Below are 125,197 nucleotides of genomic sequence, written 5' to 3'. Positions count from 1 at the left end.
GTCCTTTCCTAGGGCCAAGCCTTTCCTGCATGCAAGAACCTCCAGTGTTTCCGGGTCTGATATATCGGCCAAGACCACCAAAGAAGCTCCCATGAGCAGACCAGTCGAGTCACGAGTGACCGTAGCCAGTGAACTTATGCCCGAGTTCTTGGACACCACTGTGTCGACATTTATCTTCGTCTTCCCAAGCGGGGGAGGCCGCCATCTGGGCACAACAGAAGGCCCTGACTTGGTCGCCTTCGGCTTTGTGTTCAGAAGCTCCAGTTCTGACACAAAATGTTCCACGAACTTATGTGTACACAACGGGCTCAGGAATAACTTTCCATGGACAACTTTCCTTCTCGCGTGCCATATCGCCCACAAAGTCACCACCACTCTAGTCAAAACTGGATGGGATACAGAAGCAATCACTTCCGCCAGCCAGCCCTTGGCTTCATGCACTTGTATCTTGCACAAATGCTCTGTAATTTCCTCGCTCTTCAGTGCCCATATGGACTTGGGCATGTTACACTCCAGCAAGGAGTGTCTCCACGAGATCGGTTACGGTTCGTTCCATGGTTGGTCCATACCCATCTTTAACCATTGAGCTACATGCTTGTTCTCACCCTCCTCTTTGTTTTTCTTGAGGAAGCACCACATTTTATTAAACTTCTAGGGGTATAGAATTACAAATGCCTTCAGGAGGTGAAAGAAACCAAACTTGCCTACCTAGTTCACAATAAACCGACCTTCTAGCTACTAGGTGAGCATCTCCATTGGATGCTCTACCTTCATGAACAAACTCTGAAGCAACGAACGAACTCGATGCGGCCATGGTCTCCTGAACAATGTTCCCGTATGTTCCCTTTCCTTAGCCTCTGATATTTCTCACAACATTGATATTGTCACTTGCCAACCAAAACCTTCTGATTACGAGATCGCTTGCAAGGGCAAGCCCCTCCTTGCAGGAAATCGCTTCCATAGTTTTCGGGTTACTGATACCCTGGATTACTAGCACCGAAACTCCCTGGAACACACCAGCTCCATCCCTTGCTACAGCCGCAGTAGCAGCTTGGCCCGTGTTCTTCGAAATTGTTGTGTCCACATTGATCTTGGTTGTGTCTGCTGGAGGAGGGATCCACCTAGCCGCTTCATGTTGGCTACCCACAGCTCTGCCTTGTTCTGGTTTCATGACATCAAGATCGCCTATGTATCTCTCGATGAAGCAATGTGTGGATAACGAACTCTGGAAATAATCTTCATGTATTGCCTTCCTTCGCACATACCAGATCGCCCACAATGTGTCTGCCACTTTGATTAGGTCAGATGTCGGCATTGTCTCTGCTACTTCTTCCCACCAAGCATGAGCATATGATTCTTGAACTGAGTATATACACTCAGTCACTTCTGCTCTTTCTAGCGCCCATACACATGGGGCCAGATTGCATTCAAGCAACGAATGCTTCCAGGAATCATGAGCACCACATATGCCACACGCACTGTGTGGGGCCATGTGTCGTCGAAATAGAACATCCCCTGATGATAACGAATGCCGGACAAGCCTCTAGAGGAAAACTCTATTTTTCTAGGGGATATTCAGCCTCCATATCGACAACCATTCATTCTCTTCACCCTTTGTATCAGACCTTCCTGCAATGTTCTCAAAGTATGTTGTCGCGTGATGTTTGTTGATCACCAACATTCTGTACGCCGAACGCATAGAGAAAATTCCTGTCCTCTCATGGTGCCAGGCCCAGAAATCTTCCTGTCTCCTGGTACAAACAGGGATGGATAGAATTGTCGCCAAATCAACATGTGTGAATAGAGTCTCCAACAAAGGCAGCTTCCAAATCGCCGTCGTAGTGTCGATCACCTCACTAACATGCTAGGGTACTGGCGTATCCGAAAATCTGACCGGCCTAAGTGATCCATTCATGGGAGGCCAATTCATCTTCCAGATGTTTGTGGTCTCACCTATACCAATTTGACGGATCAGCTCTTGTTGCAACACTTCCCTGCCATCCAAGATTGAACGCCAAATACGAGAAGGACGTGAGCCCAGATGTGCAACCATAAATTCTCCGAAAGGATAGTATACTGCTTTCAAAATATATGCACTCAAATATATGTACCGTCCCGCAATATCCTCCATGCTTGTTTTGCCAAAAGAGCCAGGTTAAAGAGCTCAATATCTCTGAACCCCATACCCCCAAGAAATTTTGGCTTAACCATATCATCCCAAGAGACCCAACAAGTTTTCCTCTTACCTTCGGTGCTACCCCACCAAAATTTTTGGAACAAACTGTTTATATGCTAACACAGGCCTCTTGGTAACTTGAAGCAAGACATTGAGTAGGTTGGGATCGCTTGGGCTACTGATTTGATTAGCACCTCTTTCCCTCCCACTAAAAGGCACAGTTCCATCCAACCTTGTACTCGCTTCCACACATGATCTTTTAAGTACTTGAAAGCACCATTGGACGAGCTCCCGACATCCGACGGCATGCCCAAGTATTTTTCGCTTAGAGATTCATTGCGAACATCCAATATTGCTTTCATCTCAGTCCTCGTCCCCTGTCGGCACCCCTTTGCAAAATGAATAGATGATTTTTTTCCAAATTTATCTGTTGGCCTGAAGCTCGACAATAAAGTTGCAAAACATCTTTGATCTCCATTGCATTCTCCCTATTCGCCTTGCAGAGCAACAGGCTGTCATCCGCGAAGAGTAGATGACTAACCATCGGAGCCGACGACGCCACCTTAAATCCTTTGCGTACTGATGACTGCTTTCTAGAGTTTAACAAGCACGAGAGACCCTCTGCTGCCAAGACAAAGAGATAGGGAGAGATAGGATCACCTTGACGAATGCCCCTAGATGGTTTGAAGTTCTCAAGAAATTCACCATTAAAAAGCACCGCAAAAGAAACAGATGTGACCATCCGCATAATCATCTCCACCCAAAACTGATGAAATCCTAGCTTCAACATGATTGCACGTAAATAATTCCATTCAACTCTGTCGTAGGCTTTCTTCATATCCAGCTTCAGCAGCGCAAAAACGCTGATCACTGGGACGCTTCTGCTTCATGAAGTGCAAGCATTCATAGGCTGCTATAATATTATCCGTAATTAATCGCCCTGGAACAAACGCGAATTGCTCCTCCGAGATAATCTCCGACAATAACATCTTCAATCTGTTGGCCAAGACTTTTGTTGCGATCTTATATATCATGTTACAAAGGCTGATCGGTCTGAATTGGTCAAGCTCTTCTGGGTTGTAACCTTTGGGATCAGGACAATGAAAGTATTGTTAACAACTGCCGGATCGTCCTCTCCACTGCAACCCATTAAAGAGCACGACAAACCCTGCAGCTTCTTCTCAAGTTCACGCAGCGACGTCGCGTGACCCTCATTCTGCCATGTTTGTGCAAAAGTCTCTGAAAACTCTTGATGGGCCTTCCTTAGCTGTTGCGAGCGTTTCCTATGCACTGTACATGAGGATCGGTATGTGGTCAGAAGCCGCCGCTGATAGATGCTGCACAGATGCCGTTGGATCCAACTTCATAGAATCTCACCTTCCTCTCTGGTGCTCTCTGGTGGGCAGATAAGCTTGTCGTGGGCCGATCTGCATGCCCGAGATATAGGTCCATTAGGCCTTCTTCTATCTGCCCAGCGGGGGCATTTTTTATATTTTTATATTTTCAAAATTATTTTTTACAAAAATATATTTTCGATTTCACAATTTACAAGTTTGTACCCCTACCGCCCGGCAGGGGGGCGGCCGGGGGCCTGCCGCCCCCTGCAGGGCGGTAGGGGCATGTATGTAATTAAAATTTGTGTTTTATCGCATGGAGGCCCCTACCGCCCGGCAGGGGGCGGCAGGCTCCCCCCAATTAAAATTTGATGTTTTATCACATGTTTGCTATGTTTGATTGCAATGATTATATTTATTTATGAATCTTGAACCTCGTGTGGCTCTATGATACAATACCACATAAGATACAATGAACGAAATGTAAATAGAATGTTAAACAAAATAACACATAACATATTACATTGAAGGTTGAACGAAATGTAAATAGAATGTTAAACAAAATAACACATAACATATTACATTGAAGGTTTCATTCGTTACAACCAAATTCGAGAGAAATACGCACTGCCAACTAATTAAACAAGACATCTAGACATAGTATATACATAATATACTTAGTTTCGTACACACAAATACATTGCAAGATGTAACGTGCACAATTAGATGTGGCAAATTCTTGTAGGTGGAGTCGATCCATCCATCGGATTCCCGGAAGGTCATGCCTCGGCAGCAGCAGTGGGTACTGAAAGCTGTGGGCACTTCTTGTAAGTGTGATCGTCTGCTCCACACAAGTTGCAACATTTTTTCTTCTTTCTAACCTCGGACTCGTCCATTTCGTTCTGGATATGACGCGTCTGCCGTCGGCCTATGCCCCTCTTCGTAGCTGGATCTGGGATGAGCATTGGATGAGAATTTTTTTGAGTGAATGGTCCTAGAATACCGATGCCGTATATCTCATGACACCAAGTCTGTGCAGCGGCTTCCTTTGTGAAATAGTGAGAAACATACGACGCAACATCTAACCCAGATACAGAACAAGCCGCGATGACATGGGAGCATGGTAAGTGATGCACCTTTGGCTTCTGATATTCTGCAGAACACCCTCCCGTCAATGGTTATCAAAACTTCTTGAACTACCCTTTGTCTGCGGACACCCTGTCCGGTCCTGACCCTGCATGATACCTCAAACTTTTGCTCTTTTGTGCCCATCGATATAACTGAGTGAAATCGAGCCTTTTCCATCTTTTTTTTTCCATGTACTCATTGACCCTTCCGCAAAAACGCACTCCTGGATCATGAAGTAAGGAAGCGGCTGATGCGTATCGCTCCCTAAAATACCTTACACATTCATACATGACGAACTCAACAATGCCAACAAGAGAAAATCCACGAACACGACGCATTACCATATTGTAACACTCAACATGATTGGTCGTCTCGATCCCGTAACGCCTCCCATCTGTGTCATACAGAAGTGACCACTTCTCTTTAGGTGCACCATCAATCCACTGTGTAAATGGTTTGGCACCTCGAACTAATAAATCTGTAGAACATCTCCTGTTGGACGATGAGGCCTGACTCTTAAGCAATTCAGCGCTCATGTCATCAATTATACCCCACAAAGCATCGAACTTCCTCTGCTGATTCTGAGTGCACAATCGCTTGAACAAATTCATCAGATCCTTATTCTTGAACCGTTCATAAAAGTTAGCAGCCATATGCCTCACACACCACCTATTGACAACATCTGGCCATATAGGAGGTGAAAATTGACTACCTTCTTGGAGCTGCCTTATAGCTGCAAGTAGACCTGCATGCCTATCACTGATAAGGCAAACATTAGGCCTTCCAGCAACAACGTGAATCTTCAGACGTTCAAGAAACCAGTACCAGTTTTCTGTGTTCTCATTCTCAACAAAGGCAAAGGCGATGGGAACTATCTGCTTGTTGCAATCAATTTCGATCGCCGTCAATATTGTTCCCTTATATTTCCCTGTCAGAAAAGTGCCGTCAATACACAGAACAGGAAGGGAGTAAATGAAGGCCCTCACACATGCACCAATGCAGAAGAAAGCTCGCAGCAAAATGCTTGGCCCCCCTGACAAGCTTGGTACACTGTATGTATCATAAGCACTTCCAGGATTTTTGTGCACAATTGCTTCAAGCATACGAGGTAGGTTGTCATATGAAGCCTCATAAGTGCCAAACCGCATCTCAAACACTTTTTGTTTAGCCCGCCAAACCTTTGCATAGCTGATCACATACTGGAAATTCTGTTCAATGTCCCTAATTATCAATGCAGGCTCGTAATCCATTTTGTCAAGAATCACCCCATACATCTTTTTGTCCATGAAAGTAGATGTGATATTACGGTGATGTCCCACGACACCTGTCAATCTAAAAGTATGTGGTGTAACAATTGAACATTCCCAGTGTGTTTTGAACTTCCCTTTGTAGGCATGCACTCGCCATGTACAGTCTCTATCTGCACACATCACCTCGTATTCTTTGCTGCTAGATTTCAACACTCTGAATTCCTTCCTCAGTGATATAGCCCAGACCTTCACAACATCCTTCACATTTTCAATGGTACGATACTTTGCCCCTTGTATGACCTCATTCACTCTGTATTCAAACTCCGGACATCTAATATCTTGTACCACTGGATTCCCAAAACCCTCTTCACGCCATTCACCTAGCACTGGGAAGCGCTCATCGTCCTCATCGTCCGATGAGTCCCCACATTGCTCTATTATTTGTGCATCCTGGTCTTCTTTCTCTATGTACTCCACAATTCCAGGTATCTGTTCGCCTTCATCTGCTAAACCTTGTGGTTCTGGTCCTGGTTCTGTAGCTTGTACGTTCTCTTCTCCTTTATCCTCTCCCGACTCTTCATTCCAGTCATATGTTGTGTGTGTTGATCCTTCACCTAAATCACCGACCTTCTGGTGAATCTAAATTACTATTGCGAGAGGCCACCCTCTTTGAAGAGCTGCGTGCATGTAATGTTTCCATTCTTCCGTACTACTTATAAGCGTCAACTCCCAGAAATCCCCATTTGTTTCCCAGGAAGTCACGGTATGAACCGTAAGCAAATGAGTCTTTGGATTCACATTGAACTTCCCGTGAAGCCATTTGCGTATGGAACCAAAACTCCTCTCTAGGGGTTTATCTAGACTACACTGTCTTCGTTCCAATGATGATAGATTTACTCCATAGGAATCACGAGTATTTCTATAGAAATCACCATAATGAACTTGAAACGCCACCTTACTCGACATATCTGGCCATCCAAAGACTTAATTTTAATTAAACCAGCTTCTAAAATCATGGTACGACTTCAATTATAACTACTAATCCGAACCCTAAGCGGTTACAATTATAAAAAACACTAATCATAGAATTAAAAATACAAAAAATTTAGAATGACAATGTTGAGAAATATTGGTTACCTGCGGTTCGGATCCAAAATCCGGCAGGCTTCGCTGTTGCAACTCCCTCCCTCACCCCACGGCTCTCTTGTGGATGTTGTTTGCTGCAAATGCAGGTGGGGGACCTCGGCTTTTATATTGGGGGGAGCCTGCCACCCCCTGCCGGGCGGCAGGGGCCTCCATGCGATAATTACATAAATTTTACAAACTTGTAAATTGTGAAATCGAAAATATATTTCTATAAAAAATAATTTTGAAAAATATAAAAATGAAAAAAACGCGAGTTCTGGCCCATATCGATATATGGCCCAGCCCAAGCACACACGGGCCTTGGCCTCACAGAAAAATTTCGGAACTTGGGCACGCGGCGCCTTCAGTTTCCTTCCAGGCGAAGCGAGGCGGGCACGGCGGTGGTCGGCGGCCGTGTAATCCCCGACCCTTCTCCTTCCCCATCAAAATTTCTCGCTCTTCTTCGTATTCTGTCATCGGAGTTCCGCCAGTTCGCGAGGTCACGGTCCACGCCCCACGACGATTCGTTCACCGGCGGTTCTGCACACCCCGGCCGCCAAACACGGTGGGAAGCGGCGCGGCCGTCGACCTCTGCCGCGGGAGCAGAGCGGCCCAAGGCACGCACGCCGTCGCCGGTTAGCACGGTAGTTCGTGCAACGCAGCCAAGCCGCATTCTGCCGCTGCTGCTGCTGCTGCTGCTGCTGCGCTTGTGCTTGTGCTTGTGCTTGTGCCCCTAACGTGTTCGCGTGAATGCGCAAGCCGACGGCGCTCGCTAAATCTTTCGACCTTTCCGCTCCTCAGGTCGTCTGATCCCGGGACAAGCTTGTGACCATGGCGGATGAGCCCACCGCCGCCGCAGGCAGCGCCGGGGACTCGCACGACTACCCCACCATCGACCCCACATCGTTCGACGTCGTGCTCTGCGGCACGGGGCTCCCGGAGTCCGTGCTCGCCGCCGCCTGCGCCGCCGCCGGGAAGACGGTCCTCCACGTCGACCCCAGTCCGTTCTACGGCTCCCTCTACTCCTCGATCCCGCTCCCGTCCCTCCAGTCCTTCCTCGCCCCCGACCCTCCCCCGTCTTCATCGACCGCGGCGGCCGCCGCCGGCTCCGATTCGCGCTCCGTCGTCGATCTCTGCCGCCGCGGAGTGTACTCGGAGGTCGAGACCTCGGGGACCGTCCCCGAGCCGGCGAGGCAGTTCACCGTCGATCTCGTGGGGCCCCGGGTGCTGTACTGCGCTGACCAGGCCGTGGACCTCCTCCTGCGCTCGGGGGGCAGCCACCATGTGGAATTCAAGAGCGTGGACGGGGGCAGCCTCCTCTACTGGGAGGGCTGCCTCTACCCTGTGCCAGACTCGAAGGGGGCCATCTTCAGGGACACCACACTCAAGCTCTTGGAGAAGAACGCCCTCTACAAGTTCTTCAATCTTGTCAAGGCGCACATTGCTGCCACATCAGCTCCTGCTGATGAGATGGGAGGGGGATGTGGCTGCCATGATATCCGAGGAGCACCTGAACCGCCCCTTTGTTGAGTTCCTTACGCAACAAGGCCTTTCTCCCAAGATGAGAGCGTAAGGGTGTTCTGAATTGGTCAAGCACACACTATTTTTAGTAACCTGACTAAGATTGAGCTCTGTGTGGTGTTGTTGTAGGGTTGTGCTTTATGCGATTGCCATGGCTGATTATGATCAAGATGGTCCTGACCCAAGTGATAAATTAATTACGACGAGGGAGGGAATCCAGACCATTGCTCTGTACTCCGCATCTATTGGGAGGTCAATTACTTGCCTGAACCTTTTCTTGTCCCCTTTGGAAAGCCATATATTCTGTTATGTGAATGCTTTGTTGACCAATATATGTGGTCTGACATGCGATATTTTAAAAGAACTTAGCTGTGGTACTAGAACTTTACAGCTTTCTTATGCTTTCATCGTACCAGGTTTTCTAATGCAGAAGATGCTTTCATTTATCCTATGTATGGGCATGGTGAGCTACCTCAAGCTTTCTGTCGCTGTGCTGCGGTTAAGGGTGCCCTATATGTAAGATGATCTTCACAATTATATGTGGCAATGATTTTTATGCTCTAGCTTTGGCTATTGTTTAGTCATGTGATTGTAGCGACTTTTATCCCAAAAATCTGTAATTGGTAACTTGCAATCTGATTGCAACCCAAACATTTATGAATAGTTATGTGATAGGCCTTGGGCTTGTCAACTCTCTGCTAGAATGGCATCCTGCACTTTATTTTTTCTTTCTTTTAAATAACTTGTGCCAATTTTCCCATACTTTGCTTAGCAATCACATTTTGTTACTCAGGTGTTGCGGATGCCAGTGGCTGCACTTCTTATGGATGAGGTATGGTGATAAACTAAGTTCTATACGGCCATACTCCTGCAACTTTTTTTTGCCTGATGTAGTTATCATACACTGAATCCTTTTGAAATCTCACTTTGTTTGCGCTATGTGTCATCCAAGCACAGCTTCTATCTTTTTTTTTTTATGTTAACAATTAGACTATACTGATATGTTTTGCAATATAGCGTAAATATAATATCAGTGATTATTTTCTTTATTTTTTTTTTGCCATGGCAGAGGATGCATGCTTTACCTGTGATGCTGCACTACTGATTCTTTATTTTTTTTCACCATTTTTTCATTGCTAACGTCAAATACTTATTTTGTTGATCAGGAAAAGAAGCATTTTGTAGGTGCTAGATTGGCATCTGGTCAGGATATTTTGTGCAAACAGTTGATAATTGATCCATCATACAAAATTCCTACGTTGGATGCACCGTTTGATGATCCAGGTTCAAGTTTTCCAAGAAAAGTTGCAAGGGGAATATGCATATTCAGCAATTCTTTGAAACAGGGTTCATCAAATGTTCTGGTTGTTTTTCCTCCAAAGTGTAAGAACAAATATTATTTTATACTTGTGTTTATGCTAGGCTTCCTTGATGTAGCCATGGGCAGTGTTATTTCTCTTAGTTGATCCAGTTTTCACTCTTAATTTAGCACTAGAAGAGGAGCAGGTTGCAGCTGTTCGGCTTCTTCAGTTGAGCAGCAATCTTGCAGTATGCCCTCCTGGAACGTAAGTTCTGTATCCTATCATCATAGCATGCATCAGTTGCAGTTTTCACATATACTTGCTCTAGGTTTCTATCCCCAGGAATCACTGCGTTCAAAATTGCCATATAATGTAGGCAAGTAACTTACGCACAAGCTAATCTCACATGCAGGTTTGTGGCATATCTGTCTACTCCCTGTACTGATGCCTCCGCCGGAAAGCAATCCATCAGAAAAGCAATAGATGCTCTTTTCAGCCCACAGGATTCAGATGGCTCGGAAGGCCACCTTGAGACAACCAGTGATAGCCCTGATGATGTGAAACCAACACTAATCTGGAGCTGTGTGTATGTTCAAGAGATCACACAGGTGAATTTCTTTTCGTGATCATTACGGACCATATCCATATTTGTTTCAGTGCTAGTAAAAAAAGTGTTCTACATATATTTGTTTCATTATTTAACATATCCTCTGTCCTGTCTTTCACTATCAGGAAACGTCTGATCCTTTACTATCATGCCCCATGCCTGATGAAAATCTGGACTACAGGAACATACTGGAATCAACAAAAAAGGTATTGCATCCTGGGATGCTGATGTTGTTTTATGATGCACTCATACCTGCACTGGCTAATAGTGAGATTTTCTGTAGTCAGAATTGTTCCTGCAGTATGAGATGGTTATTGAATATAACAATTGCATGTACGTCATAATATACATAAAAATATGATGTTTTTATGGAAGATTTAGAATTGTTGAGGTTTCATTTACATCAGTAGCTCTTTCCTGATGAATTCATGGTGTGCTTCTTTTGCAGTTATTCGCTGGTATATATCCTGATGAAGAATTCTTGCCTAAAAAGTCAGCTCCTGTATATACTGATGATGACTCTGATTCTGCGGAGTAAAACCATCTTTAGAGGTACAAGATTTTTTGAATACAGAACTTGCACTGTGCGTTCACATTCTAACTAACATGTGAAAATGTCAAAATATTTGCTAAAAACGAAACACTGTTAGCTCAAATGCATCAAAGTACATGTGGAAATATCAGAATCTTTGCTTATGGAGCCACGCTTTTGTCCGTTTTATCTCATTGTTTGTTAAAATATATAAGAGCCTTGGGCTGGAAGTACCAGGGGAGCCCTGCTATCTATGATCAGGGTTTACAAAACCGGTGGGAACCGGTCCGGTTTGACCGGTTACCGGTCAAACCGGTTCCGGTTTCAGCCGGTACCCAACCGGCCAAAATTCAAAATTTAAATTTAAATTCAAAAAATGAAAAATTCCCAAAATATTACTAAAAATACTTCAAGTTGCGATGAATCTAATGGTATCAAATTTTCTAAAAAATTCGTTCATTTAGTATAGTTTGCGGGGATTTAAAGTTAAATCAAAAAAGAAAAAGAAAAAAAATGGGCCGGCCCATTAAGGCCCACCAATCAAACCGGCCGGTAAACCGGTTGCACGGGAGCTTTTGAATTTGGATTTGAATTCAAACCGGTAAAACCGACCGGTAAACCGGTCAAACCGGCAGGTAAACCGGTCGGAACCGGTTGCACGGGAGCTTTTGAATTTATTTGAATTTGGATTTGAATTTAACCGGTTTCCACCGGTTACCGGTCAAACCGGTCCGGTAAACCGGAACCGGTGGCCGGCGGTTTGGGTTAACCGGTCGGGAAAAAAAACCCTGTCTATGATACGTGGATACTTCGCAAAACTCATGTACCGGTATCGGATACCCATACTCCACGGATACTCCCGGATACGTATTTCGTAAGTATCGGACTATTTAGGTATTTTCAAATAATAAAAATAAATCGGATACTCGTGGGATACCTGTGGATACCTGTCCGATACCTTCAAACCCTAACAACACCACTCAATCGCTTCGTATAAAGGTCCTCCGTTCAGCTGTGCCACCCTCTCATCCCCACTCGCGCAGCCGCAGGCCTGCAGCAGCCTCGCACGGCTCCCTTGCTGTCACCGCCGCCCGGCCACCCGCCCACGCCTCCTCCTCCTTCCCCGCTGCTCATCGCTCCCTTGTCGTCACCGCCGCCCGGCCACCCGCCCGTGCCTCCTCCTAGTCCTTCCCCATCGCTAGTCGCTCCCTTTAGGGATGAAAACGGGACGGAAAAATCCCGTCCCGACCGACACTGTTTCCGAAATTTCCTGACCGTTTCCGTTTTAACCAGGAAAAAACGGGAATCAGGAAAAAACGGGAATCCGGTCAGAAACAGTCACAAGGCCACGGGAACGGGAACAGAATCAGGAGCGAACATTTCGTGACCGTTTCTTCGGATCCCGTTTTTCTCTCGGGAATTCCCGGATTTTCCCGAGGTGCTCCCGTTTAGCAAGTGAATGTAAATCCTTCCCAACCTCCTCCTTTATAGCTCACCTGCGCATGCATGATTGTTAGGATAGACGAGGTGGGACTACTGGCCAACTGGTGGGTGTTGCTGCCATTGCCGTATTGCAGGCCTGCACCGCTGCGCTTGCGCGTGCATGCATGCATGCGGCCCATGGCCTGCTTAGCTGCTGTCCAAGCAATTTGTGTTTGTCTCTTGCCTACCTGTAAGCATGTGTATGGTGGCCTACAAATCTGCCGGAGTTTTTTTTTGGGGTTTCTGTTTATTTTTCAGTATACGCTAAATGAAATGTCATGTCATGTCAAGCAGTACTCATATACTAAGAAATATATACCTAGTGTGGAGTGTGTTTATGCACGAGTTGTTACTTGAATATTGCCATCTATAAACTCACAGTATTATTTGCCCATGTACTATGTACAGTTGTATCTATTGCATTGAGTTGAACATTTAGAGTGGTTATATATGTGTCGGTGTTCCCGTTTTTTATATTGATTCCCGACCGCTATCGAAGTGTTTCCGATCGAATTATACCGTTTCCGATATCCCGCATAACCGAATTCGTTTTCTCGACCGAGCTTTCCCGTTTCCGTTTCCGAATAAAAATATAAAAACAAAAATGGTTAGGCTATTTTCCCGACCGTTCCCGACCGCTTTCATCCCTAGCTCCCTTGCCGTCACCTCCGCCCGCCCACCCGTCCGTGCCTCCTACTGCTCCAGCGGCTGCGCGGCCTGTCCAGACAGAGGCCCGCACATCTGTTAAAGCACTATTTAGGGTGGTGCTGCGCTGCTGGAGCTCGCCACTGGCAGGCCGCCACGGCCGCCGAAGCGCGCCTCTAGACGGCCCGCGTGGCCGCTAGAGAGGGGGAGGATGAGCCGCGGCCTCCGGAGAGGGAGAGGAGGAGCCGCGGCCGCCAGAGTTGGCCGCTACACAAAGAAAGAGAGAGAGAGTGCCGGAGGTTGGGGAAGAAGACGACCGACATCCATTCTGGAACAGACGAACATGTAAGATAAGGTTGGTTTTTTTTTCCTTTGCCCCTTCCCTTTTCTAATAATTATAGAACATATGAATATATGAGTTTATGACGCATTATAGTCCTTGGAACTTTTATTTTTTTATATATATTGGCGTATCCCCGTATCCTTGTTTTTGGCAAGGTTCTAAAAAACGCTAGACGCTAGGCGAACGCTTGCCTATGGTTTAGAGTTTTTTGTGATTAGACGTAGATTGAACATGATTAAACGTGTGTTGTGATTAAACGACACTGTGATTAAACGCAACGCTTGGCCACCGTTCAGCGTTTAATCAAGATTAAACGACGTTTAAAAACGTTTTTTAGAACACTGGTTTTTGGAAAAATGACGTATCGGAGTATCCCCGTATCGCGTACCGGTATCCGTATCCGCGTATCCGGGCAACATAGCCTATTATGGGACGAGTTGAACTAAATCTGGGGAACTCTTACCTGTTTCCCAAATAAAGATACATAAAATGCACCACAATACTGACAGCCTTGGATGCCTCGAATTTCTGTATATTTTCTTGGGAACAAGGCTATACCAATGCAAAATACAAAAGCTTAAATGCTTATAGATTAGAATTTGTTGTGGAAATCTTATCTTTGAGCATTGAGTATTTCTTCCAATACTGACAGGCAAAAAAATTGGCTGGAGAACACTGTCACGGAATATGCATGAAGGCGTCGACCTCTATCACGGTGTTCCAGTGTGTGTCGCAAGGGGAGCCTGTTGCACAGTTGTGTTGGGATTCTTGCAACCCTCGTTGTATACAGGATGGTGTACGGGATACATGCCGAACGCTTGATATGTCGTTGTACTAGCGCGGGGGAGCAAATCTAGTACTTCTTTTCCCCTGAGATAGTTAAACACTTACACTGCTCAGCTCATACATACATGATGCAGTCAGTGTGCAGGCTTGTGCATTCCCAGATCACCTTTTCAGTTTTGGGTTGTGTTCTTTTATTCCCAAGTGTGCTTGGATATTTTCAGGTGAACTTTGGTCTTTTGGCCTGTACGCCTGTACAGTAGGTTGGGTCTTCACCTTCCATGGCGGGGGTCATTACCCGAGTGGCCGAGTCTATAGCATGTGTTTATCGATCAGTCTCCTTACATTAGTTTGTTGAGCCGTGAGAATTGAGAAATACTCCTACCAGTCATTAATAATATACTAATACCGTAACGTGTGCTAATGCGGGAGTCAATGGTACTGAATCATTAGCGCTGGGACAAAATAGCAATGGAGCATGAATGAAGCATGGACAATGGCAATAGACGAGAGACACAGGATGGGGGGTTTGCTCGAAAAAGGATTCTAGAACGACACGGGAGCATGGGGGCGAGCACAAGTGACAGGGATCATCTCTTATCTTGCCCAACTACCTAGATTCCACGTCGGTAACGTCCCTACCCGTTGTTCGGACTCGCGCGAGAGCCAAAAGCCCGGACGCAACCCCCCTCCCTCCTGCGCGTGCTCGCCTCGCTTCCTCCCATTCCCCCACGGCCCCACGCTGAAGCTCTTGGCGCTCCGTTCATCGATCCCGCGCTCCAGGCCGCCGATCGGGGTGGCGCGCTGAGCCCCGTGCCGTGCGCGCGTCTCGGCGGGCGCGATGCTGGCGGCGTCCACCAGGGTCTGCTCTAGGCTCGCTTCTCCGCACGCCTCCTCGCTCGCCGCCGCTGCTGCTGCGGCGGCGGCGCTGGCGAGCTCCCCCGCGCTGGGCTCCGGGATGAGCGGCCTGGAGAGGCAGCCCGCTCCTACGGTTTCCGGGATCGGCGACTCTACGGGGAGGAGTCGCGGGGCCGATGACCCGCCACCGCGGCCTTGCTGTTCGTCCGGCGAGTCGAGGTGAGCTTCACAGCCGCGAGCTGGGGTTTGGGTTTGGGTAGCAGCATTGGTTATCCCATGACCAGGGACCTCCAATTATTAGCAAAGTCTCTGGAATTGTAATTGCTGAACTCCCAACTCGCATCCTGAACAAATGAGATGCTCAGTAATTGCTCGGGATCCCAGCAATTTCTTCACCCGAAATAATTCCCTTCACTTGTACCTTGGTTTATGATAGGGAAGGATATCAGTGGGGTAGAGTGCCGTATCAAAGGCAGCTGATGCCACATCAGCGCAAAGTGACTGCTGAATCTAACCATCATGTTTCTGGTGCAAGCTGTTCCTCACTGTATCAGCAGAGTTACAGATATTTTTCATCCTCTTCTGATCAGGAGAGGATACGGGCTGGAAACAAGGTGTGTACATGTACCCATATCCGTGCAGTAGTTTGCTTAACATTTGATAGGCTTCCAGGACCATTTTACAACTCCACGAGCTTAACATGAGATTTCAATCACCATTGAACATGTTTGGGATCTGACAGTGCGTCTACTGAAGCAAGTGTCTATTTTTCCAGCTTATACGTGATCTACCAAGGTATGTAAAAATTGTGGAAGTTGGGCCACGAGATGGACTGCAAAATGAAAAGGACACTGTACCAACACCTGTAAAGGTTGAGCTTATACGGAGACTGGCTGCCTCTGGATTATCTGTTGTTGAGGCAACTAGTTTCGTATCTCCGAAATGGGTACCACAGGTACATTGCTTTATAAAGCCTCTGGAGATTGCACAGTTTTGCTGTCCGTTTATCTGCATTTGTTGTACAGATTAATATTATTTTTTTGACGAAATACAGATTAATATTATCAGGATCTTGATTTACAACTTCTTCTTTTCTTCAGTATGTAATTTAATTTCCCTGAAGCCAGAAGAACTGTGTCTGTTTATCTATCTTTTTAGCTATACTTGTTGCTAGCTACGTTGCACATCACTCAAGAATTGCAAAACAATTAATGCTTAATTATCCCATCATTAGTGTGATTTTCTTGTGCCATTTAATATGTCATAATACCATCATATCTCATCAAAGTAGTAAAGTTTTTTTACTCCAAAAATAAACTAGTGTAGTATTGTTATATCTTTTATGGGTACAAACTGAGAAAATGTGGGACAATCCACATCAGAACAACCATTTGGATTGGACTCTGACTTGTTTACTTCTATATGAGTGAAAGCATAACCTCACTTTTGATTGAAGTGTCTCCATCATGGGAATTTGTTAGTTATACAAACCTGATGTCTTTCCACTGTCACCACAAGAGTGCAGCAATATGATGTTAGTCTGGGAATATGTGATGCTAAGTCATTCACTGTTGTCTTACGCGTATTTGCACGCCTCCTGCTTAATTTCCTGTATGCGGCCCTTATTTCACTAAATTACCTTTCTTTTGCTTTCCTGTTTGTTTAATATTTGTCATGTATTTACTAGTTAATTTCTCAGCAATACGATGTTTTGCTACTGTAGCTAGCTGATGCAAAGGATGTCATGGAAGCAGTTCAGAATATTGAGGGTGTATGTCTTCCTGTATTGACCCCAAATATTAAGGTGAACTATGTTCATTTAGATGGCCTTTGTTATTACATATTGCACGTTTTTTGCCTCATTCAGTATCCTGCTATTTGCATTGGTCGTCACTCGTCACTCATCAGGGATTTGAGGCAGCTATTGCAGCAGGGGCAAAAGAAATTGCAGTATTTGCATCAGCTTCTGAAGGATTTTCAAAGTCAAACATAAATTGCACAATCAAAGAGAGTCTTGCCCGCTATAATGATGTTGCTCTTGCTGCCAAAGAGAAAGAAATTCCTGTCCGAGGGTGAGATCTTTTACTTTGTGGAATGTCAAGTTTTGCTGTCAACACATTTCGGCATGTGTTGTTATTGTTGGAGTATATTGAGCTCATGTGTATAGAGGCCCATCTAGAGCCCATGTATAGGATCTATATATACCCACCCATCTAGGGTTGGAGGAATACACTGATTATTCCCGTCATTATGGTATCATTAGCTTAGGTTTTCCACCTTCCTCTGTTCCAGCCATCGGGGGGGGGGGGGGGGGGGGGGGCGCCGCCTCCCCTGTTGCGCCGCCGCCGCCGGCCAGCATGGCCGGCCGCCGGCCTCCGGCTCCTCCTCTCCTCTCCGACTTCCCCTCCCTCTCTTCCCTTCCTTCCCCCCTCTCTGCGCCGGCGACAAGGCCAGCCCGGCCCGCCGCCTCCCTGGCCCTGCTCGATCCCGAGCAGGGCAGGGCCGCCGCCGCCGGCAGGGGCCTGGGGGCCGCCGGATCCGCCGCCCCAGCCCCGGCCGCCGCCCTCCCCTCCGCCGGATCCGCCGCCCCCGCCCCGGCCGCCGCCCTCCCCTCCGCCGGATCCGCCGCCCCAGCCCCGGCCGCCGCCCTCCCCTCCCCTGCTCGCGCCGTAGCCTCCTGGGGCCGCCGCGCTGGCCGCCCAGGCTGGCCCTGGCGCGGGCGCAGGCGCGGGAGGGGCCCAGGCCGGGGCTGCAGCTGCTGCCCAGGTCGTGCCCGGCCCTGGTGCAGGCGCGGGTAGACCTGCAGCCGCCGCCGCCGCCGCCGCCCAGATCGGGCATCCCGCCGCCGCAGCCGCCGCCCAGGACGTCCCTGGCGCAGGCGCGGGCGCGGGTGGATCCGCCGACGTCGCCGCCGCAGCTCAGGACGTCCCGGGCGCGGGTGATGCCGCCGCCGCCGCCCACCGTGCCGCGGTCGCTGCCGGCAAACAGCCCGCAGCCGCCGCGGACGCCGCCGGTCCCGCGTGGCCCGATCTAGGGATGCCACCCATGGATGCGCCGCTCTCCGCCGCCGCCTTCCGTGGTCAGCAGGCCGACGCCGCTCTCGCTGCGGCACTCCTCGCCGCCAAGTCGGAGGCTTCGGCGGCCCAAGAGCGGGTCCGCGTGGCTGCCCTCGCCTGGGAGCGCGAGCGCGCCACGGCTGACGCCCTCGCCCTCCGGGTCGCCGAGGCGGAGCGCTTCCTTCGCGTCTCCTCCGGCCAGCCCGTCGACCCCGAGCACGGCACCTCCTCCTCCCACCAGGCCCCGCTCGCTGGATCTGGAGCTCGGTACGATCCGACTGACCCCATGGTCGTCCAGCTCCACCTCCAGGCGACCGGCGTCCAGAACATCAGGGCTCTGGTCTCTGTCCTCCTCGACCCCGCGTCCTCCTCCTACGGCAGCTGGCGGGACCAGGTCCTCCTCACACTCCACCGCTACGCCCTCGACGACCACGTCCTCGTTGACTCGCCGATCGAGGCGCGTGACGTGACGTGACGTGGCTGCGCCTCGACAGCGTCGCCCTGTCCTGGATCTTCGGGACCATCTCCCTGGATCTTCAGGACCTCGTCAGGACACACGGCGGCACCGCGCGGCAGGCCTGGGTGGCGCTCGAGGGGCAGTTCCTCGACGCCACCTTCCGCACCTTCGTGCAGGGGGACCTCACCGTCGGTGAGTACTGCCGGCGGATGAAGAGCATGGCCGATGCTCTTCACAACCTCGGGGATCTAGTGTCCGATCGGGTCTTGGTGCTCAATGTCCTACGAGGACTGAGCAGCACCTACGACCACCTGAAGGGCTGGATCGCCCGCCAGAGGCCCTTCCCCACCTTCCTGCAGGTTCGGGACGACCTCGCCCTCGAGGAGATCACCAGGGGTCTCGCGCCCGGATCGTCCTCGCCCACCCCCGCCGCCCTCGTTGCTACTCCACCGGTCTCCTCCGCTGCTCCTGCCACCTCCCTCCTTGGTGCTGCTACCGCCGGGCAGACCGGAGGAGGGGGGGCCGTGGACGTCGCCGGCGACGGGGTGGTGGTGGTACTGGTGGCCCTATTTCTGGGAGCACCGGTACCGGTGGGGGCCGTCGGGGCGCGCCGCCACCGGCTCCTACTCCCGCCCCTGCCCCTGCCGCTGGAGGTACGTCCTGGCCATCCTTCAGCAACCCATGGTCAGGGCGCATCTCGATGTGGCCGTTCCAGGGTCCGGGAGGAGGGCACCGTCCTCAGCTCCAGCCGGCGGCCATGTTCACTGGCGCTGCTCCACTCTTCGCGCCGTCCTGGACCCCGCCCACTCAGCCCAGCCAGCCGCCGACCTGGCCTGGGGGGTGGGATCAGGCCGCTCTGGCGCAGTCCTTCAACACCATGGGACTGACGCCGCCGACCAGCACCGAGTGGATCGCCGACTCGGGTGCCTCGTTCCACACCACTCTCGATGCTGGTATCCTCTCTTTTGTCCGACCCCCACACCCCTCTTGTCCTTCTTCTATCATGGTTGGTGATGGGTCTTGCCTTCCTGTCACCGCCGTGGGTTCTGCTCCTCGTCTTCCTAATGTTCTTGTTGCTCCTCAGATGGTTCACAACCTTCTTTCCATTCGCCAGTTTACTGCTGACAACTCCTGTTCTATTGAATTTGACTCTTCTGGTCTTACTGTGAAGGATTCGGCTTCCCGGCGTCCGCTCCTCCGATGTGACAGCCTGGGGTCCCTTTACACTCTTCGGCTTCCTGCTTCCGCTCCTCCGCTTTCGGCTTCTTCTTCGTCTACTGCTTTTGCCGTGATGGCTTCTTCCACTACCTGGCACCGCCGGCTTGGACACCCCGGCCGCGACGTTTTGGCTCAGCTTAGTCGTAGTACAGATGTTTCTTGTACTAGGGCTCCTGCTGAGCACCTCTGTCATGCGTGCCAGCTAGGTCGTCATGTTAGACTTCCGTTTTCTTCTTCTTCTTCGCATGCTGCGCATGCTTTTGATCTCATCCACTGTGACCTGTTGACATCTCATGTACTCAGCATGTCTGGATATAAATATTACCTGGTCATTATTGATGATTTTTCTCATTACTCTTGGACTTTCCCTTTGCGCGCCAAGTCTGAGACCTTCCCCACCCTCCTCCACTTCTTTGCCTGGGTGTCCACTCAGTTCGGCCTCACCGTTAAGGCCGTCCAGTGTGACAACGGGCGGGAGTTCGATAACTCTACCTCCCGGTCTTTCTTCCTGTCTCGGGGTGTTCAGCTGCGTATGTCTTGTCCGTATACCTCTCCTCAGAACGGCAAGGCTGAGTGGATGATTCGCACGACGAACGACGTCGTGCGCACTCTTCTGATCCAGGCTTCTCTCCCCCCGCGCTTCTGGGCTGAGAGCCTCCACACCGCCACCTACCTGCTCAACCGTCTTCCGTCCACTGCTTCTCCTGCTCCCACTCCACACCACGCTCTTTTCGGTACCCCTCCTCGCTACGACCACCTTCGGGTCTTCGGGTGTGCGTGTTACCCTAACACGTCCGCCACCGCTTCTCACAAGCTGGCGCCCCGCTCGACTCGTTGTGTTTTCCTTGGGTACTCCCCTGACCACAAGGGGTACCGATGCTTTGACATCACCTCTCGCCGCGTTCTGATCTCCCGATACGTTGTCTTCGACGAGTCGGATTTCCCCTACTCTACCTCTTCCACACCTTCTCCTGATCCCGAGCTGGCGGCCCTGTTTCCGACTGACCCGGTGGTACAGCCACCGTTACCTGTCTGTCCTTTTCCTACAGGTTTTCCCGGCGCACCGGCACCACTTCCGGTGATCCCTGCTGCGCCGAGCGCGGCCCCGGTACCCGCGGTCGCGCCACGCGCGGCCCCGGTGTCTCCCGCTGCGCCACGCGCGTCCCCGGTGCCTTCCCCTGCCCCTGCGCGGTACGCTCAGCCGGTGCAGGTGTACCGGCGTCGCTCGGCGCCGACCTCGGCGCCGCGGTGGTACGCTGATCCGGTGCAGGTGTACCAGCGCCGCTCCGCGTCGACACCGGCGCCGCCTCCTGCTCCGAAGGCTCCTACGACGCCGACACCGGAGCCGTCGCCGCCGCCGCCTCCTCCGGCTCCCTCTCGAGCAGAGCCGGAGGTGTACCACCCGCCAATCGTCCATCGGGATCCTCGGCATATCCATCCCATGGTGACTCGGCGGATAGCGTCCCAGGCCGCGACTCTCTCCGCTTCCGAGGGAGAGCCGCGGGTCTCTCCGGTACCCTCCTCTGTCCGCGACGTCTTGGCGGATCCTCACTGGCGTCGCGCGATGGAAGATGAGTATGCAGCTCTTCTTGCCAACCAGACGTGGGACCTCGTGCCGCGTCCGTCTGGTTGCAATGTGGTGACTGACAAGTGGATCTGGACGCATAAGCGTCGGGCTGACGGCACACTGGAGCGCTACAAGGCTCGCTGGGTTCTCCGGGGGTTCACTCAGCGGCCTGGTGTGGACTATGATGAGACTTTCAGCCCGGTCGTGAAGCCCGCTTCGGTGCGCACGGTCCTCTCGCTTGCGCTCTCACGCACTTGGCCTGTGCATCAGCTGGACGTGAAGAATGCATTTCTTCACGGCACCTTGTCAGAGACTGTTTACTGCTCTCAGCCTGCGGGATTTGTGGACTCGAGTCGTCCGGATATGGTATGCCGGCTCAACAAGTCTCTCTATGGCCTGAAGCAGGCTCCACGGGCTTGGTACTCTCGGTTCGCCACGTTCTTGCTGACACTGGGGTTCACCGAGGCCAAGTCTGACACGTCTCTCTTCATCTACCGCCGTGGGGATGAGACGGCATATCTGCTGCTATATGTCGATGACATTGTGCTCACAGCTTCCAGTCAGCAGTTGCTTCAGAGTGTCATCTCCTCTCTGCAGCAGGAGTTCGCTATGAAGGATCTTGGTCAGCTCCACCACTTCTTGGGCGTCACTGTTGAGCCTCGCCCGTCTGGTCTTCTTCTGCACCAGCAGCAGTACGCCCTCGATATTCTGGAGCGGGCTGGGATGACTGATTGCAAGCCCTGCTCCACTCCAGTCGACACTCAGGCGAAGCTGTCTGCTGATCTGGGTGATCCGGTGGCTGACCCTACAGCCTACCGGAGTCTGGCCGGCGCTTTGCAGTATCTCACCTTCACCAGGCCGGACCTCACCTACGCTGTTCAGCAGGTCTGTCTCTACATGCATGATCCCCGGGAGTCACACCTTGCTGCGCTGAAGCGTCTCCTCCGATACGTCCGTGGCACTGTGGACTTCGGCCTGGTACTTCACCGCTCGTCCTCTGCTGAGCTGGTGGTCTACACAGACGCTGACTGGGCTGGCTGCCCGGACACTCGTCGCTCCACCTCCGGCTACGCTGTCTTCCTGGGCGGCAACCTGGTCTCTTGGTCGTCCAAGCGGCAGCCGGTTGTCTCCCGCTCCAGTGCCGAGGCGGAGTACCGGGCTGTCGCTAACGGCGTGGCGGAGGCGTCCTGGCTGCGACAGCTCTTGGCGGAGCTCCACAGCCCGCTCGCCAAGAGCACGCTCGTCTACTGCGACAACGTCAGCGCAGTGTATCTCTCCACCAACCCCGTCCAGCATCAGCGGACGAAGCACGTGGAGATCGACCTACACTTCGTGCGCGACAGAGTCGCCATCGGCGATGTTCGGGTACTCCATGTCCCGACTACCTCCCAGTTTGCTAACATCTTCACGAAGGGGCTGCCCTCGTCGACCTTCTCGGAGTTTCGATCCAGCCTCAACGTAGCCGGTGGCTAGTTGTAGCTGCGGGGGTATTAGCCCTTTTGTGCTCTACTTGTACTCTCATCTTGTCCAGTCTTGAACACCGCTGCGTCGGTTGTTCAGACTGCGGGGGGGTGTTAGCTTTCTTGTTGTCCAGTCTTGAACACCGCTGCACCAGTAGTTCAGACTGCGGGGGGGTGTTGGAGTATATTGAGCCCATGTGTATAGAAGCCCATCTAGAGCCCATGTATAAGATCTATATATACCCACCCATCTAAGGTTGGAGGAATACACTGATTATTCCCGTCATTAGTTATAAAGTAATTAAACTCCAGTAATTTTATATATTCTATTGAAACCACAACCAGCATGCTGGCTACTTTCAATACTAATACACTAGCTAGTCTGGCATACAATTCATAGTTTTCTGGCGGATAATAAAATTTATAGATTTAACATAAAAATTAAATATTAGCTCGTAGTTCCCTCCAAAAGAGCTAGCCTATAGTCTAAACTGATATTATACTCTAACTTGAGTTAAAACCATCACTTACTTAGAAGAGACACTGGGTTTGAGCCATGTCATTCAGTAGACAGGGCTGTAACACCTTGAATCCTGCTAGCTTGAGTAACTCATTATTTAAATGTTAACATCTTCAATCCTGCTAGCTTGACCAACTCATTATTTAAATATCGCTCCTACTTTTCCTCATTTCTACTCTGCACCTGCCTTCAATAATGCAGAATATTAGTCTGTGTTACATTCTTGCTTGCATTGTTTTGTGGCCAATCTTATATACATATTAAAGTGATCATGAAAATAGCATATTAAAGTGATCATGAGAAAATCTTGATGAGTTTAGTGGCTTATAGTTTTCACATGATTAATAGGCCACTGAAATAGTTAGGGATCGCTGGACATGTGTACAGCACATTTTATGTTCATCTGTTTGCCAAGAATGTAGGTACGTCTCTTGTGTGGTTGGATGCCCAGTAGATGGACTAGTACCACCGTCAAACGCAGCTTATGTAGCCAAAGAGCTTTATGACATGGGCTGCTATGAGGTTTCACTTGGCGATACCATTGGAGTTGGTACCCCAGGTGATGTTTCACTTACGTTTGCACCTTTTTTTGTGTTTCTGAGCCTCTGAGGGGAACTCATATATTGTCCTATACTGACTGATCTGTTTCTGCTGCTATTTTTTTAGGTTTGCACCCGTAGGCTGTAGCTTTGATTACCCTTCTGCAGTTACATAAATTTACTGTAGCCTTATTCTGAACCGTTTCAGCTTCTCATCTATCCAGGCACCGTGGTTCCAATGCTTGAGGCTGCCATGTCCGTTGTTCCTGTGGAGAAGCTTGCTGTCCATTTCCACGACACCTACGGGCAATCTCTTTCAAACATTCTCATCTCTCTCCAGGTAACAAGTTACCAACGCACTTGAAACATTGGCCTGATCATCACCCAAAAGTGAAGCTATGATCACTCATGATTCTGTGCTCAATCAGATGGGGGTCAGCGTTGTGGACTCCTCCGTGGCCGGCCTTGGCGGCTGCCCATATGCGAAGGGCGCGTCAGGGAACGTCGCAACCGAGGACGTAGTGTACATGCTCAACGGGTTGGGTATCAGGACAGGCGTCGACCTGGGCAAGGTGATGGCTGCCGGCGAGTTCATCTGCAAGCACCTGGGACGCCAGTCTGGTTCCAAGGCCGCAACCGCACTGAACAAGGTTACTGCAAAAGCCTCAAAACTCTGAGGCTTGAGAAATTTACCAGGATCCTCTGTTCCAGATAATAGCTGTAAAACGAGCACAATATTGTGAAATAAACAATACTGCTGTGTCATGAGGTGTCTGTTCAAGACAAATAAATACTACAGCAATGCTTGTCACCGGAGGTGGCATGTGCCATCTTCATCTGGTGATATAAGCACAAGATTGCGAGTCATGTAAGTCGAGCAAATCCAACAAATGTGACCACTTTCGCCAGAAAGACTCGGCCTCAGCAAATAAGAGTTAACCCTGGTTCCTTCAACTTGGGATCAGTACATGTCAAAAAAAAAATCATGTCTCATCTACGCTAGCCTGTTACACTCAAAATACAATGGGAAATATCTAATGCATCACACAAAAGTTGAATGTGTCAGCTACGATCTCTATTGCCTGTTACACTCAATAAGTTAGATACTTGATGGAACCTCCTGCACCAACCAAATTATTTGCCGTTCCATCAATATGAGAAATGGCCAGTCAATTGGCAAACACCATCAATGTCAAGAGTTTTGCTGAACTTCCCTGATGGTAGCACAAGGCCTTTCCCATAGGCTGCTAACAGAAGAGCCTCTGCTCTCCCTGTGTAAGAATGACAGAAACATCACCGGTCTGTGGTAAAACATACAAGTAAATTGCAATTTACTCTCGATGAGTCCTTAAATATAATGGATCATGCTAAAACTAACAAATGCTACCCAGTAGTAAATAATTTTCTAAAACTCACTTTGGGTGCATAAACCCCAAGCTAAAAGTAACTAACACTACCCAGTAAAAAAAACTTGTAAAACTCCAACATGTGGCGAAACTAGCAAGTAGCTACTACGCACTGCAATCCAGACAAGGTGCGGAGATTATTTTGTCAGTGCACCTTGCAAGATAGCACACAGAAAAGCAACATCTTTACCGTCTGTTTATACCGTATTTCTTCCAGCTAGTCAAGCAGAATTAGCATTAAAAGAAAAGAGGGAAGATAGCGACATATTGGCCCCCAGATTCCAAAACTACTCAAAGATAAGCTGTTAAGTAGTAAGATGTGTACCATGATGTTTTTTCAACTTCAGGGATAGAGCTTTGTCAGGGAACAAAATGGATGCAGCTTGTCTGCTATCATCCTGTACGAAATTATACATCAGAAACATAATAGAACTATGTTAGATCTGGTGAATTGCTAGAATAACATAAGAACGATGCTGGCAACAAGTGATATTTCAGATGCAGGGCAGAGAATTTTCAGATATTAATTAAAATTCATATTAATTACAATTATGTTGCGTCCGGCATCAATGTCTATAACTGCAGCAACCATTTGTTTTTTAGCTTATCATTGAAGCAAAACCCATTGATTTCCACGAAAGTTTTAGATTATCCCATAACCAGGTTTATCTACCATTTCTATTATTCTTTCAAAGACATCTTACTCTGCAACCTTACTGACATCAATTGGACAGAAAAAGGTATTGTGTTGCATTTGGGCATGCATTAATGATGAGCTCTAATAAACATCAAGCAAACTTTGTTTCAAAAATGAGCGGCATAAAGCCATCGTATGCTCCACCTAACATGAATCACACACCTTTGGCGACTCACTTCGAGATAGCCCAAAATAAGCCTTCCATGTCTGCGATGCAACCGGAACAACTGAAAACCCAGATGCCACAAGAGAAGCAATCCACAAACCATATGAAAAGCCTGTACTCCACCATCCCTGCATACGAGGAAACAATAGATTTATTTAGAATATAAAATATTCAGTAACAGCTAACAACATTGGCAATACACGAAATATAAACACTTGATGATTGTGACTATATTCTATCAGTATGAACCAGGTGTAACTAACTCCATTGTCTAGTGCATATATGCTAGGATCAAACCAGAAAGATGAGATACCAAATATCAAGGGCACAATTCTGTGTTAAACAAGTATATACACTGGGATAGCACTAAGATATGCTAGTGAGCATTACAACCCTCAAACTGCTCTCATATGCACTACCTGAAAGCATAACTTTGCTACAAGAACCAACACAGAGAAAATTGATTTGCTAATTACAGTTATCTTGCAAACAAGGACATTTAGTGCATGTAATTTGGGAGACAAGAAACAGACCAGCTTTCCATCAGTTGGAAATGGACTAGACTTCTCAATGTATGCCGTAGTTCCTTCAAAATGACAGATAAGTAGTTTATCAGAAAACAGCTGTGCATTCCGCATAACATGTAGTATTAAAGAAGAGTGTGATACCCAATTCACTACAACTATTGAATCTTAAGAGTGTCCACATAGTTATTTGTGCTCCAAATACACAATTACCAGGAGGTGCATCGAGCCTTCGAAGCAGCTGGACGATGGACTTCGTGTCAAGGCGCTTCCGGATGACCTCTGACACCACAATGTGCACGAACGGGTTGTCGAAAACCTGCAGGATGGCAATGCTATGCTCAACAACACTAGCGCAGTACACAAGCTAGTTCATCCAAGCATGGCGGATGACCGAACAAACCTGAGAGGAGCCGTCCGGCGAGAGGACGGCGATGGCACCGCCGGTGTCAGGATCCACGCCAATCGCCCACCCATTGGGGGCGGCGTCCGCACCGGCGGTGTCGTCGGTCGGTAGCAGCGAGAGGGAGGCGAGCCAGGGGTCCCGGGGCTCGGCCTCCGCCAAGAGCTTCGCCTTGGCCTTGGCGCTCGCGCGGCCGCTGCGGGAGCTGGAGCGGGCACGCGGCGAATGCGGCAGCGGCGGGGGCGGAAGGGCGGGGAGAAGAAGGACGCGGCGGCGGCGGACCAGTGCGGCGCGGAGCGACGGAGGGCGGCAGCTCGGAGCGCGTTCATGGGGTCTTGGTTAGCAGCGACGGCGGCCGACGCAGCTCCGGCCGCCGCGGCGGCAGCTGCCATAATTCGAAATGCTGCAGCGGGTTGTGCTGGGAGGAGGGTTTTGCTTCGCTTGTGGCGCCGCCGGGGATAAGGAAGGCGTCAGGCACGAGACTTGCAGGGGACGGAGTGACGGGCAAGAGACGAGCGGTTTCTCGCGTTTTTTTTTCCTTTTTCTCCTATGGATTTCCTTAAATTCTAGTATATAACATTTCTACAAAATTCTTTTTTCCTGAAAGTTTAGTGTTTGTTACCTAAATTTTGAATCACACTATTAACTGGCCTCTCGTTCTCTAGTAACCTTGCAACTGAGGTTACGGTTCGTGGAATCGTGGTTCTCCTTTCCCAAGGTGAAGACTTCATGATTTGGTTTATGTTGATAATACTTTCCGGACTAAATTCACATGTTCAAGTTTTATTAGGGTCCAATGGCATTCCATCATATCCTTTGGAAATCATGAGTGGCAACATGAAGGGACTCAGCACGATCCACAATCGGTTTGAAAGCTGTAAACCTCTGATGAATTTTACACTAGGAATGTATACATCATCTATCTTACAAACTGAAATTGGAATAGTACATTCTGCCTGTACGGTTGGAGCAATCTAAGTATTGACACGATCAAGCTAACTGATGCAAATGTTTTCTGTGCTGATTTCCTAGATTGTAAACCTCGAGGGAGAAATCAAACAACTCCAAATTCATGGTAGAATCTGAGTCCAACGTGTCAAATTGTCTGCTCATCTTGGAACATAACCAGTTCCACCCAATGGTTGGCCACCGAAGTTGCAGTAGGTCAGTTCAACGAGACTGTGCTTCTAGTAGGATGTTCGTTGCCACATTGATGTCATTTCTAGCTCTCATGAGTGCCTGTCTAGCGTCATTGCCATCAAAGCCCATTGAGACCAGCATAGCAACAGAGGACTCTGGAGGTTCCACCATAGGTGCAAATCCAGTTGATGACTGATTCTGCTTGGGAGAGGAAAGAAAAGGTAAGCAATGCACAACGGACTGATCAACTAAACAACAACCCCATCATTGTTCTACTAATCAGCCGTTTAGCCCTAAACAAATACACAGTTGTTGATAATTGGCTAAACGATGGGTGCCAACTGTTTAGCATTTAGGGAACATTGTACCTCATAAGTCATAATGCAAGATCAATGAGTACCAGAATAAGAATAATTGCACAAGAATGTCACAGTACAATCAATATGAGACCTAGAAACCCAATAAATGAGTTGCAAATAGTGTAATCCCAGGCCAATGAATCATAAAGGCAAATTTGCAGTTATAACTAGGCATTTATAAGTAATGGATGATCATATAGATGGAGGAATAATCAATTTATCAATGATAATTCTTGGATAAACAGCTTAAATGCATTTCATAAAAACAGGTAACCACAAAATTCTAGAATGTTAAATTATATCTGGATTCTAGATCCAAGGGTCAATGTGCGCATGAATTTAACTATTTAGTTTTTCAGAAGCTAACCTGAACAGCACGGCCTGTTTGTGACGGTGTGTTTCCAACGACAGTCCTGGAAGGACGAGGTGTACTTCCTGGTGAAGGGGCAAAGTATCTTGCAAAAAATGATGAGATAACCTGTGGGATCTGTACAAGAGGCAGGAACTTCATAAGACCAAACAGGAAAGAAAATTATATGTATCCACAACAGAAATAGCAACTAGCAAGAACACACAGCCCATAGCAGAAGACAGTAGTAAGAAATTTCGAGCTTAGAAGATAATAGTCTAATGATAAAATAAATATACATATACCCCATAGCTTAACCCTCATCAGTTCAAAAGAACAGTGCTACACTCAAACATACTGCGCTGCAGTCTCCATAGGTGAACCTACTGTAGTTAGAGAGGTAATGGATAAACAATCTACCATTCATCCATTTATCTAAATTACTTTAAGTTCAAGCAACAAAGCTGTTTTCACTCTGATTTACTGGAAATAGATTATTCATCCTGGAAGATATGTAGTGCATTTCTAAGAATATGCAGTCATTCCACCTTGAGGCTGGGGTCAATCTTGAATGGCAATCGTTACAAAATAGAAGACTTGAGATTAGGGATAACAAATAAAGAGGTAAATTCTTAAGAAATGAAATTAATGAAATGCAATTTTTGTGGACACCTGACTCACTCACTAGCTGAGCATAATTTTTTTTTCTTTCCCTCTCTTTTATGCGGGGTTATATGGTATTTACTTGATAGGACCCATGGAAGAGCATGTAACAAGCAAGCTAGTTCTTAGTTTGGTTCGATTCCATATACAGTAATTAGTAAGTATGAGATGATAAATTATTCTAGGCACAATATGTCCCAGGACAGTGAATCAGAGAACAATATCAGCAGGCAAACAATATGTTAACAGCAATCTGTCACATTAAGTAACAATGTAGTACAAGCAATACTGAAGCACAAAATGGAAACAGATCTCTAGTACCTTCATTTTCCGGATGCCAAACACATTTAGACGATAGAGAGAACCAGCAACCAGACCAAATATACCAGGAATAAGGGAGCGCTTCCAGGAAGATAAAAGAAGCTGCCAGGTGAAATAGAAAAGATTTTACCGCTCAATGGAAAGGAAATGCAAAATCATAGAAATTCAGTTACCGTTTATGACAAGAGACTGACCTGAAGACCAGCTAGGTAAATGAATGATTTGTCGCTGAAATTTAGGCCAAAGATACGGTATCGTGATGTGATCGGAATGTCAAGAAAGAATGGAACAAATGAGGCAAATATAAGACCATAAGGTCCAGATGCAAGTGTGCTGATGTAGTTTGTATCTGCAAGAAAAATAAAGACAAAACAATTCAAAGATGGAAGAGAAAGAAGCAACAGTGCACAAGCACATGATTATGCTATCCATTGACATATAAAATGAATTTTGAAACATGGAAAGAAAATAAGCCATGATACATTGATACTTATGCCACTAATCAATGTTATACGATCGTCTAATCGAACCTAGTCGCCATGGCACCAGTAGGTCCTGATCGGACAATTAGTCGTGATTAATCGGGCGATAAGTCCAACTAATCAGGGTTTTACCTAGTTGCCTCAGTACCGACTAGGACGAGTAATCGCGATTAGTCGGATGACTGTATAACATTGCCACTTATCAATCTCTACTACTAAAAAGACCCTAAGCGTCACATTTTTTGGTTCGTCATCCCCCTTTTGTTCGTTCGTTCGTCCGCCCGCTCTCCTTCATTCTTTCGTCGGCCCCCCTCCCCCCACTCTCCCCGACGGTTCCTCCTCAGCGCCTCCTCGCCGCACCACGTCTCGCGAGCGGTTCCAGCTCGTGTCCGCCTTCCCGTCTCGCTCGCCCATGCCGCCGCTCTGCCTTCCCCCTTGCGCCGCCCTCTAGCCTCACTGGAAGCGAGCGGCCACCTCTCCGCCGCGCCACCGCACTCCCTCTCCCCGTGCCTACGACAGATCCCCGCCCGACACCCTCCCCCGCCCTGGCGCTCGGCCGCTGGCTCCCCTCGGGCCCTGCCTGCTCTCCATCGGGCCTCCACCTCTCCGTCACGCCACCCCATCCGTTGGCCGTGGGTTCGCACCCGCCGCCGATCCGCTTGGGCTCGCGCCTTCCCTGCTGTCGTCGATCCGAGCGGACCCCGCTCGGGCTGCTGCACAACCGCGCTGCCATCGCCGCCTCCTCCGAGCCGCCGCCTCCTCCGAGCCGCTGCCTCCTCCGAGCCCTCCCTCTCTCACGCGCTGCATCTTGCAGGACTCGTGGCCGTTGAGTTCCCGTTCAGCCCAGGGTGGTAGACAGCGGAAAAGGTGCAGGTGGCGCCGGCGGCATGGGAGCCGGCCCCTTCAGCGAGCAGAGGCTGGTCGCGAAGCTCAGTGAGTATTCAGAGTATCCTTTTTTTTCCATGGTTACTTTCTTGCATGCTCGCAAATTCCGAAGCCTAGATGTTTCTGTCCGTTTCATATTCAAGCAGCCCTACCTTTTGAAAGATTTTAGTATTTATGTGCAGCAGTTTTGAAATATTTTAGTATTTATGTGCAGCGTGATTTTTGAAAGAGTTCTTCAACTCTTAAACAGTCCCCCTGATCTTGGCTAACCCTGAAACAATTTGTCTTCTCCACGGAGCGGCCACAATCCTTCGTCAGGCTGCTTCAATTTCAGTCGGATCCAGTGGTGCGCAACTTTGCTTGATAAACTAGAAATTTCATAGAGATGCAGAATATGACATGATACCTGGTTCTGATTTTTCAATTTTTTGGCATCCCTCGCCCTCACAGCCTCCACCCATTACCTCAAAGGTCAATGAGCTCTCCCTCCAACTATTGGTCTGTCATGGAATTTCATTTAGATAATTTTAGCTGATGGTTTGGTGATTACACTTGGTTTGTTGAGGAATTATACTTCATACAATTTTAGTTGATGGTTAAGAGATGATCAAGTCAATCTTAAAAGTGTCGTATATTGTTTGTTTACTGTTTTTGCTTTGGATGATTTAGATGGAAGGCCCATCACTTTAATAGGATAATGATAGAGCATCAACCTGTTATGGCCTCCAATTTATTTACTGTGTCAAGCATGCATACTGATAGGGCTTCAACATATTAGTATGTGGCAATGCTTAAGACACTTGCTAACCTATGAAGCAACCTCTCAGTGTTTTACTGTTTTAATAGGAAGGCAGATTTCAATTTAAAAAGTGAAACACGGGAACAAAAAATTCCAAGTTGCAATGAAAAAAAGTAATTCCCAAAAGTAACCCAACTAAAGTTTATCTTCAATTCATGCTGCTGAAATTAGTCAGGAATCCTTCTTCAGTTGCCATAAAGTAGTGTAGCTTTTGGGACCCATCTCATGCCTGAATTTCGTTGCCTTCTAAAAATATTTGTCTACACAGTCTAAAGATAATCCATAAAGGGTACCCTTTGCTTGGTGATACAAGGCATTCTTCGAGTACCTCCATCTTGTCTGAATTAATGCATTGAGATACATCTCTCAGTAAATATTTGTGGGCTTACTCTGATCACAACATGCATATGATGGACACTTTTAATATTGAATTGTCTGAACCGCATCAAGTCAAGGGAGTTTCCTTTGTATGATATTTTTTGTTAAGATGGGTTTGTTAAAACAACTAATGTTTGTGGAAAAAAGTTGTCTGGTTGTTAAATCCCTCTGACACTCTTTTCAGTGGCATGCTCAACAAAGTATGTTGTTTTTCTTACATCACTTCTCTTATTTTCATATACAGTATGGTCCTCCTTTTGAATATACCTGTTAGCCATAATGTGCATTGACACTGATTGCAACATGCCACGAGATTAAACATTTTTTACGTATGCATTACCTTCCCTGGGTGCTGCTATTCTTGATTGAATGTGTTCTTGCAAGTACTGCTCAGCTTCACGCTACTCACTTTGCCTACTGATATTTTTCCTCTTACAGAATTTTTCTTTGCTTTGTAAAGTTTTGTTTTAACATCATATTCTTCAGTGGATTTCTTGACCTGTGACTGGTGGAGGTTGAGCAAACGTCACTTTGCCTTTTATCTGATCTGAGCCATTTCATTGTCATGTGAACGTTGCAATATAATGCCCAGAAGAATTCAAAGTATGGCCGGCTCACGCCTTGTACTCAGATTTATGCGTTGTGGATGAAAGTGATTTCTGATGCATTCAGTGAGGTAATATTGTTTTCTTTTAATTAATCTACTAGACATGCTGGAACGGGATAATCTTGGTCTGGTGTTTAGAGAACATTGTAATCTCATCTTCAGGTATATCTTGTCCAGAAAATTTTTGTGTTTGTCTTCTTCGCAATTTGGGCCGATGGATGATCAGGCTGCCAAGGCATTCCGTCCCTTCTCCATTTAGCAGGCCAAGGTACTAGCGTTGCTCCATTTAAATGACGAATCACCCTGAAATATCAAGCTGTGGAGACTAACATAACACTGGAAATATTAGTTGAGTTCAGCATTTATCACATTGCTAAACACTTTCAAACTGCTGGACCACACTATGTAAGTTTGGATTAGTCGAGGTACTTGTGGTATTCTCCAAAATTGCAATGTTGATTCTGTTTATTTTCACATAATCTCTGAACTTGAAAAGTTCTCAAGTGAATTTACTTACTATAAGAAACCAGTGAATTAAGTTACTATAAGAAACCAGTGCTTCCATATAATAAATAATTCAAACTGTGTTCGAATTTATGTAATGTCTGTTCGTATAATATAATCTTAACATGTTGACATTTATACGAGCATGATAAAATGGCAAATTTATTCCCTATATACTAGACTAGGTTTTCTGATACTCTATTTGGCAATGAAGTCTTCATTTACCTTATTGCAGACTTGCAGTGAACAAGGGTTACACAACGTGCCAGATTTGATTTATACTTTTCCGATGCTAGCACTGAGAGAATATATATATATATATATATATACTTGAAGATTGATGCTTATGGAGGTAATTTATATGCCTGAGTTGCTACATTTCATATAATGAAGATTGATGCTTCACTTTTTCTCAAAAAAAAAATGATGCTTCACTTGTGTATGGGAGCGAATTCAATATCCACATAAGGCTTCAGAAGATTTCTGACAAGGTAGTCAAGTACTATATTCACTTCATTCCATCTCGTTCGTGCAGGTGTGCTCGACTGATGCTCTTTGTTTCAGGTTCGAGAGGCACAAGGTGCGGATCGTAGAGGCTAGGCGGCAGGCTGTGTTCGAGGTGGAGGCGCGGGTGCTTGCGTCAAGGAGGCGGCTGGCGGAGCTGGAGTCGATGCATGCAGAGGGTGAGAGGATGAAAGCCGCCACACAGGAGCTGGACAACCTTAAGAGGGTTCACTCGTGTCTGATGAAGATAACTAGAGTATGAGCTGCTAATTTGCTCACAGATAACTAGCTATTTAAGCAGATCTGTAATTTAGTTATCAGTGCACAACCAGAAAATATTGATAGAGGTGCTTGTTAAGCATAAGAGACAGGTCAATGTTCTCTCCGACCACATAGTTGGCTGGTTATATCTTGTCATTATTGATGCTATTTGTTCTATACTTCTGTCCTTACAAATTAGAAGCCTCCTGCTGTCCTCCATGTCTTGTAGCAGTGTTCAGCAGCTGCGTTTTGTAAAACTGTATGATCTGTTCTGCGTGAGATTGTTCAGGGCCCGTTTGGATCCTAGGGAACCATTGCATGGCACAATTCCTAGCCAGATTGCTTGCGTAATTGATATAACTTTTGATTACGTGGAACGATTCTTGGGTGGATTCCTAAGGAGACGAACGGGCCCTCAATTGGCTCACATCTTCAACAAAAAATAGCTGCCCTCCCATTTGTGGTGCATTATGGTAGAATTCGGTTAACTCCTATGTTTGATCCATGGTCAATTGTCCTATCTACCAAACAAAAGATTTTCTTGGCGTAGGGCAACACTATTTATCCTGTTACAGGGAAGCATCCGAATGGTGCACAATAAAAATCATAGCTTGTATCCAGCATTCTGATTGTTATTGGTGCACATCAACAAGAAAGCAATTAGGAATGCCTCTATTGCTCCATGTTGTTACAGTTAGAGACATTCTGTATGATGAAGATCAGTGCTTATAAAATAAATTTATTTTACCCATAGCAATGCACGGGTATACACCTAGTATCAGACTAAAATTTTAAAACAACAAGGAAACAATGTGACAAATATCAGAAAGCAGCTTATATAACATAATTATTAAGTTAGGAACTCTAAAATGGAGAAGAACATTCAATCATGTGTTCTATCCTACAGAATCAAGGAAAAAAATTCCTGACTCTACTGGAATAGATGAATAGATTTCGTATCTATAGAATGCAATTACACTATTTTTGCCTCTTTGGATATTTTAACTGAATTCATTTTCAGAATATGAACCGAAATACTTCTTTGGAATTCTTAAAGATTCCATAGCTAACTTGAATACAGGTCATACTGCAGCGCAGCACATCGGAGCCAAAGCCTAATATCAGATTTACTAAAACATGAAAAAAGCATGGAATGAGTTTTCCAAAATATTACACTAGATTGCAATTGCACCAGATGATGCATTGTATTACTAACATAGTAACATATCTGCTGCTATCTTATCAAAAGTTGACATATACTATAATATTTCCTTCTGTAATAAAATATGTCAATCTTGTCATGATTGTCTAATCCTAATTATAACAATATTGTGCAGAAAAGGAGAATGGAAGCTCCTTTTTAAGAGTGAATGGGAGCTATATATGAAGTAAGCAGATCATGTAACTGTCAACTGCACGAAGATATATGATTTCGAATGATACCGGACATTATTTAGAAGTTTGTCTCATTGCTTCAATAATGTACCTTTCAGGATGACCAATGATAGGATCTCAAGAAGTGATGACACTGTGATAGTGAACAAGCAAAAAACCTGCAGAATAGGTGGAAAATGAACAGACAATTAAATCATTGTTCTCTCATTATCAAGTTCATAAGTAGTCTTATTTCAGAACCTTTTGCAAACTGAAACTGATTTGGCAATAAAACTACATTGCATGTGTTAGACTTAGGTAGCCATGTGCGCTTGAGAACTTACACAGCATCATACCAGTTTCAAAGTCGAAAGGCCAGGAAGCTAAGTTCTCATGTTCATCATAAGAAGTGTAGGTCATGCCAGTTAATGGGACTACTGTTACAACTTACTCCTCCTTATACCATATTATTGGTGTTGTTTATTTGAAATTTTGACCTAGACTAGAGATAATTACGAAAGGTAAAGTACCAACCGAGTATTTGTTAGATCCAATCTGCCTCTCAAACACACGGAAGTAATAGAGAAGGTACAGTCCAAACATTAACTCTGGTGTTGACTGGAAAGCAAATACAGATGGGAATATCTTCCATAAACGGAAATTCGTTATAATTTCCTGAAAGAAATGATAGAAACAACTGATCAGACTTCATTTCAGAAGGATCAAACTTCTTATACAAAGATCCAAGGTACATCCAGTAAGGCAGTAATTAGACAAGTAACCAAAAAGATGCAGGCAACATGTTGCATTAAAGTAGAATAGCAGATGGAACTCAAATATAACCGAGGGATCCCCACCCCCCACCCTTCTGACACATTGATATAGTGACACCTGCATGCCAACATATTCTGTAATCACAAGTCTATCGCTAAAACCGCAGTGCAAACATATGTTGCAATATATCGAAGTGAGGGGTCATCTCTCATGTAATTTTGTCACATCTTCTCACATACATAGTATTCTCATATCTTCTCACATACATAGTATTCTCACATCTTCAGTAGATTGTGAAAATTAATTATGCTGAATTTTTTTAGAAGACCAATCATGCAACAGGCATACATAGATTGAGTGATTGACCATGGTAATTGTAGTTAACTGATAAATCAGGTCCACAAGCTTTAAGTGGTGCAATCAGTGCATTTACATCTAACTTTTAACAGGCCTAAGATACGCAATAGCGGAGATCAAGTGATCCCTTGGCTTTGACTTTCTGTTGATAATAATGGAAGCGGTGCTAATTTCTGTAAATCAACGTGTAAATCTTTAACCAACCATGTTTGGAGTATGGGTGGCCTAAGAAATCCACAACTCCTCTCCTTTCCAAGCTTACTCCCCAGCTCAGCCAGGGGCGGACCTACAGGGTGGTCCATATGGGCCTTGGCATACCCTAAGAAATGGGCCAGGTCCATGTAAAAAAGTTTCCAATCTTTTACCTAGCCTATTGCTCAGTCCATCGGCCGGCCAAAATCCCCTCACCAGTCCTCTGTTCGCCCCGACGCCCCCAGGCCACCCCGCCGCCGTCGCCTCGCGCATGGCCGCATCCACCCCGCATCCCCGTCGCCGGCCGCCGTTCGCCCGCAGGCTTGCGGCAGCGACCGGCGAGCCGGCGACGCGGCGTCCCTTACCGCTGCCTGTCGGCTGGACCTGCGGCCTGCACTGCTGCACAAGCGCACCGATCGGCCGCTCCCAACCGGCAATCCATCCCTTTCCTCCTCGGCCGCTAGGCCTCAGCAAGGATCGAGTTCCAAATTTTCAAGGTATGCAAATTGCAAACCCTAGCTGTATGTTGTAGGCTGTAGATATTTGATGCAATGCAATTGGCACTTTGGCAGGAATAAATATTGATTATACAGCTTATAGGAATCAAGGATTTGGTTTGACTGATGATACAATGGAGACTTTCATGGCCATTAGACATCGTAGGCCGGACAGGCACAAGTAGTATTGTAATCTTCTTTGGATTGCTTTTAATTGTTGAATTGAAGACAATATGTTATTTCTTACTTGTATCCCGAAATGTTTGGTGAATTGTTACTGTCTTTTACCGAATTGGAAAATGGATTATACCGTTTTGTATGTGAAAATTTTGGCACGGCATACGCTATATCAAAAACCTAGGTCTGCCACTGAGTTCAGCTACAAGCTTGTCTTCTCCAAGTTTCCTGAGTAAGAGCCGTCCAAATTGTTTGTGCTATAGTTCACATGCGACCTATCCTGCATATCAATCACTCCTAACAGCATAATTTCTGTCCTCCCACCAACATTGTCCTTGCACATCAACTAAATACCAATGATAATGACCAGCCATTACTGTTGCTTTAGCAACAAACCCAAAACCAGAAACCCTAGATGTCAATTTTCGCTGCAAAATATGAAAGTTCACCTACCCATCATTTCCCCAACACCACATAGTAAACCTAGCATTGATCCCAAGCACCAGGGCACCACATCAACTATAACTCCGGCAATTTAGACACAATAGGCTCGCATAACCAAATCAGCGCGTCGCCAAGTAACGCTAACGGGTAGGCGCGTTCCAGTGAGTGCACAGAGTCGAGAAACCTAACCACGGGCGCAGCAGATACGGCGAGATTCGGCCTACCTGGTATGAGATGCCGAGGGCGCGGCGCTGCGCACTGAAGACGACGGAGAGGAGGCCGCTGGTGAGGACGACCGCCCGCGTTACCGGCGCGTTCTCTGGAACCATAAGGAAAAGGCAACGGCGCCCGCGCCGTCTCGATCAGAAAAATTCCACAAGCGCGAGATGCGAGAGACGCGAAATTCCGGCGGTCTATGGGGCGGTGGCGGCTTACGGAATCCGGAGACGCCGCCCTGCATCTTCCGACGGGCCGGCGGTCCGGTCGGGGAGGCGAGGTGGGAGCGAGGTCGGGAGGCGCCGCCGCCTCCCCCGCCCGTCCGATCGGGTCGGTTCGTTCCGGTCGCGTAGCCGGGGCGCGGATGGGCGCGGCGGCGGTTCCGGTGGGAGGTGGGAGGTGGGCGGCGGGACGGAGTTGGGGAGGATGGGGAGGAGACGGAAACGGAAGGGGCCTGTTGACGGTGGTGGTTGTTGGGCTGCGCCGCGTGTGCCTTGTGAGTTGGACTCTCCGCCGTGGAGTTTTCGGGCGACCTGCTGCTACTGGCTCCGTCTCCTGCCCACATAAACATTTGTTCATCCTTCATCGGTTCTGGCTGAAAATAATTTTTTGTTCTACGTAGTCCTTTACCTTTTTCAGATTTTATGGAGAAATTTTATACATTTTTAAGAAAATAGCTATACGACTTTTATAACAGGAAACAGTATTTAAAAAAAACTGTACACTTTTTAATAAATTACATAATTTTTTGAGAAATTATGTATATAGCTTTTGAAAATATTATTTTCTAAAAATGTTATAGAAAATTAAAATTCTTAGCTAAAACGTTTGTAGAGTGAACTGTGTAGAAATATGAAAGGCCTATGCGGGGGCCGGGGGTACATAAAACGATGAAAAACACCCAACAAGAAAAAGGACCAAGACTCTTCGCTCCACCATAGCGGCCCGGGGTACATAAGCGGTTTTTTCTTTTTTATATTTTTTAAAAATTAAAATTTCAAAAATATATATCTGTTTTGAAATATTTCAAAAATATACCCCGGTCGTCTTTCCATAGGGCGACAGGCCCAAATTATTTTTTTTTTCTTCAAATTTGCAACGAAGTCCCTGGAGAAAAAAAAAGGGGAGGGGTCTGTCGCCTCCCCCCAACGGGCGATAGGGGCCTGTCGCCCACCCCTCGGGCGACAGGGTCCTGTCGCCCGTTGGGGGGCGACAGGCCCTTTTTTTTCCAGGGACTTATTTTGAGCTATTCGAGCGTGTATTCGTCATCATCGTCGGCAAGATCTCGGCCGCTAACTCCTACCGCACGTAACTTGTCCTTCATTAAATCACGGGAAAAAATCGCAAGAACTTCCCTTATTTCACGAGCATTATGGAACCCACAAACATAATAAGTTCACATCAATAATATCTATAGAAACAAATGACAAGTAACCTACCACAATCATAAACATCGGATACAAATAAGCGGTCCACAGCTATCTCATTACAAATAAACATCAGATACATCTAACCACCCCTAGGGCGTCGGACCCTCTTAGCCCTCTGCTGGGCACGGACATGGCCCTCAGAGTAGGTCAGAACATCCGGAGACCTCACCTGTCGCTCAGGACGCGCAAGGGGCTGCGGTGTCTGCTGCTGAGAGATCCCAAGTGGTGCTCCTCCTAGCTGTGAATACACCAAGACATCGGGGTCACCTTGCGCGGCAGGCTCTTCTGGACTCAAGCTGTCGAAGTCGTCTAAGGTGAAGGTCTCGTTATCTGGTCGAAAGGAGGAAGAAGAAGGTCCGGCGCCCGCATCGGGGTAGAATCCTACGCAAAAAATGTGGATGTTAGCGTACGCTCGTATATTTTGTCATGCCATGTAGAAACCGAAATACGAAACATAAACTAACCTGTGTATGCCGGTATCTGTGGCCCCGGTACCATCCCTGGATACGGTCCGCCAACTGGTGCTGTCCCTCTAAACATTACAGTATGGCCGAACGCAGTAGCTGGATCGTATCCTGTATGTGATATTAGTAAATATGTAGGAACACTTGATGTAATTTTAAAGAGATATGTACGTTACCTGCACTTGGGAAGAACTGCGACGTCGGCCCGTGCATGGTCGACGGACACGGGAACGACGACGAGGCCTGAGACGACCCGTGGCTGTCTTCGTACTGCACACGGCTTCCGAAGTTGTGCACTACCTGACGCAACTGATCACGCTGCCTCGACCATGCCTCTGTCTGCTCAAATTGGGTCATTGAGGATCCGGCACGTACCCTCGTCAAGTAAGTCGAGCAGTCCGTCTCCATCATGTTGCAAAGGCGAAGCTGCATCAATTCAGTAAAGTTATAGTTACAAACACATGAATTATCTTATGAATATGATTATATATATAGGCAAATATGATCAAGAGACTCACCGCGCCAGCTAGTGCCTCCACGTGGTGCCGGCCATAGCCATCCTGAGGCCTCGCCTGGTGTGGCTGCGGGTGAGTGTCAACAAAAACCAGACGAGCCCGAGTCCGGGGTAAGTACCAGGTGAGATAAGCCCTAAAGGAGCTGTCTGTGTGTGGTCCTGTTGGATGGACCAAGAGCTCGTCTGCCTGTTCCCATTGGTCCACCCACGGCTGGATCTTGGTGAGCCAATCATCAGAACACGGCAAGCCACTCCTTGACAACCTACAAAGTGGACCACGAAGAATCGTTAGATTCGACACGAATGTATGAGCCAAGTTCATTCATAATTACCTGTGGTCTTGGCGACTGACACGCTCCAACGCGGTGGGCACCGGAAACTCCTGGCGCTGTCCAAACTGTCTCCTGACTCTCCAGGGGCAATATGCCTCAACCGCGATGTCATAAACCAGGACAGCGGAAGTAAGCCACAGGCTCGCATTCGCGGAGCAGTGCGAAGACAGGCCTGCTGGTGCACGGGTAGCCACAGCCTCTGGGCTGTAAGGCTCCCAGACAACGTCCTCGGGCGTCAGCATGTCGAGCTCCGAAACAAACTCAGGATATGCGCGTCTAACCCGCGCATGTGCCCAGGACCTCTGCATTCCGAATAAGTAAAATTAAAAGTGCGCTAATACATCATGTAACAATGAATAACAAAATTAGATTTGTTGCGAACGTACCTGACGCCAGATCCAGATAGTTCCCATAGTGGGCCTCTCGTCCTCCTCGTCGCCGTACATGCCCCCGTGGTAAGGCTCGTGGCTGACAAAGAGCCGACCAACGGCTAGCCTCTCGTACGACCAAAGCTGTAGCAGTAGTGGGCACCTTGACAGGATAGCATTCCCATGTGTCTTCATGCAGCCGTCACAGAGTCCACGGTAAGTGGCTGTAAGTACCGCCTCACCCCAGCTGTAGGGCGGTACGTCCTCGTCCCCATCCGCAATCTCCCGTGCATACGGAAGGAGAATCCTATCGACCGAGTTGCCATGAGTGTTGTTGAACATGATGTAACCAAACAACCAAAGTAGGTACGCCTCCAGCGATCTGGTCACACTGTACTCGTCGGCATCCGCAGCCAACAGGCAGGCTGCATAAACAATTAAGATTAATGGTTTCAACTATCAATGGAACATGTGAATTGTAACAATTAAATTTATATATGGAATGAATACATACTGTAAACTGTAGGAACCAGGTCTTCGAAGGACCTGCTGCTCGCGGGTGCGGGTTGATCGGACCTGCTTCTTCCACGCGGTCAACCAGGGCAAAACGGGCCTCCAGCTCATCCTTCCATGAGGCCGCCACCACACGCGGACCTACAGCCTCCCCGACGATAGGGAGGCCGAGGAGGTAGGCCACGTCCTGCAGCGTAGGAGTCATCTCCCCACACGGGAGGTGGAATGTGTGTGTCTCCGGCCTCCATCTGTCAACGAGCGCCGTCAGGAGGGATCGATCGAGCTGAATAGGCCCAACCTCGACAAGATAGCTCAGAGTCAGTAGGCCGGCGTCACGTAACCTAAAAAAACAAAAAATGTCGAAACAAAGGAATACCGGCGAATACATAAGTGATAAACAATAATATTTCACTACATACCGGTCACACCAATCGTGGTGTATAGAGATCGCCTCGCCGGGTGGACGAGGACGTAGCACCTCTAGGGCTCGGTGCTCAACAGCTGCAAAGTAAGACCTGTGGCTTGAGTCGATCACTGGGTCTAGCAAGGAGTCCATCTCCATACCTGCATTCAAAAATATATGAGAACACATAGGTAAATATATATTTCATACAAACTGGACACATAAATACAATAATACTTTATTACATACCAGCCATATTTCATTACTACATATTACAAATAATGAAATACAATTGTGGATCATGACACCGAATGCCTTCCACGAGCAATTCTCGCCGATGCTCGTCTGAATGTAGGAGGTGCTCCATCTCTGGGATTTCCGGAAGGACCGACGTCAGCAGCATCGTGAAGTGCATTCTGAGGACACTTCTTGTAGTTGTGACTCAATGATCCACATTGGCTGCAACGCTTTTGTGCCTTGCTTGCTTCCGACTCGTCCATACCATTCCGAATACGACGTGTCTGACGGCGGCCTTTGCCTTTCTTAGTGGCTGGATCATGAATAAACATCTTATTCTCATTATCCTGAGTGAAAGGCCCCACAATTCCAATCCCGTATACCTCATGCCCCCAGGTGGATGCAGCTGCTTCCTTGCTGAAGTACGGTGAAACAAATACTCCTGGCTGCAACGCAGACTCTGCACATGCCGCAATGAGATGGGAGCATGGCAAATGCAATAACTTAGGCTTCATGCAGGAGCAGAAGGCTTTGCCATCAACTGTGATCAAACTCTCCTGTACCACCCTATCTCTACGGATACCACGACCACTTCTATCCTTGCATATAACCTCAAATCTATGCTCCATTGTACCTGTCGATATGACGCGGTGCAGTTTGGCCTTTTCAATCTTCTCTTGCATATATTGTGTCACTCTTTTGCAAAACTGAATTTGGGGGTTGCTGATGTTTATGCTTGCAGCCGTGTAACGCTCTCTGAAATACTTCATGCACCCATACATGATGAACTCAACAATTCCCACACGTGGAAAGGCATGACAAAAATGCATAACCATATTGAAACACTCTGCATGATTCGTTTTCTGAATACCATACCGTATTCCGTTGGTATCATAAAGGAATGACCATTTCTCCTTAGGTGCACCTCGAATCCAGTGTGAAAATGGCTTCTCAATTGAATCCCTAGCCTCTGCAGCCTGACTCGTGCCTGCTCCTGGTGCCCTTACCTTCGCTAGCTCTGCAGTCAACTGATCAAGCATCTGCCATAATGCATTGAATTTTCTCTGTTGATTTTGGGTGCACAACCTCTTAAACAGGTTCTTAAGATCCTTGTTCTTAAAGTGTTCGTAGAAGTTTGCACCCATATGCCTAATGCACCACCTGTTTTGGACATCAGGCCATAATGGAGGCGTTGTCGCAGTTCCACGTTGCAATTTCAGTATTGATTGCAGGATACCTGCATGCCTATCACTAATAAGACACACATCTGGACGTGCAGCAACAACATGAATCTTCACTCGTTCAAGGAACCAATACCAACTGTCTATGTTCTCATTCTCAACAAATGCAAATGCGAGCGGAACAATTTGGTTGTTGCAATCTACACCGATTGCGGTGAGTATCTGACCTTTATACCTTCCAGTCAAAAATGTGCCATCAATGCAGATCACCGGAAGACAAAACTGAAATGCTCTAACACAAGCACCTATGCAAAACAAGGCTCGTTGCATAATTCTTTGTCCCCTAGTCACGGCTGGTACAAGGTATGTGTCATAAAAGCTTCCAGGATTTCTAGCAGCAACCTGGGATAACATACGAGGTAGGTTATCATATAATGCCTTGTATGTGCCGAACCGCATCTCGAACACCCTTTGTTTAGCCCGCCATGCCTTCAAATAACTGATGGTGTACTGGTAAGTCTGCTCAATGTGTCGAACAATCATTTTTGGCTCATAATTTAGGTTGTCCATAATAAACCCATACATTTGCTTTGCAACAAAGTCACATGATATATTGCGATGCGAGGGAAGAACTTCTGACAGCAAACAAGTGTGCTCTGTCACAATGGAACATTTCCAGTTTGACTTACATTTTCCCTTGAATGCATGTACTCGCCATGGACATCCAGCATTCACACACTTCACCTCATATTCTTTACTGCCAGACTTTACGACTCTGAATTCTCGTTTCAATGAGATTGCCCATAGTCTCACAGCATCTTTTACGGCTTCAATGTTTGGATATGTTGCACCTTGCACTATCTCATTCCCTCTGTACTCTCATTCCTGATTTCGTACATCTTCTGCGACATGACTGCCAAAACCATGCTCTTTCCACTCTTTTGGCAATGAGTACTGCTCGTCATCAGATGAGTCCTTATATTCTTCCATCTCTATTGCGGTTTGGTCTTCTGCCTCCATCTCGTCCACAATGCTATGTATCCTCTCTCCCTCATCAGCAAGGCCCTGTGGTCCCATGTTTTGGTTCTGTCTCTTTTGACTCATCTTGCTCAACATAATTGGTCTCTCTTCGAATACTCGGAGTTCTTTGATCTGCACAATGTTGGATTTCATTTTGTGTCTTCTCCTGAATTTGAACAAGAATGGTCAGAGGCCACCCACGCTCTAGAGCTGCTTGCATGTACTTCTGCCAGTCATCAGTGCTGTGTATCATCATTAATTCCCATAATTCATTTTCTACCTCCCAATTAACAAGAGACTGGACAGTGATCACATGTGTCAACGGATCAACATGGAACCCACGCTGCAGCCACTTACATATGGAACCAAAACTCCTTTCCAGAGGTTTATCTATGCCGCTAGATGTGCGCTTAAAGGCAGAAAGATCTACTCCATTTGGCCCATACATAACATTGTATTCACCATAAAATACTTGAAACTGCATCTTGCTCGACATATCTGTATATCACATAATACTTATCGAGTTATACTCTTTACTTCACTACCTTATTCAATAATCCGTAAAAACTAAGTATGAAATTCAACTACAATGTATAAGTATTCATAACTACGTGATGACACTCAAATTCTATACTGCATATGCCAAATTCTATTCTAAATCATAATTAATTTATAAACACGTCTCTAATAGTACTGCAATTGTAATAATAAATGCGTAGAACTAATTTTCTAAACTAATTTACTACTACGTAACTACAAACTAAAGTATCATTGAACTCCTACTTAAATGGTTCTACTATAGCACTAATTAAATTAAATTTCTCATATTTAAATACGTAGTACTTAAATATAACAATATTTAAACTAAATGTACTAACCTGCAGATCACAAGTGCTGAATCCGGCAGGGCTTCGCCGCTTTCCTTCTCCTCACTCCTCTCTTTTTTCTGGATTTTTGGTGAAATTTTCGGGCTCAAATGAGGAGGAAAGGGGAGGGCTGGACCTTTTATAGGGGGGCGACAGGCCCCCCTGTCGCCCGCGGGGGGGGGGGGGGGGGGGGGCGACAGGCCCCCTGCCGCGCCTGTGGGCCGGGCCCAGCGGCGGTCGCCCGTGGGCTGGGCAACAGGCCCCTATCGCCCCCCCAACGGGCGACAGGGCCTTTTTTTCCAGGGACCTCATTGCAAATTTGAAAGAAAAAAATTACACTTAAGGCCTGTCGTCCTATGGGAGGGCGACCGGGGTATATATTTGAAATATTTCAAAACGGACATATATTTTTGAAATTTTAATTTTTAAAAAATATAAAAAAGAAAAAACCGCGGTACATAAAATGTTTGGATTCAAGGCACTGAGCAGCCCGCCAGACTCTGGAATACCGATATACAAAACCCAAAGCTTCTATGATTCCATCTCAGGCTGCAGGCGGGCCGGGTTGCGGCCTGCCACAAACCCTCACAGCTCGTCGCAACTATTTTTTGCGGGTTTGAGGCTACCCACAAGGTTTAGCACGTGGGCAATATTTTTTGCGGGTTTGAGGCTACCCACAAGGTTTAGCACGTGGGCAATAAGCAGTTTGTGGGTTTTGTGGCAGAAACTCTAAGGCCGTGTTTAGATCTTTACCAGTAAATCCTGTAAACGCAAAAAACATCACATCGAATGTTTTGACACATGCATGGAGTACTAAATAAAATCTATTTACAAAACTTTTTGCATGGATGGGCTGTAAATCGCGAGACGAATCTAATGAGCCTACTTAATCCATGATTTGCAACAGTAATGCTACAGTAACCATCCACTAATTATAAATTAATCATGGATTAATTAGCATCATTAGTTTCGTCTCGCAATTTACAACCCATATGTGTAAAAAGTTTTGTAAATAGACTTCATTTAGTACTTCAAATTAGCAAGATTCCGTCGAAAAAAATTTTACGTTCTATCTAAACACGGCCTAAGCCCGCATGTCCCGCATGGACAGACAGCTAGCTCGCTTGCTTGAACAGGCAGCTAGCGCTTGCTTGCCCAGTACTAGTCCATTTAATCAACCAATAAGTATCTATATTTTCTGAAAATCAATATAAAATAGTGAATGAAAACAAAAGCTAAAAAAGGGCGTTAATAATTAGAACAACAGTGTCGTTCTATCATCAATCAGATTAGGATTAGATTACATCATCAAGAAACAAAAATTATTAGCTCATTAACCAAACTAGTACTTTTTTCAGCACGTGCTATTCATCAATCTGAGATGAACCTCATCTCATTAGCTTCTTTCAGCAAGAGAACACCATATCTCACAAGGACTTCTAAATAAAAAAGGGAGTAGCTGCCAAGCTTCTTCTTCCTTCAAGCAGATCATAGACCCTTTCTTCAAATCTGTGAGCACCTCATAGTTAAAACAAAATTTTTGATAAGACTGCGATGTGAAATCTTAACTATACCAACAAAGAAAGTGTACTGGATACTACTGACATCTGAAGATGCAAGAGTGCAAGACCATTTTTATGCAGCGAAGGCGATTAGAGATCACCTTGTAGTACTTTTTCACGTTGTAGTACTTTTTCATCAGACAAGACAGTTCCACGCCTCTCTGTAGCTCTGTTTTCACACTAATAGTAAATAAAAATGATAGTGTTGTCACACCAATAGTAAACAAAAGTGGCAAACCAGACATTATATACAAGCTTTGCATAAAACTCGTAATTGCAAACAACATGATAGTGTTGTCAACACACTACAAGCACAACTGGATACAAGCAACATTGGAAGAGTACTTATTCTGATTACCAGTTTGGATAATTCTGAGTACCAGTTTGGATAAGGGTTTCAGATCCAAAAACAATTAAACAAGTATTTTTAGCAGGATCACTACTGCTTACACAAGACTAAATTCTAATTCCAATTACAGAAAACAATTGAACAGGTTAAGCAAGGTACCTATTATTTAGTATTAAGGCCTACTTCAACAAACAATTGAGTTAAACATTGTTTGTTGATGAAACAAACCTGTAAGCTAAACTATTTGCAAAATATACCTTGTGCTTAGCCTAACAAAAAGAAAGTTATTGGGTAGTTCTACTGACACAAGCATGCTGTACTAGCTAGAGACTAGCACTCTAGCAGGGAGGCAGAAGAAAAGGTAAAGACAAGAGTGTTAACTAGAGATAGACAACATTGATGTGTGTCCACTCTTTGAAATTAGATAACATTGAAACTGGTGTAGGTGATTGAGCCCTGCAATTGCACATTTTTAGAAATTAATGGATTGTATCAATGAGATAGAATCATATTACGGGGGAGAGGGAGACCAAGGTTTACCTGAATGAAATCTTCTCATGATGGCAAACAATTGCAATGAAAAGAAAAATATGTTTGGAGCAGCTCCTGCAAGGCGTAGGCGATGTGGAGCGCAGCGGGGATGTCGCCACCCTCAAGTGCGGCCAGCGCGGCACGGAGGCGGCGTAGAGAGAGGGCGAGGTGGTCGGCGCAGGCTGTCCGTATGTGGCCGGCGACGGGCACAACGAATCCCGGTGGAAACCCTAGCCTAGGTTTTGCGGCGGAGCATGGGATTGCGGCGTAATTGGAGCCGCTGAAGTGGCTCTTGCGGCGGCCGGACAGTGCGTGGTGGTGTGGTGGAGTGGTGCAGCGCGTGGTGGGCGGCGGCTGGCAAGCGGCGGCGGGTGGCGTCGGCAGGCGGCAGAGCACGGGATTGGGGCGGAAGGAGCAGCTGGTATTTGCGGGTCTTGCGGGCTTCTGCTCTGGTCCACGGGCTTGGTAGGCAAGCCAATATTGGGCCACTAAAACCTTGTAGGTGAGCCGCATAGATCGCCACGGCTGTTTTAGCGGGGCGGGTTAGCGGGTTCGCTTAAGAACCCGCCCCGCCTGCAATCTGAATTCCATCCATAGCGGGTAAGGACCAAGGAGTAGCCTCCGGGCTCAAGGGCGATGTCGAGACTCGAGAAGGAATCCATGGATCCTAGCCTCCTAGGTGCCAGTACCAACATGCCTCAGCCTCTTTTTATAAAAAAAAAACATGCCTCAGCCTCTTTCCTTGCCTGGTTAGAGCATGGTTAATAATCTCGCCGGCAGTCGGCTAAAACGCGCGCATGGGGGTGGTGGGACCTACCACTATTTATTGATCGGCTCATCGGCAGCAGCAATATCCAATAGCAGGGAGCAGAGCGGTAGGCTTAGCCAGTAGCAGCAGGCGCGCTGCCTCTCCGCCAGCCTGAAGCCGGAGCGTCGCCAGATGCCGATCTCATTCTTTTTTCGTTTCTCTCTCTTCCATGTAGATATCAGTCAGCATTTAAACTACTATAATACTTGCTTTTTACATGTTAGTTCTCATTTGCCAGTGAAGCAGTGAAGCAGGCTTCGAGTAGGCCCTGACAAAGTGACGGGACTAGCTTTGGCACCGTCCAATCAAGTTGCACGATTCTGAAGCGTATCAACGGTTCACAACTTCCCTACCCGACCGGCATCCTCGGAATATCCACACTCGGTGTATTGAATCTGTTGTCCCCATCAGAAAAAAAACTGTTGTCCCCATCAGCAGGTGTATCGATCCATCAGTCCATGCTTGGTGGATGCATTTTGGTGTGAAGAGAACGAGTTGCTAGGGGTGTAAATTGATGATCTTTAAGTGCACCTCCAACCATCTTTAGTTTAATTTTTTTAAAAAATAATTTTTAGTTTAAAACTAGAAATGCTAGCGGTGTTGCCGCGTATGACCAGTGTGTAGGCTGCATCCACTACAGATGGGATCCTGATTTTCCTTGTGAGATTATTTTTCAGATTTTATGCTGGATTATATAATCCCATGGGCAAACAAACAGGGCCTAAGAAGAGAGATATTACGCTGCTATTTGCATCTGTCACTTGCACATTTGTCTTTGTCAATATGAAAGAGCAATTTGGAGGTAATGAAAATTTTCTACAGTAATTGAATCCTTACAATTAGACTGCTCCGGAAGTTCTATTTTGCTCTGAGATATAGAAATGCAGATACCTTTCTTCCCAGGTTGATTGAGTTAGGCCAACGTGTAGAGCATTATAAATGAAATATAATTTGGATCTGCCTGCAAAATAAGAGCCAATAACTGAATGACCACTACTAGAAAACGGGCCTTGGGCACCGGCTGAAAAAGGCCAAAGGCACCGGTTTCCCAACCGGTGCCCCGCAACCGCGACCATTGGCCTCTACTTAAGACACCGGGTTTTTCAACCGGTGCCTTAGGCCTCCATTGGTACCGGTTGGAAATACCAGCCGGTACCAAAGAGGCTGCCTCGCTGACGTAAGGTGGCAGCCCCTTTGGTACCGGTTGGTATTTCCAACCGGTACCAATGACATTTTCCCTTTTTTTTCCCAAATCCAATTTTGTTTGTTCTATTTATTACTGTTTATTCTTTTATAATTGCTAAACGCACTCAAGCTCTACAGTACTCTACGTTCATTGGTTGTTCGTGTTCGTTTTCAGAGAATATTTGAAACTAACTAAAAGTGAAATGCGAGCATATAATTAAGCTAATTACATGAACTAATATATTTACAAATTTACAAACATCAAGGCATAATGTTTAAAAATATTTACAAATGTACAAGTCATGTTAGCCGTCCAACTACTAGTCCCCTCAGGATGTCGATGAAAGTCCTCTATCGATGTGACCGTCGTGGTAGAACTCGCCTCTAGGATCCAAGATCTCGTTCAAAATGAATCCGGCGAGCTGCTCGCACACGGCGTTGATCCGATCAGTAGAGTAACATTCATCCCCCATTTGAGACATCTATCATTTAGGAAAAAAGCATTAACATTCTGTGCGTTAGTACAATTATGAAAATATACTAGTGAACGGTTTGGACGTACTCTCGTTTCTTCATCAGTAGCCTTCCCGCATGGAGTCATGATGTGCAAGTAGTCGCATACGTAGTACCCGCACCAATCAGTTCCTTGTTGTTGTCTCGCACACTTAAGGAGAAACAAATAAATTACTCAATTTAGAACAATTTGGGATTATATACTTAACTAGACAAATCTTTATGAATGACCATACCGGATAATCCATGTTAACGTTCAGTTCGGGCCTCCATTGACCACGTCCTTTGTTATTTTTCACAAATTTTTTCCAAACCCTACGCTCAAAGTTAAGTTTGATATTCAGGAATTGTTATTAACAGAAAAAAGATTTGATTGTGCAAACTGAACTTACCTGTTCAAGGGATCTATGATATGTTGGATTGCGGAATATGGATTTCTCATTGAGTCAAAGAATATAAGATTGCCGATCTCTACGGAAAGTATGAGTAAAATCCAATGATAACTGCAGATATAGATAGGATATATACATAACTGTATTAGACAACTTAGTATTTATTTAGTAATATAACAGAGGTTTGAGTCGATCAAGTCTTATCTAAAGTTGTATGGTATGAATATATAGGATTTGTAACTTTGCCTAGTCAACGAATCGTACATGTTTTCGCACGTTTCCTTGTAACTTTCGTTGATCAATTTCTGGTTGACTAGCAAAGGAGACATGAAGCCGATCTGATGGTGCCATCCATGTTTTCGGCTTCTTTGGATCTCCTGTCTAAACGATGCAATACAAATTTTATAATGCACACATATAATTATGTTCTTGTTAACAAAAAGTATTAATGTAGAGGTAAGTGATACTTACAAAACCCAAATGGTGATGATAGAGGCGTCGAGGGCTTGTCGATGGTAAATGTGATATAAATTTTGGAAGTACACCCAGAAGTCGTCCTCCCCGCGGAAGAAATCATGGTCACGATAAATTTGTCTAATAGTTAAAATAATTGTCTAATAAATTTTGTCTAATAGTTAAAATAATTGTCTAATAAATTTGTTATTTGCTCAATAAATTTATTAACTGCCTAGTAAATCATTCAACTAAGAAAATATTAACTATGGTTTTAGGTGCACAATAATAAATCATTTAAATGTACAATAATTTTAATTACTACATAATAAATCATTTAGGTGCATAACTAATTATTTTAATTGCATAATAAATCAAATAATTGCATAAGAAATCTAATAATGTTCACAGAAAATATTACAGGACATAATCATTCAACTAAGGAAATATTAACGATGGTTCGCTTTACAATCGTCCCTTCATTATGATCATGACGTGCGTACGGAGCCTCCTCTTCGGCTAAAAGAATACTTGTGTCAACCTCCACTGCGAACGGAGTCATATCTTCAACCTTATTGTATTCTTCTTCATCTGTGACATCGTCGACTCCCACAATTTTTCTTTTTCCTGCCAGAACAATATGGCGCTTTGCCTCATCTCCGGCACCTACAAAACTTGATTTATTCCTAGACTTGTCCTTTCTCGTTTTGCTAGACATGTCCTGCACATAGAAAACTTGAGTGACATCTTTAGCTAGGACGAATGGTTCGTCTCGATAGCCAAGCTCTTTGAGGTCTACCGTTGTCATTCCGTACTCGTCGATATCGACACCTTTTCCTGTGAGTTTAACCCATTGACAACGAAATAGAGGTATCTTCAACGGCCCATAGTCGAGTTCCCAAATCTCTTCAATGTAACCAAAATATGAGTTTGTTTGGCCACTAGAGTCGGTGGCATCTATACGGACACCACTATTTTGATTGGTGCTCTTGTATAAAATGTGTAACCATTAATTTCATATCCTTGGTACATCAGGATTGAATTTGCCGGACCCCTGGCCAGCCAAGCTAGCTGCTCATGAATTTGATCGTTGGCCATGACTTCCTTCTGCAACCAGGTGGCGAATGTATCGTTATGATGTTTTGTAATCCATGTCTCAGACTTCAAAGGGTATATACTTCGCACAATTTGCATGTGCTCCTCCATGTATGGAGCCACCAAGGCTGATTGTTGCAGAACTGTGAGATGTGCTTTGCTCAACGTGGCATGATCTGTGGCATTTACTGATTTTCTTCCAAGTGTGCCCTTTCCAATCAGCCGCCCTCATGACGTGATACTGGAATCCCAATTGGGCAGAGTTCTTCCACATAGTCAACACAAAATTCAATGACCTCCTTTGTGACGTAACCCTTCGCAATGCTTCCTTCTGGACGAGCCCGATTACGAACGTATTTCTTTAGTACTGCAAAGTATCGTTCAAAAGGGAACATATTATGAAGGAAAACAGGACCGAGAATACCAATCTCTTTGACCAGGTGAACTAGAAGATGCGTCATAATATTGAAGAATGATGGAGAAAATATCATTTCAAGACTGACTAAACTTTGGACAACATCCTCTTGTAGCCTGCTTAAACTCGATGGATCGATTGCCTTCTGAGAAATTGTGTTGAGAAATGCGCATAGCTTTATGATTGTTGCTCGAACATTAGATGGTAGAATACCTCTAAGTGCAATTGGAATCAATTGCGTCATCAACACGTGACAGTCATGGGACTTTACGTGTGCGAATTTCTTCTCTTTCAAGTTCAGTAGCCTCTTTATATTCGAAGAGTAGCCTGATGGGACCTTGATACTGTTCAAACAGTCGAACATACTTTGCTTCTCTTACTTACTAAGAGTGTAGCGCGCAGGACCTAGATAATGACGTCCTTTATCCCTTTTTCTGGATGTAGGGCGGCCCGTTGTTTCATACGTCGAAGATCTTGCCGCGCTTCCAATGTATCCTTTGCCTTACCGTAGACACCAAGGAAACCTAGAAGGTTCACACAAAGAGTTTTTGTTAGGTGCATCACATCAATTGCGTGGCGGACGTCTAAGACTTCCCAATAAGGTAACTCCCAAAAAATACTCTTCTTCTTCCACATAGGTGCACGTCCGTGATCACTCTGCACTGATTTGCTGTTTGGTCCTTTTCCGAATACTACTTTTATATCTTTGACAATTTCAAACACCATTTTCCCACAATGGTGCCTAGGCTTGGTACGATGATCTGCCTTTCCATCGTAGTGAGCATGCCTCCTCCTTAATGGGTGCTTAATCGGAAGAAATCGACGATGACCCATATACACGATCTTCCTACAGTGCTTGAGGTACATGCTGTCGGTTTCTTCTAAACAATGGGTGCATGCCCTATAACCCTTATTGGATTGTCCGGAGAGGTTACTTAGTGCTGGCCAATCGTTGGTGGTTACGAAAAGCAATACACGCAGGTTAAAATGATCCTCTGCGTGCGCATCCCACATACGAACACCCTCATCTTTCCACAACAATAGAAGATCCTCAATCAGTAGTTTCAGATACACATCTATATCGTTACCGGGTTGCTTCGGGCCGGGGATAAGCACCGGCATCATAATGAATTTCCGCTTCATACACAACCAGGGAGGAAGGTTGTATATACAGAGTGTTACAGGCCAGGTACTATGACCACTGCTCTGCTCACCGAAAGGATTCATGCCATCCGTACTTAAGCCGAACCTTATATTCCTCGCTTCATTTGCAAATGTTGGGAATGTTCTGTCCACTTTTCTCCACTGCGACCCATCAGCGGGGTGTCTCAACATATTGTCTTGCTTACGTTCTTCTTTGTGCCATCGCATCAATTTAGCATTCGTTTTGTTCATGAACAAACGTTTCAGACGTGGTATTAGAGGAAAATACCACATCACCTTGGCAGGCACCCTCTTCTTGACACGCATCCCCTCAACGTCGCCTGAATCATCTCGAGGGATCTTATACCGGCATGCGTTGTATACAGGGCATGAATCCAAATTTTCATACTCACCTCGATATAGGATGCAGTCATTAGGACAAGCATGTATCTTCTGTGCCTCTAATCCTAAAGGACAAACAACTTTTTGTGCCTCGTATGTTGTCTCCGGCAAGGTGTTACCCTCAGGGAGTAAGTTTTTAATAAGTTTCAGCAACTCCTCGAATCCCTTGTCAGACAAACCATTTGATGCCTTCCATTGCAATAATTCCAATGTGGTACCCAACTTTTTTTGGTCTTGTTTGCAATTAGGGTACAACAATGTTCTGTAGTCCTCCAACATACGCTTCAGATCTCTCGATTCCTTTTCTGTTTCGCAACCTTCCTCAGCTTCGCGCAGCATCTGACCAAGATCATCTTCTACAACGTATCCTTCAGTATCTTCTTCAGGCTCACCCATTGCAGTGTCATTGAAAAAGGAATTATAATTGGCTGCAAAGTCAGGAATCCTGTCCTCTTCTTCTACATTATTATCCAGCTCAATTCCTCTTTCGCCATGCTTGGTCCAAACATAGGAGTTTGGCATGAAACCACTATTGAACAAGTGACTATGGATGGTTCTTGATGATGAGTAATCCTTCTCATTCTTACAGAATTTGCATGGACAACGAACGAAACCGTCATACTTGTGTTTCTCGGCTGCTTCTATGAATTCATGCACGCCATCAATGAACTCCTTTGAACGCCGATCGGCCATACATCCATTGCCGACTCATCTAGGTCCACAATACATTTATATACATCATTGTAGTGTACAAATAATACATTCATACTATATTAAATTTGAATTCAAATATATAATTGATAATGCTTATAACTATAATAAATAGATACTATTCACTTATCAAATAAATTAAATGATAACTGCTTCTAAAAACCAATTGCTAAGTTATGGAGAAAAATAACTAAACTTTTTTGAAGAAAAAAAAATCGCCTCCCCTCCCCTCACTCAGCTGCCATGAATAGTGAGTTCACGGTAGCTTGGAGGGGGAAGGGGTTGGGGTATTTATAGGCGTGGCTCAAAGGCACCGGTTGGTGCTCAACAACCGGTGCCAAACAAAAGGCATAGGCACCGGTTGATGTTACTAACCGGTGCCTTTGTTGTGGGCACGTGGCGGCACCGGGCCATGACAAAATCCGGTGCCATTGTCCATCCTTTAGGCACCGGTTGGTTCCACCAACCGGTACCTATTCCTCCATGTGCTTTTGGTACCGGTTCGTGGCACTAACCGGTTCCTATATTGAAGTTTTGGTACCGGGTGATGCTTTAACCCGGTACCAAACACCTTACCTTTGATCGCCGCTGGCCAAAGGTACCAGCTGCTTTTGCAGCCGGTACTGATGCGTGGCATTAGTACCGGTTGCAACAGCAGCTGGTACCTTTGGCCAGGACCTTTGGCCTGTTTTCTAGTAGTGGACATCTCGATGTACTCAAGTTTGGACCTCCTGGTCTTGTCAAGTTTACAACATAGCTTAAGTATTCGACATTCCTTCATCCCTTTTATATCTCATTTATGCTTTGGAACATGAGCATTCTGTTTCAGAATCATGGTGTGTTACTACAGTGTTAGGCCTTGTCACACTATCCCCAGAGTGTTGGCATCCAATTTGGACACTGTTGCTATGGGCTTTGGTATTAGTAACGCAATGGTACACTGAGAAAAAACTGGGAAAGTCTATGCATGCCTTTCATATATGCATTTTCCCCTTTTGTGCATGAAAGGCATAATGCAATGGCTAAGACTGACTCCAACAAGTGATTGCAAAATGGGATAGGCATTCGGTGATATGCATTGCGCACGGAGGCCGACTCGGGCAGGCAAAAAGCTTCGTCTCCAACAGCAGGAAGGAAAAAGAGGCCGTCCTCGCTCTCCTCTGGTCCGCGCCGGCCCCTCCCCTTCATCTCCGGCCGGAGCCACGCCCTCCCTTCATCTCCGGCCGGAGCCGCCCCCTTCTTCCCCACCACCACATCCTGTGCCATCCCCGTCTCCTCCAAGGTCGCGGACCATCATCATCGGCACCATCGCCGTCACCTCCAAGGTCATGGCGCCGGCGTCCGCCGCCGCCGAGGGGGAGGGCGCCGCTGCTGGGGTACGACCGGCTCCGGTCCTTCAACCTCTCCCGCTCCGGCGGTTGAGAAGGAGGAGCCCGTGGTCCAGCGATGGCATGCGGCGAGGCGGCGGGACGCGCCGCGTGGATCGAGCTCGCAGGCGCGATTCGAGCTTCCCGAAACGAGGCGGATCGACCCCAGGCCGGCGGCGCGGATCTGCGAGGACGAGGCCGGGCCATGGAGGTCGCAGCGGCCGACCTCCTTCCCCTCCCATGCGCACGCGGCGGCCTCGTCCCCTTCATCTCTGTCTCCGTTCATGGCGGCCGGAAGCGTTCGCCGCACCGGCGTCCGCGCGCCGGCTCCTCCGCCCCACCGGCCGGCTCCGCTCCCCTACTCCACGGGGCCGCCTCTCGTCCCCGGTTGTTGGGTGGCGCGGGACCCGCGCCACGGTGGCGGCGTAGCGGAGGCCGCCGCAAGATCGACGCGCCGCCGGAGCTCCCCGGCCCTCTCCCTCCGGCTCGAATGCCTTTGAGGAGAGAGGCGATGCAATTTTGCATCCCCTCTCTCCTCCAAAGGCAATTTGCCTCCCGCGTTGCCTCTGCTGTTGGAGGCTCTACTGCACGTGCACAGTGGCCAGCACGAGGCAAAATTGCTTTTGCCTCGCGCTGTTGAAGTCAGTCTAAGGCCATGTTTAGTTCCCAAAAATTTTCAAGATTCTCCGTCACATCGAATTTTTGGACACATATATGGAACATTAAATGTAGTTTTAAAAAAATAACCAATTGCACAGTTTAGCTGTAAATGATGAAATGAATCTTTTGAGACTAATTAATCCATAATTGGACACTAATTACCAAATAAAAATGAAAGTGCTACAGTAGCAAAACCCAAAAAAATTCGCGAACTAAACACGCCCTAACTCGATATGTTGAGAATAAACATAAATCTTTGTGCTGCAAGTTAACTGACATTGAGACCTCTTCCCTGACAGACAGCTCAAGGTTTCAGCAGCGCGGCTGCGCCTCAACCTCAATGCTTCTGATTGGGAACTATGAAGCTAACTTGTAAGCTATTAATCTGGAGATTGGGAAAAGCAAGCTCATCTTATCTGAAATAACTCATGTGCAGCAGACACACATATAATAAGCACAAGCCTGAAATTGAATGATCACGATGGCTTTAAAAACTGAAATTCTGAGGTCCAACCAAATGAACCGGCATGAACTTCATTCATTCATCAAAAGCCAGAGCACCAGTATCAGTTTTGGGAGCACCCAGACATCTGGAAAGCAGTCTTTAGTGGTCGCTCCTCATCAGAACTTTATTTTATCATCGTATCATGAGCCATCTATAACAAATACCTTGAGGATTCAACAAGAATTCCAGTTCTTGTGCGTGCTGATCAACTCCGAGAGCAGGCCTGCTGATGCCATCAGCGTGGAGCTCCCCAGCAAACCCTTCCCGTCGGTGACGTCTCCGAGCGCCATGACCGCGTCCGCCACGTCCTGCACCACCACCACCGACATCCGCTTCAGCAGCATCTTACCACGCATCGTCCTCACGGCCTCGCTCTCCTCCCCGCTGCCTTATGCAAGGCGCTTCTTGATGGACAATTCAAGCCGGAGTTGCGGCGGCCGGCATTCCGTCCTCTCCTGCTCCCTCCTCCAGTGCCCTTCCATGGCGGTGGCGCTGGCGGATGGCTGCGCGGCGGGGAGACAGCAGGGCTGGCCAGATCCGACGGCCTCGAGCTCGGCCCGTGGCGGTGGCAGCCGGATCTGGCGGCCTCGAAGTTCGGCTACGGTGGTGGCGGTGCCCTTCTCGAGCTCTGTGGCGGTCCGATTTGGCACGCCCTCCTCCGCCCCTTCCTGGCCGGCGGCCATGGAGAGTGCCCACGCGGAGCCATGGCGGGGAGCAGATCCTCGGCAAGCGGTGCGGTGGAGCGGCGGCAGCTCCTCCAGGCACGGCGGCGGAGCAGGAGCGGGGGCGGCCGGTAAGGCGCGGGTCGATGTGCTAGAGGGACTGAGGGTTGATTTTCCATTAGTACAAGGGTGTTTTCGCAAAAATCCTAGGATTTGCACGATCTGAACCGTCCGTGTGCCCAATCGGACGGCGGAAAAGCATGCGACGTGGCCACGCTGGCCGGCCAGCTTTTGTTGCGTGAATCGTATTTTAAAGATTTTGTACTAATTTTTAAAAATAATATCTGATTTGGAAAAAATAGTATAAAATTTTAAACTAAGAAGGATTGGAGGTGCATCTAAGGATCACTAATTGACACCTCTACAGGTTGCAATCAACAGGAAGGCATCCGGAACCAGACACCTCGACTGATGTATGCATTCTATAGTCCCTGGAATGTGTCTTCTAGGATCTGCATGAATGACTAAATGAATTCTATTTGCAAAACCTTTTCAGAGATGGGTGTAATTTTTCACGACAAATCTAATGACGGTAATTAATTGATAATTAGCTATAGTGATGCTACATTAACTATCCTCTAATCACGCGGTCAAAGATCTTATCAGATTCGTCAGGATTAGTGCAGGGTTTTAGAGTTGGTTTTGTAAACTATTTTTATTTAATAAAGTAATTAGCGGTCAAAGTATTAATGTTCCTAGAATTCTAGGAAATCAAACAAAGCTGGATCAGATCCCAATGAATAAACATGTGACAATCGCATCAATGAGAACACGCACCCGGGACCTAGCCTGGATGAAAATTTGTAGCTGTAAATACACAAGTGTCACGATCAGGTACCTACAATTTCGTTCGTGCTAGCCTCTGCTAGGGTTCCAAATTCCCGTTATAGAGGAGGGGAAATGAGGAAGATTGGTTATGTGTGTCCGACATTGGTTGATCCTCTGCTCAGTGGACCTGCGACAACTTGTCCATGCGCGTGCTCGCGATCATGGCCTGCCAAAGGACACCATGCACATCCCGATGGTTAGCGGATCAGCAATCTGACCACAAGACGGAAATGACGAAGAAAAATCTGAAAATTTGGCAGGAGGCTGATCAAACCTCCTTTTCCCAGTCACAGCGGATGGTTGCGACGGCCAGGATGATCGTCTGGACGGCGGTTCCGCCGATCATGCCCGCGCCAGATCCCCTGCACAAGTTTTGGAAGGAAAAGGTTAGATCGATCTTGTCGATGGTCATGTTGATCAATGCAAAACGATGTGCACACGGTTCAGTTGGTACCGGCACGCCAAGGTTGAAGAGCCATCCGAGGAGGACGCCCATGGGTATGCCGATGATATAGTAGGAGCCGATGTTGATGTAGGCCACCGTGGATTGCCATCCTGACCCAACAGCCACACCTAAACTCAGGATCACCAAGTTTTTGGTCATTAGAAGCAACCTGTCGGTGATACAGCTTGGAACTTGGAACACATGAGTCTTTGTGATGTATAAAAAATACAAGATTTTACTTGCCCTACCATATGAATCGCTGAATTTTTTTGATTCTTTACGCCCCCCCCAAAAAAAAGGAAAAAAAGAAAAAGAGAGCCATTCTATGGTGAAGGCCAGAATTTCAATTTGGGCCGCCCTTACAGTAGATGGGAGCTGAGTTCTCACTAACCCGAGAGGACAGGTTGTATGCTGTTGAGAAGTATGGTGAAGGCCAGCAGGAGCGAGAGCTTATCGACGGCAGCCAGCAGGACAGCACTGGTGGTAAAGATGAGAGCGATCTTGTCGTGGAGGCCCATGATCAACACCCAGAAGAAGAGTCCGATCGCCATAGAGGTCGTGGATGATACAATGGCTGCGAACCTGGCACCCTTTCCGTTGCCCGCACCGAGCTCATTGGCCACGCGGACCCTGCAAGAAAATTGGTCAATGCACAACAAATTCAGCATTCTACTAGTCTACGAACTTCGTAATATGGATTTTTCTTCTAATCAAAGATATATGAATACTTTTTTCAGAAAAAACTACTTCATTCTGCCAGTCCATTAGGTTCAGAATTTATAATGAGAAGACTACGCAACGTGGTGTGCGTGCGTGGTATTGTCCTTGCAATAAGAATTACCCGGTACCCGCGAAAAATGCCAGTGGAATCATCATCTCCCATCCATTAATATTCATGCTGCATAGAGAAAATTAATAAAAATCTATGGTCATTATACATATTATTCTGGTGTAGAGTATTATCTCCATTCCAAATTATAATTCGTTTGATTTTTCTAACCCCAAGTTCGACCACTCATCTTGTACAATAAAGTTTATGCAAACATAGTAAAACTTAAGTCATTCTTGAAGAACTATTGTTAATAAAATAATAAAACAAGCCACAACAAAAAAAAATGACATTTTGCATAAATTTTTGAATAAGATGAGTGGTCAAATTTGGAATAAAAAAGTCAAACAAATTATTTGGAACAGAGGGAGTACTCACCAGTGCTGAAACTCAATTCGACTAACAAATTAATAGAAAATTATGGTCATTATACATATTATTATGGTGTGTAATACTCCCTCTGTTCCAAATTATAATTTATTTGATTTTTCTGACATCAAGTTTGATCACTAGTTTTATCTAAAAAAATGTGTGCAAACATAGTAAAATTTAAGACATTCTTGAAGAACTATTATTAATAAAGAAAATCATGATAAAAGAAATGATATTTTGCACAAATTTTTGAATAAGACGAGTGGTTAAATTTGGAGTTAAAAAAATAAAACAAATTATTTAGAACAGAGGGAGTACTCAGCAGTGCTGAAACTCAATTCGACGATTAAATTAATTAAAGCTTACCAGATGGAGAGGGCATCCACTGCAACCGCTGCGTTCTTGAGGTTTCCTGTCAGCAGGATCAGTATCCTATAGTACCAGTTCTCCAAGCTGCACACATCGTAATTCCCAATTAACATAACTAGGAAAGCGTTGCAGTATTGCAACAGCATAAGTCCAAACTACCCGAAGTACAAGAATTTCAACTGAACATACCAGAGCATGACACCAGAGGCAGCTGACAGCCTGACGAACTCCCCTAGGCCGGCGAACGCCTCCACCGTGAACCCATGCCACGTCTCTGGGCAGCCGCCGCACGTGACATAGGCGAACAGCATCGCAGTGATCGCCCACCAGGAGAAGCCGAGCGTGAGCGCGACGCCGACGAGCCCGAACCGGAGCTTGGAGACGAAGAGCCAGCTGACGAAGAGGTGAAGGCAGAGCGCCGCGGCGGCGGCGATGGCGTTGACCAAGTTCTTCATCTGGCACTGCAGGAACCGCTGCAGCGGGAAGAGTAGGCCTGCTAACGGGTCGGGGCGTGATGGGTGTTTTGGGTCGGGTTTTGCTGTGGAGTGTCTAGACGGGAGGGAGCGGGTTTCTGAGGCTTGCGGGTTGGGTTGAATGGAATTGTGGGTCGGGGCGGGTTGGAATGGGGGACGAATGGGTGGGCTCTCGGCCGCCTCCCGCACAGCCGCGGTCGCCGCAGGGGCCTTCGCGGAGGACGGCGCGGCATCCCCGCCACCCTCGGGCTCCGCCCCTTCCTCCTCCTCCGCCGCCGCTGCTTCTCCCTGCCCGTCGGCTCCTCCTCCCCCTCACCCGCGGCTAGCGGCTCGAGCGGCGCCGTCTCGGCGAGCCCGGGCTCGGACGGCGGTCTGGATCTACCGCATACCGTAGCTCCCAGCGACCTCCAGATCCCGGCGGCAGTGGGGCAACTCGGTTCGTCGACTCGCCCTCGACGGAGAAGCGGGAGGGCGGCAGCCGGCTCAAGTCTTTCGCCGAGGCCACACGCAGCAGAGTAGACGGCGGCGGCGGACGACGGCGATGCGGGGTCGCGCGTGGCGCGGACGACGGCGGCGCGCGGAGGACGGCAGCGCGCGGGTGCGCGCGGCGCGGATGGCGACGCAGCCAATGGCGGGGCGGCGGCGCGATGCGGACATCCGGCCTGGCCTCGGGCGGACGAGCGCGACGTGCCGGCTGCGGCGAGCGAGGCCGAGCGCGGGGAGACGGCCGGCTTGGCCTCGTGCCGGCTGCAGCGAGCCCGGTGCCGGCGACGGCAAGCACAGCAGGGCTGCCCGGCCAGAGGCGGCATGGCCAGCGCAAGGACTCGGGAGGAGATAGGTGAGGAGGTGGGTTACCCATCGTCAATGGGGCGGGTAATGGTACTGAATGGATGGGTAGGGGCGGGTTGCAATTTTCACTTCATTTGTTCGTGGGATGGAATGGGTTTGGGGCGGGTATAGCCCCATTAGCAGGGTTAGGGAAGAGGAAGGCGAGAAGTGCAGCGGGAGGAACCAGACGGAGACCTCGCCCGCCATGGCCGACAGCTCCGGCGGCTGCCCCGTTAGGAGGAGGACGTCCTCCGCGAAGAAGTGCATCGGCGTCAGCAGCACGGCGCACAGGAAGAGAACGATCCATGATCGCTGCATGTACACCCCCATCATGTGGTGCTTCTTGGCGCCGTACGCCTGCCCGCACAGTGTCTCCAGCGCGCTCGCCAGGCCAAGCTGCACGTCCATAAACATCACATACAACTTAGATAAAGCACAAGCTTCATAAGGTTACTCCCAATGGGTAGTAGCATGCACATTAATTAGATATGTCAGACTAGTCTATCAACTCGCGCTCCTGTATGGTAAGTAATCTTAAGAAATGCAAGTGTTGGAAGTTTATGCACAAATTGTCCACCGGCAGTTAATTAAAAAGTTGTTTTAAAAGAAGAAAGAACTCCAGGGAACTTAACCCCAGTCCATATGCATTAAAAAATCAGGATGGAATTTAGCACACATACCTTGAATTATTATTTTTCTATACTAACAGTGGCTGGAGTGGAGATACTTTAATTAGGGATACTTTTTTTGGGTGATATATAGACGTATGCAGTTTAGGTGAAGATTTAAATAATGTTCTAATTAGGTTAATTTCAATAATGGCACGTGGGGAATCTAGATGAAAAATAGGGGTTACTTTAGATTATTTTTTTTAATAGGTGAAAGGTGTGGGTTAATTTAGATGATTTAAGGACTGGGTGGGACGGTTTTTTTTATAGTAATAGCGGACATGGGTTACTTAAGAATATTTTTCATAATGATGAGGTGGGTAATTTCTTAAAAAATAAAATTGATGATCCAAAGAGGCAAAGAGTATATTTAAATTATAATTAGAGTCTTGCAGAACCAGAAGCTAGGTTGTAGAATCTGGCGGAAGCAGAATCCAGATTATAGAATCGGGCAGAAACAGAATCTAGATTCTAGAAGCTAGCTGGGGCGAGGCTGTGGGAACGGTTGCTGCTGTTGAATATGATGGAGGCAATGAGAAGTTGATGGCTCCTGCTTCTCTAAACCATTCCAAATACACATCAGATTGTATCCAAACCATCTGAAGCACTTGGCTTGGTATGTGATTTCGGAGTGAAGCAAGGTAATGTCAGTCGGAGTACGATGGAAGGGAACAGAGGCATCATGAGCTAGCGCACGTACCATGAGGCCGTAGTTGAAGCCGGCGAGGACGGTGCAGGCGAAGGAGACGGAGGCGAGCTCGAGGTCGCCGAGGTGGCCGGCGAAGGCCTGCATGATGACGTTGAGGCTGTAGGTGGCGGTGCGGGTGAAGATGGCCGGCCCCACGACCACCCAGAGCTTCCTCGAGCACCCTCCTCCATAGGTCGTCGTCGTCGCAGCTCTCCTGTCGGTGCCGTTCCGCTAGCTTGCAGCTGCTTGTGCCGCCGCCGCACAGCAGGGGCGCGGCGCAACCCGACGACCCTCCTCCTCCTTGTCGTGTTCCGTGACCCATTGCTGCCTGCAGACACGTCCAAAACCACCGCGCTGTCTCTTTCCTCTCACGAGGTGCGTGCCACGTTTTGGTCTTGAAGATACGTACGTGGATATTTATCAGAGCAAGAGAAGAAGCATCGAGTCAGTGTGACGACGTACTGTATGAGGCAGTGGCTCATGGCACGCACGTGCTTTGCGTTGTTGTTTTTGGGGTCCCTGTACTGTGTCCGCCGGGAAATCGCCGTCCTTTGCCTGCCGGACTCCGCCGCCGGATCGAGGAAGAGAGCCCGGAGGTCACAAGCCTACTGATCGATGATGCAGCTGTTGACCGGGAGGAGAACCATCGCGGCATATGCAAAGGGTTTGAACTGAGCCGCTAAGGATCGGACGCCCGCCATGACAAGGACCACTAGGTCGGGTGGCGCGCTTCGCCGCGCCGGCTTCTGCTGCATTTTAATTTTAACAGCATGACCAATAGAAGCGACGGATCCTACCGTGAGTGGACCTGCGTGTACCTGCTGAACGACGATGTAAGCTCAAAATTTTTGCGGGACATCAACGTTACACTCGGACGAACAACACCAATATGGGCTCAGCACAAAAGCCCATTATACTTGGGCTGGCCGTGGCGGTAAAATCGACAGCAGGCCCAGACACAAGAACACGTGTCTCACGTCAATACGTCTAACGGCCAAGTTACTACCGTTGCTTCCTTTTCTTCCGGGATAAGAGAGAACATATATATCGTAAGACTGTCATGCTTTACTGCCAAGTGCTTAGCTTGGTTTCGAGTAGTGGCTAGATTTTTTTTTGGGTCTGGCAGTGATATGCTTTGATTGCTTTAATTTGCCCAGCTATCCCAGTGCGTGGTTTCATTTTATTATTTTCAAGAGAGCTACATCAACCAAATACAAATGAAACCATAGGCGAAACTCACTTCACAAAGCATTGTTTTATAATTGTTATTTCATAGGAACTCATCATATTTAATTCTAAAACTAATCAAGAGTTGGTAATTGTACACACATGGTTTCATCTATTTGAAATTCATTTCATCTTTCTCCTCATTAATCTAGTGACACATCATTTAAAATGGTGACATGACACCCTATTTAATGTGCATGAAACTCTTGAATTATTGCCTTAAATTTGGTTGACATTTATTAAATTATCTGAGGGGCTTGATTATCAGCAACCTGTATATCCTCACGGTCCAAAAGGTTTGGCTGAGTTGACTACTAGCTAGCTAGAGTGCCCCTGTGCAACCTCTCCCCAGGCCAGTGCACGCGAGAGATACGAATGGGTACACGGGTTCTCTAGAGGGACCATTGTAATCTGCAACCAATGCCTAGCTGGTTATGGGCGAATGGTTCTATGCATAGATAATGTTTATCTTCTGGTTGTTGACTTGAATGCAGATCTTATCTTGCAACCAAAGCCTAGCTGGTCTTAGAGCAAGTTTTATAACTCAGCCTTCTGCTGGCTAAATACAAGTGCCATGTCACTCCCAGCCAACTAAACAGCTAACTCATATAATGAATCGGCTGTTAGCTTGGCTAAGAGAATGGCTGCAATAGAGAAGCAAGTAGTTAATGCTTGCATGTGCATATAAATCTTTTGTGGACTGCATCTTTGTGGCCATTCATCAAACAACATAATATATGAACATACAAATAAACTCATCCGGCCAACGAACATACCAGAACAGATTAATCTGGACTAACAACACAGTTCGTTTTAATCTCAGATAACAGGTTATGGCAAATATTGCACTGGGAAACCAGGCAGCAGGTTCGCAGGTGGCCACCAGGGACCTTGAGCCGCCATGCCAGGTTGCTGTACACCAGCGAACCAACTTGGTGCCGAGGAGGGTGCCATGGATTGCGGTGTTCTTGTGGTGGGGGTGGGGGGGGGGGGGGAACCAGGCAGCAGGCCCGCATATGGAATGGAAGGGTGGCGGCGGGACTCGATGGGGGTGGCGGTGGTGGTTTGACGAGCTGAGTCGCCGGCGATGGGACCTCCGGCGGCGGCGGCGCACGCGTCCTCTTCGACTGGCAGCTCATCTCGCGTCTTGGGGACGATGTCTAGGGTTTGGGGATTGGGAATTCGGGGGCGATTTTAGGATGGATTTATCTCTGATTTGGCGCGAGAGGGATCGATTTGAGTCGCGGGAGGATCGATTTGGCGAGAGGGGAGGCCGATTTGGTGGGAGGGAAGGCCGATTTGGCGCGCAGTGGAAGGAGGAGTGCAGGGAGGAGCACGGGATCGGCGGCGGCGACTTCTTCGCCCGAGACGGGCTGGGAGTGGGCTTTTTCGCCTCGGGAGCAATGATTCAGCCGGGCGAGTGACGGAGCGCCCGTTCCCTTGTCTCCCTCCGTTTCTCTTTCTGCCAGCACAGATTTTTCTGACGTGGAGGCTCATACCGCCCGACGACGTGGCCTTATAATACCTGCTCTTATCTTGCATGCAGATCTTGTTGACTTCGCTCACATAAAAATACTGCAGCAGCCGAGCTCCCGAGAGTAGTATGTACTACTCAGGAGACGCACAGATAGGGATATGATGTTCTAAATAATTTAAGGATCGGATCTAAAAGGACCAAATTCTAATCTTATTCAATTTTAAGCTAAAAATATTAAAGATTAAGTTGGATTGTGAAAGTATTAGAATCATAACTCATTATACCACCCCTACGCACAGGACAAGAAAACGCATAGGAGTACTTCACATATATAGACTCCGGCTGATCGATCGAGATTCTCCAGGTCGAAGGGTTACGAGCCTTAGCGCAAACAACCGTGCATGGTGAGACCATGCATAAGAGATCTGGGATCTGGCCGTGCTTTCCTGCCAAGAATTTGGCTGGTAATTAAGCGATAACAATAATCAAGTGTGCGCGACGTGACTCCTAGCCTCGAGACCCGTCAGCTTGTCCAGCATCTGGTTCATCAGGGACTCGAACCCGTTGATCTTCACCGAGAGGTCATCCATGGTGGTGGTCATCAGCGTCTCGAATTTACTAGCCTTGCGCGGCGCCAGGTCGTCAGAACTCGCCGAATTGAAAAAAAAGGTGGAACTGTGGTGGATTGGCTCTTGATACCAGTTGTTATGGTCCTGCCTAAATCAATCGACAAAACTCATAGATTTGAGGAGAATCAGAATGGGGAAAGGCTAGCAGCAAGAAGAACGGGGGTTGGGGAAGAACAGAGACAGATTGAGAGGAATTTCGGTTATGCCATTCCTGCCGACGACAGCTGCCATGCGGCGGTTATATTGTTCAGAGTCATCCGCTCATTACACGAGCTCACGGCCTAAAGCGAAATAAGCGGCCCATAGCCGGATACAACTCAACCCAAGAGGCCCACAGCTTAACTAGCCACTGATAATATGGTCCTTAACACGCTCGATCGACTTGGCCGTTATCCGAACGACGATCGTGTACCTGCATCGATCGATCACTCGAGCTCCAGCTCTTGATCAAACCACCCTGTCAGGCACGAGAGCGTTGCGAACTGAGACGGTATAGTAGTGGATCACCCGAGGTCTCTGGACTCTGGGCGTATGTCACTCCATCAAGTCCGCGCATGTGCAAGGGACCCTGTTGGTGACTGAGAGAGAGCTAGGGTAATGATCATCGTTTATAGGATTTCCCTTTAAACAACGAGGCCCTCTCTATACACCGGAGTTCTTTTTTTTTTATTTCATCAAAAGGTATTGTGGGTTGAATATGGGTGCTATTCTTTTTTTTTAAAAAAAAAGTTAAAGGTAACAGCGCTGTCAAATCATATAAAGAGAATGCAAGTTCTTACATAGGTTGTGATTACATAAATAAATAGAAAACTCAAACTCTTAGGAACTAGAAACATGTTTACACTAGTTAGGCACCCACCCAATCCTCGCGCGCTTGCTGTCTGATCACCATTTCTTCCTTGATCAAACTTAAAACTCTGATAGGTGGTTGTGAAATCCTTTGGAAAATTCTCCTGTTCCGTTTATTCCATACATTCCAAACCGTGTAAAGAAGTATGGTTGTGATCTTGCTTTTTTTTTTCTGCGCTTGAGGCCTTCGACTCGAACTCCTGGTAATGGCACACTGATGAGGGTGTTGTTATTTTGTCCGAGAGATTCGAATTATTGTTGCCCGACCGTGTTTCTTCTGAGTTGGAAGAAAAAGATAGGAAATCTCTCTTTTCTTTTCAGAGTTATCATCCTATTATTCTAATAAAATAATATTCTTGTGATAGGTCTTAGCTCTTCTGGACAGATGCCAAGCTAGCTGGTTATCAACTGTGGAGTGCCACGCGTCTGAAGCAAACATACCGGTATTGTAATAAGTAGTAAAACGGAGCTAGGGAGAGCAAGACAAACACGACTACACATACACCAACTCCGATCCGCATATACAATACAAATTAATGTACTAGCATGCATGGGACTTGCTGGATCCATTCCGAACCACATGCACGCCGGCTGCCCACGCCGAGCTGCGGCATCGCAGCCGCAGGCGAAGGCCACGTGCAAGACCGGTGGACGCGGATCGGAGTCAATAATGTTGCACGGTTGGGGATGCAAGATTATTATTATATTACTAGTGCTCGCGTTGTCTATCTACTCCCTTACTGTATCCGATCCGTATGTACAGCTAGCGCCGGACCCGGCCGCCCGCCAGTCTCCGCCTGCCGCCATGTCTTCGTGGAAGTGAAGATGCACGCCACGTCCCGGCGAGAGGTGTCGGGAGCATGCATGCGTGTCTGCCTGCATGGGGGAGCCATGGCGCATGGAGGCGGCCTGGAGAAATCATGTGCTACGTATGTGTCCAGTCTAGACCTCTCTGGGTCGATCGAATCACCTGCTGCCCAGTACATGCATGGGGGAGCTTTGGCCAACCAGTCTGAAGTCTGAACGGCATGTCACTAGTGGCCGGAGTTGGTTCTTTTGTGTAGAAAAGAAATCAGCGCGTCTTCCGAGCCTCAGCTTGACTAGTAAAATTGGCGCGCTAACGCCGCGCCTGCAGGTAACGTGCGTATGTACTGGTATGATTTGCGGGGTACGTTGGTGAGGCTGACCATGGGCGGCGGACAAAGGTTTTAAGCAGTTAAGAATGATGCGATGAGGCTCGGGTATGTTACATGTAGGCCACTGCCTAAATTAGGTCCCTATTGTATGAATTGTTAAAAGGTGAGTAATTAAACAAAGGGGCAAAACTACTACTCTGAGAAGGAAGAAAATTAAGAAGACAATTAAGACGCCACAAAATGTGATGCCAGCTAGTAAGCATTGCGATGTACAACTACAGTACTACTATAAATCTATAAACGAAGTAGCATTGAAAAGTTTTATAAGATCTTCCAGATTCTAGGATGCGGTTGGAAGTAGCCTGTGACGCAGCCGTCGTACTATGGACAACAACATAGCATTGAAATGGCCAACTATGAAGCAGAGAAAGTACGATTGCAATTGCTGAAGATCTGCATACACAATTGATCATATAAAAGTAAAGTGTCAAATATTTGGAGAAATAATGGTGTTGTTAGCTATGACTTCTCAAAGTTTTATAGAGGTAAGAGGCATTACATAGGACTCTAAGAGTATGTCAGCATTTCAGTGAATTCGGTGAGGCATGTAAGTCCTACAATAAGAAGGAAATCAACAAACAATAGGATAATATTTGGACTCTACATTTGCACCATTCATTGAGGGCCTAAATAGTTCAAAGAGCATGTCAGGTCTGTGAACATTCATGACTTGCCCTGTGAAATAGAGAATGCAATGGGTGCTTCAGAAGGTTACAATGATGAACCATAAGACGACCAAGAAAAAAATGCTTCATCAGCCATAATGAAGTCAAGGTATCATGTGTGGAAGCATCTGTCAGTAATATAGTGAGAGGCTTGTAGATGATGCTGTTGAGAGAATAAAGAAAAACAGGAATGTGTAGGCCAATTCCCAATACTTATTTTCCCTTTTTTATTAAGACCTTCCTATTGCTGTCACATAAATAGAAGACGACAACAAATTATTGACCTAAAATGAAGTCAGTGGCTTAGTTGCAAGTTGCACATTTTCCCCCTTGATTTCAGAAAAATAAGAGATAATGCCACTTGCCACATTGTCTCATTTTTGCCAAATATTTCCCATGATGATTAGGATTTTTCTTCTTTCAAAATTAGCAGGAAACTTCCCAGAAATTGGAGGGTTACTCCAAGACTAACCATAAAACAGATCACATGTAAGAGACAAATAGATATATTGTATCTAAAAGAGATTTGCTATCTATCAAATTAGAATGAAGAAAACAACGAAACCATTAAACATATCGCCCAATCTCTGTAGAAACTCAAATGGAAGCACTGCCTCCTCCACAGCTGTATCTCAAATAGTTTCTCATCTGCCAAAGCAATAACAACATATACTGAAAGAAGGAGCAACATTTTTTTTCTGGAACTGACATTTCCTCGGATTATGTGCAAGTAGCAGTAGCACAACAGGAAGCATAAAAAAGTCACTTGGGCATAGTGACCAAAGTCGGCGGCCGGCAAGAACAGAGCAGGAAGCAAGGGGAGGTTCCAGTTGGCCCTCCAGGAGGTCCTTCTGATGCCGCTGCTGCCGTTGGCCATCCATCTCCTTTATCTGGTTGGTGACCCATGGGCCATGGTAGGGAGCGGGCGATCCAATTTAGTGTGCAGGCCACCCCTGCACAGCAACAACGTGTCCACTTCATCCAGCAGGAGCCACCGTATGGCCGTACACACGGCGAAGAGAACGGCGCTTAGAACGGAAGCGGGAGGATCGCTGCTACAGGTATAGGAGGAGAGGTGCAAGGGACGGGAGGCTCACCGTAGCAGCTGTAGGAGGACAGCAAGGGAGAAGGACGCAGCAAGATGGATGCGGTGGTGCGAATGGCGACAAAGCAGACCCCACAATGGCGGCGCCTGCTCGCACGGGAGGATGAGAGAGGAGAGAAAAGCAGCGAGCTGGTTAGGCACGGCACCACCAGCGCAGCGTTGCTCGGGGGACCCCGATGTGGTCACCGCGGTGGAGGCTGGCGACGACGCGGAAGATCGGGGGCGGAGCGGCCGAGGCAGCGATTTGGAGAGAGGAAGGCGCAAGAGGAACCAGGCGGAGCCGATTTTTTCTGGGCACAAGCGCGGGGAAGCAAAGGAGGGAGAAGTTGTGTTGCGGCGGAGGACGGAAGAGGAGGCTCGATTTCTTCCGATGAAGCCCACAGGCGGCGCCAGCTGCTTCCCACCGCGTCAAGCACACGCAGCAAGAATGCAGGTGCGGGGTCTCTGTGGACACACCTATCCGTGGACACGCCGCGGCACGCGTCAGGCCAAGATCGTGCAGAAGCAAGGTCCAGAGCAGCCAATCTCGCATAAGAGGCACGCAGTCCACCAACCGAGCCGCGGAGCATCGGCAGGAACAACGGGCCAGGAGATGACGATGAAAGGCCAAAATAATGTGCAGACATGGACGGCGTAGGGGTCACCGGCCCAGTTACGAAGCCAACCCAAAACAAGAGCGGTGCACATCGTGGACGCGTCCGCCAATGCAGAGACGAACAAGGCAACTGACATGCGGAGCACCGTGAGTGGTTGGAGGACGCAAAGGCCTCCGGAGGCCTCTTTTTGGTCCAGCGATATAAGTTTACATATTCGCGAGAATCACGCGCGCGCGGCGCGGAGGCTATTTTTAGTTAGGTGTAGATACCAATCGTGATCCCAAGTTAAGCAAGATGAGTTAACAGTTTGCAAGGCGGCTCGAGTCTCGAGGCAACCAACTATCACACTACGTAATATTTTTATTTAAAAATAATTAATTCAAAATATTATTAGTTAACGATGAAAATAGGCATTACCAAATCTAAAAATTGTATATTTAAGGATGAAGACAGTAGTATCATTTTAATTCTATCATAAATTTAATCTCGAATCCACAAAAACACTACTATAAATATTACTGATAAGATCCGTTTGGAGTGCTTAGCTTGTACAGACTCCGCCTTCAATCACCTATTTTGCACAAACCAAAACTCTAGCGCGAAGCCATTTCGCGATGATGCCAATCTTTTTAGTTTCACTGTTTTAGACCGTTTCGAGAGAGCCCTTCTGAACGGTTCTAAGTATATGTACTATCAATTAGATTTATTACGAAATATAAGATTTCATAATATACTAATTTGATCGGTGTTGTAAATATTACTACGTTTTCATTAAGTGGGTTTAGTTTAAGACAAAGCTTGCTTGCTGATTGTTCCCTCCCTTCATTTGAGGGAGGTACATATATAAGTATTGCCGATAGGCCATTGCGAACTTCACACAGTTACTGCGCTAGCTACCTCGCTCCACGGTCCCCGCCGGTGTACAACCATCAGCTGCTCGATCTCCTTCGTTCTGCTCTGTGCTCTCAGCATGGCGCCGACGCCTGCCTGCGCCTTGGTTCCAACGCCGCCGGTGCTGCCGCCGTCGGCGAGGCCTCGTGCCCTCGTCCCCGCGGACAGTGGCCGGCGCCGCCGCCTCGCTGTGGCTGCTGCCAGCCCGCTGGTGGAGGAGGCCGTGCGGGCCACTGAAGCGGAGCCGATCACCAAGGAGGACCTCGTCGCGTACCTCGCCTCCGGCTGCAAGCCACGCAGCGACTGGAGGTGATCTCTCCTCGATCGCAAACACCTAACTAACTACCGGCCGGTCATTCTTCTAGCCTACAATATTATGTGTGTTAATCGTCGTTTCAGCTCATGACTACTACTTTCTTTTTTCCCTTTGTTAGAGAAACTATTTTCCTTTTACATAAATCTAAGTATATTTGACGTTAATTTTTTTTACATTGAATACTTCTCTTGTTACAATTATTACATGGCGTTTTGAAAGCGACGCAGTACTGAAACTTTTTTTTCCAGTATCTATACGTCATAAGAAAAATAAAAACAATTGTGATGATATGATTATTTCAGTTTTCTTACCAAAGGATTTTAAAGATGCTAATAAAACTTTGATCACAAGTATGTATAAAACTACACGCGTGCATAAGGTCATAAGCAGAGACGTACTAACTTAGTGCCTATTTATTTCACCAAGCTAGCTACAAGTTTGTATTACGTGGATGGAAACAAACTTGACTAGTTCGTCCACGTGGAATATTTTATTTCGTAGTTTTGGTCTTTTGGATAAGGATCAAGGATGTTTTCTAATTACATAGTACAACTCGCACACTCACAGCGCTCGCACACTAATCCCAACAAATACACGTACAAAAATTCTACCCAATGAGCATTTTTGAAAGTCGAGGAGTTAGCAAATTCTCAAGATTGACAAAGAAAAATATCGCTCACACAGAAAGTCGAACCCATAATATGAGGTGCTACTGAGGCTCTCTAACTACTAACCTACCAACACTTTCGCATGGATCAAGGATGTTTCACGGAACTACAAGTTTACTTATTAGGTTGACTAAGTAAAATATTTAATAAAATTTTATTGCATGCTTAGCACATGACTCTGTTTTTTGCACATCGATCAAGGAAGTGAGAACTTGTGATTTACCAGAGCCGCACATGTTAGACTCACCAAAAGAAATCGATGCTTGTAGCCTAACATGGAGGGGTAAATTTGACAAACTTAAAATCTTAACATGTGACTCCAACTAGTTTGTACAAAACGTAAACTAAAGCCTGCTATCTAAATGTGCATCTATAGTTCAACTAGTGTGAAACCCTCATCTCAAAACAAATTTTGCAACCTATAGCCATCCTAACTTATACTAATCTAAGAGACTTTTTACGTGAGGATTTATATATCCCATGGTATTGATAGGTACTAAACCATCTCTAGTCCATGTTGTTGAACCACTCATTAAGAATATTATTGCTTCTCGGCTACCAAGTATCTTTTAGAGATCCCTTAACTTGCCATAAAAGCTAGACCACAAGACTCACGTCAAGTTGTTTTGTAGTTTTGGACAAGGGACGTCAAGTTGTTTCACCGAGCTACAAGTTTATTTAGGTTGACTAATTAAGTAAAATATTTAATTCTTTTTTTGCGTGCTTAGCATATTGCTCTCTCTGTTTTTTTTTGCACAAAGTGAGAACTTGTGATTCTGGGGCCACACATGTCAAGACTCGCGGGATGCATGTATCCATGCTGTCGTCTGTGAGTGACCAACAGAGAGAGCACCATGACGACCTTGCACATTAGGCATCTAGGCGTGCTCGTTTCAGTCGTTTGGTCTATGATGCACACAACCCATGGTGTGATGGCTGTATTTCAGTATTTCACTTGACGCCATCTACGATGCACAGATCCTATGCCTGACGTCGGGCCATTCTTATCACGACGCGTAATTTATAATATGATGACTTTGTAATTTGTAATTCTGGGACACCTTATATTCCCATGCATGCGTTTACTAAATTTGTAATTCTGTGATCGAATCATTATTTGTAGTTTCTAATAATGATAACTTACATGGTGCTTGAGTCTAGATTTTTTTAATAGTCCTATAATTAAGATTATATTATTATGTACAATGAAGTTAATCATATAGCTAGTTTCATCCGTTTTTCTTGTCTGGCAAATGTTCTCTCATCCATCATCCATGCACATCCAATCCATATCTTGCAGAATTGGCACGGAGCATGGGAAGTTTGGATTCCAGGTCGAGACCCTGCGCCCTATCAACTACCAGCAGATTCGTGACTTGCTCAACGGGGTTGCGGACAGATTTGGCGGGCACAGCTAGAGTGATGGAAGGAAATAACACCTAATGAGCAAAAGAAGACGAGTACGATTCCTTATGCTTCAGCCATAGGGTCGATCATGTATGCTATGCTTTGCACGCGCCCAGATGTTTCCTTTGCTCTAAGTGTTACGATCAGGTATCAGTCAGATTTCGGTGAAGCTCACTGCACAATTGTAAAGAGTATCCTTAAGTACTTGAGAAGAACTAAGGATATGTTCCTAATATTTGGAGGCGAAGATGAGCTCCTTGTAAAGGGTTACACCGATGCTAGTTTTCAAACAGACAAAGATGACTCCAAATCGCAATCCGGTTTTGTTTTCTGCCTCAATGGTGGGCAGTGAGCTGGAAAAGTTCTAAACAAGATACAGTGGCTGATTCGACGACAGAGACCAAGTATATTGCAGCTTCCGAAGCTGCAAAAGAAGCTGTTTGGATCAGAAAGTTTATTTCTGACTTGTGTGTTGTTCCTAGTGCGTCCAGTCCAGTGGACCTCTATTGTGACAATAGTGGTGCCGTTGCACTAGCAAAGGAGCCTAGAACAACTAAAAAGTCCAGACATATACTGAGAAAGTATCACCTCATCTGTAACTTTATTGAGAGAGGTGATGTGAAGGTTTGCAAGGTGCACACGGATTCAAACGTTGCTGATCCGTTGACGAAGCCTCTCCCACAACCAAAGCATGAGGCGCACATGAGATCTATGAGTATTAGATACTTACATCAGTGATTCTAGTGTGCGTGGGAGATTTTTGTGTCATGAGTATGTTTATGTAATGATAAATAATTATTATTTGTTCCATGGATGATTATTTTTTACATTGATTATCAAGTATGTGACTTGTTCGTGAAACTCTTTATTGACAATGATATGATTCTAAATTATCCCTAGTTTATGTCGTTGTGTGGGACAACAACGACGTTGAGACTAGCACATGCATTAATTGATGATCATGTTTCACGGATCATGGATATGGAGATACCGGATTAATGATGTGGACACATGTTGGTGAACATGGTGTTGGATTGACCCACTCCAAGACAATGTTGGGATTGTTATTTTGTATGTGCCATCAGTTGTTCTTGAGTGTTATACCTACTGGATCCTTATACCTGAGATCGCCATTGTTTCTCACTGTGTGTAGTGGTGCATCTTGGGGCTGCTAAACGCTACTCCGTGACTGGGTAGTTACAAAAGTAGCTTACAGGTGTGTCATGAAACATGGAATGAGATGTGAGCGGATCAAGATGGAATTTGCCCCTCCTAGATAACGGAAGAGATATCTCTGGGCCCCTCGAGATAGTTGGATTTGAAAGTGTATGGCCATGCCAAAGTGATTAAAGAGTTAATCATGATGACTAAAGGTTAGTTATGAATAGAATCCACTATTAGATCGAGAGAATGGTCGAGCTATCACAAAGGTGGCACGCATATCGCTTTGAGCTTGACTGGTATCGTGTGGCAAATGGATCGGTGTATGAGTATATCTAAGATTCGGCCGATATGATCTTTATGTGTATTTGTGAGTCACTATGCCCTGCTAGGTGCCGCTATTGACTTGTGATTCGGAAATGATTTCCGATCACGACCACCTACACATGAACCTAACGGGTCACACACTTAAGGGGTTTGGAATGTTGGAAAGCTTGCATGTATGATTGTCTCTAGTGCAAGTGGGAGATTGTTGGTGATATGCCCAAGAGCCCATCATCACAATACGGTTTAAAGGCCCAAGAGAATATTGATCCAAGAGGGATTAGGATTACTAATGGGCCTATGAGATAGAAGTCCATTAGTACGCCCTATATATACGAGGGAGGGGCTAGGGGGGCGACACCCCTGTGAGCCGCACCACCTCCTAGCCGCCGCCCCTCCCTCCCTCTCTCGGCCGCCGCCCATGCCGTGCGTGCGGTGCTAGCACACCGACGCCCGGCATTTCATCCCCGTACGTGTGGACTCCGTGGAGGCGCTGCTGCGACTGCTGCGCTGATCGGCTGCTGGGATCAAGTACGAGGAGCTCGGTTCGTGGGACGTGATTGACTACTTCCTCTACATCGACGCGCGACTTCTTCCGCTGCGCTGCGCGTCTAGTGGTAACGATCTATGATCTTCTACTCGCAAGCATCTAGGGTATATGCGGTAGTGATGCTAGCGTAGCCTACCCGTTTTACTTCACTAACTACTAGTAGGATGTAGCATCAACTTGCTTGTTAAATTATCGGCAGTTAGAGCTAGCTTGTTGTTTTATCATCATCTTCTCGCTTACTTTCGTTCTCTAATTTCAAGCCACTCTCCATCCACGGCATGCATGGGTGTTTCGTGTACATGTAGGGAGCGCAAAACATCTCAATGGAGCCTGGTGGCCAGATTGAGCTTAGCGGTGCTCCTCTAGAAACACTTCATCAAACTCGAGCCGAGGTCAATTCACATCTTTGTCAGGTAACTAACCAGCTTGTTACCTACTACTCGCCAGTTCACTAGCTTAGGGCATGTAGCAAGGTTTCAACATCATTTGTGCTTTGTTATTGCAGGTCAAAGCAGTCGGGGAAGAATTGGGGATAGGATTTCTAGGACTTGGTTTTCAACCGAAGTGGGCTCTCAGTGACATGCCTATAATGCCAAAGGTATGGATGTATATGTATTATATTTGTCATTAAAAGGAAATTTAGTCAAAAGAAAGAGAACGGTACTTTGTAAAACAGTACCAGGGAGGTGGATTTCCCCATGTGTTAGGCAAGCTCCCCCAGTTTTCTAATTTTCTGTATATGGGAGATAGACACACAGTAAAATGTATGAACTATTTGTAGAATTGTAGTAATGCCAGTTTTAATGGGAATTTCATGACATTAAATATTATCAGTTTTGCTGACATAGCAAGGAGAGAGAATGATAGAGTTTCATGGAATGTGAGAGTGTCATCACCATAAAACCCATCTGGCACAATTACCTAGTTCTCAGTCTAGGTAACTGAAAGCGATCGAGTGCTCTAGCCTAAGAGGGGGAGGGGGTGAATTAGGCACTATTAAAACCTAAATCTATGGCTCCAACTAGTTTGCACAAAACTTAAACTAATTCAAGCTATCCAGATGTGCAACTACGGTTCACCTTAGTGTGAAACCCTCATCCCAAAAGAGTTTTGCAACCTATAGCCAATCATAGCAAGATACTACACTAAGAAAGTAAAGGCACACAAGTTGCAATATGAAATGTGGAAGCTTAATGAGAGGGATGAGAGGAAGCGAACTCTCGACACGAGGATTTATCCCGTGGTTCGGATTGCCACAAAGGCGCCCCTACGTCCACGTTGTTGAAGCACTCACGAAGAGTATCGCTTCCCGGCAATCAAGTCTCTTCCGTGAACACAATCACGGTCACCTTGATTCCGATCTTCACTAAGGGAGATTGCCCACGAAGGAGGGGTCTCCGTCCCCCGCACAATGTCGTCGACGCCGCTCCACACCAAGCCGGAGGGTCGTTGACTTGCCAGCGAGCCACCAAAGCTCCATGGATGGCCGGCGCACCAAGATACAAGGATGGTTCACTCTAGAACCACAGCACAAGGATCTAAACCTTGCTTGATCACTCACTCAAGAGCTAACCTAGCACTAACACTCACAAAGCTTGTGCTAAGGACTAAGAATTTGATCTTTATGCTCTTGGATGGCTTGGAGGTGTTCTTGGGTGTGAGTGGGATGTCCAGCAACTCCAGCAATCTTCAAATGGTCGGGAAGCTCATATATATATATATATATATATAGGCCACCAACTCAAACTAGCCGTTTGTAGCCATTGGCCAGTTTTTTGCGTAGGCATCGGAACATCCGACCATAGGGCATCGGTTCTTTCGGTCACTCACAGGCTGAAACTAGCCGTTGGCTTCTCTGACGCTTCTGCAGCTGAGTTGGCATCCACCGGTTTAACCGATGCCTTAGTGTCGGTTCAACCGGTGCCTCTTGATCTCCATGTAGCCATTGCCCTTGCTGACGTCATTGCACCGACGCCTTGCTCCGACGCATCACCGGTTCAACCGGTGCTGAAGGCTTGGCTCTTCTGCGCTTGACATCGTCTCTGGAATATAGTACATTGAATGCACCGATGCCTCTCTTGACACCGTCGGTTCATCCGGTGCTTCACTTCTTTCTTCTCTTGATCTCCAGAGGCGCACAGGCTTGTGCCAAAGCCAGGCCGTCGGATCTTCCGACAACCATTGGATGCACCGATGCTATAGTCATCGGTTCTTCCGGTGCTACTGGTTTCAGTAGAACTCGTCCAATTCAGCGTTTTTTGAGTTCTTTCTTCGTGTTTTGTTTTGCATGGCCTTTTTACTTCATCCCTGGGATCTAGAAATGTCCACTTAATAAAACCATTAGTCCCATTGATTGCGTTATCATTCGATCACCAAAATCACTCGAAATGGCATAAATGGTGCCATGTTCGTTACAATCTCCCCCTTTTTGGTGATTGATGACAACACAATCAACGCAAGCATAATATTTGCAAAAATTGACAAAATTAACCGCTTGATATCAATTGAAACCAATTGAAACCGCTTACACATACCAATTGAAAATTTCACTATGGTGGATCACAAAATCACGAAACTAACATGACATGAGCTAATCTCTCCATAAGTATGTGCACAAAATGATAATGTGAAAAAACAAGTGCACAACTAGATGTTATGACTAGAGAACTTAGATCATATCATGCACGGAGGTAGCTCTAAAATAAATAGGATATGACAAAGATACCAATTGAATGAATTTAGAACCTTGCATACCTCCGGGGGTTTACTTTGTTTACCTTGCATGTACCAAATGAAAGTGACTTGCATATGATATCAATGAAATTGAAACCAATTGAAAGTCTTCAAACAAAGAGCACTTGGTACACCAAGGTTAAGCAAATGTATGAGCACATAGACTATGAACTTAGATATTAGCATTTAAGTTCAATAGAGCATGACTCAATATGCATAAAAGCACATTTTTTCTAATCACTCTTATAGAGTTGTTTGTTCACATTGATCGTGAGAAACATTCTCTTAGAGTGTTAACTCCACGTGAGACTACAAAAGTTAAACTTGGAAATATGTTAGTCTCAAAATCACAAGCCATAGGATGAACTTCCCCTAAATGTGTGCATTTAGTGTTTGAATCACCAAGCAAATGTATGCACATTGATTTTGACATAATTAAGAAGTTTACCCTATAGCTTGTGTTCATGGTACACATATGAAATACTTACCTCATGAAGCTCATGTACCATGAAGGGTGACTTTGTGTAGCTTTCTACACTCTTATCAAACCATGTAGGTTGCTTATGGGTTAGAATCATGACACAAGCAACCCACCATATATAACACTAGGAGATGCAATATAAGCAGACATCCTAGCAAAAGCAATGGAGCTACATGATACTTGAATTGAAATCTAGCTTCCATTACCTTATGGGGGACTTGGGCAACAAATGTCCAAGTATTGAGCTTAGCTTATTTTGGCTTGAACCTTCACTTCAACTTGTAAGCTAAGTCTCCAAATCCCCCATAACCGTTCTTGGCTTTAAGTTTCCTTTGGAACCCACACCATTTGAGGCCCCTTCAAGTTGGTAATGATGTCCCTGGGCACCCAAATGGAGTGGTTCCAACTCCTTTCCTTCTTCCCAACCTTGTGAGCAACCACCTTGCCATTTGTATTCTTTTTGATTACATAGGAGATGCTATTGCTTTTGTTCCTCCGGTTGGGCTTGGTGTAGATGAGAGAACTCTTGATTATGAGTTTCTTTTTGTTCTTCTCATCCGGAAGCTTCTTCCTTGGTTGAGGACACTTGTTGGACTTGTGGCTTTCTTTGTGGCACTTTGAGCAAGTCACGGTGGACCCCTTCTCAAGCTTCTTCACCATGTCTTCACGGTTATCTTGTGAAGGTTGGACATTACTCTCTATGCCTTTGCCCTTCAATCTATACAAGTCTTTCATGAGCCTTTCCACTTCTTGCTTGAGCTCATCATTTTCCTTGGCAATGAGATCATCACATGATTCTACAACAATATTCCCATAGCATTTCTCATTGCAAGGGTTAGAGCAAGAATCATCAATTAAATCAATGCAAGAAGTTGAAGCATCTACCCTAGAGATAGGAATTGCACAAGGGATAGTTTGCTTCATTTCCAAAGAGTCATTAGTATCATTAATGCTCTCAAATTTTAATTTGAGTTCTTCATGCTCCTTGATAAGCAATTTGAATTTGCACATCAAATCTTAAAAATTTGTAGCAAGAGAAGCATTTATATCATTGAGAGCATTAAGGTTTTTAATTTCTTTTGATTGCTTCTTAATGACTTTCTGGTGCTCGTGGACAAGGTCAAGAAGTTCATCAATTGAAGGAGAGTCGGAGTCATCATCACTTACATCGTTATCCATACCTTTGGCCATAAAGCAAGTGTTAGATGATGATCCCATGCGGGTGGTGAATATCTTGTTTGATTCATCACTTGAACTTGCACTTGATTCTTCACCACCGCTTACCCATTCACCAAATGCGGAATATGATTCATGCTTGGGCTTCTCCTCCTTCTTTTGCTTGTTCTTCTTGAACTTCTTCTCAACCTTCATAAGTTGATGGTGAGGCCCATCTTTGAGGAAGACCATATACCCCATTAAGTTGATTTCCTTTCAAGCATTTGTTCATCTTCTTTACTTGCTTGTAGAGGTTGGGGTTCATTGGCTCTTTTTCATCATTTGAGGAGCTTCTTGCATCCTCTTCTTCCTCATCACTTGAGCTACCTTTGATGGTCATCTTCTTTAACTTTTTGAGTGTAACACCCCTTTGTTAATCGTCCTGCTAATCACGAGTTAACTCGCTAATCGTGGACTCAAATTCGTCGTTAACGCTAATCGCGTTCGCTTAGTAATCTTTGTTTTAGCCGTTTTCGATCTCGTTTTTGTCCTTGATCTGAGCTCCAAATCAACTTCCGCCCAAAACGAAAGTTGTAGATCTTTTAATCCTCCACAACTTTTATTTTGTCCACATTTCAAGTTGTTATATGAAATTTGGAGTTTTATTTGGTCAAAATCAAATCAAATTCTTTGAACCGGAGCAGTGTTCCTCACTGTGCTCGGTACTGTGATGCCATACCGGCGTCGGCGTTTGGACGCCGGCGGGCCTCCACGCGTCGAGCATCCGGCGAACCTCGCCGTCCGCGCGCCGCTCTTCTCCTCGCTAGTCCGAGAAGCTTCCAGTTCAACCCATTCCGTTCCCCTTCCTCGCACAGCAGCGAAGCCGTGCAACCCTAACACCGCCGCTCGCCGCGCCGGCGTTCGCGCCGACCATCCATCGTCACCGTGCCCCGATTCCTCACGCCAGAGTCTCCCTCACCTCACCCCGCACCTCTGCAGCACCTTCCCGACCTCGATGGGGCCGTCACCCGGCTGAAATCGAGCTGCCACCGCCACCGCCATCGCCGTCCGCTGCCGGAGCTTCGCCCCTCACGTCGAGCTCCCTCTTCCGGCCATTCTCCGCCTCAAATCGAACTGCGGTGTGCTCCCCTACTACCTCCTCTCGCTCCCCGACCCTTTCCCCGCTCAGTTCCGGCGAAATCGCCGCCGCAGCGCCGCCGCGCCGCCATGGCCGCGCCACCGTCACCGCGCGCACGCCGCGGGGCGGCTCTGCTCCAGCCGGCGGGCCAACATCGCGCGCCCCGTGGCCGCTCGGCCATGCTGGGGCTCATGCCGCCCGCCTCCGACGCCGGCCGGCCCGGGCCAGGCCGGAACGCGGCTGCCGCCGCGCGTCCTGCCCCTGCGCCGCCCTACGCGGGCGCGCCTGCCCCACCGCCCTGCGCTGGCCGCGGCCGGGCCGCGCCGCTCCGTCGGCCGGGCTCCGCCGGCGGGAGCCGGTGCCGCGCCGCCGCTGGCCCTCCTTGGCCGCACGCCACCCGTGCGGTGAAAGCAGAGGAGGGGGGCGAGCTGGGCCGGCGCCCACTGTCCAGTGGGGCCCGGCTGTCAGCCCCCCTTTTATTTGTTTTTCATTTAGTTAATTTTGGCTGAAACTTTAAAAATCCATAGAAATTCACAGAAAAATGCGAAAAATGCAAAGTAAATTTTATTAGGTTGCTAAAATCCCAAGCTTCTGAGGAAAAATACTTGTGCCTATGTTTTATCACTTTTGCCCTGCTGAAAATCCGGTTTGTGTTTAACCTAGTTTATTTTGTACCACTTGTTCTATAACTCTAAAAATTATGTAAAATTTTCAGTGGCTTACTCTTGGTATGTGTAATCCGCTATAAAAATTTCTGGTGCTGGTGCTATGCACTTTTGGGTAGATCTATTTATGTTCAATTTACCTTTGCTAGGGTTATTTAAATGCTTTGTTAGTAGCAGTAAATATTGGAAAATTTGGGTGTCATGCCGTACTACTTTCACGTTACGCTGATTAATTGTGCTGCTAGATCATGTATGCAAGTTAGGGTTTTACTTATAGTTGCCCTAGCTATGCTCTTTTCCTTATTTAGTGTGGTAGTTAATTTGTTTCATGCATGTGTAACCTTAGCGAAGTAAGTCTCGGTTTTAATCCATGCTGCTCTAAGCAAAGTTAGTAGTTGTTTTTGGAAGGAAACACTTCAGGCTAAATTGAGTTGATCTTTTCATCGCATATTTTAATTGTTCTAATTGTTGCATGGCATATTTTTATTCGTGTAGACGCCCCGAACGAAGCTATCCACGAGCTGATCGCTGAGCCGGTCCAGGAGCCACGCGCAGAAGAGCCGCAGATGGACGCCGTTGAGCCCACTCCAGAGGTTTTCGTTAACCCCCCTGACCTGTAAGGCAAGCCCTGGAGCATAATCCATAATTTAAATTATTAAATGTTTATTTAAGTATGTGTGCATTTAAGTTTTAGGAGTTATATGAAACCTTAGTATGCATGTTCTCCCTAGGTACTTGTGAGTTCATACTAGTGTGCAGGTATCGTTAGCAATGCTTTGCTAAGTAGGTTTTCGGTAAAAGTCGAGTGATTACTGTCACTCGCGAGATTTAGGATCTTGATTCCTTAGTTATGGCTTGAAATGAATTGTTGAATAAAGAGAAATGGAGACCGTGCGGAAATGAGTTGGTTTAATGGTATAGAATGGATGAAAAGAAATCTCCGCCTGTGTCGATTGAGGACCGTTCCGTTGTTGGCAGTGTTGATCAAGGATTGAATAGTACTAACCACATACCGGAAGTAGGAGGTAGTCGAAACCGGTGAGCTGTGTACCACTTTACAGCGGTGATTTGAATTCCGTCATGCTACGCTGGGCGTGGGAGTTGGCGGGTGTTGGATAGGATGCCGCCTCCGGGTTCTCCGGGAGTTCACCGCGAGGGGCCCATCACCTGGGTTTTAGCAGGCGTAGTTCAGATGCCGTGGTAATGATGGAAACAGTTGACGCGCATGACCCGACGGGGTTTACATGCGTCGTGTGAGTTAGGTCCACCTTGCAAGGTTAAATCGGATCGATTCGCCATGACTCGCGATTATGAGAGCCTTGATCTCTTTGTCACATCGTAGTAAGAAAGTGGAATGAAAACGGAATGGAAAAGACTGGTTTGGAAGTTACTGAAAAATAATCTGTTCCACCATGTGTGCTCTAGATGATTAGGTGAATTTAGTTAATACTTGGTATACTAAATGGAGCTAAAATATTGAAAGTAAGGATTCACTTCTAGCAGCCTTTCAGCAAAAGAACTCCAGAGCCAAAAAGCTTTGCATGTCTAGGTAATGGGCTAAGTATACCCAAGGTCGGGTAAGCCTTGCTGAGTATTAGTATACTCAGAGTTGTTGTTGTACCTTTTTTAGCAGGTTGCGTCCCCGCTGATTTCGAGGAGATCTGTGCGTCCTGGATTGGACAGCCGCTTCCTCCGGGTTGGACCGTCGAGTGGGCCCCGTCTTCCCCGTGAAGGTTGAGCAGGTTGGCGTCACATCGGTGGGCAGGATGTGGAGCTCACCTTTTATCGTCGTCGTAGTTATCGTATTGTATTTCGAACTCAGTTTTATACTTCCGCTGTGTTTTAAACTCTGTCGCTTGTATTAAGACTTTTATGTAAAACCTGTGTTGTAAACTAATTTGAAGATTTCTGTATGCTGGTAACACCTGTGCTCGTCTTCGTATGGGTCTAAGTGCAATTGTGATCCTGGAGTACAGTAGTTTAATCGGGATTTTACCCGACAGCCTGTCAGGTTACACCGTTTTAAGTACACAGTAACTTGATTAAGTATTAAGATGATAGTTAGTGCATTTAAGCCGGTTTAATTTGGACGGTGCTGCTATAGCTGGTATTAGAGCTCTAAATTGCACTGGGGTGATTACTAGTGTGCTTAATTACGTTAAGTAACTCCTACCTTGCAACGATTTCGGGTTTTCGAAAAGTTGACGCTAGATGCGCTAAGGAATAGGATAGATAGTTCGTATGCCCTAATTATGTATATAAGTTAGGTGGCAACTAAGTATCTATTTTATTCCAGCACTTCCAGCTTTTACTTTTTGTTAAACCTTATTTCGGTAATGACGCACCTATGCTAAGGTAAGCAAGGTAAGCATTCTTGGTAGTCCTTTAGAATAGCCCACGTGTTTCATACGTGCGCGGGTCCCGTATGATGAGCATACGAGGAGGTGATAAGGCTCAATTCAAACGAACCTGTCGCTATCTGCCGCCTGATATGGAGTGCGGATTGCATGCCGTGTGATTGTGATCACGACCATTTCGTAAGGCAATGTTACGAGATGTAAACCTGTCATGCGGTTGGCCATGAGCGTGACCCTTGGGACACGTCTACCCTTGGATGTCCCGTAAGGCGAGTGTACGGGAAGTGAATACGTTGTTATGACGTATGCAGCGCTGCCCATTCAGCGTCGAACGTCTGGGTGCCATCTCTATAGTGGATGGTAATGTATGTGTGAATATGTGGGAAACTGCATATGCGTTACCCGTGTGGCGTAGGACACATGGGGGCCGTTCGTGTGTGCTGGCACGAAGGGTCCAGAAATGGATAATTATATCTCTCTTGTTGTCTTGGTTTGTCTGCAGGAAACTAACCACGTTAAGCGCGTTATAAAATCCTTGATCGTAGGAACGACTAGTCTATATATAGGGAGAGTACGTAATTGTGCCACTGATTGTTCTCGTATACCATATTTTGGTACTTGTTTGGGTGAGAAACGCTAGAACGTGCATGCATCTTGCATCTTGCATTCCAAGTTGTTGATTGTTTTGTTACTTCGGTTGCGCTTCATAACAACTCATTTTTGATCGCCATGTTTTTACTGTTGCGCTTCTTAAAAAAAATTTATTCTGCGGGTACGTGAAAATTTTGGAACTCCAGTGAGGAGCTGTGCTTTGGATATCTACGAATCTAAAATCTTATTTCGGAGATGTTCAGTACTATCTACGCTAGAGCTACTCTGGTCGGAAATTGTGCAACCCGAGTTACCCATCTATGGTTCAAGTTGCGCAGGTGCGGTTTCAACCGAAATAAGCCATTTTATTTCCCTTGGTGAACCAGATCGCGGGGGAATGATTCATGCCGTGTGTTCATATGATATATGCACATTCTTTAATCGCATGGATTAGTCCTGATAGCGAAATGGCTAACCAGGGGAATGATTATTTGGCAGATGGGTGATAACCATGACAATGAGAATCACGAAGCACTGCCCCAACAACCTCCCTCTTTGGCTCAAGCTGTTGCAGCTCTTATCGCTGACCGCAACGAGCAGACGGAGTTGATAAGGCAACTGGTGCAAGCCCAAGTCAATGCCGGCAGAGGTCGACATGCTCCCCCACTAGCACCAGCAGAAACTGACTATGTCGGTTTTCTGGCCACCCAGCCACCTCTGTTCCACAAGGCCGATGACCCCCTGGAGGCTGATGCCTGGATTCGCACCATTGAGGATAAGTTCAGCATCCTTAATTGCACAGAGATGGACAAAGCCGCCTTTGCAGCGCAACAGCTGCGAGGACCTGCGAAAATATGGTGGGTCAATCACAAGGCTCTACTTCCCGCTGGTACACGTCTCACCTGGGATGAGTTTGTGGCAGCTTTTAAAGCCCACCACATCCCTACAAGTTTGATGAGGAGAAAGATGGCAGAGTTCCTAGCCCTGAAGCAAGGGAACAACACCGTACTTCAATATGCTCAGACTTTTAATCAGTTATCCCAGTATGGCGGTTTCCATGTGGATACGGATGAGAAGAAGCAGGATTGCTTCAGGAGGGGACTCAGCACAAAGCTTCAGGACAAGCTAGTTCTCACCACATGCAACAACTTTACTGATCTGGTTAATAAGGCCATCACGCAGGAAGACGCCACACTGGCGCACAAAGCTGATAAGAAGAGAAAGGCACCTGCTGGATCCTCCAGCAGTGCACCCCAGAGGTACAAGCTGGTTCAGACAGGGAATTAGTAGGCTTCAAACCGTCCTCCACAGCAGGGCCGTTGGGTCGCTAGGCCACCCCAGCAACAGCAGCAGTGGGCACCCCGTTTCCCGACACAGCAACAGAGGCCTTTAATGTTACAAGCTCCACGCCCCAACAACTACCCATGTTACAATTGTGGTAACCTGGGGCACTTTGCACGTGACTGTCGTCTGCCACCTCGGCAGAATAACTACAAGACTCCTGCGCTGAGTCAAGGTTCTAGCCAGAAGGATCAGAAAAAGAAGGTTGTACCTGTCAAGACTGGTCGTGTGAACTACACCGCTCTGGAAGAAGTTCCGGAGGGCACCCAAGTGATGGCGGGTACGTTCTCCGTTAATCACCGCCCGGTTACTATGTTATTTGATTCGGGAGCATCTCATAATTTTATCAGTGAAGCATGTGTGGCACGACTTCACTTACAAGTAACATGCCTAGAGAGACCCTACATTATTCAGACACCTGGCACCCGGTTAAATGCTGGCCAAGTAGTTCGAAATGTTCCCCTTAGCTTGGGTGGGAAAAATTTTCCACTCACTCCCATTGTTCTTCCAAGTCAAGGGATAGATATCATACTTGGAATGAATTGGATGAAGAAGCATGGCGTTATCATCAATACCTCTTCTCGTATCCTTCAGTTCAACTCTTCCATGTATGGTTCTATGGATATTCATCTTTCCCAGCATGCAATTCCAGCCACTATCATATACCATCTTGAGGGAAAAATCCTAGAGGTAATTCCGGTGGTTTGTGAATACCCCGATGTGTTTCTGGAGGACTTGCCAGGCATGCCTCCCGATCGGGATATTGAGTTTGTTATTGAGTTACAGCCTGGCACAGCACCCATATCTCGAAGGCCATATAGAATGACTCCAAGTGAGTTAGCGGAATTAAAAATCCAGTTACAAGAGTTGCTGGATAAAGGCTATATTCGACCGAGCACCTCACCTTGGGGTTGCCCGACTCTGTTCGTAAAGAAGAAAGATCACGGACTGAGGCTATGTGTGGATTATCGACCTCTGAATGCAGTCACGATCAAAAACAAATATCCACTTCCTCGTATTGATATTCTTTTTGATCAACTAGCTAGAGCTAAGGTATTCTCAAAAATAGATCTTCGATCTGGTTATCATCAAATCAAAATCAGACCGGTGGATATACCAAAAACAACCTTCTCTACTCGTTATGGTCTCTACGAGTATTTGGTGATGTCCTTCGGATTAACCAATGCTCCTGCTTATTTCATGTACCTCATGAATTCGGTATTTATGCCGGAGTTAGACAAGTTCGTCGTGGTCTTCATTGATGATATCTTGATCTACTCCAAGAATGAGGAAGAACATGCTCATCATCTTCACATAGTACTTCAGCGTCTGAGAGAGCACCAGCTTTATGCCAAATTCAGCAAGTGTGACTTCTGGCTGAAGGAAGTGCCATTCCTCGGTCATGTCATATCTGCTGAGGGCATCTCTGTGGATCCCAGTAAAGTACAGGATGTACTCGATTGGGAAGCCCCAACTTCAGTTCCTGAAATCCGCTGTTTCTTGGGCTTAGCTGGGTATTATCGTCGATTCATCCCAGAATTCTCCAGAATTGCGAAGCCGATGACTGAACTTCTTAAGAAGGGTGTCAAATTCTATTGGAGTGCTCAATGTGAGGAAGCTTTCCAGAAATTAAAAACACTTCTCACTTCAGCTCCGATCTTGGCCCAACACGACACTACAAAGCCATTCGATGTCTACTGTGATGCTTCAGGCACCTGACTCGGATGTGTTCTAATGCAGGAGAACCGAGTGATTGCTTATGCATCTCGATCACTCAAGCGTCATGAAGAAAACTATCCCACGCATGACCTTGAATTAGCAGCTGTGGTTCATGCTCTGAAGATCTGGCGAAACTATCTTTTAGGTTCATTGTGCAACATCTATACTGATCACAAGAGTCTCAAATATCTTTTCACTCAAGCTGATTTGAACATGCGTCAAAGAAGATGGCTTGAGTTGATTAAGGATTACGAGCTCGAAGTGCATTATCATCCAGGCAAGGCGAATGTAGTTGCTGATGCGCTAAGTCGCAAAGCTCACTGTCATTGCATTTCAGCTATACCATTAAGCGAGTCTCTTTGCTATGAAATGGAAAAGCTGAATTTAAGCATTGTACCACATGGCACATTGGCTCATCTAGAGCTTACTCCTACTCTTCGCGATCTCATCATAGCGGCACAAAAGCAAGATAAAGGGGTGAAGGAAATTCAGAGAAGACTGTCAGAAGGAGACTCTAAAGTAAATTGCTTCCACTAGGATACTGAGAATGTGTTATGGTTCAAGAACCGATTAGTGGTGCCTAAGAATTTTGAGCTCAGAAAACAAATTCTTGACGAAGCCCATACTTCACGACTATCAATTCATCTGGGTAGCAACAAGATGTACCAAGACCTGAAGCAACGATTTTGGTGGACTCGGATGAAAAGAGAAATTGCCAAGTATGTGTCAGAGTGTGATATCTGTAGAAGAGTTAAGGCTAGTCATCTCAGACCAGCTGGAACTCTCCAACCCTTGAATATTCCAGAATGGAAGTGGGAAGATATAAGTATGGATTTCATCGTCGGCTTACCTTGAACTCAAAAGGGTTACGGCTCTATTTGGGTTGTGGTCGACAGGCTGACCAAGTCGGCACATTTCCTCCTAGTTAAGACGACGTACTTAACCAAGTAGTATGCGGAATTTACATGGATCGCATACTATGTTTACATGGTGTGCCAAAGACTATCATTTCCGATCGAGGAACTCAGTTTGTTGCTCGTGTTTGGGAATAATTACATGCTTGCTTGGGAACGCATCTTATTCGCAGCTCTGCATATCACCCTCAAACAGACGGCCAAACCGAGAGGATAAATCAAATTTTGGAAGATATGCTCCATGCTTGCGTCTTGACCTATCCACAAAAATGGGATCAATGCTTGCCGTTAGCTGAATTTTCTTATAACAATAGTTATCAAGAGAGCATCAAAATGGCACCGTTTGAAGCATTATACGGTCGTCGATGCCGTACACCTCTCAATTGGTCTGAAACGGGTGAAAGAACTATCTTTGGGCCTGACAATGGAATGGTGCATATGAATTGATGCATTAGATATGATGCTGACCCAATGATGTATACACCATGGTGCAAAGATGATGATACCCATGTTTTATGCATCTAGGAGGTGCATAAAATATGATGCATACACGCATGAGTTTGCGATGCACACAATACAACACGCGTCTTAGGACCGTTCTCTTGCGCGAGACTAACCTCTCGTTAACCCTATACCCTCGAGAGGGATTAGAAGTTAGGACACTAGTAAGGTTGCATAAAAGGGGATTGCAGTGAGTTATGTCACATATACCTTGGCACCAGCACGCTCCTAGTGGCTCAATCATGTGGCTGCAGCACACAAGAGACCCTAGGTTCCGTCGCGGCATCAGGGTTATGTAACTAACCACAACTGCAAGAGAAATCTATAGTAGCAACCCAACAGTGCCAACAGCAAAAATAAATTAACGAAACCGAAGACACCCGAAGTGTACTCGGACGCATCCCATTAGTCAGCCTACGCATTCCCGATCATGATGCAACACAATGCACTGACCAAAGAGGCGATGCAGGACGTTACACTGACTCTACTCAAAAGTTATTTTGTCATGAACCTTTTTAATTTATCCAAACTACTGAGCAAGAATGGAATGTACTAAGTTCCGGTGTTAGAATCAAAATAGCCAACAATATAGATTACAAAATCAATGATAGGCCGATCATTGAATGATGGATTGAAGGACTTTGTTGCAAACTCAAGGCTTTGCCACAAAAAGTAACAGTGGCTTGTTGGAATTGGTCCAAGACATGAATCAAGAGGTTGACTTGAATGACAAGCTAAGATCTACTGGAAAGGTTCTCACATGATCCAAAGCCGCTAAGAAAGATCTTCTCAACCAGGGTCAGACTAGCAGATTGTATAGGTCTCACTACTAACAACACAAAATCTAGGTGAACCTTTAGGTAAAAGCATCACTTTTTAGCAAACAACGCAACAAGCATGACAATCAATCAAACACAAGATTATGCCAAGATGCATGCACGTTCTATTGTTTCTCACCCAAGCAAATACCAAATATGGTATACGAAGACGACTAGTGGCACAATTACGTATTCTCCCTGTATATACTAGTCGTTCCTACGATCAAGGATTTCATAACGCGCTTAACGAAGTTAGTGTTCCTGCAAACAAACCAAGACAACAAGAGATATAAATATCCATTTCTGGACCCTTCGTGCCAGCACACACGAACGGCCCCCATGTGTCCTACGCCACACGGGTAACGCATATGCAGTTTTCCACATATTCACCCATACATTACCGTCCACTATAGAGATGGCACCCAAACGTTTGACGCTGAATGGGCAGCGCTGCATACGTCATAACAACGTATTCACTTCCTGTACACTCGCCTTACGGGACATCCAAGGGTAGACGTGTCCCAAGGGTCACGGTTAGGGCTGGAAAAAAAGCTCGTTAAGCTGGCTCGGTGGCTCGTTTCAAAATTGTTCTGATTACGTTCGTTCTTTTTTTAAAATAAAGATTAGTTGATTTGGAACAAAAGTCAATTTTGGCAGGCTCGGCTCGTTATGCTCGATTTGAAGTTGTATATCAAACAACGCGGGAGACTATAATAAATATGAATATATTGATTTCGAAGAAAGCTCGAAAAAAAGTCGAGGCTCGGCTCGATTCCACCCCTAGTCACGGTCATGGCCAACCGCATGACAGGTTTACATCTCGTAACGTTGCCTTACGAGATGGCCGTGCTCACAATCACACGGTAAGAAATCCGCGCTCCATATCAGGCGGCAGATAGCGACAGGCACGTTTGAATTGAGCCTTATCACCTTCTCGTATGCTCATCATACGGGACCCGCGCACGTATGAAACACGTGGGCTATTCTAAGGACTACCAGAATGCTCACCTTGCTTACCTCAGCGTAGGTGCGTCGTTACAGAATAGTAGTTGTGCATAAAAGTAAGGTTTAACGAGAAGTAAATGCTGGAAGTGCTGGAATAAAATAGATACTTAGATGCCACCTAACTTGTAACACATAATTAGGGCATACGAACTATCTATCCTATTCCTTAGCGCATCTAGCGTCAACTTTTCGAAAAACCCAAAAGTTTTGTAGTTAAGCACTCAAGTAATCACCCCCTAGTGCAATTAGCTCTGATGCCAGCTGTCACAGAACAGTCCAAATAATACTGATCAAGTGCACTAATTAACCATTTAACTTAATCCTCCGCTACTGCACTTCACCAGTACACTCAGACTGCCTGCTTTAACCAGGATCGATTGCACAGGAACTCTCGCCAGAATACGAGCACAGGTGATTACAAGCAACAAAAGTTTTCAAACAAACTTACAACCAGAGTTAAACAAAAGTCCCCAAATTAATTTACAATAAAGTTTTATAAGCCAGAGTTACATTTCGAATACAGAGTTCAAACACAGCGGAAAATACAAACAGGTTTGAAACAAGCTTCCAAATACAGTACGATAAATAACGTCGATGACCGAAAGACGAACTTCACATCTTGCCCACTGATGTGAGGCTCACCTGCCTTCACTTCACGGAGAAGATGGAACCCACTCGACCGTCCAACTTGGAGGAAGAGGCTGACCACTCCAGGACGCATTGATTTCCTCGAAGTCTTCCGGAATACAACCTGCTCGGAAGGGTTACAACCAAACCCTGAGTATTCTAATACTCAGCAAGGCTTACCTGTCTATGGGTATACTTAGCCCATTACCTAGACATGCACAGCTCTTTGGCTCTGGGTTATTTTGCTGAAAAGCTACTAAAACTGGATCCTTACTTTCAATATTTTAGCTCCAATTGTGTTGATATCTAGAAACTAGGTTTGCCTAATTCTTTAGAGCACACATGGTTAATCATATTATCTTTTCAAGAATATCAACAAAAGTCCAACTTTTCTCTTTCTGTCCTTTCAATCCTTACTACGATGTGACGCATTGACCAAGGCTCTCCTATCCGCGAGTCACGGCGAATCGATCCGATTTAACCTTGCAAGGTGGACCTAACTCACACGACACAGGTAAGCCCCGTCGGACCATGCGTCAACTGTTTCCACATTACCATGGCATTTGAACTACGCCTGCTAAAACCCAGGTGATGGGCCCCTCGCAGTGAACTCCCGGAGAACCCGGAGGCGGCATCCTATCCAACACCCGCCAACTCCCACGCCTAGCATAGCATGACGGAATTCAAATCACCGCTGTAAAGTGGTACACAGCTCACCGGTTTCGACTACCTCCTACTTCCGGTATGTGGTTAGTACTGTTCAATCCTCAGTCAAAGGGCCAACAACGGAACGGTCCTCAATCGACACAGGCGGAGACTCAACTTTCTTTATGCAAATATCATGTCCAACTTTCCCTCCGCCCGGTCTCCAATTTCCTTCTCATTGCCTTATTTTTGACAACACTGCCTGAAGTAACAACCCTATATCTCGCGGGTGATAGGAAATCACCCGTCTTCTACCGAGTTTACTTAAGCCTAGCAGTGCTAGTGATACCTACCCTAGTAAGGACACTGGGTATTCAAGATTATGCATCTATGGTTCCAATCAATTCCTTGAACGTAAATGCACCATACTTTAAATATAACATGGAGTAATTAAAATAAGGGATATGCTCCGGGGCTTGCCTTGCAGGTCAGCGGGGTTAGTGGCTTCTTCGGGAGCGTGCTTGACTGCGTCCTCCTGCTGTTCTCCCGCTTGCGGCTCCTGGACCGGCTCAGCAACCAGCTCGTAAGCCGCTTCGTTCGTGACGTCTACACGTATGAAAAGATGCCATGCAGGAGTTACAACAGTGCAAGGTACTCAGGAGGCAATGCAATACGAGTAAAAGAAGATATGACTGGCAATCCTTTAACGAATAATCATGAAGAACTAGCGATAAAGGGAACGACTTGGTGTTGCTTGGCAGGTTTAATTTCCGACTGAGCTTAGCCTGAAGTGTTTCCTTTCAACAACACTACTTAAACTTGCATTAAGAAGGCTAGGTACACCACAAACAAAGAGAAGCATTAAGGCATTGCTTAGCCATGGTGAAAATAAAGAAAGACTAAAGCTAGGAACTAGCTAAACACAAAAACTTAATAAACTGCAACGATCTAGTATCACAACTTTTCTATCATGAAATACTACTGATAAGGAGTGCATAAATAACTTACCAACATTTATTGACATATAAAAGTATTTACTTTAACTCTAGAAAAGGAAATCAAACAACAATAGATCCACAAAGATACACATAGGCCCTGCACCTAGAAATTTTTCAGTGGACTACACATACAAAGAATAATCTACTGAATAAATTTCATAATTTTTAGAGGAACGGAACAACCGGTATTAAATAAACTAGATTAAATACAACCCGAATTTTAGCAAGGGCAAAAGTGACATTTCCCATGCACAAGTATTTTCCTTTTGAAGATCTCGATTTTAGAAACCTAACAAAATTTGGTTTGCATTTTTCTGATTTTTCTATGATTTTTAATTGAATTTAGAAGTTCACAGCAACAATTGAAAACAAAACTAGATATTGCAGATGGGTCCCTGAAACTTTTGCAATCAAGCAATCGGGTCCCTGGCCGGCCAAAGAGGAGGCGGCGCTGGGACGGTGGCGCCGGCCGGTTCCGGCGACGGCGGTCACCGCCGACGAGGGGGAAGGAGGGGAATAGCTCGGGGAGGTCGAGAGCGACGTTGTGGTGGGTCGAATCGGCTTGGGGACGGCCGGACGCGGCTTGCCCGCGGCGAGCAAGGGCGGGCGGCGGCGGTTTACGCTGGCGGCGGCGCTCCGGTGACCGTGGGTGGCCGGCGTCGGGTCGAGGAGCTTCCTTGGCTCGAGGGGGGGGGGGCTCGGAGCGGTTTAGTTCGGGCCGAGAGTGGGCGGAGCAGGGGGCTCCGCGGGAGCAGGGGCGGCGGCGCCCATGGCGCGGCGGCTTGCGGCGGCGTTCTGGCCGGCGCAGAAGGCGGCGGCCGCGGGGTGAGGCGGCACGGCGGCTAGAGCAGCTAAGCGGGGCCAGGGCGCGCGACAGCGCTGCGGGGGCCCGCGCAGAGGCGTCCTGCGGCGTGCGCGCGGCGACAGCGGGCGGGCACGGCGGCGCGACGGCTCACCGGCGGCGGTGGCGCGAGATTTGGCCAGGGAAGTGGCCGGGAAGGAATAGGGGCGCGCAGAGAAGCTCACCGTAGACTCGGTTGGAGCGGAGGGAGGCCGGAAGGGGGTCGTCGACGGCGAGGGCGAGACTTCTACGGAGACGGCGATGGTGGACGGCGGCGTAGGGGTCGATTCGGCCCAGCAGAGGGTCGATCGAGCTCGGAAAAGGGGCGGAGGAGATGCGGGGTGATGTGGGGCGGCTCTGGGTGGCTTGTTGCGCGAAGAACGGCGGCGGAGGATGGCCGGAGGATGCCGGCGATGGCCTGCTCGTGCTCGGCTCGGCTGCGTGCTCCACAGGGGTGAGGAAAGGGGAACGGGGAGGCGAAAACGGGCACGACTCCGTGCGGATAAGGACGGTGCGTGAGCACGACGGGCGAGGTTCGTCGGCGCGACGCATGGACACGGACGTCGAAGAGCAGCGACGGCTCCGGCGGCGTGTCAAGCGACGAGCAGAGGAGGATATGTAGCAATGGCATTTCTATAAATAGCTCAAAGTTTCATATTCCAGTTTGTAAATTTAGTTTTTCTCCTTGTTCTTGGTCTCAAATGAAAAAATTTTGAACATGAAAGTTGTTCAAAATTTTGAGATCTCCAACTTTTGTTTCAGGCACTTTTTCATTTGAACTAAGGTTTGAAAGATAAAATTTCAAAACTTGGGTGCATTTGAAAATGTCCTAATCAAAGCAAAATTAAAGATTTTCTTTAAATTTCGTGCTGAAACTTGAATTTTGGCCAAAATAAAAGTTGTAGAGAAAAAGTAGGTCTACAGCTTTCGTTTTGGGCGAAAATTGATTTGAAGCCCGGATCAGTGACAAAAACGAGACCGAACATCGCTAAGCAAGGATCGGGTTACTCGTCGCACCACCAACCGATTCGACAAAGTTCAATGGAGTAATCACTCCGAAGATGAAGCTACTTGGGAGAAAGAGGAATTTTTGAGATCCAAGTATCCGGACTTTTTAAACGCTCATCCAGGTACTACATCTTCGAACCTTCTCGTCTTATACTTTTATTTCGGGACGAGATTCCTTTAAGGGGGGAAGGCTGTAACACCCCTGTGTTAATCGTCCTGCTAATCACGAGTTAACTCGCTAATCGTGGACTCAAATTCGTCGTTAACGCTAATCGCGTTCGCTTAGTAATCTTTGTTTTAGCCGTTTTTGATCTCGTTTTTGTCCTTGATCTGAGCTCCAAATCAACTTCCGCCCAAAACGAAAGTTGTAGATCTTTTAATCCTCTACAACTTTTATTTTGGCCACATTTCAAGTTGTTATATGAAATTTGGCGTTTTATTTGGTCAAAATCAAATCAAATTCTTTGAACTGGAGCACTGTTCCTCACTGTGCTCGGTACTGTGACGCCATACCGGCGTCGGCGTTTGGGCACCGGTGGGCCTCCACGCGTCGAGCATCCAGCAAACCTCGCCGTCCGCGCACCGCTCTTCTTCTCGCTACGCCGAGAAGCTTCCAGTTCAACCCATTCCGTTCCCCTTCCTCGCACAGCAGCGGAGCTGTGCAACCCTAACACCGCCGCTCGCCGCGCCGGCATTCGCGCCGACCATCCATCGTCACCGTGCCCCGATTCCTCGCGCCAGAGTCTCCCTCACCTCACCCCGCACCTCTGCAGCACCTTCCCGACCTCGATGGGGCCGTCACCCGGCTAAAATCGAGCTGCCACTGCCGCCGCCATCGCCGTCCGCCGCCGGAGCTTCGCCCCTCACGTCGAGCTCCCTCTTCTGGCCATTCTCCGCCTCAAATCGAACTGCGGTGAGCTCCCCTACTACCTCCTCTCGCTCCCCGACCCTTTCCCCGCTCAGTTCCAGCGCTATCGCCGCCGCAGCGCCGCCGCGCCGCCGTCACCGCGCGCACGCCGCGGGGCGGCTCTGCTCCAGCCGGCGGGCCAACATCGCGCGCCCCGTGGCCGCTCGGCCATGCTGGGGCTCATGCCGCCCGCCTGCGCCGCCGGCCGGCCCGGGCCAGGCCGGATGTAAGGATCACCGGGGTGTCCGATCCTAGAGGGGGAGGGGGTGAATAGGGTCGCTAATCGCTTTTTAACCTAGGGCTCAATCTAATTGCATAAGATAAACCTAACACGTCCTACACATGCTAGTTATGACTAAGGTTTATCTATGCTACCCTCTACTTACCCCAAAATACTTGCAACCTATAGCCAATCCTAATCAAACTAACTAGGAAAGTAAAGGTAAACAAGAAAGAGTAAATGCGGAAACGTAATGCGGTAAGTAAAGCGGTAAGGGAGAGGATATGCAAACTCCCGTGAAGACACCAAGACACACGACTTAACGTGGTTCGATTAGGACACCAAAGTCCCTCCCTACGTCCACGGCCACGTGTCCAACATGAACAAGTGTGATGCCGAGTCTCTTCACTCGATCACCGTCTTGCCACGCCTCCAAGGCTCCCGACAAGTACAGGCTAAGTGACGCCAAGTCACAAAGACGAGGTCACCACCACCGTCTATCTCGAAGCGTCACCACGGCACCATCTTCACTATCGGAGCTTCTCACCAAGAGGGGTCTCCTTCCCTGCACAAAGTGTCGTTACCTCTCCACACCAAGTAGGAGGGTCACACAACGAGTACAAGTGTTTGCTTACCACAGCAAGACTTCTCTTCAAGGGAGCTCTCGCAAGAACTAATCCCTAATCAAGCACTAAGCACTCTAACAAGTGTGCTTAAGCCTATATGATGTACAATGAAGCTCTATGGTGGTTGGAGATGATCTTTGGCTCTTGTATACTTCCTTGGTCTCCAGCACACTCAAATGACCCAGCCTTGGGGGTATATATAGGCAGCATAAGCAAATATAGCCGTTGGAGAAAAGCTGCCAGAAAACTGCGTAACGTCGGTTAATCCGACGTACCCCAAAAGCCATCATCGGTTCAACCGGTGTATGTAAACTGCTACTTGAAAAACTAGCCGTTATCAATCAACTGGTGTATCGCCGGTTTAACCGATGTAATCAACCGGTGTATGTAATATTAGCGTCGGTTTAACCGGTGAGTGTAACTTCTTCACGTTCCTCCAAAAACCACCTCTCTGGACAACTGAACCGATGCAATTGACCGATGCATCGTCGGTTCAACCGGTGTAGGCATTTTCCTCGGTCTTCATCTGTCAATGCACCGACGTATACAATTTCCGTAGCGTCGGTTCATCCGTTGTAAAACCCTAGCCCACAGACCTTCTCTGTGATTGCACCGGTGAGTTCATTTTGCCCTACGTCGGTTTAACCGATGATAGCAAAATGCATCAATCCTTTTTCCCTCGGGCCTTGCTACGCCTCTCTTCTCTTTGTCATCACTTGAACCTAAAAGCCTGAGAATAGTCATCTTAACAATCACATTAGTTCAAGTGTTGTGTGTGTCATCAATCGCCAAAATATTATATTGAAATATGGCATGAGAGGTCATTTTCGCTACAATCTCTCCCTTTTTGGTGATTGATGACAACACAACCAAAGCAAGCAAGATGAATTGCAAGAATATGAAATTGATACCAATTTGAAAAGTTAGAAACTACTTAGCTTGCTTAGATGACATTTCAATGCTCATTTTAAAAGCCCTTGATATCAATTGTAGAAAAAATTGTAGAACAAAGGCTTGTGTGAGGTTTGAACCATATGAGCAATGAAAATTTTTGTACCTTAGTCCATGGGATCATCAAATTGCACTTCTCTCCCATATTTACTAAGTACCTCCCCCTATCACCATGCATCCTTTTGCATTGCATTTTCCATCCCTCCCCCTTGCTAATGGCATCATTCACTCCAAACTATTTGCTTGCTTTTAGGGTACACTTCTCCCCCTTTGTCATCAAACACCTAAAAGCTTCATAACCACTAGCAACAAGGATCATTAGTAGCAAAAGAAATTCACTAGTGATAGAGTGTTTTACCTAGCCATGCCTCCCTATATTATTTATCTCTTTAACCTTTGGGAGTTATGGCTTGGTCTTTTTCCTTTGTCCAATCTTTCTTGATCCATTGATACCAAATGTAAGGTTACTTGCAATGTGCATTATCTTGGTATCGAAGGATTGAGTGTATTCCCATATGGACAAAAAGGAGTGTGACTACAACAAATATCACTTTGAAAGTATGTTAGTCACAAAAACACAAGCTATAGAGTTAGCTCCCCCTAAATGTGCGCAATAGTGTTTGAATCACTTAATCAAATGTATGCACTTGTAATTCACATAATGGGGATCAAACTCTATAACTTGAATAACATGACACCAAATGAATACCAAAAATAGGATTGATACCGATTGTAGACTTTGGTATTTTCTTTCGACAATATGTGTCATGGAGAAGCAACGGTTTTTCGCCCATGTAGGTTGCACTAGATAAGAAGTTAGTACCAAAATAACCTACCATATGATATTTCTAGGAAAGCATATCAAATAAAAGATGCCAAATGTAAATACCAATTGTAAAGATAAGATCATGTATTCCTAGAGAGGCATTGAGCTACAATGATGCATGAAGGATATCAAATGAAATTGAGATCATCCTTTTACCTTGCTCATTACCTCATATGTAGGGGAGGGGAATTTGGGTCACTAATCTTTAATCCATAACTTGGCTTTACTTGATTAAGTATTAAGATGATGGTTAGTGCATTTAAGCCGGTTTAATTTGAACGGTGCTGCTACATTGAGTTGCTTGCATGCAAGTGCGCTATGTGTGGGTGAAGAAGATGACGCCTTTGTATTGATGTCATTGCGTAGCTCATGGGCGATCACCTTGTTGAGGACTTGATTTGGTGTCATTGTGGTGAGATCTTTTTCATATAGAATTGTTGTCACCAAATCATAGTCCGGACTTCGGAGTGAGGGAAGGATCTTGCGAATGAGTTCCAAATCTTCAATTTGCTTCACACCTAAGGAATTAACCTCATTCACAAGAGTATTCAATCGTGAGTACATAGATTCGGCATTCTCATCATCAAGTTGTTTAAAACTATTAAGCTTATCAATGAGAACATGATATCTTTCGTTGGCAACATCCTCTGTGCCCTCATGGTTCTCGATAATAGTTTGCCATAGCTTTTTAGCATTTTCACAAGAATAAATACGATTGAACACATTATCACTAAGAGAAGAAAAAATTATGCATTTTGCGGTGACATCATATTGCTTCTCTTGTTGACCATTATTTTTTATGCCCTCACTCACAACTCTCCAAACGTTTAGTCCCGTCGCTTGGAGATGGGCTTGCATTAACACCTTCCATCGTTGGAAGCCCGTGCCGTCGAACCGTGGAGCGAGTCTAAAAGGATCCATCCTTTCCCCCTAAGAGCTAACTCACTAGGCGGTGAAGCCTACCGATCTAATAAGCCGGTAAACACAAATTGCCAATGGAATTGGCTTTCTTTGTGAGAGAAGTGAGTCCTGGCTCTGATACCAATTGAAAGCGATCGGGTGCTCTAGCCTAAGAGGGGGAGGGGGTGAATTAGGCACTATTAAAACCTAAACCTATGGCTCCAACTAGTTTGCACAAAACTTAAACTAATTCAAGCTATCTAGATGTGCAACTACGGTTCACCTTAGTGTGAAATCCTCATCCCAAAAGAGTTTTGCAACCTATAGCCAATCATAGCAAGATACTACACTAAGAAAGTAAAGGCACACAAGTTGCAATATGAAATGCGAAAGCTTAATGAGAGGGATGAGAGGAAGCGAACTCTCGACACGAGGATTTATCCCGTGGTTCGGATTGCCACAAAGGCGCCCCTACGTCCACGTTGTTGAAGCACTCACGAAGAGCATCGCTTCCCGGCAATCAAGTCTCTTCCGTGAACATAATCACGGTCACCTTGATCCCGATCTTCACTAAGAGAGATTGCCCACGAAGGAGGGTTCTTCGTCCCCCGCACAATGTCATCGATGCCGCTCCACACCAAGCCGGAGGGTCGTTGATTTGCCGGCGAGCCACCAAAGCTCCATGGATGGTCGGCGCACCAAGATACAAGGATGGTTCACTCTAGAATCACAGCACAAGGATCTAAACCTTGCTTGATCACTCACTCAAGAGCTAACCTAGTACTAACACTCACAAAGCTTGTGCTAAGGACTAAGAATTTTATCTTTATGCTCTTGGATGACTTGGAGGTGTTCTTGGGTGTGAGTGGGATGTCCAGCAACTCCAGCAATCTTCAAATGGCCGAGGGAGCTCATATATATAGGCCACCAACTCAAACTAGCCGTTTGTAGCCGTTGGCCAGTTTTCTGCATAGGCATCGGAACATCCGACCATTGGGCATCGATTCTTTCGGTCACTCACAAGCTGAAACTAGCCGTTGGCTTCTCTGACGCTTCTGCAGCTGAGTTGGCAACCACCGGTTTAACCGATGACTTAGTGTCAGTTCAACCGGTGCCTCTTGATCTCCATGTAGCTGTTGCCCTTGCTGACGTCATTGCACCGACGCCTTGCTCCGACGCATCACCGGTTCAACCGGTGCTAAAGGCTTGGCTCTTCTGGGCTTGACATCGTCTCTGGAACATAGTACATTGAATGCACCGATGCCTCTCTTGACACCATCGGTTCATCCGGTGTTTCACTTCTTTCTTCTCTTGATCTCCAGAGGCGCACAGACTTGTGCCAAAGCCAGGCCGTCGGATCTTCCGACAACCATCGGATGCACCGATGCTATAGGCATCGGTTCTTCCGGTGCTACTGGTTTCAGTAGAACTCGTCCAATTCAGCGTTTCTTTGAGTTCTTTCTTCGTGTTTTGTTTTGCATGGCCTTTTTACTTCATCCCTGGGATCTAGAAATGTCCACTTAACGAAACCATTAGTCCCATTGATTGCGTTGTCATTCGATCACCAAAATCACTCGAAATGGCATAAATGGTGCCATGTTCGTTACAGTAACTGTGACATGAAACTGTGTACTGAGACTGGCCTAAAAGGCAACACAGGTAATACCGGGAAATATGATCAATTTGAAAAGCTACATATATAGTATCCTGAGTAGATACATATATATACATATAGGGAACACAAAAAACATAATGGGCAAATTAAAAACTGAAATGGGGACCATATATAAAGGCCCCTATGTACCTAATTAACCCCATTGATATATTATTTGCTAGAGACCGGAAAACATCCTTCCCATATTATTTTTGGGGATCATTTTATCTGTCATGTGTTTCTGGCATTAAGGTGAACCCACTTTCCTTCTACTACTAGCTAGTGCTTGTTTTAAAGCTGACCTTGTTGGTTCATAATGTGTAGGCAAAGTTTGAAATAGCACGAAACTACATGCCCAAAGTTGGCTCTTCTGGTCTTGATATGATGTTCCGAACATGCACTGTACAGGTTTCTCTCTTCTTCATTGCAGTGAATTCATCTTCTGTGATTCTGAAAAAGATATATCTCTTTACTCATAGCTTTACTATTTTACCTAAATTTGATCTTACCACACATATTATAGGTTAATCTGGACTACGGTTCGGAGCAAGACATGATCATGAAACTCCGAGCGTCCATTGCATTACAGCCTGTGGGTACATTGTACTAATTTGTTTTCATGACCATATTACAAAATTGCACATACCAAGTGAACAACGTAACCAAACTATTGTTGAGTGTGTTTTTTTTACTTACCACACCCTCCATTTCCCTCTAATAATCATATTATGAACTCCAATACATGCATACAGATTGCAACCGCCATATTTGCTAATTCACCCTTCAAAGAAGGAAAGCTAAGTGGTTTTCTTAGCTTGAGAAGGTATGTCATTTGCTCTAGTCCGATAACTGATAATCATTTTTCTTGTCAATTAATGACCCCCTCCACTATCATGCTTGCAGCTATACATACACAGATACAGACAGTGACCGCACGGGGATGCTTCCTTTTGTATTTGACAGTTCATTTGGGTAAGCATCCATGCATTTCCCAATACATGAAACAAGATTTATTTTTTTGAGTTTTCATAATAATATATGGTGTCCCTGATGAATTTACATGGTCAAATTTTGTCTAGATTTGAGCGTTACGTGGACTACGTATTGGACGTTCCAATGTACTTCATCCACCGAAACAAGAGGCACATTAATTGCACAGGAATGTCATTTCGGGTTCGTTAATTTATCTATCGTGTCTTCTACTATCTTTTATTAGTTTCATAAGATATTTTTTATGACTTATATGAGTTTATGTGCATGTATGCTTTAGGATTAATTTTATGGCAGGAAAGCTTCCACAAGTTCCGGGGGAGCGTCCAACATTGAATGATTGGGAGATTCATCTTGGTTCAATTTATCCCGAGGTTCACATTTGAAAGAGAGTACATATTTGGAATTTTCTCTTGCCAAGTAATATACGATGGTTCTTTGGATTTGGTTTTTGTAGGTTAGGTTGAAAAGGTTCCTTGAGATGACAGGTGCTGATGGTGGTCCATTCAGTGCATTGTGTGCTCTGCCGGCTTTTTGGGTACGCAAAGACGAATTAAGTCTAGTATTATTATATGAAAAACGAACCTAAATTTACTTATGTATATAACCTCATATATGGCAGAGCTAACTCCTTGTTAGAATATTAGGAACACATAACTAAAAGGCAAAAAAGAAGTAGCAATCATGTTTGTTATGTGCAGTGAAAGTCGTGCACTATATTGTTCCAATAATTATTATTAATCTCCCCGGCTCACTGCCCCCTAATAGTGTACATATATATATATATATATATGAATACCTTGGTATGCAGTTTATAGACTCCTGTTATTTTGTCTCTGAAAATGTGATCTATTTGCTTACGATTGCTGTTTTCCCTACAGGTTGGGCTATTGTATGATGATGAATCACTACGATGTATCACCGCCATGATTGCTGATTGGATAAGCGAAGAAAGGGTTATGTGTGACGGAACCGCCAAATTAAAACTCTAATTAAGCGTAATGGCCTATATTTGAACACATCGGGCACATTAGCTTAATGGCTTAATTTGGCGATCCTTTCTCAACCCACGCCCGATCGAAACAACACCGGTAGTCCCATGCGAAGGTGGGCGCAGATGGTATAAGCACAACCCATATTTGAAAATATACAAGAGTGACATACGATAACAATAAGGAGTTTTACAAACCGAGTTCGAAATACATAATATTATACGAGTGTAGCTGCTTTTTTTACAAAGTTTGATAAACATGAAATCTGCCAATACTATAATGTATAAGAACGACAAAGAATTACACACTCAGCCCACGAGTGTGCAATTACAACACCCCAAAGCTACGCACCGGGGTCCTCGACATTCCACCCATCCGCATCCAGTCGAACGAACTTGGCGCAACACGAACAGAAGTCTACGCCTGCGTGTCCTGAAATAATTGTGGCAACAAACCCTGAGTATACTAATACTCAGTAAGGCTTACCCGACCAGTGGGTATATCTTAGCCCACATATCTAGACATGCAAGGCTTTTGGCTGGTGGTTATTTTTGCAGAAAGCAGCGACTAAAGTAATTCCTCACTTTCCTTATTTTAGCCCAAGTTCTATATAAATTAACATAGTCTAATATTTGCATAACCAAATCTAGAGCAAGCATAGTAGAACAATAACTGATAATTCATATGTTCATCAACATGGGTACAACCATCATTCCATCACAACACTACTCTGCGACGCAGTGACCAAGGTGCTCATATCCGAGAGCGACTGACGGCGAATCGATTCGATTTAACCTTGCAAGGTGGACCTAACCAACACGGCACGTATTAGCCCCGTCGGACCATACGGACCAACCATTCCCCTCCCCGCCTCGAACTACAGGAACCAACCCAACGACATATGGTCAGCCGAGCTCAACGTGAGACCACCAAAAGTAAACATATGCATCTCAATTCTCCGCGACTACTCGACTCGCCCCAGGAGTTGGGTGCGGGTTCCTGTACTTTCGAAGCAAGGCAGTACTCGGCTTACTGGTTTCGACTACCTCCTACTCCCGGCATGCGGTTAGTACAGTTCAAACATGATCAGCAGGGCCAACAACGGCTCGGTCCTTAACCGACACAGGCGGAACTACACTTCTTTCCGCCCGGTCTCAGATTCTATTCTTTCTTTCATTCCAAGACTTTCACCCAAAAATTAGTAACTCATATTTGGGAACAAAAACTATCCTACATCTCGCGAGTAACCAAGAATTACTCGACTTCTACCGAACCCTATCTAGCATAGCATTGCTAACATCCTATACATACTAGTACAACTCAAGGACACCTAGGGTTCATGCAACTAGGGTTTCAAACAACTCCTACACGTAATGCATAAGTAATAAATACATATATAGGTTTCATAATTTTAATTTAATAGGATGTGCATCGGGGCTTGCCTTCGGGCTGCTGCTCAGAGCTAGGGGCAGACGGGCCTTGGGCCGGATACTTGCGAACCCCCTGTTGGACTTGCTCCGGGTGCTCTTTCGCCTCCGTGATCACTTCATATACGACTCCTTCGGTGGCGACGTCTACATGTATGCACATGGCATGAGAATGTATGCAAATACGATATGCAACAAAAATCTTTGAAATGCCCAAGTAGAAACACTACAAATTTACCCCAAATTTACCAATTCTACATCCAACAGTTCTAATAGAACCCGAAATATCCGGATTCATATCCGGAGTATCCGGACTCCGAAGTCCGGAGTTTCCGGGCCTATACCCGGAGTTTCCCCCGGAGTATCCCAAACCCGGACCGGAGTATCCGGGCTTATACCCGGAGTTTCGCCCGGAGTGTTCAAAAACCCGGAGTATCCGGGCTTATACCCGGAGTCTCCGGGCTTGACATCATTTTCGCCCCAAAAACTGAAATCTTGCTTTTTGGCAAAACCACCCCACCAAATTTGAAACCCTCTTGAATCCTAGTTGAATGATGCATATAGAGATGATTGACCAAAGGAAATCACCTAGAACATCCTAAAACAACCAAATTGGTGAGCCCTAGCTTCTAGTACCTTGAGCTAGTTCCTCTTGCAAGAAAACTCGAAAACGATGTCGCCCCAAGGTGGGATACTTGTAGAAGATGATCCCCCATGCCGAGTGAAGCTCCCTTGGCCTTGGAATCAAGTTGAAATGAAAGATTTCGGAATCTAGAGCTTAGGGGAGAGGGAGAGCTCGTGAGGGAGGTGAGGGAGAGAGAGGTAACGGGAGAGAGTGAGAGTGAGGGAGAGAGAGAGTGTGATATTTTCTATTTAAATGCTTGTGGGGTCCAGATGACCAAATTATAGAAATAGAAACTCCATGCCCGGAGTATCCGGGTGTTACAATCCTTCCCCCTAAAAGAAATCTTGTCCCAAGATTTAGGGTGAAAGTGCCAATTTGAAAACAATGCGGAAAAATCATGTACCGTGGTGAGTTTGGAGCAATTCCGGACATTTTGACTGAACAAACTCCTCCGTTTCCCAGGTAGCTTCTCATTCGGAGTGATTGCTCCATTGGACTTTGTAGAAATGGCTGATTTGATTGCGAGTGACCTGAGTCTTGTGATCCACAATTTTAATAGGATGCTCTGGATAAACAAGATCGGGCTCCAGTTGCAATTTCTCTATGTCAATCACCTTTTCTGTAACACGGAGACATTTCCGGAGCTGAGAGACATGGAAAATATTATGAACCGCGGATAATTGGGCAGGGAGTTCTAGGCGGTATGCTACCGCCTACCGGCCCACATCGCTCAATAATAGGAAAAGGCCCAACATAGCGAGGGGCGAGCTTTCCCTTCACACCGAATCGCTGGACTCCTTTCATTGGAGATACCCGCAAGTAAACATGGTCTCCCACTTGGAATGAGACGGATTGACGTTTCTTGTCCGCATAACTTTTCTGTCGAGATTGGGCTATTTTCAAAATCCCCTGTATGAACCGGACTTGTTCTTCTGCCTCACTGACCATCTCAGGGCCGAACACATTCCTTTCCCCGGCTTCTGACCAATTCACTGGCGTTCTACACCTCCGCCCATATAACGCCTCAAAAGGAGCCATTTTGATGCTTTCCTGATAACTGTTGTTATAAGAGAATTCCGCTAGGGGTAGGCATTCATCCCATTTCTTGCTATAAGAGAGCACACATGCTCTAAGCATATCCTCCAGAATTTGATTGATTTGCTCAGTTTGACCATCGGTCTGAGGATGATAGGCTGAGCTGCGAATAAGCTGAGTACCCAGAGATGCATGCAACTGTTCCCAGAAACGGGCAACAAACTGTGAGCCTCTGTCTGAAATGATTGTCTTGGGTACGCCATGAAGACTCACAATCCGAACCATATATACCTCAGCATATTGATGAGATGAATAATGTGTCTTCACTGGAAGAAAATGAGCGGATTTAGTGAGGCGGTCAACGATAACCCAAATAGAATCATATCCCTTTGACGTGGGAGGCAAACCAACAATGAAGTCCATACTAATATCCTCCCACTTCCACGAAGGGACATCCAACGGTTGTAGCATGCCAGCAGGTCTGAGATGACTTGCCTTGACCCATCGACAGATATCACACTCAGACACATATTTAGCGACATCACGTTTCATCCTGGTCCACCAGAATCGTTGTCTGAGATCTTAATACATTTTGTTACTGCCCGGGTGAATGGAATACCTAGAAAGGTGAGCCTCATCAAGAATTTGTTTCCGAAGTTCTAAATCCTTAGGCACCACCAGCCGGTTCTTAAACCACAAAACACCCTCGCCATCTAAATGGAAACATGCCACTCGAGGGTCATTTTCTTTGAGCCTTTGCCTAATCTTTTCCATGCCAATATTATCTTTCTGAGCCGCAATAACTTGATCTCGAAGAGTCGGAGTGAGAACAATGTTAGCAAGAGTACCCTCAGCTACAATAGCCAAATTCATGTTCTCCATTTCTTGATACAAAGTTTCATGCAAAACTGTAGCTGAGACGCAGTTGCAACTTGCCCTGCGACTCAATGCATCAGCAACAACATTTGCCTTGCCCGGGTGATAATGAATCTCCAGGTCATAATCCTTAATCAATTCTAACCACCGTCTCTGGCGCAAATTCAACTCGCTCTGGGTGAAAATATACTTAAGACTCTTATGGTCTGAGTATATATGAACAGGGTTGCCCAGAAGATAATGGCGCCAGATCTTTAATGCATGCATCACGGCTGCCAATTCCAGATCATGCATGGCATAATTCTCCTCATGTCGCCTGAGGGCTCTGGAAGCATAAGCAATTACCCTCTGGTTTTGCATGAGTACGCAGCCGAGGCCCGTACCTGATGCATCACAACAAGTATTAATGGCCGAAAAACATCCGCGCGAAGACAAACAGGGATGAGAATAAAGCCGAGACGCGTGATGCATCACAGTACACATCAAAAGGCCGGGTAATATCTGGCTGAGCGAGGACAGGGGCAGACGTCAGAAGTCTTCTCAGAGTCTGAAAAGCCTGCTCACATTTGTCGTCCCACTTAAATCTCACCCCTTTCTTGAGTAGTTCAGTCATGGGTCTAGCAATTTTTTAGAAGTCCAGAACAAACCGCCGGTAATACCCTGCTAGCCCAAGGAAACTCCGGATCTCTGAAACAGACTCTGGAGTCTTCCAATTCAGGACATCCTGAATCTTGCTAGGATCAATAGAAATCCCCTTGTCTGAGATGATGTGGCCCAAGAACTGGACTTTCTTGAGCCAGAAATCACATTTACTAAATTTGGCGTACAGCTTGTGCTCCCGCAGGCGCTGAAGCACAATGCGGAGATGCTCTGCATGCTCTTCTTTATTCTTAGAAAATATCAGGATGTCGTCAATGAAAATCACGACGAACTTATCTAGCTCGGGCATGAACACCGAGTTCATGAGATACATGGAATGAGCAGGGGCATTCTTTAGCCCGAAAGACATGACCATATATTCAAAAAGTCCGTATCTGGTGGAAAAAGCCGTCTTGGGAATATCCTCAGCTCTAATCTTTATCTGATAATAGCCAGAGCGGAGATCAATTTTTGAAAATACTCGGGTCCTGAATAGCTGATCAAACAGAATATCAATCCGGGGAAGGGGATATTTATTTTTAATTGTGACGGCATTCAAAAGTCTATAGTCCACACACAACCTGAGGCTTTCATCTTTCTTTTTCACAAAGAGTGCATGACAGCCCCAAGGTGACGTGCTGGGACGGATATAGCCCTTCTCAAGCAATTCCTGCAGTTGTTTCTTTAACTCCGCCAGCTCATTGGGTGGCATCCGGTAAGGCCTCCTAGAAATTGGTGCCGTACCCGGTTGCAATTCGATGGTAAACTCCACGTTACGATTAGGCGGCATTCCAGGCAAATCATCCGGAAAGACGTCCGGATATTCACACACCACCGGTATATCTGCTAGCTTCTTGTCTTCGGCGTGGTTCACCGTATGAGTAAAAGACACATGATCCCTCAAACTCAAAGTCATACTACCATGAATAAAGGATTTGATGTGCACAGATTGTGAGGTCGTGTCCAGAGTAACCCCCCTGACCCTCCATCCAGTTCATACCCAATATAATATCTATCCTTTGGTTGGTAACATTATCAGGGCCGTAGGAAAAATTTTTCCTTGCAAATGTAGGGGTACTTGCTTAACAAACTGATTGGTGATTAACTTTCCCCCAGGCGAATGAATATGGTATGGTTTGGGCATGCTTTCAATTTTTAACCCCAATCTAACAACACACCCCTTGCTAATAAAGGTATGAGATGCCCCTGAATCAAATAATACTATAACGGGTTGTTCATTTACTGAGAACGTACCCGCCATCACTGGACCTCCCTCAGGAATACCCTCAAGGGTGGTGTAGTGCACTTGCCCCGGCTTGAAGTGGGCCACCCTCTGCTTCTGACGCTGCTGGCTCGATTGCTGGCCTGGCTTGGGTGGCATTGGCTAGTTCCGTGCAAAGTGACCCGACTGCCCGCAGTTGTAACACGGAGACAGATTGGGGCGCACTCCCGGCTACTGCACCCAGACCTTCTGCTCACTCTGCTGAGGAACAGGAGGTCTAACTGTGCCCTGTGACAGTGTGTACTGAGGGGGCCGATAACCCCACTGCTGCTGTGGTTGGTGTTGAAAGGGGGCTCGCTGTGGGCCCGACTGTACCAGGCAGAACCTCTGAGGAGCACTGCTCGAAGAGCCCACTGCCGGTGCCTTTCTCTTCTTCTCTGCCTTGTGAGCTAGGTGGCCGTCCTCCTGAATGATAGCCCCATTCACCAGCTCACTAAACGTGTTGAACTTGAACATTGCCAGGCGATCCTGGAGCTTGCTGCTAAGCCCCTGCCTGAAGCACGTCTGTTTCTTCTCATCAGTGTCTACATGATAACCAGCATATTGGGATAGGGTGTTGAACGTCTGGGCATACTGCATCACACTGTTGTTACCCTGCTTTAGGGCCAAGAACTCAGTCAATTTTCTTCTAATTACCCCTGCTAGAACATGATGTACCCTGAAGGCTTCCTTGAACTCTGCCCACGTGAATTGAGTGCCAGCACGAAACATAGCCACGTGGTTGTCCCGCCACGTACGTGCGGGACCTCGGAGCTGCTGTGCTGCAAAGGCAGCTTTGTCCCCTTCATTGTACGGGTATAGCGTGAATTTGGACTCAATGGTCTTAAGCCAGCTGTCGACTTCCAATGGCTCGTCCGCTTTGTGAAAGAGCGGCGGCTGGGTCCCCAGGAACTCTTGGTACCCAGTAACAGGTGGTGGGTGGTGTCCTGGCCGTGGCGCTGCCCCCTGCTCCACGAGCTGACGAAGGAGTGCCGTCTGCTCATCGCGCCCAGTCAACATGGCCGCAATGGCCTGAGCCAAATCCGGAGGGTTCGGTGGTTCCCCCATTCTGCATTCATCCATGGTTGGATTAGTCCCAAATTTTTTATTACAAACAATCAACCATGGAGAATGCAAAAGGCGTAAATTAAATCAAAAAGCCGGGAGATCTTTTTGCAACCAAATCCGGAGTATTCGGATTATCATCCGGAATATCCGGACACCCCAATCCGGACTATCCGGATTCTCATCCCAAGTATCCGGACACCCCACCCGGACTATCCGGACTTATGTCCGGAGTATCCGGTTACACTCGTGATGTTTCGCACCGTTCCCACCCCTAATGAAGGAATTTAAACCAAATAATGACATGATGCATGACGCATGATCGTCCTACGGTAACCCCTCAGCCCAAAACCAACCATCTACCCACGATTCGAATACTAAATATATAAGGATATTACAAATAATCCCGCCCACACCACCAAATAACCTTTTATATTAAGTTGAAATTTATTTTTAATTCATGAAAATCTCAAAATTAGTCATGCTCGTACCACCCCCAGTGTGTTTCGTCTCTGATACCAGCTGTGACGGAACCGCCAAATTAAAACTCTAATTAAGCGTAATGGCCGTCATTTGAACACATCGGGCGCATTAGCTTAACGGCTTAATTTGGCGATCCTTTCTCAACCCACGCCCGATCGAAACAACACCGGTAGTCCCATGCGAAGGTGGGCGCAGATGGTACAAGCACAACCCATATTTGAAAATATACAAGAGTGACATACGATAACAATAAGGAGTTTCACAAACCGAGTTCGAAATACATAATATTATATGAGTGTAGCTGCTTTTTTTACAAAGTTTGATAAACATGAAATCTGCCCACTACAATGTATAAGAACGACAAACAATTACACACTCAGCCCACGAGTGTGCAATTACAACACCCCAAAGCTACGCGCCTGGGTCCTCGACGTTCCACCCATCCGCATCCGGTCGAACGAACTTGGCGCAACACGGACAGAAGTCTACGTCTGCGTGTCCTGAAATAATTGTGGCAACAAACCCTGAGTATACTAATACTCAGCAAGGCTTACCCGACCAATGGGTATATCTTAGCCCACATATCTAGACATGCAAGGCTTTTGGCTGGTGGTTATTTTTGCAGAAAGCAGCGACTAAAGTAATTCCTCACTTTCCTTATTTTAGCCCAAGTTCTATATAAATTAACATAGTCTAATATTTGCATAACAAAAACTAGAGCAAGCATAGTAGAACAATAACTGATAATTCATATGTTCATCAACATGGGTACAACCATCATTCCATCACAACACTACACTGCGACGCAGTTACCAAGGTGCTCATATCCGAGAGCGACTGATGGCGAATCGATTCGATTTAACCTTGCAAGGTGGACCTAACCAACACGACACGTATTAGCCCCGTCGGACCATACGGACCAACCATTCCCCTCCCCGCCTCGAACTACAGGAACCAGCCCAACGACATATGGTCAGCTGAGCTCAACGTGAGACCACCAAAAGTAAACATATGCATCCCAATTCTCTGCGACTACTCGACTCGCCCCAGGAGTTGGGTGCAGGTTCCTGTACTTTCGAAGCAAGACAGTACTCGGCTTACCGATTTCGACTACCTCCTACTCCCGGCATGCGGTTAGTACAGTTCAAACATGATCAGCAGGGCCAACAACGGCTCGGTCCTTAACCGACACAGGCAGAACTACACTTCTCCTGCCCGGTCTCAGATTCTATTTTTTTCTTTCATTCCAAGACTTTCACCCAAAAATTAGTAACTCATATCTGGGAACAAAAACTATTCTACATCTCGCGAGTAACCAAGAATTACTCGACTTCTACCGAACCCTATCTAGCATAGCATTGCTAACGTCCTATACATACTAGTACAATTCAAGGACACCTAGGGTTCATGTAACTAGGGTTTCAAACAACTCCTACACGTAATGCATAAGTAATAAATACATATATAGGTGTCATAATTTTAATTTAATAGGATGTGCACCGGGGCTTGCCTTCGGGCTGCTGCTCAGAGCTAGGGGCAGATGGGCCTTGGGCCGGATCCTTGCGAACCCCCTGTTGGACTTGCTCCGGGTCCTCTTTCGCCTCCGCGATCACTTCATATACGACTCCTTCGGCGGCGACGTCTACACGTATGCACATGACATGAGAATGTATGCAAATACGATATGCAACAAAAATCTTTGAAATGCCCAAGTAGAAACACTACAAATTTACCCCCAAATTTACCCAATTATACATCCAACAGTTCTAATAGAACCCGGAATATCCGGATTCATATCCGGACTATCCGGACTCCGAAGTCCGGAGTTTCCGGGCCTATACCCGGAGTTTCCCCTGGAGTATCCCAAACTCGGAGTATCCGGGCTTATACCCGGAGTTTCGCCCGGAGTGTTCAAAAACCCGGAGTATCCGGGCTTGACAGCATTTTCGCCCCAAAAACTGAAATCTTGTTTTTTGGCAAAACCACCCCACCAAATTTGAAACCCTCTTGAATCCTAGTTGAAGGATGCATATAGAGATGATTGACCAAAGGAAATCACCTAGAACATCCTAAAACAACCAAATCGGCGAGCCCTAGCTTCTAGTACCTTGAGCTAGTTCCTCTTGCAAGAAAACTCGAAAACGATGTCGCCCCAAGGTGGAATACTTGTAGAAGATGATCCCCCACGCCGAGTGAAGCTCCCTTGGCCTTGGAATCAAGTTGAAATGAAAGATTTCGGAATCTAGAGCTTAGGGGAGAGGGAGAGCTCGTGAGGGAGGTGAGGGAGAGAGAGGTAACGGGAGAGAGTGAGAGTGAGGGAGAGAGAGTGAGTGATATTTTCTATTTAAATGTTTGTGGGGTCCAGATGACCAAATTATAGAAATAGAAACTCCACGCCCGGAGTATCCGGGCCAATGGCCGGAGTATCCGGGTGTTACAATATGTTACGGAGAAAGGTTTCTTATCGTACAATTTTTTGAGTGATGTTGTTCACATGTGGTTATTGATGACTGAATGCACACACTTTCTCTTCCAGAATCAATAGTCTTTTGTTTGATTATTTGGATCCACTTTAATGAGTAGCACATATAACAGTGGACAAAACCTATATCTAATTATAAGTATGATGGGGAACATGCTATATATTGTTGCATTGCATCCTTATTTGCTGCTGATTATCATACCTTTTCTTTATTTGAATGTAAAGGTTCCGGTAACTGGTTTAAAGACACAATTTCGGGGTGGATACGTCAGAGATTTGGCAGAAAATCTTGTGAAGTTGGCCAAGGTGGTAGAAATACTAATATAAAATTGAGGAATACATACAAGTACATGTCTCTGGTGATTCAATAACTCCGTACTTCTGACAATGCAGGATGGGTTGCAAAGGAGAGGGCACATGGAAGCTGGTTTCTTGAATGAAGTTGATGAAGTTGTTAGCACAGGTATACTTAAATTTTCTTGGATTACATCTCGAAAAAGATAGATTAATCCTCTATGCGCCTAAGCTGAATTTTGCTTCTTTATATATATATATATCAAGGAGTGACACAAGCAGAGAAGCTTGCAAAATTGTACAAGACAAAGTGGCAGTACAATGTTGATCCAGTGTTTCGTGAGTTCATCTATTGATCTGCTGTGGCATTATAGGGGTCAATAGGGAAACGTGGTTTCCAGAAATGGTGTACTTCCTTTTGGTCTGAAAAGTCAATAAAATAAAATTTTATAACAAGCTGGCGATATTGATCACTCTCTTGTTGGCTTTCAGGAATTCTTTATCACAGATTGTGCAAAAATGCAAAGCAGATCTGTTTTTTTTTCTGTTTACCTCTGAAACTGAAAGCAAAACCATAACTTGTTACATAGTAGAAGCTAGCTAGCACATGTAGGCAGGCTGTGCTGGTGCTGGCTCTCCTTGTTTTATGCAGAGCCATCAATTAGCGCCCAACTCTGGTGTGGTTTCCTAACCAAGACGCATCCTCCCCCACCGCACGCCCATTTTCCTCACGCATGCCGCCGCCGGCGCCGCGGCATTCCCCTCCCCTGCCCCGACCGACCGCCGCGCTGCCTCGGCAGCGCCGACCGCCTCATGACACAGCCTGCTCGGCGCCCCACGCCCTCCACGGAGAGCGCCGAGATCGCCTTCTTCGGCGCCGCCTCCATCCCCGACCCGCGGTCCTCGCCGGCCACCCCGCTCCCGGACATCGCGTTCGCCCACGCGTCGACGCCGCCGCCGCCTCCTCCGCCGGCGCCGGTGCCGCAGAAGCAGAAGCACGGCAAGAACCGGTCGCGCCCGGGGCGCCTCATCCGGTCGGTGCGCGCCGCGTTCCGGTCGTTCCCGACCATCCAGGCGCCGTCCTGCCGCGGCATGCCGTCGCTGCACCACCTCCCGGGGCTCTACGGCCCCGGCAGCGCCGTCCGGAACCACTTCCACGGCGCCACGCACGCGACGGGGACGCTGTACGGGCACCGCAGGGCGCGCATCACGATCGCGTTCCACGAGAGCCCCGGCAGCCCGCCGTGCCTGCTGCTGGACATCGGCGTGCCCACGGCCAAGTTCATCCAGGACGTGAGCGCGGCGGGGATGGTGCGCCTCACCCTCGAGTGCGACAAGCAGCAGCAGCAGCAGCAGCACCACGCCGGCAGCGACGCGCCGCCGCCGCGGCGGCTGCTGGACGAGCCGGTCTGGGGCGCGGAGGTGAACGGCGAGAGCGTCGGGTACGCGTCGCGGCGGGAGGCGACGGAGCGGGACGAGCGCGTGATGCAGATGCTCCACGCCACGTCCATGGGGGCCGGCGTGCTGCCGGCCGACATGTCCCACCCGTCCGACGGCGAGCTCACGTACATGCGCGTGCACTTCGACCGCGTGGTGGGGTCCAAGGACGCCGAGACATACTACATGCACAACCCCGAGGGCGGCGCCACCGGGCCGGAGTTAACCATCTTCTTCATTAGGAATTAGCTAGCCTCAAACCCTTGATATGTTCTTTCATGCCAATATTATATGTGTCTGTATATATTATATATATACATACCATTGGATTAGCCTAGGTCATTACTTACTTATAGAGAGAAAATGATTATTAGTCAAAAAGAAGTTCAGCTTGGTATGAACATTCCATCTCGCAAAAAAAAATGCGCCAAATGGATAAATTTCCGTGGTGTTCAACTTGCATTTACATGCCATCTCAATATTGCTGAAAGATAAAACAGTATTTTTTAAAGGAAAACAACTGCATAAATTGTGTAATTGCGTAGCTGAATTGGATAGGACACACAAATGTTATGGATTCCAATATAATGATATATACTGTGGACTTGTTTGGCAGAGCTCCGGCTCCTTCAAAAACAGCTCCGGCTCCGGTTCCTCTAGTGGAGCGGCTTCTCTAGTGGAGCTGGAGCTATTTTGAGAAACATTTGGCAAAACAACTTCACCTGTTGAATTGGGGTGTAAAATAGTTGTAGCCGCTTGGAGCCATGTTTTCGTGGCTCCACCTCCCCAGTGGAAGCCGGAAGGGGCTCCAGGAGCGGCTCCATGGCTGGAGCTACTCCATTTCAGACCGTTTGGCAGGGCTCCAGTTGGAGCTGGTTTTGGAGCCGGAGCCGGAGCCGGAGCCCTGTCAAACATGGCCTGTGTGTGCATGTTAGTCAGGGGCGGAATATACATTTGTATACCTCTAGTTAGGCCCATTTCGTGTCGCTCGCGAACACATCCATGGGCCATCGCAGGCTCGCAGCGAGGCTTGCTCCATGCGGCCCGAATGTCCCAATGGCCCATGCCCAACCTCCCCTGTCCGAGATCTCGCCCCCTCTCGTTTTCTCGATCCGACAGCCGGTGGCAGGCGCGCGCCGGCGGCCAGAACTCCAGAAGGCAGGCGCGGCCTCGACGGTGAGGCCAGCGTGAACATGCAGCAGCAGTGCTGGGAGGGGCAACATGCAGATCAAGAAATCCCCACGGTGGCTCGATGAGCAGAATGGACGCATCCCAATTCCTGATTTCCTCCACGATTGGTATGGTACTCGCCAAAATCCATGAATGTATTGCTTATCTGTAACTTATCTTTAAATATCTTTGAATTTCTTTTGTTAGCAAGGAAATCTTCAGTCTGAACAGTTTACGCTTAATCACCTCATGATATTGCAGATCACAGTTAGAATTATCGCGTTTGAATTGCTTTTTTTTGCTTGGGGATTTCAGATTTCTCATCCATAGCATATTTACTACGGCTCAAACTCTGAAGGAGTAGATGGCTGGTAAAATTTGCTATGAGTATTTAGCTTACTTTTATGATTGAGATCCACCAGCGCGCTCCTGTTGGCTCCAAAGTTCTAAATTTGATAGAGGAGAAAGATATGATATTCATCTCTTAGCTCTGAAACATAAATCCGCTAATAGACAGCTATATCCCTGCTAAATTTATAAAATTTAATATTTTATCAATGATGTGACGAGGGAATATAAAATTTTCTTGATTTCATATTTTTATACAAAATTGCTCATAGATTTATGCATGGTGCTGAAGTAGAAATGTATAATTGTGAGAAGTTTCTAAAAGATTAGAGAGTATGTATGAACCATGGTTACCATACTTCATGATGAAATATGGAATGCTCTAGAAATTAGATATTTATATGGTTAGATAAGTACGAGAAAAATTCTAGAGTTACATATTTTTGTAAAAAAGTAAGTAGAAGATGGACACATGGCAAAACCATATGAGCCAGAGTCCTATAAATAAGGGTGCTTCCCTCTCCTGTTGCCACACCATGACATATGAGGTCAAGTAGGTGATGGCAACATTGCCATGTAGTGTAGTAGTATCATGATAGGGTATTCAGATAAAGGGTGCAAGAATCTTGTGTTGTAGTAAGTTATAGTGAATAAAGAGTTGAGTTCCTATATAGAGTTGGTCTAACATATTAGTGTTTATGTGAAGGTTTTTTTTGGTGTAGTGTGGGTATAATGTCAACGAAAGAAGTTGGTGTCAAGGTTGGTGAGCTGATTTCTCAACACATGTTATTTATAGAACCGCTAAATGGGTTACCTAGGTTAGTGAGATGATTTCTCAACACATGTTATTTATAGAACCGATAAATAGGTTAGCTAGACTGTAGCCCTCTTTAGCTTGCTATTTTAAACAGTGGTTGGCTCTATCCTTCTCCGAACGTCCACTGCGGCGGCGGCCGAACAAGACACTTGGGATTCTTCACGGGCCGCTTGGCGGAAGCCGACAAGCTGCCGGCCCAGCACCAGTCACTCGGAGGGAGCTTCGCAAGGCAACGCAACAGACATTTCGTTAATCCCACCTCGCCATTTCGTGCGCGATCTGTGGCGAATAAAGCGCGCCCCCTTCGCGGCCGTATCGCCGAGTCTAGGTGTGTAGACCTATTACTCCAGCGTATAGGAGGGCAGAGTTGGCGAAGGAAAAGCTTTGGCCGTGGGAGCTGGCGCCACAGGAGGGGTGTCTCTATCCGGCGAGGTCGGCAGCTCCGTCTGAGCCTGGCCGCGGGAGCCACCAGAGACGAGCACCTCTCCGGCGGGGCCGGGCCGGGCTCGGATGCATTGGAGCCCAGGGTTCAGAGCGTGCGGCTCTGAGCCCCAGCACTTGTGACCCTCGGCGGTCAGGGTCCGGAGGGTCACTGGTCACAACAAACCCTCGGTTGAACGGTGTGGCGGATATGGTATACAAACATAATACAAACACGAACATTTATATACACGCACACACACTCACCCTGAAGCCTAAACTACGCAATCCGACCTCTATGAGAGTCTCGTTGTCGATGGATATATCACCAAATACCGAAAGAATAGTGTCTTATGAATCATGAAATAAATCTAGAAAAGTGTGAGCATACATTCTTGTCAATGTTTAAAATCGCGGGCTATAGAATTTAGCGGGAGCTTGGCCATAACGCTATTTTACCGCCATAGCAGCGTTATTAGACGCTATAGCGCGCTAATGAGCATCGCGACAGCTACTTCTGGCCGCTATAGCGGCGCTATAGCGCCCTATTTTGTACACTGATTCTTGTTAATCTGTCCTAAAATTCCTAAAACGACTTGTTTTTTGGACGGAGAGAGTATGTTTATGAACTTCATTACTACTTTGTTCCTGTGTTTCCTATCGTTGGTTTGTTTTCTCTATTGCTTTGTTCCAAAAAATTCCAATTGTTTTCTATTCCTCTGTTCTAAACAGGCCATGGGTCCCACATACATGTCCTTAGGACTTGTTTAGATCCCAAAATTTTTTCAGTACTACAGTAACTTCAAATATTTGACCACTAATTAAAAGTATTAAACGTATAACTGACAAAACTCATTCCATAACCCCGGTGTAATTGCAAAACGAATCTTTTAAGTCTAACTGGACTATGATTAGATAATATCGTGCTATAGTAAACAACCTCTAATGATGGATTAATTAGACTTAATAGGTTCGTCTCGCTATTTCCCGTACATCCGTGTAATTAGTTGTATAATTAAATCATGTTTAGTCCTTCTAATCTAATCATGTTTAGTCCTTCTAATCTTCAGTTGAAAATTGCTACTGTGAATTTTGCTAAACACACCCTTAATCTAGTCAAGCGAGCCACTGGCTGCAGCTGCTTTTTTATCTCGTTGTGACGTTTGTTTAGCTCCTTACTTTGCAGTTTGCACATGTAGCATACTCCTTTACGCATCCACTGGATGGCTATGCACCGTGTAAAGTTTTTTAAAATAGAATCTTTGTATATTTTAAGTATTAAACATAGACTAATCATAAAACTGATTACACAACTCATCTATAAAACTATGAGATGAATTTATTAAGACTAATAAATCCGTCATTAACACATATTTATTGTAGTTTTATTGTAGCAATTTATTGTCTAATCACAGTCTAATTAGGCTCATTAGATTCGTCTCGTAATTAATAAGCAAACTATGCAATTAATTTTTTATTTTATCCAGATTTAATACTCCATTTATGTGCCGCAAAATAGTTATGGAATTTTGAATTTTACATCTAAACAAGATCTTAGCCGCTATAGTTGTCTTAGCTGAGGAACCCAAAGTGGTGTGGGCAAAATAGGGCTTGAGCGGTCAATATCATTTATGGAACCGGCCAAATAAACCATCTTCACGGTTAGGCTAATGCATCGTTATCTAGAGTGAAAATTAGGTAACAGTGCCAAATGAAACTCCTCTCTCATCCTATAAAATTCTCTTGTTTTCTCTCCTCGCCGTGTCAACAAAATTGAAGATTTGACATAAAATTTAATGTCACAAAAATTTCTATGAAACCTCCATTGAGACTAGCCTTTGATGAATTGGAGACGGTTGACCAGCCAGGCACTGGAGCTAATGACTGATCCTGAAACTGTCGTACTATGAATTGGTTCTAACGTTATCGTCCACTATATGGAAATTAAATTTGTCCACTTAACGTATGCTACTGCCATCTAACTTTATTAACATATTTGCTCCTCTAATTTCTGTCACCGCAAAAATAAATTTTAAACACCGAACTTAATGTACATTGTAAACAATCATAAAATTATTCCTCCGAGTATCATATAAATGGCGCGCCTTTCACTAGTAGTTCATTACACAACCACTTAACAGAATACTACGGTCTTGTCTTACTTTATTAACTTAATACCAACTCTTCCTCTTCAGCATCCTTCCAAAGTGCACCACCACGACCCGGATAGTTTTCTTGTTGCAGAACTTTGCCAACAGTCTAACTCCTTCAGCGAGAAATACTCCATCTAACCTGAGGCTGCATCTAAGGTGGACTCGGTGTCATACACTTGTTGATTTCCGCATATACCTACATCAAATTAAATAGCTCATAATTTTAACAAATATGCTCTAGAAAAAAGGATTTAACCCTTTCAACCAAATATGTAGTTGATATCATGCCATAAGTACAGAAAATGAGACTGACTCACACAGTTTTGCCAGGAAAATTCACATATATTTCACTGATCCTTTATAAAGAAAACATCAACGACCTAAATGCAGTAAAAATCATTCTTCTTTCCCGACCAGGGACTGCAGCCTCCAGTTTTGTTTTCAAATCATAGAACATAAATAACTTAGCATAATTGTACCACCAAAGCAAGGGGGATAAACAGTGGGAATACCTATAGTATTGAGATATTTGGAGATCCCACTACCAAGGCAGCGGCGCAAAAAACCAACGTGCCTATTGGTATCAAGCTTCGCCACTCCTTGCAGGGTCCCTGTCCTCACGTCAACTGCAACTTCCATCTCCACCGATCGAATGCTGGTGCCTTTGGACACCAAGTAAACCACGTCATCATCATCATCATCAATGCTCACGGTGGGGTAAGCCATGCGAAGATATCCCAGGGACAAGGTTGCCTCTGTGTCCTCGTTGTCGCCGCTGCTCATGAGCTTATGCAGCAGCTCATAATGCATTGTGTTGTCAGCAGGGAGATCGACGTCCTCCGAATGGATCACGCATTGACGTTGCCAGTTGTCCCACGAAGTGATTGGGATAGGCATACTCCATGTGGTGGCCTTCCAACTACCAGGGGCCAAGGTGTATGATAAAGGACGTTCTTCACGGCTCAGCCATTCATTGTAGGAATCAAAATCAGATGCAGACTCGGCCCTGGGCACCTTAGTTGGCCGAGTGATTTCCATCTCGATGTAATTGATGGTGTTTTTGCTCAGCCATTCTCGGTCGATCGAACAGCATCCCGGACGCGCAGTCGGATCTTAACAAAAAAAAAAGAGAGGGGATTGGACACTATGGCTCTACTCTGATGAAAAGTTTTTTTTCTCTCTCCAATTTGTCTGGTTAGAAAAATATTTTGTAACTGATTTATGCGGATTATTTAAAATATATATAAAAAATAAATATTCATAACACACTTATTTTTCTATTTTCTTATTATTTCCTTTTCTTACCATTTTCTTTCATTACCATTCTCTCACCTCCTTATCCAATTGACGGTAAAACATGGTGCTCGCGTCTGATTTATGAGAAATTCGTGCCTTGGATCACGTTGTCCATTTGCTTGTGTTTTTAGCTTAAATTCACTTGCATACATTTTAAATCAGCATCCATGAAATTCGTTAATAATCTGTCATATGTCTTTTGATGTTTAAATTTTGTGTAGAATTTTGACATGTGTTAGTGCACGAAAAGCCTAAGCCACGACCAATCTTGTTTCATCCCAGCTGATGATTCTTATTTCCCTATTCTCTTAGTAGGAGAGGAGCACGGTCAAAATAGACCGTCAACAACTGGCACGTTAAAGTCCGAATAATTAAGCTCCTATATATCATCTATTTGTCTATAGTTGGTTGTATTCTCATTGTCGTTGTTGTTGGGATTGTTATGAAGAAATTAGGAATTAGTGATCAATTCTATAATTTATTAATTAATTAAATTAATAACATTATTATGACATAACTAGGAAGTTACTATTCATGAGGGGGTCATCCCAAAGAAATATGTCCCTTGTGCCCTTGTCTTTCGTATTTAAAAACAATCAATCAATACAGAGAATAACCGTTCACAACTCGTTATCATGCACTTTCCTCTCTACTAGGCAAACACGAGAACAGAAACAAGAGGGACTCACGCTCCATCGAATTCATCGAGTTCCTGCAAGGCCACCACTGGACGCCATCATCGTCTTCACTTCCGAAGCACTGGTGGATGGTGGACACTTCTGTGGGCCTCCATGGCCGGCGTCTCACAGGACGTCATCACCACCGACTGCCTTTTTCGCAGTGGTAGATGCTGGCGTTTCAACGGCCGCTCACGCGACCCCATCAGTGCCGCACGTAGTCTCCTCCATGGCCGCACCACCGGCAGCCTCAGCCCCGGCCTTGCCGGTGCACGCATCGCTGCCATCGGCGGCCGGCCCTTGGCCGGTGCAGGGGGCGGCCCGAGGCGGCGGCACACCCGCAGGGGGCCGCGCAGCGGGGCACCGGAGCGGCGGCCGCGCACGGCGGCCACGGTGGCGTCTGTGGCAGCTCTTAGCGCGGCGCCCTCCGGCGACACATGCTAGCGACGGCGAAGGCGGCGGCGGAGCGCCAGAGAGCTGCGGCGGCGCCCCCAAAGGGCGATGCGGACAGAGAAGAGGGAGAGAGAGGAGGTGCCGCGCGGGCCGCTCGGCTTCGGCGGCGGCGGCGCCGGCGGCGACGCCAGCGGCACTGGCCATCGACGTGAGCGGCGCATGAAGGAGGCGGCGGCGCACACAGCGATGGAGCCGGCGGCGCCCCCAGGGGCCAAGGGGCGGCGGCGCCCAGGCAAGGGGATCGGGGGTTGGGGGCAGCAACCCTAACCGCCCCTGCACCTTAACGCGGGCCGCGCCAGGCCGTGCTGGGCCGGCTGCGCTAGGCCGCCCGCCCGCAAGCGGGCCAAGCCAAGCCGTTAGCAGGCCGGCCAGACCAGGCCAAGCCGAGTCTTGTTTTCGTTTTTTCCCACTCTCTTCAATGCAGAATTGCACAAAGATCCCCTAAGTTCAATCTATTTACATATTTAGAATATTTTGTTCTGAGTATTTTCATTTGAGACCCTAAATTATTCTGTTTAGTCCTCCATATAATACTGCAATACATATTGCATCTATACCTCATAATAATTGCTCGTTTTAGATCTCTGATCTAAATAAATTACGATGCAAATTATTTACCTATTGTAAATAAATAACTTTTGAACCGCATCAATTCTCATGAATTGCATCATAATATTATATTGCAATTAATTTATTATGTTAATATTGAGACATATCTTTTCTGTGTCTATGATTTCCTGATTTAGTCTTGGATCTAATCAATATGTATAATTTTTACTCCTATAGATGATTTGTTTCAAAGACCATAAATTTATTCATGTCTAAATATACATAGTTTGTCAATTTATTTTTTAGCAATTAATTTTAAATTGCAACAAAACTGGATCCTCTTAATTGATTGAGAGTTAATTAAGATTTTATATGAGCCTAATCGGAAAAGGAAAAATGGTAGGCAAACCATTTTTTGCTAGTGAGGCTAATATAGGAAGTGGTTTTTATTTTTGCTTAATTCTACGGGAATTTGCATAAACTATGTCACTACCTATCTATAGCACTTAGTGTTTTGATATTGCACTATATCTGCTAGATATTGTCATTGTATATAATTCGTGGTTTGGTTATATTATATTTCACTGCCATCTTGATTCTATTATAATTTTGGAATATGAGGTGCACCCAACCCTCTTTGCACCACATACATATTATATTTGTGACTCTGATAATTTTATTGGACTAAATCGGTGCACCCAAACCCCATATTTTTGCACCAACACATATGTTACATTTGTAATTATATAATAGAATTGAGTATGTCGGTGTCCCCAAACCACATTCTTACACCATATACAAGTTAAATTGCTAGTTACTTAGTTGCAATTTGACTAAGACATAAATATCATTAAAGATTATTAATCTTTAATGGATTAAAACTTTGCAATATACATATCTTGGTTATTTTGATTAATTAACACAAGGTAATAGAGTCTATTGCAAAGGCTGCGCTTAATTTCTTGTGAATTATTCTGCCCTGAGACCGTGCCATAGCAGTGATC

At 46.3% G+C, this 125,197-nt stretch overlaps 5 protein-coding genes, 1 long non-coding RNA gene and 3 pseudogenes across 8 annotated transcripts; 5 read left to right on the top strand and 4 right to left on the bottom strand.

Moving 5' to 3' along the window:
• The first annotated feature begins 7,402 nt into the window (after window positions 1-7,402).
• Window positions 7,403-14,562, top strand: LOC120673944 (annotated as a pseudogene). The gene is made up of 11 exons (XR_005674923.1): window positions 7,403-7,657; window positions 7,815-8,582; window positions 8,664-8,786; window positions 8,951-9,050; window positions 9,328-9,366; window positions 9,701-9,917; window positions 10,024-10,099; window positions 10,248-10,443; window positions 10,568-10,648; window positions 10,891-10,994; window positions 14,097-14,562. The product of XR_005674923.1 is annotated as a rab escort protein 1-like (transcript).
• Window positions 14,563-14,852: 290 nt separating this feature from the next.
• Window positions 14,853-24,856, top strand: LOC120673945 (hydroxymethylglutaryl-CoA lyase, mitochondrial-like). The gene is made up of 8 exons (XM_039954990.1): window positions 14,853-15,304; window positions 15,522-15,699; window positions 15,861-16,040; window positions 16,809-16,889; window positions 16,994-17,157; window positions 23,786-23,922; window positions 24,127-24,242; window positions 24,331-24,856. Exons 1-8 carry the CDS (start codon window positions 15,069-15,071, stop codon window positions 24,577-24,579), a joined length of 1,341 nt encoding a protein of 446 aa, XP_039810924.1. The 5' UTR covers window positions 14,853-15,068; the 3' UTR covers window positions 24,580-24,856.
• LOC120673946 lies at window positions 24,785-27,631 on the bottom strand (annotated as a pseudogene).
• A 311-nt stretch (window positions 27,632-27,942) lies between these two features.
• On the bottom strand, window positions 27,943-38,878 carry LOC120673947 (rhomboid-like protein 20). Of its 2 annotated transcripts, none has more exons than XM_039954992.1 (8): window positions 38,601-38,878; window positions 38,390-38,484; window positions 36,259-36,399; window positions 35,837-35,903; window positions 30,125-30,279; window positions 29,931-30,032; window positions 28,965-29,084; window positions 27,943-28,439 (listed from the first exon to the last, which is right to left on the bottom strand). In XM_039954992.1, exons 1-8 carry the CDS (start codon window positions 38,623-38,625, stop codon window positions 28,269-28,271), a joined length of 876 nt encoding a protein of 291 aa, XP_039810926.1. In that variant the 5' UTR covers window positions 38,626-38,878; the 3' UTR covers window positions 27,943-28,268. The 2 variants fall into 2 exon arrangements, with proteins under 2 accessions (XP_039810926.1, XP_039810927.1); XM_039954993.1 differs by having other exon boundaries at window positions 27,946-28,436; window positions 38,601-38,866.
• Window positions 31,297-34,726, top strand: LOC120673948. The gene is made up of 3 exons (XR_005674924.1): window positions 31,297-33,349; window positions 33,821-34,076; window positions 34,150-34,726. It is a non-coding gene; the product is annotated as an uncharacterized LOC120673948 (long non-coding RNA).
• Window positions 38,879-59,236: 20,358 nt separating the features above from the next.
• On the bottom strand, window positions 59,237-67,328 carry LOC120674588 (annotated as a pseudogene).
• Window positions 67,329-72,736: 5,408 nt separating this feature from the next.
• LOC120674587 (glutamate--cysteine ligase B, chloroplastic-like) lies at window positions 72,737-115,229 on the top strand. Its single transcript, XM_039955749.1, has 16 exons — window positions 72,737-72,966; window positions 74,942-75,029; window positions 77,389-77,496; window positions 77,589-77,681; window positions 103,029-103,112; window positions 103,228-103,296; window positions 103,457-103,527; window positions 103,608-103,676; window positions 103,784-103,878; window positions 103,980-104,068; window positions 104,152-104,232; window positions 104,576-104,651; window positions 114,537-114,553; window positions 114,805-114,885; window positions 114,973-115,042; window positions 115,141-115,229. Exons 1-16 carry the CDS (start codon window positions 72,737-72,739, stop codon window positions 115,227-115,229), a joined length of 1,410 nt encoding a protein of 469 aa, XP_039811683.1.
• A 457-nt stretch (window positions 115,230-115,686) lies between these two features.
• On the top strand, window positions 115,687-116,559 carry LOC120674586 (protein MIZU-KUSSEI 1-like). Its single transcript, XM_039955748.1, has 2 exons — window positions 115,687-116,184; window positions 116,296-116,559. The coding sequence occupies exons 1-2, from the start codon at window positions 115,687-115,689 to the stop codon at window positions 116,557-116,559; spliced, it is 762 nt and encodes a 253-aa protein (XP_039811682.1).
• Window positions 116,560-121,114: 4,555 nt separating this feature from the next.
• On the bottom strand, window positions 121,115-123,892 carry LOC120676786. The gene is made up of 2 exons (XM_039958118.1): window positions 121,731-123,892; window positions 121,115-121,414 (listed from the first exon to the last, which is right to left on the bottom strand). Exons 1-2 carry the CDS (start codon window positions 122,254-122,256, stop codon window positions 121,353-121,355), a joined length of 588 nt encoding a protein of 195 aa, XP_039814052.1. The 5' UTR covers window positions 122,257-123,892; the 3' UTR covers window positions 121,115-121,352.
• Window positions 123,893-125,197: the final 1,305 nt, after the last annotated feature.

This window comes from Panicum virgatum, chromosome 5N (assembly GCF_016808335.1).
Source record: "Panicum virgatum strain AP13 chromosome 5N, P.virgatum_v5, whole genome shotgun sequence".
In the NCBI taxonomy this organism is placed as follows: Eukaryota; Viridiplantae; Streptophyta; class Magnoliopsida; order Poales; family Poaceae; genus Panicum; species Panicum virgatum.
The sequence above is the reverse complement of the archived record's forward strand: the minus strand, read 5'-3'. Positions and strand labels throughout refer to the sequence as shown.

Bases quoted from the DNA above. Each gene is read 5' to 3' on its own strand.
- LOC120673945 (XM_039954990.1), top strand. From the start codon at position 15,069: ATGCTGGCGGCGTCCACCAGGGTCTGCTCTAGGCTCGCTTCTCCGCAC. The intron at 17,158-23,785 runs GTGAGATCTTTT...CCAAGAATGTAG, and splicing joins AAAGAAATTCCTGTCCGAGG to GTACGTCTCTTGTGTGGTTG. The intron at 24,243-24,330 runs GTAACAAGTTAC...GTGCTCAATCAG, and splicing joins ACATTCTCATCTCTCTCCAG to ATGGGGGTCAGCGTTGTGGA.
- LOC120673947 (XM_039954992.1), bottom strand. From the start codon at position 38,625: ATGCAGGGCGGCGTCTCCGGATTCC. The intron at 30,033-30,124 runs GTCAGTCTCTTG...TTCACCTGGCAG, and splicing joins TTTACCTAGCTGGTCTTCAG to CTTCTTTTATCTTCCTGGAA. The intron at 29,085-29,930 runs GTACTAGAGATC...CCTCTTGTACAG, and splicing joins TTGGCATCCGGAAAATGAAG to ATCCCACAGGTTATCTCATC.
- LOC120674587 (XM_039955749.1), top strand. From the start codon at position 72,737: ATGGCGCCGACGCCTGCCTGCGCCTTGGTTCCAACGCCGCCGGTGCTG. The intron at 72,967-74,941 runs GTGATCTCTCCT...CATATCTTGCAG, and splicing joins AAGCCACGCAGCGACTGGAG to AATTGGCACGGAGCATGGGA. The intron at 103,113-103,227 runs GTTTCTCTCTTC...CACATATTATAG, and splicing joins TCCGAACATGCACTGTACAG to GTTAATCTGGACTACGGTTC.
- LOC120674586 (XM_039955748.1), top strand. From the start codon at position 115,687: ATGACACAGCCTGCTCGGCGCCCCACGCCCTCCACGGAGAGCGCCGAG. The intron at 116,185-116,295 runs GTGCGCCTCACC...TGGGGCGCGGAG, and splicing joins ACGTGAGCGCGGCGGGGATG to GTGAACGGCGAGAGCGTCGG.
- LOC120676786 (XM_039958118.1), bottom strand. From the start codon at position 122,256: ATGGAAATCACTCGGCCAACTAAGGTGCCCAGGGCCGAGTCTGCATCT. The intron at 121,415-121,730 runs GTATTCCCACTG...AATTTGATGTAG, and splicing joins CAAATATCTCAATACTATAG to GTATATGCGGAAATCAACAA.